Genomic DNA, 144,179 nt, shown 5'->3' with positions numbered 1-144,179 from the left:
TAACAATTGAACAGTCCTAGCTTGGCTTATTTTACAGTCAACTGACCAGTCAAAATAATATTGGAAGCTCTGATTTTTTTTAAGCTCTCAAATCATGTCAGGTTTCAAATAATTGTAGTCAAAAAATTATGGCTGTCAATACGAGAGCCCAAATATTTTATGTGGGGGGGAGTGGGGGGGGGGGGGGGGGGGGGAGATGGAAGAATGGGATGAATTATCTTTCCCTATCCAATGTATTTATCAATTTCACAGATTATGACGAGTTCAATAAAGTTAATCATGCTCATCTTAATCTGATTCAGTAAATTTAAATTAACAGTGAAGCTTACGATTAATTCCACTCCAGTATTTCTTGTACAGCTACACTGACGATTGCTTGTTACTTTATTTATAGCTACCTATATTTAGTTTTCCAAACATCTATCATCTGAAAGAATACATGAAGCACAATGCAAAAACACAAATTAAATTATTCAGAGCACAGGATTAAGGACAGACAGTATGCACTTTTCCTCCCTCCTCCCCTGAAAATGGTGACTAATGCTAGGATATGGCTCCACAGGTACTCTGAGCCCTGTAATACTTTACATAAATGGCCTTTGTGTGTTAGCTTAGACACTGAGTGTCAGCAGGCTATTTGGAGTATGGAGCACAGCACAGTTCCTGTCCTTACCTGACTCCTTGAGTTTTCCAGCAGGGGTTACTGGGTAGCAATTGGAAATGCCGTTCAAACCCTCCCCACCGCCCCCCCCCAAACTGAAACGGAATGTTCTCAGTTTTAGATTCTCCATCATCACCCTGATAGAGATCAGTTAATTTGGCACAGACAACTGTGACTCAGTACCATAACATGCCTCCTGTAACTACAAGACATTATAAAAAGGTGAAAAACTCAAGACTTGCAAATCAATTCTAAAATGAAATAGCCTCTGTTTAGACATGTTTTAGCCTTAAGATTACTATTTACACCAATTTAGTTTAAGCAGCTCACCTAAACATTGCATATTCAATAATCTTTCTCTATAGCAGAAAATAAGTACAAATGCTAAATTCTTCTGTTACAGTGTGTGACTTGTTTAATTTTACTCATGTCAAGTTTCAAAAAAAATCATTGCAGTTGCTCAAAAGACAGATCTTGGGTATTTCTTGGAATGTCTGATATTTTCAATGGAAAATTCACATATTTACTGGTAGCAGGCCAACAATGAAACAGGATTCAAACATCTTAATTGATTTACTTTTATAGGGAGCTAATTGAGGGCCAAATTAATATAGCAATTTGTCTCATTACTAGTTTTATCTCAGGAATTAATGTCAGTATTTTAGCTTTTTGGTTTTACTATATTCTTCCACTCATTTATTTTAGCCTTTCCCCACTAACGCAAATTTTCAAAGCTTTTTTTGCCCCCTTCCTCCACCTCCCACCTTGGCTGACAGATTTGTTAACAGCCCTCTACAAAACACACTCTGGAACCAGACAATAGGTGTAATTCGGCTACTGGCATTCTCACTGTCCCTGCCTTGTGGTGAGGAACCATTCTATGCCTCTCAGAGGCATGGTGGAGATAAAGAAATTGTGAAAACTCTTGGGTCTTTATTATACAGATCATCAACCCAACATGGAGGGAGGAAGGGGAGAGGGAAAAGTTTAATTTTGTGAAGGACCTGGAGGGAGAAGTGTGGCCCCTTCTCATCAGAGCTGAGCAACACCTTATTACTTTTCCATTGTTACACTATTTATCTTTTTATTCCTGTTTGGTGTGAGGGAGGTGGGGTTTACAATTCTTAACAATACTGCATGTATGACCTTTAGGCAGGAGAAGGTATTTCTTTTATACTTTTATTTCTAGCACTGTACAAGAGAAAAAAAACCATTTAAAATTGCTTAAAGAGTCGTCATCTGCCAAATTGTAGATATGTACCAACACCCTAACATCCAGGATATAGCACACTGAAGAGACAACATACTGTCTCACTTTATTGCCTAATGTTCATTTAACTTGAATTACATAATACCCTAACAACCCAGTTTTGTTTTAAATACACTGAAATACCCTTCAATCAAGTCTTATGATTCTGCACAGGAATTTTAAGTCTTGAAGAAAGTCACTGTTCAATGTGCTATGTCCAAGACATCTGCAGATGTCATGGGTTCAGATGATACAACAAATGACTTAACTTTTACACTTGGTGGTACCATCTGAACCAATTATTACCATGTACTCGTTCATTACTAGGTTATTATCGTTAACAGGAGACCAGAGGGTAGATGTTCCAACAGGAGAACTGAAGCCATTTGTTCTACAAACAGATGTGTGATGGTATTGTTTCTTTAATTCAAATCTAAGACACAAAAATTAGGCAAATGTCTAAACATTTACCTACTTCACGTTCACACCGTAAAATTATATAATTTATAGGGATTAGAAAATTAAAATCAATGCCACAGACAAATGTACTAGCTTTATTAGATTGCTCTGTCAGAAAAGAAGGAAAAAACACTGATTTTCAATAGCTTTCTTAGAGGTACTAAAAAGGAGTAGGCCTCAATATATTTTACAGTAAAGAAACCGCCCTGTGGCAAGTACTTGTGCATCACACAAAGAATGAGGTTCTTCAAATCCTAGCTCCGGTAACCTTGTTGCAAACATTTACCACAGGCACCCTTTTTAAGTGGTGGGTATTTTCTTCTTTACATTCATCATGAGGCAACACTTTTGAAGAAACATTAATCTGTTTTAAGTCCTCTTAAGGAACACCAATGACTTTTACTTATACTGTAGTTAGATTTTATAAACTAGATGTCTCAAATAACTTTTTAAAATAGTTTTAGAAGAACATAAGAAAAACAGGAAAAGGTTGTTAGGTCAATCTCAACTACACCCTACTTCACACATTTATAATCTTCAATACTCTTTCCCTGGATAATAAAGTTCTGTCCAACTTCCCAACTTAATCTTCAATTCCAAACTTCTGTTTCTTGGTATTCAAGCCTTTTGTTACAGTAAACAATTACATTTTTCATGAATTTCAAGAGGCTATTATAAGCTTTAAGTGCCCTTAATAACCTTGCTGAACCGTAAGTTGCCCCTCTCTCTGTATAGACTTGCCCAACATTTTGACAATCAATTAAGTGGAAATCGATATTATACTCATGTGGTGGGAGGCATCCTAGATTGCTGAGGAATGTAAGGGTTGAAATTGCAGAGGCACGGGCCATAATCTTCCAAACATCCTTAGATACGGGGGTAGTGCCAGAGGACTGGAGATGCAAATGATATACCCCTGTTCAAAAAAAGGGTTTAAGGATAAACCCAGCAACTACAGGCCAGTCAGTTTAACCTCAGTGGTGGGGAACTTTTAGAAACGATAATCCGGGACAGAATTAGCAGACATTTGGACAAGTGTGGATTGATTAGGGACAGCCAGCACGAATTTGTTAAAGGCAAATTGCATTTAACTAATCTGATAAGAGTTTTTTTGATGAGGTAGCAGAGAGGGTAGATGAGGGCAATGTAGTTGACGTGGTGTACATAGACTTTCAAAAGGCGTTTGATAAAGTGCCGCATGGTAGGCTTGTCATCAAGATGAAATAAAGGGGGCAGTAACAACATGGATACAGAATTGGCTAAGTGACAGGAAAGATTGTAGAGGTGAACGGTTGTTTTTCAGACTGGAGGGAGGTGCACAGTGGTGTTTCCCAGAAGACGGTACTAGGACCACTGCTTTTCTTGATATATAAATTAATGACTTGGACGTACAGGGCACAATTTCAAAATTTGCAGATGATACAAAACTTGGAAGTGTAGTGAACAGTGAAGAGGATAGTGATAGACTTCAAGAGGGTATAGACAGGCTGGTGGCATGGGCAGACACAAGGCAGATCAAATTCAATACAGAAAAATGCGAGGTGATACATCTCGGTAGGGCAAATGAGGAGAGGCAATATAAACTCAAGGGCACAATTCTTAAAGGGGTACAGGAACAGAGAGATCTGGGGGTATATCTGCAAAAATCGTTGAAGGTGGCAGGGCACGTTGAGAAAAACATATGGGATCCTGGGCTTTATAAATAGAGGCACAGAGTACAAAAGTAAGGGGGTCATGATGAACCTTTATAAAACATTGGTTCGGCCACAACTGGAGTATTGTGTTCAGTTGTGAGCACCGCACTTTAGGAAAGATGTGAGGGCCTTAGAGAGGGTGCAGAAGAGGTTTACTAGAATGATTCCAGGGATGAGGGACTTTAGTTATGTGGCGACTGGAGAAGCTGGGGTTGCTCTCCTTAGAACAGAGAAAGTTGCAAGGAGATTTGATAGAGGTATTCAAAAATCAAGAAGGGTCTAGACAGAGTGGATAGAGAGAAATTGTTCCCATTGGCAGAGGGGTCAAGAACCAAAAGGCATAGATTTAAGGTAATCGGCACTTTTTTTTTAACACACCGAGTGGTTAGGATTTGGAATGCACTGCCCGAGGGGGTGGTGGAGGCAGATTCAATCATGGCCTTCAAAAGGGAACTGGATAAGTACTTGAAAGGAAAAATTTTGCAGGGCTACAGGGATAGGGCGGGGAAGAACGACTAGCTGGATTGCTCTTGCATAGAGTCAGCGCAGACTCGATGAACCAAATGGCCTCCTTCCATGCTGTAACCTTTCTATGATTCTATGACCAACTGTGCCTCAAAGATACATGACAATATATGAAAGCGTGACCATGTTACTTGGATAATCCAGCTCAACACACGAGCAAACCTAATGCCTAGTTTGTACTAACAAATTCAGTATGAAACAGCAACAAATTCTGTAAAGTCAAAGCTAGCACTTGCAAAGCCAACAGGATTTTAGCATCAGAAATGCATAGGTTTACTTCTGTAAACTACCAGGACAGAATTTAATAAAGATCTTCAGGATAGGCTAATAACAACCCCAAAATGAGCTATTTAGAAAGAATCCAATGTAATGTACCAATTTTCAAGTTACAACCTAAACCAAAAACTAAACAAAATCAATATTCAAAACATCATCAATAAAATCCCTGGGTAAATATGAAGCTGTCCCTAAATACAAAGTGACTCCAAATAAAACTAACAACTCACAAAAATATTGGTTCAGCATCAAATTGTATAATTTTGCTCAAAGTTGAGGTGGCGGGGCAATTAAAATGCATCCACTAAAATTAAATTACTGTATATTCATGTACAGGGTGACCAATATATGTTTAAATGCTTGGCACCCACCAGTAAAATTAAGCTCTGAAATCAGGTGTTTGGATACAATACTCTCTTGGGTTTGTCAACAAATTAAGATAAACGTCAATTTTTCACTTATTTACAAGTCTAGCATTGTATTTGAAGGCAATTTTATGCAGTGGATTTGTACTTTGGAAGCTTGAGTGGAACAATCTAAATTCATTTCATTTAAAGAGGGAATTCCCATCAATTCTCTTTTAAAAAGCTGATTTGCTTAAGACTGACTAATTTTTTTGAATACTTGTTTAAATAATACGGCTTGAGACAGGGGGGGGGAAATTGACATGTTGAGCTAGATTGCATAACTGAGTTGAAATAATCAGTGGACATTCACTGTGTGTCAGTGATTTTCTTCCCTGCCAGCTTCCGCCCTCCAACCGCTCCCTCCTTTTCTGAAAGCATCAACTCTTTCCTGGGAAAGGGTCCCTTGGATGCCTGACAGTCCCTCATCGAAGCAGCCACTCTTCGAGTGAGCCGAGCTGGTGAGTTTTGGCAGGCAGGAAGGGGCGTTACAGTCAAATCTGATTCTGTCCTCACCGGACTTACTTCCAGCAAGTGCTGCTGGATAATAGTCAAGAGCAAGATCCCTGACTGATCATCTCCCTAATCCTGGGGTTTTGAGGCCAACTGTAGCACCTCTACTGCCTTCCTGGCTGAGAGCTAACTCAGCACAAGCTGAATGATGAAGCTTGGACCTCCCTGTCGTTCAGCTATTCACTCTTAACAAGTTAAGTAGCAGGCAAGGCAGTGATCATTATTTCAACTCCATGCTAATTAAGCTCATCTAATATAGTTGGGTGCAGTAAATCTAGGGGTATTCCCCATTGATGAAATCAGCTTTTAATAGTTAAAAAATGCATTTGCATAGGAAAAAAAGTTGATCACAATATTACTTTCTTTTTAAACAAAAGGGTATAGAGATGGCGAGACACCCATAAGGCTATTAACAGCCATCCAGTACCTAAGTAAATCATAAATTCTGCAATTCTAAAGTGTAGGAAAAATAGTTTGTCACTACGTTCAAACTAATTAACTTTATAAAGAGTAACATGCTTTAAAATAGTTTTGAAAACTATAAAGCAGACTTATTCCAAACTTCACAACTAATGGAAAGACATCATCTGCTACAAACTCTACACTTTCACTCCCTCTTTCCTTTGTGAAAAACAAGGCTATACAGAAAGTCAAACTATTAATTTGATCACTCACATAAGCAGTTTTTTGGGGGAAAGCTATTGGTTTGAAGGTAATCACATTTCTAATCAATCAAATTTTCAGGACACAATTGAATTTGAATCATGAATTTTTGGATAATATAGTTTTAAGTTTTATTGAAATTTGACATGAACAATAAATTGTAAATACAATCACATCAATGAACAAAACGCCACGGGTTGTACGATTAAGCCAAACCAAATTTTGTAGGGCAGATTCTTAAAGGTGTGAAGCTAACATTTTTTTTAAAAACACAATTTACCTACTCTACAAATGCAAAACACACAGTTAAATGTTACTTTCAGTACAAGAAAACTTAAAAATGGTTTTAAACTGCAAGCTCATCTTAAAACTACTAAGACAAAACACTAGCATTTACTGTATATACAGCATACTCCAATGGCAGTCTAATCCCAAAGCCACAAACCAGTGAAACTGTCCAATACCAGTCAATTCTGCAAAACCATGATTGAAAATTGTGCCCAACATCTGAAAGCAAAGTCCAAAGTTTCCTTTCAAACTGCTAAAAAGTAGCTTAAAAACAAAATAAAAAGCATCTTTCCCCCAAAGAATTGTAAAGGGAAAATGTAAGCCAGAAATGTCCAAGTGCATTTATGAAAAAAAAATCTGGTATATACAATAGTGATTCTTGATGTCAGCAAAATGCATGTGGCAGCCAATCTGTACTGAAGGATGTAGAGTTAAGCCAATCAGATTTGAAGGTTGCAGAGTTTAGCCAATCGGGTCTCAACAATCTCACTGAAACCCCCATTTGTTTACTTCCATTGCTGCCCATAAGTATCCTGATAAAACTCCTGGTTGTCATTATTGTAACCATAGTTACCAGAATAATCACCACCTTGCTGGAGAGGTTGCTGAGCGATGGGTTGGGAGCCCCAATTCTGTTGGTTGTTAGTCTGGCGTCGCTTGGAATCTGGCTGGTTGTACCCATCGGCTTTTCGCTTTCCTCCTACGTTGCCACCACGGTTGCCTCTGCCACCACGGGCTCCACGTCCTCTTTGCGGTGGCTGTGGGCCTCCTCTGCCACCCCTAGCACCTCTTGGAGGTCCCATCGGTGCTCCACGTTGAGGATATCCTGCCCTTCCTCGGGGTGGCGGTACACCACGACCTCTGGGAGGGGGAATTGCACCTCTACCACCCCTTCCACCTCTTCCTCTCTGGACTGGGTATCCATCATCGTAACCATAGTATGGATCTTCATATCCACCACGATAATCATGATAATCATAACCATAATAATCATCATAGTAATCTTCATAGCCATAATAATCTGGGGGATAGCCATAACCACTACCTCTACTTCCACGGACTCGGCCTCTCATTGGAGGTGGCATACGGGGTGGGGGGTAGTAATAATAGTCTTCATACCTATAAAAGAAAGACGTTTCATTAGATGCATAGAAGAACCATACATCAGTTGCACCGTTTCTAGATATGAATCAACTTACACTTGGGTTCTTGTTGCCTGCCTTTGAGCCTGACGTTCCTTCTTTTTCTTGTCTGGTGGTTTTGCAAGAACTATTTCAATGTCTTCTCCTTCAATTTCTCTTCCATTCATTTGATCCATCGCCTATGCAAAAAAAATCACATGAGTACAAGATACACAAGAGGAATGCCATTCGGCCCATCTCAGCTCATCCACTCAGACCCTACACATCTCCCCTCCTCAGTCACCAATCTTTTGATTCTAAATGGGTCTAAGGCATCAACTGAAAACAGTTTGTATTTTAAACCCATCGGGATTTTAAAAACCCAAAAGATTTGTAAAAATGTAATTACAAATGTTGATAGAAAAGGATAGGAAGGCCCAATGTTAATAATTTTATATACCAAATGCATCTTTTTCCTTGAATAGACTTTACTGGTGAAATTTTGGAATATTGGAATATGGACTAGAGGCCAAAACACAGACTGGGCATCAGTTATTTCAATTTTTATTAATTACTATTGATGTCACTATCTCCAACAACTTACCAGAGGGCAACATATCCATGCAATGACCAAGTCATCAACCTAAGTTAATGTTTAAATCTTTTACATTAGAAACTGCGGAACATATCTTGTAGAGGTTGTTCTGGTAAAACAGGAATTTTAAAAAATGACCTCCAGTTCACATTTATGAGTATGCTAAAAACACAATTGATCTGGATGGTCTCAAATGGTCCAAGCACCATTGAAAAATAATGTAAAGGAAGCAATAGTATTTTCAACTTATAAATCAATTGCAAGATTGATGGGAAGCACAAATGTTATGCAAAAGAATTCATATCAAAACAACATGGTCCTTCTCATGCGACTAAATTAGGCTAGGCATGTATACTCAAGTAGAATCAACTAGTTTTTATAACATACTTCAAAATACCTAATTTTGTTTTCCTGATTTCTCCATTATATAGATCGCATCAATAATATTACTAGGTACAGTCACCGAAGTATGTGATTTTACTTATTCCTAAGTCCTCCCATCTCCAGGCCTTTACCTCAATTCCTTCCATCCACCCAGGCCTAAAATCCTTTGCCAAGCAAAAGGAAGTCATAGAATAGAATCATAGAAGTTTACAACATGGAAACAGGCCCTTCGGCCCAACATGTCCATGTCGCCCAGTTTATACCACTAAGCTAGTCCCAATTGCCTGCACTTGGCCCATATCCCTCTATACCCATCTTACCCATGTAACTGTCCAAATGCTTTTTAAAAGACAAAATTGTACCCGCCTCTACTACTGCCTCTGGCAGCTCGTTCCAGACACTCACCACCCTTTGAGTGAAAAAATTGCCCCTCTGGACCCTTTTGTATCTCTCCCCTCTCACCTTAAATCTATGCCCCCTCGTTATAGACTCCCCTACCTTTGGGAAAAGATTTTGACTATCTACCTTATCTATGCCCCTCATTATTTTATAGACTTCTATAAGATCACCCCTAAACCTCCTACTCTCCAGGGAAAAAAATCTCAGTCTATCCAACCTCTCCCTATAAGTCAAACCATCAAGTCCCGGTAGCATCCGAGTAAATCTTTTCTGCACTCTTTCTAGTTTAATAATATCCTTTCTATAATAGGGTGACCAGAACTGTACACAGTATTCCAAGTGTGGCCTTACTAATGTCTTGTACAACTTCAACAAGACATCCCAACTCCTGTATTCAATGTTCTGACCAATGAAACCAAGCATGCTGAATGCCTTCTTCACCACCCTATCCACCTGTGACTCCACTTTCAAGGAGCTATGAACCTGTACTCCTAGATCTCTTTGTTCTATAACTCTCCCCAACGCCCTACCATTAACGGAGTAGGTCCTGGCCCGATTCGATCTACCAAAATGCATCACCTCACATTTATCTAAATTAAACTCCATCTGCCATTCATCGGCCCACTGGCCCAATTTATCAAGATCCCGTTGCAATCCTGGATAACCTTCTTCACTATCCACAATGCCACCAATCTTGGTGTCATCTGCAAACTTACTAACTCTGTCACTGATTACTTGGTTTCAATATAAATGTAAAGTATCTTGTACTTAATTTGTTAATGGCCTGGAATTATGATTTTCTCTCTCAGCCCAGAGGGAAAGCCCCTCCAACCTTAACTGGATTTTATCCTGATAGCAGGACTGATAACGTGAGCTTGCTGTTTAGGAAACGGGCAGTAATGATTCCACGTCATGTTACACCATGATATAATGTGTTATGCACTAAAGCACCACTTTTATGATATATATTCCAAATACATTCAGAATTAAAAGAAAACAAAAATTTAATTCGCCATATTCACTAATCAATTTTACTCACATGCCTATGAAAGTTTCTAATGTATCAAATTAATGTTCAAGTACAGAAAGTTCAGTAAGACAAAGCATTGTTGATTCCCATTATGCGTATTTTCTAAAGAAGTATAACTGAAGTTAATTCATAAATAAATTTTTACGTTGGTGAGGTGACTTTTTTTTTACAAATACAAAAATGAAGCACATGTAGTTCAAAGCATGCACTACTCTCAGAAGGCACGTTTTGTGAAGGATGACATACATTGGCCCAGATTTTGCTGTCAAAATAACGGTGAGGCTAATGGCACTTGCTGCTATTTATGTGCAAATGGTACAGCAACTTCAGGTGAGGGTCACATGCACGGTTAAATTCAAATATCCAAAAGTTGCTGTCCAAGCTGCGCTGCTCCACCGTTAGCTTTATGAAAACCGCCTCACCACTGAAATGTATTTGCTGTACTTGCGCGGTAGATACAAACTAACCTCGTTACAGAAAGTTACGTCTTGTCCATTCCAGTTTAAGTATACTTTTAATGACGTGATAAGTGTTAATTACTGCCAATCAACCTCTAGCACTGAAAATTAACTATTACAAGTGTGGAATCTCATTCCTTCAGGTTTTAATTGTTGTTGGAGATTTCAAAAAAGTAAAATTTAAAAGTTTTACTTTACTTTTCTCTCTTTTTCTTAATCCAATCTTTCTTTCCCCATCTATATTTCTATCTTTCTGTACCTGATTTGACATTGAATGTTGAAGATTTTAAAAATGTAAATTTAATTAATTTTTTTAAACTTTTCCTTTCTACCTCGTTTCTCTCAATTTCTCTTTCTGTACCTGATTCGACATTGAATTCACCCACTCGAATTTACACTTCCTTCTCAGTCCTTGCACTGTTCATTTCACAATCCTTCAAGCTGATTGGTTAAGGAGTTGCTCAGTTGCTTGCCCTGTTCATTCAGGTCCCAGATGCCCTGTTTCCCTCACTGTGATGTCATCAGCTTGCACTTTCATCAACTTGCCATGCAAAAAATTTAAAAACTAAGACGTGCACAGACAAGTTTAACCAATGGCAGACGCCATTGGATGCCCTGCTACAGCAAAATTTGGTTCATAAAGTTTGGTTATCCTCTAGAGAAATCCATCTAGGTTGCAGGTGAAGTATCATTTTGCTTCTTGCTAAAGCACAAACAAGACATGCAAACAGTTCCAAATGTTCCCAGTTTTGAAAGGTCAGTGACTGAAAAGTGGAGGGAACTTAAGTAAAAATGTCAGATGTTAGATTTTTAATTTATTTGGAATCTTGCATGCCAATTATATTGCAATCTGTTCAAATAATATGAATGTTTTAAATGGAATACATTATTCCACTGGAATTGTGTTTTGGGGAAGGGGAAATCAAATGAAGAATATGGTGTTACTAAAAAGCAACATTCAGGCAGGTTACAAGCACATGCCCTGGGGTTGTACACAAAATGGTCCAATTATTAATTCTGAACTTTATACGAATCTGTTAGTTTACCTTAAACATGAAGTGTAAGATATGCGATTTGAGAACCTCTCATTCACTCACTCACCTGACGAAGGAGATAATCTCCGAAAGCTTGTGATTTTCAAATAAAATTGTTGGACTATAACCTGGTGTTGTAAGATTCCTTACATTTACCTTAAACATGCAATAGGGTGACAACCTTTTTCAATGAATTTATATTGCAAAAACCTCATTCATCACTAAATTTGCAAACATCATGGTAATCTCTATGAATGTGGTACTTTGTGCCACTAACCGAAGTATGTAGCTATGCTGTCAACTGAAATAGATTATACAGCTGAACTTGCACAAACCTTTACTGCTGCATCCCGGTCCTCAAAATGAACAAAAGCATAATCTTTCAACTTTTTCACCCGTTCCAGTTTTCCAAACTGACTGAAAGTCTTTTCTAGTATTTCTTCTGTTACAGAGCTGGCCAGGTTTCTTACAAACAGCACTTTGACCTGTATGGGGTGGGGGGGGGAAACAGAAAACAAATTTGGCCAATGCCAACTATGACTTCAAACCCAAATGCTGAAACACAATACTGCACTAGTACCAAATGCATCCAGTAATAAATTGGCAAATCCCTTGTACTCGATGGCAAATCACCAAATACAGTTAATTAAATCAACGTGACATTGAATATGAACAAGACATCAGAAAAAAAGTTGATTAAAGCAATAGAGCTAGAACTTGGATCCAATCTAGACCTCTGAACAGCTTCAGTGCAGCCTGGAAGATAAAAAACTAAGTATGACATTTGCAATTTACTTTGTGCATTAGAAGGAAATCTGAATTGTTTTGAAAAATTTTCATTGCTAAACTGTGCACTCAAGTAGCTTGTTAATAGATGCCAGTACAACTGTTACAATGCTGTAGTACATAAAATGACAAGATATGTTGGCTCCAGGTTTTGTCCACAACAAAACCAAACCATAGGCCACTTGGCATCTTGTGGAACATTTTTGTCCATTTAAATATGAGCATTATTCTCTTGCTAAAAAATAATTTTCCGTTTGCTTTTGGACACATTACCTTTGCCATCACCTCCGGATCTGGTTCCTCTACCGGGTCTGCCCATTCCACAGTGACTACGTTTCCCCACACTTTAACCTTGCCACTCATTAATCTTCGCCTGGCCTGAGCAGCAGATTTGTGATCCTCAAATTCTAGAAAACAGAAGCCCCTGTTTTTCTTCTTATCATCAGGCTGATGATAAAGGATAACATCAGTGAGACCCTCTGCAGAAGAGGAAAAGAAAAATTAATTTGACAGAACAAATCTGTGCTAACCAACAGAAGGACAAGTTAGAATCCATCATCCAAAAGTTAATTCCACCTCATCTGCAATACATCCCAATGTATCATGAAGTTCAAGTGGGCATAACACCATAAAACAATCACATAACCAAAAGTTACAAGGCAATTAACACCATTGTGATTAAAATATCAGAAATGAGATCACAACTTGAATCACAAAGATAAATAACAATCCTCCAACTCTTACTCTGAGGGTATATGGGCACAAATCATTGAAGGTGGCAGATGGCAACCTTTCTATGGTTATCTTGGATATTTCTTCCAAATCTATAAATTTCTTTATACTTTGTTGGCTGCCCAGCAATACCAATTCTTCGACAGTCATTGAACAGATACCGAACATTGTTCCGAAGCCAAAAAATCAGAATTGTGGTATCTCATGCTTAATTTAGTCTGCATTTTGATCTTTAACTTCTTATCCAGTCACTGTTAGCTCCAAAAGATGCAATAACCTCCAACACTCCATACATAGCTTGGTACTAATTTGCATCATAAAATATTCAATGTTGGAGTCATGCACTATTCAACATCACCACAATGTTGGAGTTGGTGGAAATTTCATTTGCAGAAAAAAAATCTAAGTGGCATTTATTATATTTTAATACATAGCAAAAAACTTGCTCTGCATTGACAAAACATTCTGGCTTGTGTTTGGGCAGCAGCGATTTACATAGGACACTAGCATTTTGTTCTAGAAATTATTCCAGTTAGAGCCACCATTTGCTATACTTGACCAGCTAGCTGTACTTCATAGAATCATAGAATTCATGTTGGCACTAGATGCCCAAAATGCTACATCTTCCATTCCCCACCACAAACATCGCTTAATTTGAAAATGCGCACGAAGAAATTCACACCAAAAAAAAATTTAAATGTTACTCCGTTCAAAATCAGACTGTCCAAATATTTAGAGCATGCATCGCACTCTCAATGCCTCGTGAACAGGGAAATTTACAACAGTAGTGATTGTAAGATAATATTGAAGTAGAAGCACAATGATTAAGTATATTAAGAACTGTATATATTAAGAACTGAAATCTGTAAAAGAAAACAAAATTGCATTTATATGGCACCTTTCACAACCCCAGGCCGTCCCAAAGCACTTTACAGCCGGTGAAGTGTGGTCATTGTCGTAATGTAAGCAAATGCGCAAGCAAATTTGCATACAGCAAGTTCCCACAAACAGCAATGAGATAATGACCAGACAATCTGTTTTAGTGATGTTGGTTGAGGGATAAATATTGGCCAGAACACCGGGGTCCTCCCCTGCTACTCTTCGAAATAGTGCCATGGATCTTTTACATCCACCTGAAAGGGCAGACAGGGCCTTGGTTTAACATTCATCTGAAAGACGGCATAGCACCTCTTATAGCGCAGCACTGAAGTGAATAATGCAAGTGTGTGTTTGCCACATATACATGCTGCAAAATACAGGGAGCTCCAGAAAGTAATAAGTAATAATTTGCAAACAAAAAAAGTGTCACTGTTTTGTGAAGAAAGTGTGCACAGCAGTTATTTTGAGTTCTAAACAAGGAACAGAAGTGGTGGATCACAATTAAAGGAACAGAAGTTCCATCCAGCCCTGAGATGCACATCCACAGATTTTTAAAAACTCATAATAGTTTAAAAAAGGTATACATTGTTTTTTGCCATCTGGGTGTCCTCTGTCCTAACCTGTGACTTTGCTGAATTCTTCCATTATGTTTTCCTTGGTCTTGTTCTTTGGAATGGAACCGACAAACAGCCTGTTGTTGGCCACAGAAATGCAAACTCCAATGTGTTTACCAGGACGGATTTCATAGTTATCGCACTACAAAAGAAAAGATGTAGAGATTCAACTTGTGTTAACATTTGTGCAGTGGTCCTTCCCAATCCAGATATATCAGGCACTGTGATTTTCAATGGAAACTCTCACCTTTATTGCAGCACTTTGGGTAGAAAAGATTTTTTGAAAAACTGACACGTCCAAAAAAAACTGCAGTATAGTCTAAATTTTATATCTGTTTTTATGCATGGATTTTGGAATTCTAGTATTAAAATAGAAATGATTCTTACCAGTTTGACAGCCTCTTGTGCTGCATCCTTGTTGCAGAAAGTCACAAAAGCATAGCCACGGTTCTGACCAGACAGAGGGTCCATCATTAGTCGCAGATCCCAGATAGAACCAGCTTTTTCAAACAATGGAACTAATTCATCTTCATACAAATCCCGGGGTATCTTCCCAACGAATACCTATGGTACCAAAGCAATCAAATTGTAAATGCAACTTGAGAATATTTGCCCATGCCATAACCTATCTAATATAATCTTTCACTCCTCTTCAGAATGTTAACAGTGTAGAACTCTCAAATAAGATTAGAAATAATAGCACAGGTGCATTTAAGGGGAAGCTAGGTAAGTACATGAGGGAGAAAGGAACAGTTTATGCATATAGGGTTAGATGAAGTAGGGTGGAAGAAGGCTTGTGTGGAGCATAAACACTGGCATAGATCAGTTGGGCTGAATGGCCTGTTTCTGTGCTGTAATTCTATGTAAATTAAGTTTGTGAATCTCAGTATGTTACTCAACCAACAAGGTAAAAGTATGTTTTGGTGCTAAAACAAAACAAGGTCAGTTAGTCGCCTTCAGCTATGGATTAATCCTGTATGGAAGACAGCTAACAAGGAAACACATGCTTTGCAGTCGACGCACTCCGATTCCACATTCAAGAGACTTGGAACCTTAGTGAGAAGCAGCAAGGAACAATTACTAACAGTTACACTTAGTAATCCCCAGGGTATGAAGTAAGCAGTCCAAATTAATATGTGCATGTACAAAAAGTCAACTCTCCCTCCTTCCTTTTCTCTCTTACCTTAACATCCTCCATCTGCTGTCAGAAATTTGGGGTTTGATCTATGCAGCGGCCACTTAGATGACAAAATCAATTTATATACGTCAATGTGGATTGGGATGCAGGCAGCAGACGGTGTTTACGTACATACTCAGATAATTTGGGCTATGGGAAATTGTCTTTATTGTACATGTAATGTCACATTTGCAGAAAAAGGTGAAGATTTCCAATTCAATTTCTGCCCTTCTCCTCTAAAGGTTGACTTATGCTGATGAGCAGTACCATGGGTGAAAGCAGCCCTCATATGTCTTCCAAGTAGCCATTCTTCATGGGCACACTGAGGTAGCAAGCATCATCAGGCTATTTGACCATGTGCACATTACAGCTAAACCTAATCCTGTCCTCACCGACAGCCACACAACGACAAAACAGCGTCAATTTGGATCAGTTGGTAGCACTCTCGTCCAAGTTACAAGTTTGTGGATTCAAGCCTCACTCCAAGATTTCAGCATATACTCTAGGCTGACAGTGAAGGAGTGCTACAGTGAGAGGTGCCATCAGCAAAAAGCTCGTGGGTCCTTACTGTGCGCAAATGGGCTGCTGTTGGTCTACAAGACAGTGACTGCACTTCAAAAATAATTCACTAACTGAAGTTCTTTGAAATATCCTGAAGACATCATAAGGCACTACATAAATGCAAGTTTTTTTTCGTCTTTCCATCAGGGAACCCTGCCTGACTTTGCCCCTCTCTAGCCTGTATAGCTCGGTTGTTGCATCGTGCAAGTGCATTTATTACTACCCAAAACTTATTTTTTATTTGGTGTTAGGATGTGGGTGATGCTGGCAAGGCTGCTCATCCTTTAAGCAACTGTCTGTACAACAGAATGACTTCAGAGGACATTAAGAATCAACCACGATGTTACATCGAGTCTACAGCACAGAAACAGGGCATTCGGACCAATTGATCTATGCCGGCATTTATAATCCACAAGAGCCTCCTCCCCCCTATCAGCATACCCTTCTATTCCTTTCTCCCTCATGTGCTTATCAAGCTTCCCCTTAAATGCATCGATGCTATTGCCTCAACTACCTCCTTGTGGTAGCACGTTCCACATTCTTACCACTCTTTAGGTAAAGGCATTTCTCCTGTATTCCCTATTGGATTTGTAAGTGTCTATCTTATTGATCACCTCTAGTTTTGGACTCACCCACAAGTGGAAACATTTCCTCTACATCTACCCTTTCATTATCTTAAAAGACCTCTATCAGAGCCCTAGTCTGTTTACTAATGTAATGTGTAAGCTTGACTAGGTAGGGGTTGCAGGTTCCTTTCCTTGAAAGACAGTAATGATTCAACAAAAAAAAGTTACAAGTGCATGTATTTTGAGTGAGTTGTATCCTGCTGGTACAGTTTACTGCTGTTAATTCAATTTTGGGTTTATCCTCAAAAATTCTAATGATCCAGTAGTTCGAATTAAGCTATTTTAATAAAACAGCAAAGGTGTCGTTTTCTTTTATGATCTGAATTATTAACATAATTCAAATTAAATAATTTTGGAATAAGAAAATAAACTAACGGCTTACATAAAAGATGCGCCATAGTAAAGTACACAGGATGAATTTGGCGACAGTGAAGTTGTTGTCAGATGCACTGATTCTAACCTTCCAAAACATTACATATTGATTTCACATTCATGAATTCTTTGTACACCTATTCTCTTTTTAAACTTAACAACTGAAGCTCAGAACAAATGCCCTCATGTGAGCATGTTCTAAGTTGAACCAGTTCAACAATTTATAGTATTGATACCTTATCATAGTAAATTACTAACCTCTGTTCCGATTCCAGGCTGTGGACCTGAATGCACACCGTCAGGAGGAGGACCACCATACTTTCTTTGCCCTGTAGTTACATCCAAAGTGTAGCCTGTCCGTTCTAGCAATGCCTAAATAATGTATTAACAACTCATGTGAATTCTATACCAATATTTGAAGAATGTTATTAGTATTTTATTGTTTTTTTTGCCTAGGAGAAATACAAAATAGGTAAAATTGCAAACACACGTAATTAAGAGTCAACATATAATTACAACCAGTTGAGCAATCTAACTGCCTTTGTCTCTCCTAAAAGAGACACAAAGATGATAGTGATGTGAGAATTTCCACACTGCTACATCTCAGATGTCTCCCTGAATCCAGACAGGTTTACGATACTCCAAAGAGTACTTTAAATATCTCATCAACTTTTCATGGACACTGTAGCAACTTTAGGGATGTCCTACACGATGGGCATTGACCTTTCATCATTATTTCTCAATTGCACAAAGCAAATATATTTAAGGTCTCAAAGCCGTCAGTCATCTACACCCAAATTCTCTTCAACCTCCCCTACGTTGCTTTTTCTCTCCAGACCATCAAAAGTCTCATTATAACCTCATCCTTAGACTCCCTCCCCAAATCTTACTGTGATTTGACCCCTTCCCCCAACTGTGAATCACCCTAGCACATTTTTGCTACACGAAAGCCGTTCTATAAATGCAAGTTGTTTTTGAACATACAGAAGTTGATAACATTTTATAATGCAATCACATGACAGGGTAACTAGTGTCCATTGTGAAAAGCTAAGCACACCTTCAGAACAAGACCTTGCTAGTGGCACTTCATTCATTACACTCAAGATTTCCAGAGAGCATGTGTACACACAATTCTTGGGTCGTTTACTGAACATATGAAGAAGAACTGCAGACATGTAATGTGCAAAATGTAGTGTTTTTAATCTAACAAGGCTTTCAGGACTGCAGGCAAAATACTTTATGGAGAGGTGAAAATCACTTCACACAAAGACACAGGAGCTATTAAAGTGTCCTCCATGTTCTTAATAGGTGGCAAAACAGCAAAAAGGGGAACTCTAACAAGCCCCCGTTGCTAATACTAGTCAACTGGCTGGTTGAAAGAGGATAGCCAACCCTTTTGCAAAGAACAGAGCATCATTTCTGTGTTAAATATATGGAATCCAAAACTACAGCAATACTATGATGCTTTATGCAATTAATTAATCCAAATATAGAGACTTTTGTAGACTTTATTTGGAATTTATTTCCACACTGTTTATCCGCCTTTCCCCTGCCATACCCATCAGAAGCAAACACAAACCCATCTGGCATATTTCCACTGTAACCCATTTATTTTCAAAAACACCTTTACCTTAATTTTTGACTCATCGGGACCCTTGGTAGCATCCTGTACTTTGCTACCTTGCTTCTCCCGCTGCCTGTAGGTTTTCATTACTCCACACAGAAAGGCACTTTTATTCTAAAAGGAAAGATTGGTACCAATAATGTGAAATTGCAACACTGGTTGAAAGCATTATTTGAAATTAAGAGTCAAATACAGAAGATTTTGTTTTATGACATCAAATGTTATAAACTGCGCCCCCTCATTTTTTTGTCTACATTTCCTGCCATTCTTCTCTTTAGTTACAGTTTTTCTTTCAAAATTTTTTGATTTGAGTTTTCCTTTTGACATTTTACATCTTCCTTCCAACTGTATGAAACTGAAGGAAAACCAAAATCAATGCTCCTTTTAATTTCTCAATTGCCAAAAAAGTGCAAATTGTTCCCTAACCACTACAACATATCAGCAGAGCAAATTTGCATTTTATATTACCTGCACGTGTGATAGGTCACTTTCCTTAAACTGTTGCAATACGGACAGTGCTCCTTCTTCATTGAACTCTCTGAGGGCGTCAATGGCTCTCTCATCAAGATCAGCATAAGATACTATCCCTGAAAACAAAATTAAAAGCATAATTACAATCGTTTGCTAATAATAGTCAAATTAAATATTGCACTTTTGAGTGTCTATAAATTCGTACAAGTGTACCAATTTCATGACCTATATCGAAAATTTATACAACTGCTTTCAAGTTAAGGTTAGGAACAGAGGAAAAAATACAAAAAAAAATGCAATGACATTAACTGGGTTTCTGCTTTATCCATGTCTTCAGAGCTGTGTGGAAATTCTTAGGCACGTTTTAACTTACCGCCCACATCATTTGCAGCTTCTGACTAAGTTTCCATAAACTGATTAATCTTTGAACCACTGTGTTCTGAGTGATAACACGAGCTTCTGATGCCCACATTAGGTATTTGCATATTTTAACATACTATGAAAAATACAGGAATAACCTGCAACACACATACAAAGAAACCAGATACAAATTCAATTTATTGGATATAATACATGCAGCATCCATGCACACAAACTCTTTTTCATATACCATATGTACCTTTTGTGAACTGATTAGTTTAATTTAACTATATCTCATCAGGAGGGAAATCCATCTTACACTCAACTCAGCCCCTAAGACCACCTTAGCTAATGTTCTAAAAACAACATTTATTTGAATATTTAGGATTTAGCCGTACTTCAAATTTCTATCACTGCAACAAACTTCAATTGTAAGCATTCAGCATTAAAACGGTGGCAAGCTGGAAACCTAAACTGCATAACAAGTTAATATATACAGCTCCTGCAGCAGTAACTAACCAGGGCAACTTTAATTTTCAGCAGTAGGATTTTCAAAATGGGAAACAGAATGTTGTAGAGGTGAAAGCCACTTACATAAAGCTATTAAAGCACCCCCCCATGCTTTAAAATTATATATTTACATTTCTGAATTGTTCCATTCTCCTCACTTGCAAGCAATATTCCACAGCGAACACCTTCTGAAGATATTTTAATGTTTTTTACACATGCGTTATTGTGGACTTAATATCAAATTAACTTAATTTGAAATGCGATTCAACTGACTTAGCTCAATCTCTGAGGAAAATATGATGCAATTAGAGTATGACATAGAGCAGTCACTCAACCCCTCTGGATATTTGATGTGATGCCACAAACTAAGTTAAACAAGTACTGTAATACCAGAAGCACATCAAAACTATTACTTGCCTTCAGCAGGCGCTAAAAACATATTGCATATCTCCACTTTATGGTTGTATGCAATAATAGACATTAGCAGTTTAGGTAGGGCTCAAAATTAGCAAATGTACTAAACTAAGATCAATGCATTTAACAATGCAGCTATAAGCACATGTACATATAAACAAAATTTTTCACAATAACTGCCTACCAAACGTATCATATATGTTTTGTGTATGCTTTTTGTGCACACAACTTTCAAACACCTGTGAAAATACACCAAGCTTGTTTTAAGCATTTAACTCAGCGGACAGTGACTACCGTCAGCTATTGCTCCTGCCCTCCAGTGGTTCCGTTGCTTTAATTTTGAGCCCTACACAAATTAATGACACACAAAATAATGCACTACCAATACCACTACAAATGCTGGCAGAAATAATAAACAGCAATATCTTTTGAATTCAACAAATACATCAAGTATCAAATCCATCTCTCTCAAATTTGACACAGCAAATCAGGACTTTGCCAGTTACATATCATTTTCAGGTTAAAGCAATAGTTTGGACTACTAAAACCACAGGTCAGGGCATATTATACCTGTTTGAAAGATATCATCTAGCCTTTCTGCTACTTTCTGTGGCAAGCCAGCATCTATTAGCACCTGGTAGTGTTCTGAATGGGTGACAGCAGATGAGGTATCCATGGGTTCTTCCTCCTCCTTCACCTGCGCTGCATTTCCATTCACCTCAGTAGCCATTTCTAATTACAGCTGGAATGAAAAAAATAATACTATTTAAGACCATTTTTTTATCCTCTGCATATCAAATTGTCACAAGGCTTTATTTCAAAATGCTACGTAAACACGGGGACTTGGGGCGGTACAGTGGGCAAGAACACTGTTCCTTCACCTCTGGGACCAGAGTTTAAATCTAGCCCAGACAAACGAGATGAAAGTTTCTTCTGTCCTAAAGCATTTAAAGGTCCTAAGTGAAATGAGTTTGGGCATTTCCCAGTGGGCTTAAGTCCACAACGCAAAAACTGCCCACTATTCACCACTCAGAAACAGAGATGGCTAGTGTAGGAAATGGAAATGTCACGCTGGTTCAGTAGGGGTGCTCTCCTGAGCTTGGAATTCAGGCACCTTATTAAATCTGCGGAGAGTGGGCTCTATGCTACATATCTAACTGGAACTATGCCTGACCTGATGGTGCTTGATGCTGGTACTTGGTACAGAGGAAAATCTTCCAGTACCGAGTTATCTCGGCAAAGATTTATCCAGAGCAGTTATTTTACACTTTAGTAATAATTTAAACAAACTTGATCAGCCCCTACTGTGATCACTCATATTGATAAGCACAATCTATTGAGCAAAAATTCACAAAAGCTAACACACTGGCAGTGTAAATAATGTCAGTTTCCTGGACAGCAGAACCTTACTCCTTTCACCTCAGAAAATCTAATTCCAAATCAAAGCACAAGCATATTTTTGAATGAATGCTTCTCTATTTCAAAAAACTTGTCTTGAATGAATAAAAAAAAACAAATATCCAAACCTTAAAACAAGTATTTCTGAACAACCACATTACTTGCAGCTAACCAAAAATTCACACAAACCGCAGTTGTGCATCTGTTATTTTTGAACGGTGCATACACCAGAGAATAATATAATTAAGACAGAAACCAGTCTACAAGGATAGTCAAAGGAAGGGTGGGGCCGATTAGGGACCAAAAAGGAAATCATCTTGCATAAGCAGCGGGCATGGCTGAGGTAACGAATGAGTACCAATGTCACAGTAAAGGAGGATAAAAATAGATAAACAGGTACTTAAATGTTGGCAGCGCTCAAAGTAAAAACGTCACCCGGTCCAGATGGGACGCATCAGACGTTGCTGAGAAAAGTACAGGTGGAAATAGCAGAGGTTCTGGCTACAATCTATCAATCCTCCTTGGAAATGAGTGTGGTGCCAGAGTACTGGAGGGTTGCAAATGTTACATCCATGTTCAAAAAGGGGGAAGAGGGACAAACCCAGTAACTACAGGCCAGTCAGCCGAACGTCAGTCATGGAAAAACTTCTAGAGACCATAATCCGGGACAAAATTAAATTTCACATGGCAAAGCCTGGGTTAATTAACGCCAGCCAACACAGGTCACGAAAGGCAAGTCGTGTCTGACAAACTAGATTGAGTTCTTTGATGAAATAATGGAGATGGTTGATGACGGTTGTGCAGTTGATGATGTGTATATGGACTTTCAAACGGCATTAGATTTAATACTACATAATAGACTTGTTAACAAAATTGAAGCCCATGGGATGAAAGAAGCAGTGGCAGCATGGATATGAATTTGGCTAAGAGACAGAAAGCAGAAAGTAGTGGCAAACAGTTATTTTTCAGACTGGAGGGAAGTATGCAGTCATGTCCCTCAGGGGTCAGTATTAGGACCACTGCTCCTTTGGATATATATTAATCAGCTGGACTTGGGTATGGGGGCACAATTTCAAAGTTTGCAGATGACACAAAACTGGTAAATGTGGTAAACAGTGAGAAGGATAGTAGTCGACTTCAGGAGGACATAGACTGGTGAAATAGGCAGACGAAATTTAATGCAGGTGTGAAGTGATGCATTTTGGGAGTAAGAATGAGAAATAATATAAATTAAGTGGTATAATATTAAGGGGGATCCAGGAACAGAGAAACCTGGGGGTTCACATACACAAATCCGTGATGGTGGCAGGACAAGTTGATAATACTGTTAACGAGGCATATTGGAGCCTTGGCTTTATAAACAGAGGCATAGATTACAAAAGCAAGGAAGTTATGCTAAACCTTTATAAATCACTGGCTAGGTCCCAGCTGAAGTATTGTGTCCAATTCTGGGCACCACACTTTAGGATGGATGTCAAGGCCTTGGATAGGATACAGCAGAGATTTACCAGAATGATACCAGTGATGAGGGACTTCAGTTATGTGGAGAGACTACAGAGTTGGGATTGTCTCCTTAGAGACAAGAAGGTTAAAGGGAGATTTAGTACAGGTGTTCAAAATTATGAGTGGGTTTGATAAGAGTAATTAAGGAGAAAATGTTTCCTCTAGCGGGTGGGTCGGTAACCAGAGGACACAGATATAAGATAACTAGAAAAAGAACCAGAGGGGAGCGAAGGAGAATTTTTTTTACGCAGCAAATTATGATCTGGAATGCACTAGCTGAAAGGGTAGTGGAAGCAGATTCAATAGTATCACACACACACACACACACACACACACACGAAGGAAAAACTTGCAGGGCTGCGAGGAAAAGAAAATCTGGGATGAGGACACAATGGGCCGAATGGCTGCCTTCTGTGCTGTAAGATTATATGATCAAATACCATAATACAACAATGAATCGAGGAAAATATAACTTGACACACCAACAAAATAAAATGTGATTGTATAGTAGGCAAATGACAATGTTGATCACCTGGGAGGGGAAAATGTGTTTTTTGTTGCATAAACCAAATATAACTACTAGTGCGTATTAAGGAATGAAACCTGGTTTGAGAAGTCTTTTCATGAACGAAATCACCTCCCTCTACCTGATTATGTAAATACAACAGGGGGTAAATTTGGATTCATATCATCTAGTGACCATTTTTAACAAGCAGTTGGAAATTACCAATATTGTAGGAAAAAAAAGCTTGCGTTTATATAGCACCTTTTACAATCTCGATGTCTGAAAGGGCATCATAGCCAATTAGTTACTTTTGACACATAGACACTAGTAATGTAGGGAAAACAATATGGAGCGATTTCCAATTCTTTTTCACACACACACACACACACACACACACACACACACACACACTGATCACTACTGTCTGGGAAGGCAGGGATGCCATGAGAGCCACATGTTTTTTTTTAAAAACATTTCAAATTATGCCAATTTGAATGTTCAACTGTGTATACTTCTATTTCAAGCTGTGGTATCAAGTGCACAATTTTCTGAAACTTAATAAATAGCAAAATGTACCATCACAAATGAAACACATAACATGGAATTTACACAATCCAGTTCAAAAACATGCATTAAATTAAATCTTTAAGTAATTATCAATCACACATTGCGTGGTATTTAAGATTAAACTTTCAGGGCAGAAAGCAAATTCTTTCAAATGATAAGCCAGCCTTGAGCACTAAAATATCAGTAATGCAGCTCAAATTACAAAAGTTTCACCTCCAATTATGTAGTAATTTAACAAGAATAATTGCTGCCAGTTTCAAGTGGCACCACTTCAAGAAAACATTTCGATTAGACAATATGACCCGCATTAAAGCTTCAAACTTAAACACCATACATATAGGTAACGTCACATACATATCAATTTAAATGCTTGGGAAAGATGTATCCAGTGCCTAAGCTAACTGAAATACAAAAAGTATATGGCCCATCAATAAATTTTAAAGCACTAATGAAAAATATAAACTGCTATGCAAAAGCTCAAGATCCATTATGTAAGTTATACCATATCACCACTTGCAAAACTCCTTTACTGGTCAAGTATATATCCCAGGTAGATAGAAACTACATTTAGACTAACAATACATTTTCCCAAATAAAGGTGTTTCTGAACATTAAAGCTCAGTAGTAAATTTATAAACTTCATGGTAAAAATTACACCCCTTAAGCTTCATGAAACTCCAAAGCATGTGGATATAAAGTTCCCATGTAAGCTACAAATCATTCTCTCAGCGCTTTTATGACCAAAAAGCCACTCACACTCTTATCACCAAACAAAACTATGCTATTTAATCCACGTGTACTAAAATATCCAGTTTGCCCATGCGTCAACTCTGCACAACAATGAGGACAAGCCACATGTTGCATCAACAGTCGATCATGCAGAAACTATATTCTAATAAGCGACAAATTTAGCTAAACATATAAAATGTAGTTAAATATTCAATCCTCAGAGTATCCTTGATTTAAAAAGTACGTTTAAGACTCAAAGAATCCGGTTTTTCAAATATTCTCCGCCAAAGGGAGAAAAATGCGTTTTCCCGTGCATTTTAAAGAAAATGTCAATGGAAAACATCAACCAGGCAAATTGATACTACGGCACTCCTGGATTTGCTACTACGAGACAAGACTAAAAATAACATTGACAATGTATCACAACTCAGAACCCATGTGCCAAAAAAACGCGCCGTTTTTCGTACCCATGTTACAATTGGAGAGAGAAAAAAAATCAGAAAATTGAAGGTAAATAACTCCATTCGATCGAGGTTGCATAAATTTAAAATAACTAAAGAACAAAGGTAGAGTCATAAAAACAATACATCTAGATTTTTAAGATTGTTTTTGCAAGCAAAATAAAAATCAAGTGTTACAAATTAGATCAAAAGCTCTCAAAGCTCGTTTCGAGTAAGAGTGCAATTCGAACCAGCTCACTGCTACTCAGAAGCTGCTGATAGTCGCAGACAGGAGGCCTCTCTGCACAGAGGCAACATTAAATTTGAACTATCTCGAACGCAACGTATAAACTCCGGCAGCGCAAACACACGCGTATTTGCCGCAATCATATTTGCATCAAAAAAAACATTGCAAATCGGATTTATTTCCATTAGAGCCACAAAATTTTAGCCCAAAAATCGTGCGCTCTGCAAGCCAAAGGGGGGGGGGGGGGGGAGACAAAGTGATGCACTGAGGCCTACTGCCCAGCCCAGCCGCCTCACGCCCATGCCGCAACTGCGCTGCTCGACAAGTTCAATTTGCCCACAGCAGGGGTTAAAGTGTATGCTCCCAGGCCCACCTCAGTGCGGGCTATAGGCGCACCTCGAGTTCTTACCGTGTCTCCGGGCTAACGGCGCAGCGGCTCTGCCCCGGTCTGATTAATTTAATGTGAAGCTGTCAATAAAATGGCTGCGGCCGCCTCATGGATCCCGCTCCCGGCGCGGCACGGGGTTTCCCACCATCACCTGCACGGAGCGGCCCCGGCTGCACAGCAACGACACCGCCAGCCAATGGGAGGCCGGGATAGGAGAGGGCCAGCAACGCGCGCTGCCAAGAGGGAGAAGCGGCAACAGGGGTGGAGGGACCCAGAGGAAAGGGAAAGAAGGGACAGGAGGAGTGGGGAAGAGGAGAGAAAGAAGGGACAGGAGGAGTGGGGAAGAGGAGAGAAAGAAGGGACAGGAGGAGTGGGGAAGAGGAGAGAAAGAAGGGACAGGAGGAGTGGGGAAGAGGAGAGAAAGAAGGGACAGGAGGAGTGGGGAAGAGGAGAGAAAGAAGGGACAGGAGGAGTGGGGAAGAGGAGAGAAAGAAGGGACAGGAGGAGTGGGGAAGAGGAGAGAAAGAAGGGACAGGAGGAGTGGGGAAGAGGAGAGAAAGAAGGGACAGGAGGAGTGGGGAAGAGGAGAGAAAGAAGGGACAGGAGGAGTGGGGAAGAGGAGAGAAAGAAGGGACAGGAGGAGTGGGGAAGAGGAGAGAAAGAAGGGACAGGAGGAGTGGGGAAGAGGAGAGAAAGAAGGGACAGGAGGGGGGGACAGAAAGAAGGTTTGGGGGGGGGACAGAAAGGAGGTTTGGAGGAGGAGGGGGGAGAGAAAGAAGGGATAGAGGAGATTGGGAGGTGGGCACAGAGAAGGTATGGATAAGGGACAGATAGAGTGACCTTATTTACTCTTAGCAGAACCGCTCAGAATTTTGAACACCTCTATTAAATTTCCCCTTAACCTCTACTTTAAGGAGAACGATCCCAGCTTCTCCAGTTTCTCCATGTAACTGAAGTCCCTCATCTCTGGTAATTCTCCTCTGCACTCTCTCCAAGGACTTTAAATCTGTCCTAAACACACAATATTCCAGCTCAGGCCGAACCAATGATTTATAAAGGTTTAGCATACTATTCTTGCTTTTGTACCCTATGTCTCTATAAAGCCAAGGATCCCATATGCTTTTTAAACAATTTTATCAACTTGTCCTGCCACCTTCAAAGATTTATGTATGTGAACCCCCCCAGATTTCTCTGTTCCTGCACCCCCTTTAAAGTTGTACCATTTAGTTTATATTGTGTCTCCTCATTCATCCTCCCAAAATGCATCACTTCACACTTCTCTCCATTAAATTTCATCTGCCCATGTGTCTGTCCATTTCAACAGTCTACTATTATCCTCACTGTTGCCCTCTATACCCAAATCCAGGTCATTAATATATATCCAAAGGAGCAGTGGTCCTAATACTGACCCTTGGGGGACACCACGGTGTACTTCAGTCTGAAAAACAACCGTTCACCACCAATGTCTGCATTCTGTCTCTTAGCGAATTTCGTATCCATGCTGCTATTGCCCCTTTAATCCCATGGGCTTCAATTTTGCTAACGTCTATTATGTGGCACCTTCTCCAATGCCTTTTGAAAGTCCATATACACAACATCAACTGCACTACCCTCATCAGCCCTCTCTGTTATTTTTATTGAAAAACTCAACCTAGTTTGTCAGACACGACTTGCCTTTAACAAATTCATGTTGGTTGTCATTAATTAACTCATGTTTTTCCAAGCGAAAATTAATTTTGTCCTGGATTATGATCTCTAGAAGTTTCCCCAACACCAAAGTTAGGCTGTAGTTACTGGGTTTATCCCTCTCCCCTTTTTGAAAAAGGGTGTAATATTTGCAACCCTCCAAAAAGGACTGAAAGATTGTGGCCAGAGCCTCTGCTATTTCCTCCCTTACTTCCCTCAGCAACCTAGGATGAATCCCATCCAGACCGAGTGATTTTTCTACTTTGAGCGCTGCCATCTTTTTAAAGTGGAATCAAAGAGTACAGAAGGAGGCCATTTGGCCCATTGTGCCTCTGCTGGCTCTTTGAAAGAGCTATCCAATTAGTCCCACTCCACCGCTCTTTCCCCACAGCCCATGGAAGATTTTCCTTTTCAAGTATAAAACCAATTCCCTTTTCAAAGTTACTATTGAATCTGCTTACCCCACCCTTTCAGGCAGCGCATTCCAGATCCTAACAACTCACTGTGTAAAACAAATATCTCATCTCCCCTCTGGTTCTTTTGCCAATTATCTCAAATCTGTTTCCTCTGGATACCTACCCACCCGCTAGTGAAATCAGTTTATCCTTATTTACTCTATCAAAACTGCTAGATAATTCCTTGTAATAGATTTGAAAAGCTAGAGACAGTAATATGTCTGACAATTGACTTCATTTATTATTGTTTCAAAACATTCATCTTAAAACTTCATACAGAATAGTATACATTAGCCTAATGTGTAGAGAACTTCGCGGGAATCGCATTGCTTATCCAAGCCTGTTCACGCTACTTGGTCTTGAAGGTAGTCAAAGTTCCCACTAAGTGAAACATTGGACTTCTTTTTATACCATTTTCTTTCATTGTCTAGTCTTGTTGGATTCCACTCTACTGGGTGTTTTATGACCCGTAGAACAGATTGTTAGATAATGATGGGGGGCCTTATATCCTGTCACATTGTACCGTTGCTATCTTTGCTCTTCCCGAACCATAGCCTTTGATATCTTACCCCTTGCAATCTCTAGTGAAAGGAACCTATTCCCATATACTTCTGTAATTTCCTTCTTTTACACTCCTCACTGCTGTGATCAAAATCCTGTTTTTCAAAAGCCTAACCTTTCTTAAGCTAACAACCATTTTAGCTTCATATTATATCATTAATGCTAATTAACTTATTTATTTTATAATCTACATGCGCCTATCCTTACAGTACAAGGTCTTCGGCCCTGAAATTCATCCTCTCCAATGTTATCAGCATCACTGTGATCAAGATAGAAATTGTGATTGCACAGTTTAAACCAATTCTGTCTACATTAGCTTTTCCATATTAGAATAATGTAAAAACATATCTATTCTTACAAAAAAACCCTCATAATTTTGAACACCACTATTAAATCTCGTAGCCTTCACTGCTCTAAAAAGACATCCCAGTTTCCTTAATCTCTCCCGAAGTACTGCATCTTTATCTATTTTTATCCTATCCATTTCTCTACACCCTCCTCCTTTACTGTGACATATGCACTCTTTGCCCCTCTTATTTCCTTTTTCAGTTCTGCTTTGCACTTTTTGTATTCTGCTTGATTCACTACTGTATTATGAACTGAACATTTCTCATAAGCCTCCTTTTCCTGTTTCATTTTAATCTTAATTTCTTTAGTCACCCAGAGAGCTCTAGCTTTGCATACCCTTCCTTACCCCACATGCGAATGTGTTTAGTCTGTACCTGAACTATTTCCTCTTTGAAGGCCTCCCATTGCTCATTTACTGCTTTACCTACCAATCTTTTATTTCCATTCCACCTGGGCCAGATCGCTTTACAACTCACTGAAATTAGCCCCCATCCAGTTGAGTATCTCCATCGTTGATTGTTCCTTGTGCCTTTCCATAACTACTCTAAACCTAATATTGTTATCACTGTTTCCCAGATGCTGTCCTACTGAAACGTGCTGCACTTGCCCCACTTCATTCTCCAGAACTAGGTCCAGCATGGCTTCCTTCGTTGTTGGCTGGAAACATACTCCAAAAGAAATTGCCCCTGTACACATTTTAGGAATTCTTCTCCTTGCCCTTTACCCCCTCCCCCAGCCTATATTAGGATAATTGAAGTCCCCCATTATAACTACTCTGTTGTTTTTACATCTTTCTGAAATTTGCTCATAGATTTGCTCCTCCATCTCCTTCCCACTATTTGGTGGTCTATAGTATACACCCAGCAGTGTAATAGCTCCTCCATTGTTCATTAATTCTAACCAAATAGATTCTATTTTGAATCCTCTAGCACATCATCCCTTTCAAGGGCTGTAACAGTATCTTTGATCAATACTGTCACCCCTCCCCCTTTTTTCCCCTTCCCTGTCGTGAGAGCACCACAGTTGGCCTCATTTTTCCTGAGCTAGGGAAGGGAATAGTCTAGCAGAGTTCTTGCTCCTGATGAAAAGTGTGGTTGTATGCATGACAACCATAAAATCAAACCTGAACTGTGACAAGTCCTCTGCAGTCATAACTTGTACTCTTACTACAATCATTTTCCTGGGCCAAATGCAAATCACTGAACGGTGATTATCGTTTGCAAGGAATGCGCCTCAGGGAAATTGAAATTCATCAATTCTGACATTTGGATGGGATCAATTGTAACTTCATAAAATCTTAAGGGAATGGATGACTGAAAAGATGACAATTCAAAGAAACTTAATGACTAATGCATATGCCCCCAATTGTTTTTCTTCTTCAAACAATTGTCCTGTGATTTGTTCTAATCTAGTAACAGCTCTAATACTGTATGGACTTTGGGTAAGAACAAGATGGGGCTCAGCTGCAATATCCTTCATGGTTGAATATGACACTTTATATGTTCATGTGACGAATGGGCAAAGGACCAGAGAGCTGCTGCAAATGCGCAGAAGAAACATTTGGATTTTAAAAAAAGATGGAAAGCATAAAGCCTGAAACAGCCTTCACTTCCTGACCTTGATTTTAAATTATTATTGCTAATGAGTTAAAAAGATAGAAATTTGAACTGTAACAGTTGGTAGCTCCACAAGTGGTAGAAATATATGTATTTTTCCTCCTTTTGATAAGTTATGCTAATCAAGGTGAAGGAAAGAGCATTTTTCAATGTAACCACCATCAAACATTCCCAGATCAGGTGTAAGTTTGCAGGACAACGGTCACTCTACTCCAGTAATGCTCAATGCACCAGAGTGACAATCTGTTTCCGATACCAGGTATTCCTCTGGCCTTTCTGATCCAGGCTGTCAATTTCCAAATGTCGAGACGTGCACAATAAGAACGGGTGGGATACTGCCAAATTAATTATACTTGAGGGTTTTACAGCTGTTCTAGAGCAGTGCAATCACATCCATTTGAGCTACAACTGAACCCAGATCCTAATAATGAAAAACCAGCATTTCAACTCCCAGCATTAAACCCTTCAAAAATAAAAATAAAATTAGCGGTGTACCAAATAAAACATTTCCACTTTTAGCTCTGTCAGAGAACAGGTAATTAAAGATCTGCTGGAGGCTGTCAATAAGTGTCCCATTGGAATGGTTCTTCGTTGTTTGCTTCAGAAAAATTAAACTTAAATCAGAAGTCTGATTTTTAAAAAATGCTCAGTATCTTTGTGACTAATTTACATCTGTGAATTCACTTGTAACAGGCACCACTGAGTTATCCAGTGAGATTCATTTGCAGAATTAACAGTTTATTTCACAGAGGCATTAAATTACCAACCTATTCATTTATATATTTTTGAGTTGAACATTAAAGATATTCTTAAGCAAGACACAAAAACAGCTGAGCTCACATTAAGAAATTCCCTCGAGCTTCCAATCCCATCACTGAAAATGCAGAGATGAAGAACTCAAATAGGGAATGTGACACTTGCTTTATTATACATAACACACAATATATTATCAGGTCCATTGATTTTGTGATTGAATAAAGTTAAGTTTCATTTTTATTACAGTATAGTAGGTGTGTTCATGGTTTTTTTTAGGTTGAATTCCATGATTTCATATATGGAAAGTGTGAATCAGTGGCTTTAATATCTTCAGTTGAGTAGGTAGTTCAAAGTTGAAGCCCATGGAATTAAGGGGGCAGTGGCAACATAGATACGAAATTGGCCAAATAATAGAAAGCAGAGTAGTGAACGGAGGGAGGTATACAGTGGTGTTCCCCAGGAGTGGGTACTAGAACCATTGCTTTTTTTGATATATATTAGTGACTTGGACTTGGGTGTACAGTGCACAATTTCAAAATTTGCATACGACAAAACTTGGAAGGGTCATGGATAGCGAGGAGTGTGATAAGACTTCAAGAGGACATAGACAGGCTAGTGGAATGGGCGGACACATGGCAGATGAAATTCAATGCAGAAAAGTGTGAAGTGATACATTTTGTTAGGAAGAATGAGGAGAGGCGATATAAACTTAAGGGTACAATTCTAGAAGGGGTGCAGGAACAGAGAGATCTGGGGGTATACATGCACAAATCGTTGAAGGCGGCAGGGCAGGTTAAGAAAGCAGTTAAGAAAGCATGCAGGATCCTGGGCTTTATAAATAGAGTATAAAAGCAAGGTTATGAAGAACCTTCATGAAACACTGGTTCGGCCACAACTGGAATATTGTGTCCAGTTCTGGGCACCGCACCTTAGGAAAAATATGAAGGTCTTAGAGAGGGTGCAGAAGAGATTTACTAGAATGATTCCAGGGCTGAGGGACTTCTTGTATGCATAGACTGGAGAAGCTGGGGTTGTCCTCCTTAGAGCAGAGAAGGTTAAGATGAGTTTTGATAGAGGTATTCAAAATCATTAAGGGTCTGGACAGAGTAGAGAGAAACTATTCCCAACTGGCAAAGGGGTCAAGAACCAAAGGATATAGATTTAAGGTGATTGGCAAAAGAACCAAAGGCAACATGAGAAAAAACTTCTTTTTTTTTTTAAACACACAGCGAGTGGTTGTGATCTGGAATGCACTGCCTGAGGGTGGTGGAGGCAGATTCAATCATGGCTTTCAAAAGGGGATTGGATAAGTACTTGAAGGGAAAAAAAATTTGCAGGGCTACAGGGATAGGTCAGGTGAGTGGGACTAGCTGGATTGCTCTTGCAGAAAGCCAGCACGGACGGGGAACAGGCCAAACGGCCTCCTTCCGTACTGTAACCATTCTATAATTCTAGTTCTTTTTAATCTTTTTCTTAAGCTACATAACTGCACAGTGTGTACAGTTACTAGGGAAGATCTGTGATTATGGAGCATTGAGAGGGTGGTCCTGGGGTGTGGGGCAATGATAGGAACATGGCAGGTAAGGGAGTACCAAGAAACAGCTCCTGGGGAATTGGCAGTGACAAGTGTACAGAAAGACATGGGTACTTGATGTGACAAAACAGGAGCAAGGGAGAAAATGCATTTTTTTTCCCTATAGCACACATCTTTGGTTACCTGGCGAACTGGTAAGGACCTCCTAATAACCCCTCTATACAAGTCCAGGTTGCTTAAGCTCACCAGAAGCAGAATATGCACCTGCCCACTTATGTTCCCAGGGCATATACACCCAGGTCAACATTGACTGAATGTGGTTTCCACCAGTTCACTCAAAAGCCTTTCATGACCAGCAGGCAGTGAAAGAGATTTATTACATTGTAGATCTTAGCTGACAAATAAGGGTGTAACCAGGAAATGTTTTGTTTGGGTCAGTCAATTGTATTTTAATAGTGGCATCCTTTTAAAAAGCATACTTGAAGAATGAATGGTGATATTCAGCATAATCCCCAATCTAAAGTAGGGCTTCTCCATTAAAAAAAGCAGGAAAGGCCGCTAGCATTAAAACAGCATATCTGTCACTGTTGAAATAAATAGGAGGCCCCCCACTAGCTAAGGGAATCCCTTACATTTGTTCAGGTGGAGGGGCTGGATGTAACATTGCCAGACATAACTGGAAACCAACTTAAAGCTTAAAGCTGGCTCCTGGTTACCACTAGGAATATGACATTCCTCACGTGGAAACAAAATTTCCAATGCGAGCCAGAGAATCCCTCATCATTTCTTGCAAGGGAGTGGCTAGGCCACCAAGGACGGACTGGTGGGAGCTGGGGGAGGCTAAGTAGTCTATAATTTCTAAACTTTGGTTGTCAAAGTGAAGTCCAGGTAGTGTAGTTCCAAACTCCCAAGATGCATCTTACACAAGATGGTACTCCATAACCCAGTTGAAGAATCTCTTTCTATCAGTCATATACCTTGGAGATACAACTCAAGAGGCAAGTATAGATAGGTACAGTTTAAGCATGACAAAAAATGCTTGACTGGAATGCAAGGACAACACTTGCAGAAGGTGCAAGTACCAGGAAGACATCACACCTCATGCATCCATTGGGCAAAACAATGTGATTGGCTCAAATATCGACAAAAAATTGCTACATTCACTAGCCGAGAAAAGCTATAAATTATATACTGCACAAAATCAACTAAATTGTTTGTTTCCCAAAGCTACTATTCATAAATTGCATAATTCTGAATGAAGTTAGCCAATGTATGTTAGAAATACTTTCAAGCAGCTTCCTCTGAACAGTTCTTCCCCTCTATTTGGGGACTGGACTGGAAGTTAGAGATCCTGTTGCCAAATTTTGTGAGCTGCACTGTAGGAGTTGCAGATTTCAGTGTTTTTGTGGAACTACAGCATGAACACAACAGCAGCATAGATGTTTAGTTTTCACCCCATGAAAGCACCATGGGATTATACATACACACATCCTCAAAGTGCATCATAACTCATCATGACCAAAGTTTGGAAACTATCAAGATCTACGAACAGTGGGAAAAATAAAGATGTTTATTGAGTTTCTTTGATGCCGAGCTCAAACACTGCTTTTCAGTCCTCTTTGCAAAAGATGGGTGAATTGCACATTATCCCTGTGACTGATGACACTGAACCAGAGATATCCAGTGCAAAATCCAAAATTTGGAACAAAGATATTTTAAAATGGAAGTTGTAAGATATTCATGAAGGACTTGCATGTTTCAATCTCATTACCTACAAAATGCAGTGTCTAATCACAGAGGTCACCTTGTTTTGCCAGCCAAGTGTCTTGAATTGTACAACTATGTGTAAAAGTCAGCATAGTTTGAGAAGTCCAAATAATTTGTTAGTCTTTTAAATAAAAATTAAATTTGTTCTCCAGATGTGGGCAATGCTAGCAAGATCACATTGATCATGTATCTCCAGCTGGCACAAGATGGATGGCTTTTGTTGAACCACTGCAGTTCCTGTGGTGACCAGTAGGGAATTCCATTAAGCACACACTGTAGGTAAGCATCCCACTTATCCAAGTCTAGAAATCCTACCTACAGGTTGTTCCAGGGAACATTACATACACCCTGGTCATTTTTCTTGAAAGTGTTAGGATATTAACTTAAGATTAATAAGTACAGGTAGTTTAGTAAATGGAGAATTCCTTATTGCTTAATAGCAACAGAAAACAAGCTTTAACTGAGAAGATCCTCAAAAGAATCAAAGGCATGTAACTCAAATTTTTCTACAGCTTTTATTGTCAATGCCTCAGAGGGAATATATTAAACAAGAACACCATATTGTTTTAGCACTGCAGTGTACTTAGCAATTTTGCTTTCAACATTCTTCTCAGCAACTTTCTTCAGTTTCTGTGAACAGAATGTATAAGAAATCATTGATGAAACAGGAATATGTATAAAATAAGCACTATTTTAACTTCCTCTTTATTCGAAATACAGGTACACAATTAGCAATACAAAGAAAACGGCAATGATGACAATTTAAAATCCACTTTTTGGCAGGACAAAAGTTTAAAACAGTTTCCCCCTTTCCGTGGATCTCCATGTGAACACAGTATGAACAGTATAGGCCCAAACCGGTACCTACCACCCTAGAGCAAGTTAGGGACCCATAGACTACATTGTGCACTAGACAACTTACCAAAAACCAGCACAGAATTCCCAATCTCAGCTCAGGCAGGGAGGAGAGATCATGCGACCTGGTTGGATGGGAGAGGAGTTGTGGGAAGTTGGCATTGCTCACATATGTTATGGCCACGACAACAGCAGATGGTGGGAGCAGTCTTTCGGAGAACCGTGCTGGCACCAGACTCCTCTTTATATTGGATAAAATTGCAGTAATCTGAAGGAAGCAACAATGTAATCATTACTTACCAAAACTTTCTTCTTTTTCTCATAGTGAAGCTTGGCTTTTTCTTTACGCTTCTCTTCAAGAGTGGCTGTAACTGCCTGGTATTTCCAGCCAACTTCATGAGCAAGGCGACCAAGAAGAGCAAACTGCAAGGAAATAATTAGTTTAGAGTCAAGATTCAGCTTTTGGACAGCACATCAATATATTTTCCAGTTCTCAACTGCTTTCCCGACGGCTCAGCAAATAAACGAACATTACAGGCCTAGAAGGCTCTAAGTTTGATACCTAACCTCCTTCAGACCAGTGATGAGACCAATTGTAGTGCCCTATCACAATTAGGACGGAAAAACAGGTGGTTGCTATACATCAGCCTACAGTAGGGCCAGGCCGGATTGTAATGCCATACAATTGAATAACTTAATACCCACTCAAGGCTCACAAGTGAATGGCTAGCCCTTGTACCAGAGACCACACTGTGCCTGTGGATGCATACTCCAATATATAAGTAATGCAAATTATATTATCTTTCAAAAAGCATTTTATTCCATTAATAGGAATAACAAACTTAAACTGTTTGGAACTCATTACATAAACTAGCTTCACTGTCGTAAGTAACTCATGATGAAAACCAGATTTAGTATCATTAGTCCAACAAATCTCTCCAACACTCCCATGTTGCAATTTCAGCTCACAGTAAATGATTTCAAACCAGTACAAAATATGCTTTTTCAACAAATAAGATCATAAATGTGGACGATATATTGTGCAAGATGGAGATGGCCCACCACCAACTACACAAGATAATTAGGGATGAGCAATGCCAGCCTTGCCAGTGATGCCCACATCAAGAATGAATAGAATAAAAAATCCACTGAGGGTAAAACATGAAAAGCCCATTGCAGCCACAGTAGATAAAGCCTAATGTCAGGCCCCTCATAAAAAGCAGATTCCTAGTTTAACTACAGAGTACATTCTAGTGTTACAGAAAATCAGAGGTTCTATTAAATAGCTGTCTTTACAGCAGTGAACAAGTACACAGTAGAACCTGTTTCCTATGTGCTATCTGCTTATGTGGTTCAACATGGATGGTCAAACATGCAATGGCTTGTGCTTAGCAGCAAATAATATTGCCAAATACCTGAACACCCAGCAAAACTACTCACTTCCCCTTTAAAAGGGGGAAATGTGGCATCTGTGTCCTCTACCTCAGTTTTTCTGCCCCCCTAGAAGCAATGATTTCTTGGGCTCAATCCCCGACAGAGGTTGCCCTCTAGCATCCAAGTGGCTATTATTCATCAGCAACTTGACAAGCGTGTTGGCAGCTTACTAAACCACCAGAGATGTCACACACATTTCCAGCAAGGGTCACTGGTTAGCATCGACTCTAGCTGACTTTTCCATTCCCTAACCCAGAGCCACTGAGACTAACTGTAGCATCTCTACTGCTGAGCACTAAGGTCAACTAACTCAGGACAGATTAGGGATCAAACTTAGAACCATGATGGTCTGTCCGACTCAGCCTCACACTGAAAAAACCCTTAGAACCTGTGGATGCAAATTTTTTTTTAAAAAGAAAAACTGGTCCTCCACACCAATTGCAATGCTCAGTATTACCTTACGAGTTGGTTTCAAACGCACAATCTTCAGGGCTGCTGGTACAACCATACGTTTCCTCTGCAAATGCAAATTGCATGGATTAAGACAGAGCAAGAGAACAAAAATGATTTGAAAAGAACTGTTTCTATCTCAGTGATAAGTTTGTTCTCATTTAAAAGATCAAACAATGTAGGTATAACAATTCATCAGTGACAGAACATGGACATGAATGATTCAGAAACTGTATATTGGGCACCTTATCATATGGAGGAGGGATCCCATCAAAGACCTTTAGTCTGTCCAAGGCAGCTTGACCTCGCTTTGTCTTGTGCGGCAACATACCTTAAAGCAACCACCATACAATAAAATGTTATTTTATTTTCCACATACAACATCTTGATACAATAGCAATCTGTTCTACCAGGATCCATGTGAAAAACCATATCTCTAGAAATGTTATCTATGCTCCAATGTAGGCAAAATTTGATCTATAATTGGGTTTGAACACTGTTCAGAGTACAGTCTATACACAATACTGATGTGTAAAATGAAAACTGTGTCTATAATTAAAATTAGTCCTGTTAGAACAGCAAGTCTTCAATAGTGCCATTTTCTGAAAAATCCAGACTAGGATACATCAATTACTCTATGTAGAGTACCATTCCACAATATTGCATGCAAGTGGCTCATGCCCTCGGAGGTTTACGGCCATGCTAGAAAGCACCAACTTAGTCCTCCAGAAGATGGGAGACAACCAACAGGAGCTCATGGGATCATATCACCTGTCTCCGTCTCTGCCCATCTGCTGTTGAACACCTCATCCATGCCTTTGTTACCTCTAGATACAACTTTTCCAAAGCTCTCCTGAGCTCATCCAAAACTTTGCTGCCTGTATCTGAACTTGCACCAAGTTCTGTTCACCCATTACCCATGTGCTCGCTGACTTACATTGGCTTCTGATTCAGCAATGCCTCGATTTTAAAATTCTCATACTTGTTTTCAAATCACTCCATGGCCTCGCCCCTCCCCATCTCTAATCTCCTCCAACTCTGGCCTCTTGCACAGCCCCAATTTTTGTCACTCTACCATCTGGGAAGCCTCTCCTCCTTGAAGACTCTTAATACCTACCTTTGACCAAGATTTATCACCTGTCCTATTATCTGCTTACATGACTCGGTGTCAAATTCTGTTCGATAACACTGCAGTAAAGCGCCTTGGAACGTATTACTACATTAAGAGGTGCTATATAAATCAGAGTTATTGTTGATATATTATTTAGTGTCCTCGTAAACAGTGTAACAACTGCCTCAATCCTAGCCTCACTTAGAATACAACTCATTTTCCACATAGGAATATATTGATATCTATGTAGCTATCAAATTAAAAGAAAAATAATACCTCTTACAGTCCTCCAGAAGATCCGGCTTGGTGCTCTGAAGTGATATGGGCCACGAGAAGGGTTAGTATTCATCCTCTTGCGTAAAAAAGCAAGATATTTAACTATATAAAAAGAAAGGTAACTGAATATCCACACAGAATAAATCCAACACCATGTGACCATGTTACACAAAAATCTAATGCGCGATAGTTTTAATGTAATTTCCTGGGATAAACAATTACATTTTATAAATGTATAAGTATAAAAGTGCTGGTGTATCTAATTTAGTACATCTCCATGAACATTCATAGTCTTGTAACCTTTTGATTCAAGTGGATGTCTACATCAAATAGACAAGCATAGCAATTTTAATGAAAACAAGTTTAACTTGATCACGTGTCTCAGATGGTAGTGCATGTGAGGTAGTCTCATTGTTGAGAAACTCGATCACAGTAATTCATCACAGACAGAGTCTTAAAAAAAATTCAGTTAAAACTACAAGCAATGCAAACTACTATTCTGACAAGTAAGCTTTTGTCAAATTAGATTCACAGTAAGTAGCTTTTATATATAAAACAGTCCTTGTGAAAAAGACACTTACGTTTGTTTCGGTAAAAGTTGCCAGAGATATTGATCCCTTCACACCTCACCACTACCACTTTATGGCCTTTAATAAAAAGAGAGCCTGGTAAGTAATTTACATTATTATTAAACATTAAGACGGGCGATGTTATGATCAAACTGGATCATGATATGATTGTGTCTCAGATGGTAGTGCATGAAAGTATTCTCATTAAAATCTTCAAAATTAAATCATTCATCATCGACATCATAAATGAAATTCCTTACAAAACGATTACGGTATTAAAAGTAGAGTAAAGAGTACCTAGTAAGATCTGTTTAGCTACAATGGCTGCCAGACGGCCAAGGAGATGGCCTCGGCCATCAAGGAGCAGGACCTGCAAGGAGTACAAGGAGAACATTAGATATATGTGCCTAGGAAGCTGCTGTAATAAAAACCGTCTCCAAAGCAATACCCATCGTGTACTACAAGCTGCTCCACACATCATCTATTCAACCATTATTAAAGCAAAAGAGGGCCGCCAGCTACCGTCCACCAGCTACCGTCCACCACATGCAAGTTATAGTTAATGTATGTGTCATTCAAAGTAAGGCAGCCCGCTGCCAGCACCTCCAGACACACGAGGCCCAAGCCTCAGTCTCAGTGCGACCACATCTGAACACGGGCCGCCGGCAGAGGAAGGGGGATTGCTCGAGGGAAGTGACCCGACACTAAAACCTGAACGTCCACTCGAATGAAGTTTCAGCTGGTTAGGGTTAAACCCTCGCTGGGGTCTCCTTCTATTTCGCACTCAGGCTTCAATCAGCAGCCACTGACCAGGCCCCGGCATGGCGGGTACCGGCAACCCACACCCAATAAAGCCTAGTTTAAAATCAGCCGCCGCCGCCGCCGCCGCCGCCTCCACCACCACCACTCATTAAAGGGATCTGAGGACCGGGAAGATGGAAGCGCCGGCCAGCTGTGGGTTGTCCCGACCCTGGCCTGTTAACGCGGAGCAGACCAGCACCTTATTGAAGCCGTCCGCCATGGCGACGAAAAGGAAGAGGAACGGGGTTTCCCTGCCTAAAAACGAGGGATCCGAGACTCCGCGAAGCGCTGGGGCCACGTCACGCTCCTCTCCTCCCCACGCGAGGTCACCGAATAGAAGATTGACAGCTCGTCCCTGGGCGGCTGCATTACACAATTCCGCACCGCAGCTGATTCATAGGAAAGATTCGGAACGTCTTCGGCAAGGACCTCGTGGCGCAACGGTAGCGCGTCTGACTCCAGATCAGAAGGCTGCGTGTTCAAATCACGTCGGGGTCACATTTTTTTGACGGATCAAATTTTTTTAATCAATATTTAGTGTTAACATCCCTATTTAATTTTCCAGTTTGCATTTTGCAATCTACAGGACATAAGAATCTACCTGCTTTTTTAATGGTACCAATCAGCATATTCACCTGGGGTGGGGGGTTGTTTAATAAGTCTCTACCTTGTAACAAGGATCTTAATGTGGAATCATAGACTTGTTACAGCACAGAAACAGGATTTTCGTTTTTTTGTGTCTGTTAAGTCTCTTTGCTAAAGAAATCCCAAATTAATCCCATTGCTCCTCTCTCCCTCTAGCCTCAAATATTCGTCCACATTTCCATTGAAAAATGCAATGGTCTCTGCCTGAACCACTCCCCGTGGAAAAGCACACCCTGCTCAAACAGCCCCCTGCATAAAGCAGTTTCTCCTTGCCTCTCTCCTTAACTCTATGTTGGTGTTTTACTCTGCACGCTCCTGCTCATTCCCTATACTCTTTAATATTACTCTTTTTCAAACAACTATCTAATTTTTTTCACCCTATTGTAGTTACCACGTGTGTTGCAACAGAGATTCTTCCTGCTTGCTGTAAATTCAAATTGATGCAGCCTGAAACAGAACTTCCTGACTGTAACTGTAATTTTGACCAGATTTATAAAAAATTCAGTTTGCACAATATAATCAGACATTGGGCCTCCTCTGTTCCCCCCCCCCCCACCCCAAGAAAAAAAGTTAAAAGGGGTTTTTTCTGTTTCATGGGCTAATGGGGTGTGAACATTTATTTTACACTTTTCACATCATTAACTATTCTTTACAGTTGACAAATTGATATATAATGAACATATCATGGCAACATCCAAAGCCGACTCAAGAGGTTTGGGAATCTGGTAGAACAGTGTTATCCAAAATAAATTGCTGACTAGCCATAGGTGTGGCTCCAACTGCACCGTTTTAGCCACGTGCACTAATTTTAGTGGGAAACACCTTACAAACCTTCACACAATACAGGTAAATGTACTTCACGTGTATATTTACTTAACAAGCATTTACCACCATTCAGTAAGGACGTAAGCCACTCACAATGATCAAAAAATACTCATACACTCTGCTTTTGTCGCCATTTTACCAAGAAATGTACAAAAAGGTTAAAGTACATATTCATATGCATATGCTGTACAAATATGAGTATTGAGATCATATGCCCTTCAACTGTGTCTATTCATTTTTTTTATTTACTAATCAGAAATACGATTAGCTACGTCTGGATTCCCAATTAGCCACAGATGTCTAGTTGCTAACGTATTGGACAGCACTGTGCTAGAAAAGCTGCTCAATGTGCCCGTTCCTCCTCCACTCAGTACAGTCGTCAAGGAACAAAAGAATGGCCTGTATTCAAGGGGTCTGGAGCATGCATCCATCTGGAAATAAATGTAATGGGGCTGGAGCACTCACGTACACCATTCAGGTTCACTTCTAGAGGGATAGAATTGAAAAGCAGAGAAGTTATGTTAAACTTGTATAGAACCTTGGTTAGACTACATTTGGAGAACTGTGAACAGTTCTGGTCTCCATATTACAAAAAGGATATAGAGGCACGAGAGAAGGTGCAAAAAAGATTTACTAGGATGATACTAGAACTGAGAGGTTGTACCTATCAGAAAAGATTGAACAGGCTGGGGCTCTTTTCCCTAGAAAAAAGACTGAGGGGTGACCTGATGGAGGTCTTTAAGATTATGAAAGGGTTTGATAGGGTAGATGTAGAGAAGACGTTTCCACTTATGGGGGAGACCAGAACTATGGGCCATAAATATACGATAGTCACTAATCAATCCAATAGGGAATTCAGGAGAAACTTCTTTACCAGAGAGTTGTTAGAATATGGAAGCTGCTACCCCAAGGAGTAGTTGATGTGACCAACATAAATGCATTTAAGGGGAAGCTAGATAAACACATGAGGGAGAAAGGAATAGAAGGATATGTTGATGGAGTTAGATGAAGAAGGGTGGGAGGAGGCTCATGTGGAGCATAAACACAGATATGGGCCCGTTGGACTGAATGGCCTGTTGCTATGCTGTACATTTTATGTAATTCTATGTATTTCCAATACTTTTTTCTCAATATGAACTGTTTCCCATGTCCTTTCACTTAGCTTTGTTAATACCGTTAATGTTAATTACATGTAAATTGTTAAATATGATAGCTCCCTGTAGGTCTGTATCTGCTGTGCTGGGCCATAAACAATATTCATGGTTGTGTGGTTGCAGTGCATTGCAACACTGATACATCTCACAGCGTATGCATGTAGCATGTGCTATTCAAACAAGATAGATAAATTGGTGGCAGAGGGGAAAAAAGCAACAGCTTTTGTCTAATTTTGGAGTTAAGAGAAAAAGCAGCTGATAATGGTGATGAAGCTGTACGTAATGACAATTGGCCAGATGTATGGACTGCTGACATGTGGAAATTGAAGAGAGATACCCATCTTTGGTTAAATGGGTGTAATCCCAATTACATAATATGCATTGCATAAATGCTTGTGGTTGCCCATCCTTATTAACCTTGGTGTTGTTCCTTGACCAAAACAAATGAAAGTTACATAACACACTGTCATTAAATTAAATCACAGATGAGGCAGATAATTTGCATAAAGTCAGGAAAATGTCAGTGCTTTGTCAGCAGGTAGTCTAATAGAAATAAATCTTTAAAGTCTTCAGGTGGTTTGTCCAATTTCACTAATAGCTGACATTTCGTACATTATACCATTGCCATGTGGTTTCACATACTCAAATTCTGAGGCTATCTAGGGATGGTTCACAAATGTCCCCCTCCTTGGCTGCCAATCAAAGATACATGGCTCTGTTACTCCTTGTTCACCCTGTGCTTCGGGTGTGTGGTGGTTGGGCCTTCCATGACTCACTTCAGAACGTTTTTATTATTTAGATTACAAGAAGAATTACTTCTTCATGAATCTATTGATAAGCACAAATATTTCATCTGGTTAGCACAATGATCATACGGTACTTTCATTTGGCTGTTGGATTTTATTGTTCCCTCCCTGTTTAGTTCCCTCTCTTCGGGTACTGAATCCCTCGCTTTCAAAACCATTATCAAAACCCCCATCCTCAAAAAAACAACCCTCAACCCCTCTGTCCTTGTAAAGGACTGTCCCATCTCTTTCTTCTCCAAAGTCCTTGAAAGTGTTACCAGCTCCTAAATCTGTGCCCATCTTTCATGCAACGCCATGTTTGAATCTGTCCAATCAGGATTCCCCCCACCCCCGCCACAGCACTGAAACAGCCCTAATCGAAGTCACAAATGACATCCTGTGACTGTGACCATGGCACATTTTCCCTCCTTCTCCTCCTCAACCTCCCTGCAGCCTTAAACAAAGTTGACCATACCATCCTCCTTCAACGCCTCTACTCCACTGTCCAGCTCAGTGGGACTGCTCTCGTTTGGTGTCACTCTTCCTTATGTGCTCAAAACCTGGAGTCAACCCACAACCTTATGAATAATTAGCCACCTCAGTGATAAGCAGAAATGATTCAATATTGCAACTGGAGTAAATTCATTCAGGTTGACATATACTTGTTGCAGAAGCCACAACTAAATATGGGAGAGCAAAAACAATTAAACTAAAAAGTTAGTTTTGAAAAGAAATAATAATTCAAAATGGCAAAAGTTGGTCTAAAATATCAAAAATGCACCGATGGTAAAAGCTTATCTCACAATTTGAGTCAGTTACGATTGTACTTCACACTATTGCTCCAAAACAGATTCATAAAGCACACAAATACATAAAGATATTAACTGAGTGAGTTCAATATTCACTTAGCTTTGTTAATACCGTTAATGTTAATTACATGTAAATTGTTAAATATGATAGCTCCCTGTAGGTCTGTATCTGCTGTGCTGGGCCATAAACAATATTCATGGTTGTGTGGTTGCAGTGCATTGCAACACTGACACATCTCACAGCGTATGCATGTAGCATGTACTATTCAAACAAGATAGATAAATTGGTGGCAGAGGGGAAAAAAGCAACAGCTTTTGTCTAATTTTGGAGTTAAGAGAAAAAGCAGCTGATAATGGCGATGAAGCTGTACGTAATGACAATTGGCCAGATGTATGGACTGCTGACATTTATGGTAGATCTATAACAAATTAGTGAAAGAGTATGTTTTCTATTTTGAAGAATTGGGATCATGATTTATAACATATTTAACCTGCTTACAAAGAGGAAAGTCCAAATGCATTTTGTATTTTCAAAAAAAGCTATTTTTGAATTACATTACAATAACCACAACAGGCGGAGGGAAAAAAATCCAAGCAAAAAATACAACAGAATAGTAGTATTGCAAAAATAATAAACTTAAATACATGTTTAAAATAGTCAAACATGTGAATCAATCAATAGTACTGTTGAGAAGTAAAATAAACTAAAATAAGAAGTATTGAGCTGAGTTTTTTGATCTAGGACTAAGATGAGGGAAACTGTAGGAAGCATATCCAAGCACAATATTGACAAGGATGGCTGGGAGGGCATGGCAAGTCATGGAATTTACAATAGGAAAGATCTCAGCCATAACTTTCAGAGCTCCAAAGGAATAATCTAACAAGATATACAAGTATTTCGTGAAACTGAGGGGGAATGGGTGATAAAAATCAGAGGAAGTTAGGCAATCTATATAGGGAGGTAAAGGGACAAGTGCGGCCATTGTAGTGCTTAGGACGGTGTGGTGCTCCCCTACACTGCAGTAAAATGAGGGGAAAAAGTAGAGCCCCCACCCCAGAACCAGCCAGTACCATATATTTTAGATTTTGTTATAAAAAACATTTTTGATAAAGATAATCGTTACTAATTATAACAGGAAACTAGTCAAACATTCAACAAGAAAACAGGTATTTTTTGAAAATTCTTTAAAAGGATAGATCATACAACACTCATTTACATATTGATGTAGTTGTATATTTCCTTAACTGTATTTATAGGAGGGCACACTGATACAGTTGTGCACCTTATTACAATAACTCTACACAATTCAACAGCCATAATCACACATGGACCATCTAGCCTTTTTTGCATTACGTGGTAGGTTTCCATTTTCGATCTGGCATAAGCTTTGCCACCCTTCTGTGGAGATGTTCAACACTGGTTTTGGAGGGGGAGGGGGGTGGTGGGGGGTTGAAAGGACAGGTTGTGTGGGCCTTTGGCACTTTCCTAGCTCCAGGCAAACATCATAGATTGATCATAGATTGTAGCCCAGTGGTGCATAATCCACACTTGTGATGGGTTGGGTGGAAAACACAGCTTTATCAATAGCAGGGGGATGCATCTTATTGCTAGCAGTAGAAGTCTGGTCAGCGATCCACTCAGCAGTGCTGCACACTTAGCCGTTATGTCTTTTAGCAGCAACTCAGCACGAAGTCATAACCGATTTGACAGATCTGAACTCATTCATTTAGAGACAGTACATACCATTTGATAAACAAATTCCCAGCTTTGTGACAGTTCCTAATAATGAAGCAGATAGCTGGTCAATCATCCCTCAAGTACTGCAGATATACTTGGCTTAAGTATCAAATTAGAGTCTACCACAAAGGATTGACTGGGTCTCATTTCGCAGTTACTTTCCCCCTCATCTGCAAAAAGACACTCATTGCTTAAGCATAAGTTTGAATCCTTGCTCAGACAGCAAATAACAAACTTTTCACAAGTGACATTGCCACCGCCCTCCCAATACTGCAGATACACACCATATCCCATTGAACGAGACTTGACTGTTCCAATGCTCTCCTGGCTGGCCTCCCATCTTTTACCTGCCATAAACTTGAGTTCATCCAAAACTCTGCTACCCATATCCTAACTCGCACCAAGTCCCGTTCACCCTTCACCCCTATGCTCACTGACCGACATCAATTCCGTCCTGGAATGCCTTGATTTTAAAATTCTCACCCTTGTTTTCAGATCCCTCCGTAGCTTCATCCCTCCCTATCTCTAACTTCCTCCAGCCCTACAACCCTCTAATTCTTGCCTCTTGCACATCCCTGATTTTAATTGTTCCATTGGGGGCTATGCCTTCAGCAGCCTCAGCCTCAAGCGCTGGAATTCCCTCCCTAAACCCCCTCTCCTCCTCTAAAACGTTCCTTAAAACCTACCTCTTTGACCAAGCTTTTGCTCACTTATCCTACTATCTCATGTGGCTTGGTGTCAAATTTTGTTTGATAACACTCCGGTGAAGCACCTTAGGATGTTTTATTAAGTTAAAGGTGCCATATAAATGCAAATTGGCATTGAACCATGATTCCACAAATTGGATGTATAGGGCTTCAGAAACAGCTGCTTGCCTCTCCAACTCAATTGTGGTCGGCACAAAATCTGGGCTACAGGAACATATTCTTATACTTAGCCTCCAGCAACTGTTGTCCAAAGATTGAGTTTCTTCCCAACCTATATGACAAACATCTGCCTTCAGGATAATGGAAGGTGCTCTCAACATCCAAGTCTGATATCAGACTATTTAACTGTGAAGGCTTTCAATATGCTCCTCATACTTCCCAGCAAGGCGAGATCATAAGCAAGAATTGTGTCTAATTTCAACCCCCCCAGCCCCTGTAAAATCAATAGCCTCGGGCCCAAGGCCAATTACAGCATCCCTACTGATGCCACATACTGGGGGTTGAACCTGGAGCTTTCCTGGTTTGTATAGCTCAGTAGTATGTTAGGTGGGTTTATAACCATGATCACCAGGGAAGCACTGCTGGATCACTTAATACATCAAGATCTTCTTGAAAACCAATCAGATGGCATATTCTACTAGAATGGGTCTCAAAGCTAAAATACCTGCTTGGACTAATTAGTTTGTTTCTAACTGCAGTTTAGTTGATGACCATAACATAAGTATCTCCTTTGGCTTACATATAAGGCAGTTAACCCAGCCAGACATACTGCCTTTTAGATCTGGCATAGTAACAATAGTTTTGTACAAAGACAAGTAATATTGTAAAGCATACAGACTAAAGCTCTAAATCATTCTGCATTAGTTAAGAAACTAGTCATACTTCAAAAACAAGAGCCATACCTGAGCAACAGTAGTTGCTCCGAATCTTAACATGAATGTTGAGAAAAATAATTGAATGTAGTTTTAAGTAAAATCCTGCCAAGTCACAGGTCATTAAAAAAATTAGCATTCTAATGATCATAATCTCAATTTTGTGTGTACATAACCTGAATAGATAATACTTAGCTTGTAGAGATTAAGGCTCTATCAGTCCGAGCCCACATGCAGCAAGACCTGGACAACATCCAGGCTTGGGCTCCTAAGTGGCAAGTAACATTCACGCCAGACAAATGCCAGGCAATGACCATCTCCAACAAGAGTCTAACCATCTCCCCTTGACATTCAATGGCATTACCATCGCCGAATCCCCCACCATCAACATCCTGGGGGTCACCATTGATCAGCCATATAAATACTGTAGCTACAAGAGCAGGTCAGAGGCTGGGTATTCTGCGGCGAGTGACTCACCTCCTGACTCCCCAAAGCCTTCTACAAGGCACAAGTCAGGAGTGTGAAATACTCTCCACTTGCCTGGATGAGTGCAGCTCCAACAACACTCAAGAAGCTCGACACCATCCAGGACAAAGCAGCCCGCTTGATTGGCACCCCATCCACCACCCTAAACATTCACTCCCTTCACCACCGGCGCACAGTGGCTGCAGTGTGTACCTTCCACAGGATACACTGCAGCAACTCACCAAGGCTTCTTCGACAGCACATCCCAAACCCGCGACCTCTACCACATAGAAGGACAAGGGCAGCAGACACATGGGAACGCCACCACCTGCACATTCCCCTCCAAGTCACACACCATCCCGACTTGGAAATATACCGCTGTTCCTTCATCGCCACTGAATCAAAATCCTGGAACTCCCTTATCAGCACTGAGCGAGAACCTTCACCACATGGACTGCAGCGGTTCAAGGTGGTGGCTCACCACCACCTTCTCAAGGGCTATAAATGCCAGCCTCGCCAGCGACGCCCACATCCCATGAATGAATAAAAAAAGTTGGTTATACACAAAGTTAAGATAAACCCCAATATAGGCATGCACCTGTAGTATCTTGCATGATTTGTCTACAAACCAGTAAATAAGTCAAAATATTAAGATAGTGTATTTTTAATTGATAATGCAATGTACATCCAAGCACATGATTACATATAGATTTATTAACTCCATGATTTATATATGTAGAGCCACATAGCAACATTAGAAACCCTAGTCATCATCGTTTTGCTTCAGCTTCTTGATCTGGTGTTTGTGGCGTTTAACCTCATCCTGTAAACGCTGTATTTCATCTTCATGGTGTTGAATCTCCTCTTTATGATACTTCTTCAGATTTTCAATCTGTTTCCTTTCCTTTTCCCTGCAACAAAATAGAATTGTATTGAATTGAATTGCCTGGTAGGCGTTATGTAAACTCTGGGATTTAAGATTAATGTCTCCTCTATCTGCTGGTTTTAAGACTCCTCCATGGAAAGTTTGGGCACTCAATCCAGCTCCAAATGGGCATGGGGACACAGAATAGTGCCCCTAATCTGGCACTGTATTGGCAATCTCACTGTTGGGAATAGATTACAGAGAACTTTGTGTTCCATGCTATAATTGACCTTCGGTGTACACGCTGACAATGTGTTTTGTTACAAAGCATGCAGCTTGCTTTTGCGGAGTTTGCTACAAACAGTTTAAACATCTCAGCGCGGAACAGTAACTGTCTAGTTTCCATAAAGTACGTCACGTTATCAGGACACTAACAAGGTCTTCTTTATTGGAATGAGTGCGAGCTTTAATTATTATTTCTAAAATCTTTCATTAAGAATGGTTGAAAATACAAAACATACATACCCTTCTGCTTTCAATGATATATCATGATCTAGTTTAAGTTTTTAGGCTCTGTGGAACTTTTAAATATTAGTAAGAATACTGTTATTTCTACCAAGAGCCAGCAGGAATGCACGCTGCACTTCGGGTACTTGCATGCCAAATGCAGAAACGAAAAGGACTGGTAAGGCTGAGGCATTCACCGATAACTGTTTAGCCACCCACCCCCTTGAGTTATAAACACAAGTGGACAATCTAGTATATTCTAGAACTATGAATGTGTAGCTTCAGGGACTTTGGAAGGGATATTGCTCAGGACTCACATTCAAATAATTTATGCAAAACAAGTCTTGCATGTGGGGATGTGCCTTCGGTATTACATCACACGTTGCCCATTCACCTTAGGTATAATAAATGCAGTTGAGTCCATTACTAATTTGCTCATTAGACTACAAGAGTACACATTTCAGGGTGGTGTGGCTGTTGACTTGAAACTGCGTGATCTTGTAGTTTACATCAGAACTTCAGGTGAATTACTTAGCAATCTGTCAGCGATTGTAGGTTAACCTACACAGTACATCACAACCTTGTTGCACATCATTCATATTGCATTACTCAAGTGTAATTAAGAAAAAAGCACTTGATTAGGAAAAAGTTAGAGCAAGATAAAGTGACCTTGCCCAGATTAAATGGAAAGGAAAATTGGCAAATAGGTCAATAGAAATATTTCAACATGAGGTGAAAGGATACAAATCAGATATATTCCAGTAATAGAAGAGGTTACATGGATGAATAGGGAGACTAAATAAAATTTGAAAATTAAGTTTAAAATATAATAGGAGCAGAAGTAGGCCATGCAGCCCCTTGTGCCTGCTCCGTCATTCAATAAGATCATGGCTGATCTTTGGCCTCAACTCCACTTTCCTGCCCGATCCCCATATCCCCCAAGAGTCGCTCTCTCGCACTCAATGACTCAGCATCCACAGCCCTCTGGGGTAGAGCAGTCCAAAGATTCACAACCCTTAGTGAAGAAATTCCTCATATCAGTCGTAAATGGTCGACCCCTTATCCTGCGACTATGCCCTCTAGTTCTAGACTCACCAGCCAGCGGAAACCACCTCTATCGACCCCGTCAAGCCCCCTCAGAATCTTATATGTTTCAATGAGATCACCTCTCATTCTTCTAAACTCCAGTGTATAGGCCCATTCAACTTAATCTCCTCATAGGAGAACTCTCATCCCAGGAAATAATCTACTGAACCTGCGTTGCACCGCCTCAAAGGCAAGTATATCCTTCCTTAGATAAGGAGACCAAAACTGTAAACTGTACTCCAGGTGTGGTCTCACCAAAGCCCTGTACAATAGTAAGACTTTCTTACTCTTGTAATCCAACCCCCTTGCAATAAAGGCCAACATGCCATTTGCCTTCCTAATTGCTTGCTGTACCTGCATGCTAACTTTGTGTTTCTTGTACGAGGACACCCAGATCTCTCTCAACACCAACATTTAATCGTTTCTCACCATATAAAAAAAATTCAACTTTTCTATTCTTCCTACCAAATGAATAACCTCACATTTCCCCACATTATACTCCATCTACCACCTTCTTGCCCACTCATTTAACCTTGGTCTATATCCCTTTGCAGACTGTGTCCTCTTCACAGCTTACCTTTGTATTGTAGGCAAACTTGGATACATTACACTTGGTCCCTTCATCTAAGTCATTAATATAGATTGTAAGTAGCTGAGGCCCCAGCACTGATCCTTGCAGCACCTCACCAGCTACAGCCTGCCAAACTGAAAATGACCCATTTATCCCTACACTCTGTTTTCTGTTCGTTAACAAATCCTCTATCCATGTTAATTACCCCCAACCCCATGAGCCCATGTCTTGTGTAACAACCTTTTATGTGGCACTTTATCGAATGCCTTATGGAAATCCAAATATACTACATCCACTGGTTCCCTTTTATCTACCCTGCTAGTTACATCCTCAAAGAACTCTAATAAATTTGTTAAACAGGATTTCCCTTTCATAAAACCATGTTGACTCTGCCTAATCATATAATGGTTTTCTAAGTGCCATGTTACCAGCATTTTCCTGACAGCTGATGTCAGGCTAACGGGCCTGTAGTTCCCCGTTTTCTCTCTTCCCTCCTTCCTTGAATGGTGTTACATCTGCTACCTTCCAATCCACTGGGACCACTGCAGAATCTAGGGAATTTTGGAAGATAGCAACCAATGCATCCACTATCTCTGCAGCCACCCCTTTTTAGAACTTACTACATTCAGCACTTACAGGGCAGATAACAAAAATGAGATCCAGGACAAAAATATGGGAAAGTTAAAACAAATTAAAATGCTGAAGAGGAAGTTGAGAAAATGAGCAAAAAAAAGATTAATAAGGCAGCTTATAAATTACATTAGTCATAAAAAGAAAACCAAGGCAGGGGTAGATTCATAAGATGCAGACAAGCTGGTCAGAGAGAGCAAGGGAATGGCAAATACGAAATAAGTCCTTGGTTTCCACTTTCAGAGGGAGTGGGGAGGAGTATTGGGACTGGGACGTGGATGCTTAACAACTAATGGACATAAGTGGTTAGTTAGTTAAACCTTAAATGGACAAATCACTCGGATCAGTTTTTTTTTAAATCTGAGGAAAACCAGGGAAGGACTAACAAAGGTTCAGACTAGAAACTGCCAAAATTCCATGGAAAGTAAAACTGTGCTAGAGGATAGCAAATACAACACCCCTTTTCAAAAAGGGAGGCAAGAATAAACCAGAGAATTATAGGTTAGACAGCCCTACTTCAATTACTAAAGTCTACAATATGGAACTAATTATTAAGCAGTTGGGGAAACAAGTCTATCAGAGGCTGTCAGCGTAGATTTCTAAAAGGGAGGTCATGCTTGACGATCCATGTAAATGTTTTAGAAGAAACAAGATAGAAAAAGAAACAGTGAACGTGGATTACATGGATTTTCAACAAACATTTGATGAGGTGCCACACAGAAGACTTGCAGCAAAGATGTGGCATATGGAATAAAAGGGTATATAACTTTCTTGCTCCAAGTGGCCAGAGGGCAAAAAGCAATGGTTAAAGGTTAGGGAAATTTCTCAGACTGGAAAGATGTAGCAAGTGGTGTTCCACAAGGGTCTGTCCTGGATGTGGACATATTCTATAAAATCTAGTTGTGAATTGAGGGATCTTCAATTTGCTGATGTCACAAATTGGGGGCTGCAGCAAATTATAATTAGGATTGTGAATAACTACAGGAGGCTGTAGATAAGCAGCAGATGGAGTGCAAAGCATGACATTTTGAAAGAAAATACATTGTGAATGATAAGATTTTAAAATTTTTGCAGAGGCCTTGGCAAGAAGATACACAGGTCATGAAAAATAGCAGTGTCAGTAATTATGACAATAAAGAGGCAAATGAAAAGCAACGGCATAGTGTTGAAGTTATACAAGATCTTCGTTAGGTTGCAGTTGTTGGCACCCCATTGTAGGAAGGATATAAAAGCAATGGAAAAGTTGCAACGTAGATCCAGTGAAATGATACCCAGGATGAGGGGTTATAGTTATGGAGGCACTTCAGAAGTTGGGCCTTTACTAGTTGACACAGTTAAGGGGTGGCCTACTAGGGGCTTTGCAGGGTTACGATAAAGTAAATGTGATATCCATTGGTGCCCAAGACAACAATAATTGCAAACATTTAAAAAGGTTAGAATTTTTATTTTGAGGGTTGTTGAAATGTGGAATTCTATGCCACAAACTGTTGACAGAGTCCATAAATTCTTTAAGGGGAATTAGATAGTTGCTTGAAAAATAATGTTAGATATAAGGAGAGAGCAAGGAAAGTGGCTCAAATGGAGAAAAACAGCACCATAGATTTGATGAGCCAAAATATCCTGTTTCTGTGCTGTAACTTTCCATGATATGTGGCTTTAATTCCTGTCTGCATAAAATATTTGGAAGGTACACTACACAAACAGATGGCAATAGCTGCAGCAAGGAAATTATTTGCTGTATGAAAGCACACCATTCATCTGCTTTTATCTTATCTTCATGTCATTGAAGGTCTGCATTAGTCTTGTGCCAAAGCATCAGTATAATAAATGCAAGTACAAAAAGAATGCAATTACAATGCAAACATTCACTTTGATCCATCAATTTGGAATTTTAATACATACCCAAACAGTTAATCACTCTTGCTGATGAACACCAGAAAAATTTTAGACCATTTATAGAGACCTGAATTAACTGTTGCAAAGGTTCTCAATTCCAAAGAATCTGCTCCTCTCAATTCAGAGTTCCTCAATTCAAAGGACGATTAGATTTTTAATCAGTAAATTCCCACTTAGCCTGAATTAATGTAAATAACCAAGCAATCAAAATCATCAGGCGGGCATACTGTAGTCCACAACCTAAAAATCCACTTACTTGAAGTACTTCTCCTCCAGTGCTGCTTCTCTTACACCAAGTGAACCTCCAGCTTCTCTAATGGATCCTCCACCACCACCTCCTTTTCCAGCTCCCTTGCCCAGTTCTCCCAGCTGAAACAAAAACAGTATTGTAGTCTTTAGTGCTAGAAGTGCATGCACAGCATTATCCAAGTTACTTTGGAAAAACTTACATTTCCTTTTGAACAACATTATGTGCAAATTGAACAGTACTACATCTCACCAACATTGTGACTGCATCCAAAGCAAACCCTTGGACAGTCAAATTGCTCAGGAGTTTGAACAAACACCATCTTATGAGGAAGTTAGAGTTGCTCCAAGACAGCCCCGGTAAGCCTCTACACCATTAGCTCAAATGAGCCAGGTCACTCCCTGCACCATTGCCTGCATCAACTGGGAACCAAACAGGACCAATTTGAAATAAGGAATTGCAGCCCCTCATTTCATTTTCCACTACAGATCAGCAAACCTAAAAACCACAAGCCACGTAACAAAAAAAACTGTCCACACAGGCTCGTTTTCAAACTACCTTTCTTGCCAAATCGATAAAGGTATAATCAATTTGAAGAAATATTTTTCCTTTATTAGCTGAGGCATTGAATATAAGAGCAGGGAGGTTATGCTAGAACTGTAAAAAACACTAGTTAGACCACAGCTTGAGTGCTGCGTACAGTTCTGGTTACATTACAGGAAGGATGTAATTGCACTAGAGAGGGTACAGAGGAGATTTATGAGAATGTTGCCAGGACTGGAGAATTTTAGCTATGGGGAAAGATTGGGATAGGCTGGGGTTGTTTTCTTTGGTACAAAGGAAGCTGAGGGGAAGTTCAATGGAGGTGTACAAAATTATGAGCGGCCTGGATAGAGTGGATAGGAAAGACCTACTTCCCCTTAGCAGAGGGGTCAATAACCAAGGGCATAGGTTTAAAGACATTGGTGGAAGGACTAGAGGGGAGCTGAGGATTTTTTTTTCACCCAGAGGGTGGTGGGGATCTGGAACTCACTGCCTGAAAGGGTGGTGGAGGCAGAAACCCTCAACTCATTTAAAAAGTACCTGGATACGCACCTGAAGTGCCATAACCTACAAGGCTACAGACCAAGTGCTGGAAAGTGGGATTAGGCTGGGTGGCTCATTTTTGGCCAGCACAGACAATATGGGCCAAATGGCCTCTTTCTGTGCCGTAAATTTTCAATGGTTCTATGAACAGACAGACTGAATTTGCTCCCCTTCCCCAATCACTTTTCACTCAACGACCCAAGTGATCAAGTCCACCTCACCCTAAACAAAGTTCAAATATATTTGTAAAAACCAGTTATTGGAAAACGAAATAAATACAACGCAATATCACAACTGATACCTATACTTACGGCTGAGACAAAAGGGTGTAAAGAAGGAATTCCCGAGAGCAAAACTTTCAGCCCCCCCCCCCAAGCCCCCTACCCAGTTATGGAATTCCCTTCATTTCCGCCCACCTTTGCGACCTCACTTCGTTGACCAAGCGCTTGGTGTGTCGAGCCCCATTGCACATCTAACCTGCAGCCACCATCTCCATGAAACCAGCCTTACTCCACAGCCGACCACAAAGCGCTGACCTTGGGCTCAAGGCTCGGCAGGGCGCAGGCCCAACCGAGGCACCACACAACGCAGCCCAGGGCCCGCACAACCTAGCGTTGCCCAGGGCCGGCAAGAGATAACCCAACCCAGGGCCCGCACAGATCTACCAGCACAGCCCATCCTAGCAACAGCTTCTGGGGAAAATGCACCGAGTTAAGTGTAGCTGAAGCCCGGGTCCTTGAGCCCAGGGCGGAATGCCGACAGCCCCCGGCCCGGGTCTCCCGGCCCCCTCACTCACTCACTCACTCACCAGGCCCGACATCGTCCGCAGGCTTCTGGCTGCGTCACTCGGAAAACAACCAGGTATCACTCCGCCCGGGTTACCGGGCACAGCCACAGCCGCGGCCCACTACCCCCTCCCCGAGGCTTCAGGCCATTACCTGGCTGCTGTCGCCATAAGCCCGCAGGTGCTGGGCGACAATTAAGTTACTTCTAAGCAGCAGGCGCGCCATCGCGTCTGTCCTTCCTGTGTCCGAATGGCGGGTCGACCAGCCCCTCCCCGGAATTACGGCAGCTCACGCCTGTCAATCAAGGCAAAGTCCCGCCTTCAATCGGCCCTTTTTCCATTCCCCCTTTGGGAGGCACTGGCTTGCCCCAGTGTCACCAACCCAACATGAAGGGAATTACAAAAGACAAAAGACCTCGCCGCACGGATGTCCTCGTGGCGTGCCGGGGACGCGGCCATCGCCATCCGGGCGTTGAAATCAGCGCTCGGCCCTGACTCCACTCGGGGTGTGGAGGCGGCTCACGCGTGCGGAGCCATCCCGTCCGACCTGACCCCCGTTCGGACGGAGTTCCTCCTCGGCGCCAAACCTCGGAACCTCCCTCGGGGGGCCGCGCCTCACAACCTGAGCCGTCTCTCGGAAATTCCCTCCGTGCCGTTTCACACCGCGCGGAGGGATTTCCTGTACGGGCTGCTCCTGCACACCATCCACTTCCTCGCCCTCGTCTCTCGGCCGGACTCGCCCTGGCGTGCCATCCTGCCGTCCGGCGGAGACGGGGGTCCCCAGTGGGAGGCTCTCTATACAGGGGTCCTCCCGTGTTACTTTGGGGATCTGGGGTGGAGGGTGGCGCACGGAGCAGTCGCGTGCAACCGGCGGTTACGCCATTTCACGGACACCCAGGCCGCTTGTGATTTCTGCGGCCTGGAGGAGTCCGTGTTCCATCTGTACACTGGGTGTGCGAGACTGCAGCCCCTGTTCCATTATTTGAAGGGGCTGCTCCTCAAGTTCTGGCTGCGTTTCAGTCCCACGCTCCTGATCTTTGGCCGCCCGGTGAGGGGGGGGGCGGGCAGGTCGGTGGACGTTCTCGTGGGCCTGCTCCTGGGCCTGTCCAAGGTGGCCATCCACAGGTCTAGGATGATCGTGGTCCGTGGGGGCGTTCGCTCGGCCTGTCTGCCTCTCTTCCGCGGAATGCTCCGTGCCCGGGTGGCCCTGGAGATGGAGCACGCGGTGTCTGCCGGTACGCTCGAGGCTTTCCGCGACCGGTGGGCACCGCAGGGGCTGGAGTGCATCCTGGACGAGGAGAATAAAATTTTAATTTGAACACTTGGTTTTGGTTTGTTTGGTTTTAGTATTTAAGCACACCCCACACCCCCCCCTTCTTATAAAAGGGGGGCCTAATACACAAAAAAAAAGACAAAAGACATCCACAGGTCTTGGATGCTCGTGGTCCATGGGGGCGGTCGCTCGGCCTGTCTGCCTCTCTTCCGCGGAATGCTCCGCGCCCGGGTGGCCCTGGAGATGGAGCACGCGGTGTCTGCCGGTACGCTTGAGGCTTTCCGCGACCGGTGGGCACCGCAGGGGCTGGAGTGCATCCTGAACGAGGATAATAAAATTTTAATTTGAACACTTGGTTTTGGTTTGTTTGGTTTTAGTATTTAAGCACACCCCACAAAGAAAAAAAAAGACAAAAGAAACTTATCAAATCCCCTCAGTGCTGCACTGAAGTGTCGGGCCTGGATTTTTATTTATTCGTTCATGGGATGTGGTGAAGGATGTGGCGAGGCCGGCATTTATTGCCCATCCCTAATTGCCCTTGAGAAGGTGGTGGTGAGCCGCCTTCCTGAACCCCTCCAGTCCGTGTGGTGAAGGTTCTCCCACAGTGCTGTTCGGTAGGGAGTTTCAGGATTTTGACCCAGCGACGATGAAGGAACGGCGATATATTTCCAAGTCGGGTGATGTGTGACTTGGTGGGGAACGTGCAGGTGGTGTTGTTCCCATGTGCCTGCCGCTCTTGTCCTTCTAGGTGGTAGAGGTCAAGGGGTTTGGGAGGTGCTGTCGAAGAAGCCTTGGCGAGTTGCTGCAGTGCATCCTGTGGATGGTACACACTGCAGCCACGGTGCGTCGGTGGTGAAGGGAGTGAATGTTTAGGGTGGTGGATGGGGAACCAATCAAGCGGGCTGCTTTGTCCTGGATGGTGTTGAGCTTCTTGAGTGTTGATAGATTCTGTGCTCAAATCCTGTATCTTCACAAAAAAACATACCTGTACACTGAAAAAAGCAGCTTCAGAGAGGCAGGACAGGCTGAGGTGGTATCCTGGTATCTGAATAATTGTATTCTCGATTTTTGGTTATTTTAAGTGGGTCATTGACTGTTTAAAATAGCGCTCAGTATAATTTTAAACCCGGAGATGATACTTATGCACCTACTCCTATATATATACCACATAGAGAAGTTGAGGCGAACAGTATAGATGCATTTAAGGGGAAGCTAGATAAGTACATGAGGGAGAAAGGAATTGAAGGTTATGTTGATAGGTGAGATGAAGTAGGGTGGGAGGAGGCTGGTGCGGAGCATAAACACCTGTATAGACCAGTTGGGCCAAATGGCCTGTTTCTGTGCTGTAATTTCTATGTAAATCATAATATTGTTGGCAGTGTCTACTATGCACTGCCGTCCCTGCGGTGCCCACCGGTCGCGGAAGGCCTCAAGCGTACTGGTGGACATCGCGTGCCCCTTCTCCCAAGCCACCCGGGTGCGGAGAAAACCGCAGGAGAGAGGCAGGCAGCCGGAGCGACTGCCCCCACGGGCCATGTCTAACCCAGACCTATGGATGGCCACATTGGCTAGGCCCAGGAGCAGATCCACAAGGAGGTCCTCCAACTTGCCCGCCCCCTTCCACACCGGGCGACCAAAGATCAGGAGCGAGGGACTGAAATGCAGCCAGAAGTTGAGGAGCAGCCCCTTCAAATAGTGGGAGAGGGGCTGCAACCTCTCACATTCCATGTATACATGATACACGGATTCATCCAGGCTGCAAAAATTACAGGCAGCCTGGAAGTCCGCAAAGTGGTTTAAAAACCTATTTGTTGCCACTGCTCCGTGCAACATTCTCCACCCCAGATCTCCAATGGTGCAGGGGAGGTCTCCTGCTTAGAAAGCCTTCCATTGAGGACTCCTGCTTTCCATTGCAGAAGCAAAATACTGCGAATGCTGGAAATCTAAAATAAAGTGCTGGTTTTGCTGTTGCCATTTACATATCCTCTGGACCCATCTTTTGTTTCTTTATTCTCCCATTACCACCCTCCTTTTGCATTGCACCATCATCCCTTTTGTCATTTCATCATCCCTGCCCTCCACCCTATCGCAGACCTTCCCTTTTTTTCTTTCCTTGAAAGGAAATTATAGGGTAGATCGAGAGAAACATTTTCCGCTGGTGGGGGAGTCTGGGACAAGGGGACATAATCTTAAAATCAGAGCCAGGCCATTCAGGAGAGAAATAAGAAAACACTTCTTCATACAAAAGGTGATAGAAGTATGGAACTCTCTCCCACAAAAAGCAGCTCAATTAATAATTTTAAATCTGAGATTGATAGATTTTTGCTAGCCAAGGGTATTAAGGGATATGGATCCAAGGCGGGTAAATGAAGTTAGGATACAGATCAGCCATGATCTCATTGAATGTTGGAACAGGCTCAAGGGGCTGAATTGCCTACGCCTGTTCCTATATTCCTATCTTTACTGGGGGCCCTGTATTTTTGGGCCCCTGGGCACGGGCCCTGTAGGTCAGTGTGTTAATCTGTCCCTGCCTATTAGTTTTTTTATTCGTTCATGGGATGTGGGCGTCGCTGGCGAGGCCAGCATTTATTGCCCATCCCTAATTGCCCTTGAGAAGGTTGTGGTGAGCCGCCTTCTTGAACCGCTGCAGTCCATGTGGTGAAGGTTCTCCCACAGTGCTGTTAGGAAGGGAGTTCCAGGATTTTGACCCAGCGACGATGAAGGAATGGCGATATATTTCCAAGTCGGGATGGTGTGTGACTTGGAGGGGAACGTGCAGGTGGTGTTGTTCCCATGTACCTGCTGCTCTTGTCCTTCTAGGTGGTAGAGGTCGTGGGTTTGGGAGGTGCTGTCGAAGAAGCCTTGGCGAGTTGCTGCAGTGCATCCTGTGGATGGTACACACTGCAGCCACAGTGCGCCGGTGGTGAAGGGAGTGAATGTTTTGGGTGGTGGATGGGGTGCCAATCAAGCGGGCTGCTTTATCTTGGATGGTGTCGAACTTCTTTAGTGTTGTTGGAGCTGCACTCATCCAGGCAAGTGGAGAGTATTCCATCACACTTCTGACTTGTGCCTTGTAGATGATGGAAAGGCTTTGGGGAGTCAGGAGGTGAGTCACTCGCCGCAGAATACCCAGCCTCTGACCTGCTTTTGTAGCCACAGTATTTATAAGGGTGGTCCAGTTAAGTTTCTGGTCAATGGTGACCCCCAGGATGTTGATGGTTGGGGATTCGGCGATGGTAATGCTGTTGAATGTCAAGGGGAGGTGGTTAGACTCTATCTTGTTGGAGATGGACATTGCCTGGCACTTATCTGGCGTGAATGTTACTTACCACTTATCAGCCCAAGCCTGGATGTTGTCCAGGTCTTGCTGCATGCAGGCTCGGACTGCTTCATTATTTGAGGGGTTGCGAATGGAACTGAACACTGTGCAATCATCAGGGAACATCCCCATTTCTGACCTTATGATGGAGGGAAGGTCATTGATGAAGCAGCTGAAGATGGTTGGGCCTAGGACACTGCCCTGAGGAACTCCTGCAGCAATGTCCTGGGGCTGAGATGATTGGCCTCCAACAACCACTACCATCTTCCTTTGTGCTAGGTATGACTCCAGCCACTGGAGAGTTTTCCCCCTGATTCCCATTGACTTCAATTTTACTAGGGCTCCTTGGTGCCACACTCGGTCAAATGCTGCCTTGATATCATGGGCAGTCACTCTCACCTCACCTCTGGAATTCTGTACAAAATAGGATGCATTCCTGAATAGCTGAAGGGGTTGCTTCTCAATTATTGGCTACACTTTTCACCAATTGGGCTCATCTTTAGTTGGAGGACCTCCTGGTGGGTCTGGTCCCAGGCTTAGAGAAATCCACAAGTCCAGGATGTGTAGGATTGCCTTGGGAACAGGAGTAGGCCATTCTGCCCCTTGAGCCTATTTTGCCATTCAATTCGATCATGGCTGATCTGTACCTCAACTCTATTTACCCGCCAGGCAGGATATCCTCAACCAATAAGATCTTACATGCCGGGGTATAACTGGTTTGTTAGAAACCTCCTGCGGATGGTGGAGACCACAAGGGACTGAATATTTAATGGACAGAAATTCAATAATTGTTATTTGGACTAATTGCCATTATTTTAGTTTGTACAAAGCATGTGTTTGTTTTATTAGTGGCTTCGGGGAGGAAGGGGAAGGCACTTGTAACCTTTTCCATCCAAACCAATAAGGAAACACTGGGTTGCCCCAGTGTCATCAAACAAAAAAACAAAGAAATGTGCCCCCCTTTTAGAGGGGCACAACTAATAAAGAACTAAACCATAAAAAAATGGAAACTTAAATAATAATATTATTACCAATGTCTGCTATGCACTCCAGTCCCTTCGGTGTCCACCGGTCACGGAAGGCCTCAAGCGTACCAGCGGACACTGCATACTCCTTCTCCAGGGCCACCCAGGGTGCGGACAAGACCGCAGGAGAGGCAGGCAGTTGGAGCAACAACCCCGATGGGCTGTGTCCAACCTAGACCTGTAGAGGACCACCTTGGCCAGGACCAGGAGCAGAAAGGCACTTGTAGATGTTCTGGTGGGAATGAATTTTGTCCAAATCCATAAATTGCTATATCTGTACAAAACAGGACACACTCCTGGAGGCTTCCTGTCATAACTTCTGAAAGATCATTTTAGCTCGCGAAAGGAAATCAGTGTGATCATTTGCAGAAAACATTTTTTTTACAAGTGTGCGGCAATAGAATTAACATTAGAATGTCAACAAATACAGAAATCTGATGACAGACGGATAGAAATCTGTTAACTTCATAGATTCCCTGGAATCCCCTTGCCAACCTGTTAGGATCCAATTTGAAAACCAATGCTTTAAAGGGAGAACGATATAAACATTTTAGGGAAAGAGGGATGGTCTAGCTGAATTAAAATTTACAGATTACCTATGACCAACAATATCTTCTGATGAAGGATCCTACCAAAATGTTAATCTCACATTGTTTCTTAAATGCTGACTGACCTATTTCCTACATTTTCTGTTTTTTTTCCCCTGGATTTCCAGAATTAGTTTATTTTTAACTATAACAATTATTGACCTTAGGATCTTGATCGAGGGATGAAATAAAATCAACCAGAGTTCTCACACCTGATCGGACTCGACATGAGTCAGCCTCGTCAGGATAGGAGAAAGGAAATTTCCAAAAAGAGATAATTTGCAATTTCATTTATCTGGTACTTTAACTACTGTAATACATAAGTAATTGTACAGAATGTGTCATCATAATGACATTATTTCATTGTGGATTATATGCACTCCAAGTGAATTTTTAAGTGATATCTAAAATTAATAATTGAAAAATGCATTGTAAAACTTAGCAAACTGCAAATCTGTGCAGGCTACACTCGAGTACCAAATGTGCTTCTTTTCAAACTGTGAGACACATTTTATTACCTAAAACGAGTAAGTCTAAAACTGTTGGTTTACGATCAGTTTGATAGATGACATGTTGGCATGAAGACTGATTTTTTGTGTTTCTTCTACTGTGTAGAGCTCCATCAAGTGGTCAAGCCAAGAAATGATTGAATACCAAATATGGCTGGAACACAGAATGCTATTACCAAGGCAGCCAATCCACTGGCTATTAGGTATTGAATTTATTAGTGTTCCAAATGGATCTCCCATGGCATTGCTCATAGTTAGTCTGACGTCTCAAGTCTGGTTGTGATGTATAACGGCTAATCTTTAAGACCACTGCTCAAGTACTGCTTGTAGGAATCTAGGTAGTGTAGTCACTGTTTTTATGTAGAACACATGGCAGTAAATTTGCACACACAAAATCCTACAAACAGTAGATGAAATAAATGACCAGTTAAACTTGTTTTTGATGGTGTTGGTTGGGGGAGCATTTGTCACACCTTTTCCATTATGCTATTTCTGGCACATCTGCCTGTGTAACAACTGTCTGACAAACTTAAACACGATGTGGAGATGCCGGTGATGGACTGGGGTTGACAATTGTAAACAATTTTACAACACCAAGTTATAGTCCAACAAATTTATTTTAAATTCCACAAGCTTTCGGAGGCTTCCTCCTTCGTCAGGTGAACGCCCCAACAATGTGCTTCAGCACTAGTCTCAGAAGAGCACCCCGAAATGAACAGTGTGACACTTTTCCATTTTCCACACCAACCATTCTGTGATTTCCTTGTGATATTACAGTTTTCCGTTTGGATCCATGTCCAGTAAGACTTGGATTGAGACTGGCAAACTCATTTCACGTGGGACGCACACAACTGCAGACAGAGGAGACTTTCAGTGGATTTGAATCAGGATCCCTGAGGTGAAAATCCAATATTTAACCCAGTGCCTCCCCCACCTCGGGTAAAATATATAAAACATATTTATTTATACAACTTGGAATTTTGCACCCAGGTTAAGGGGAAATTGAAGCATTGGACTTTCCAGTTTATTTGTTTCCTTTTCACTGCTGAAGGTGTTGAATCTTGTTGGGGTACGGTTCCACAAGCATTCCAGTACCTTGTCCAAGTGGCCATTACTCATCTGTGTGCTTAGCAGGCTATTCAACCATGAAGGATATCAAACCAAAGACAGAGCCTATGCGGCTGACTCTTGGTGACATCATCTGAAGACATGGGGTCAGGTTCCACATGTACACTGATGCCTCGACCCCGCCACAGCTTGTGAGTGCTGGATGAGCCACAATTTCCTCCAATTCATCCATCATCTTCAAATCCCACCATAAACTCCATACCCTTGCTACTGTTGTTAACCCTCTCCCTGGCCACTGTCTCAGGTTAAACTACTGTTCGCACACTCGGCATTCTATTTGACCCCAAGCCAAGCTTCCAACCTCATGTCCTCTCCATCACAAAGACTGCCTACTTCTATCTCGGTAACATCGCCCATCTCCGCCACTGCTTTAGCCTATCTGCTGCTGAAACCCTCATCCATGCCTTTGTCATCTCCAGACTTGACAATTCTAACGCTCTCCTGGCTGGCCTCCCATCCTTCACTCTCAATAAACTTCAGCTCATCCAAAACTCTGCTGCCTGTATCCTATCCTGCACCAAATCCCCCTCACCCATCACCACTGTGCTCACTGACCCACATTGGCTCCCGGTCCTCTAATACCTCACATTTAAAATTTTCATCCTTGTGTTTAAATCTCTTCCTGGTCTCGCCCCTCCTATCTCTGTAACCTTCTCCAGCCCTATAATCTTTCAAGAACTCTGTGCTTCTCCAACCGGCCTCTTGTACATTCCCCTCTCGCTTAGCCCCACCATTGGCAGCAATGCACTCAGCCATCCAGCCCTAAACTCTGGAACTCCCTTCCATTACCTCTCCGTCTCTCCACTTCTTCCTCTTCATTATTTTGGACCCATGGTTGGAGTATAACCTGGACCAACATGTTTTCTCTTCCCACCCCTGCACCGTCATTTCTGGAGTCCCCCAAAGATCCTTCCTCAGTCCCCCTCCCCTTCCTCATCTACATGCTGCCTCTTGAAACATCATCTGCAGATATGGGGTCAGCTTACACATATATACTGATGACACTCAGCTCTACCTTTTCACCATTCCTCCTGACTCCACCACTGCATCTGTGCTATCTGGCTGCTTATCTCACAGCCAGTCTTGGATGAGCCGTAGCATCCTGAAGCCATCATCTTTGGTCTCTGCAACAAACTCTGTACTCTCACCACCAACTTCCCCATCCCTGGCCACTGTCTCAGGCTGAACCAGACTGTTTACAACCTTGGGAGCCTGTTTGATGCGGAGCTGAGTTTCCTACCTCATATTCTCTCAATCACAAAGATCGCCTACTTCCAACTCCTTACAATTATTAACTCCAACGTTACCTGCCTCTGCCCCTACTGCATTACTTCCACTGTTGAAACCCTGATTCATGCCTTTGTCATCTCTAGACTTGAATACTCCAATGCTCCCCTGACTGGCTTCCCATCCTCCACGAACTTCAGCTCATCCTAAATTCTGCTGCCTGAATCCTAAACAAATCCTGCTCATCCATCATGCGTGTTCTCGTTGGCCTTCTTTGGCTCCTCAAATTTAAAATCCCCATCCTTGTGTTTAAATCCCATTGTGGCCTCACCCCTCCATAAATCTTCCTCCAGCCCTACATCCCCTCCCATACAATCTATTGCCTCTCTTTTTGCCCCGGTATTGGCAGCTGTTCCTTCTGCCGCCTAGGCCCCACGTGCTGTAATATCCTCTCTAAACCCCTCTGCCTCGCCCGCCTCCCCCTCCCTCTTGTTGATCTGAAAACCTACTTCTTTGGCCAAGCTTTCAGTCAGTTCTCCTAATCTCTCCCTCTTTGGCTTGGTGTGCTTGAGACATTAAAGGCAAGGAAAGGCAACCATTTAGAGCCTTCCCGCCATTGTATACCGAGGGGCTGCAATCAGGGAAAACCACCCCCCGGACAGAATGTAAAATTCAAATTGATGTAATGTACCTGTATTGAATCTGTAATCAATAATCTGTATTGAGTGTAATGCAATGAGACACCCCAGAGTGTCATGAACTGTAATTATCTACAATGTGTTATTGAACTGCACTTGATGTAACCTGCAAATTGTGTAATCTGTATTGTGTACGTTTGGAATGTGATATGAGAACTGTATTGTACGTATTGCTGCAAATTTTATGAATAAAGTATATTTTATGAAAAAAAATTAAAGGCAAGGCGCTACATAAATGCAAGTTGCTGTTCAAATAGTTTGATGTTTGAGCTTACTTGGCGGGGTGAAGTGTTTAATGATATAATTTATTTGGCCCTTTTTTTTTGGAAAGTAAGGTGAAGCTACGACCAGCAAAGGAGCTGCAGCTGAGAGCAGTCACTGTGGCGCCTCTGCTCCTGTCAATCAACTGAGGCTGCGCCGCCCGCGAGCGCCACTCAAAGGTTGGCGGTGGAGCGGGTCACGTGCTTTACTGGGGGAAATGGCGACTCACAGTGGAGCGGCGTTAGGCAGCCCGGCCCCCGGGGTGGATTCCGGCGGAGAGGAGGCTTTTAAAGTGTTTCTTACCGAGGTAAAAGGCTGCCGCTTTTAAACGGCGCTGTCTGAACAGCGGAGGGGTGCGGCTGAGTCTTCGTGGCGCCGGCCCGGCCGACGTGACAAACGTTTTCCTTGGAAAACGCGATTGTAGCCTGAGGCCTAGGCCCTGGACTGGACTTGAGTTGTTCATGTTTGTGATGGAATAGAAGCACCTCTCTCTTTCTGTGTGATTTCCTTGCCGAGTAATTACTTTATTTTGCCCAGTGTGCTTTTAAATGCAAACTGATAGCTCATTTTGAGTAACATTTTGTATAATTTATATAACACCCAGACACTCGAGTCAAGAGACATTCAGGTTAGATCTTTATCAAATGTGGCTTTTTTTATACAGTGCATCTCGAAAGCGTTTGACAACTTAGTGGGTAAACCAGAGGTGCAGAGCAATTTTGGGATCGATCCTTGGTTTCCACTGATCCCAGTTGGGGCACTAAAATTCACTTCCATGTCCCAGGCTGAGGAGGGGAGAATTCAACAAGGATTGGCACTCCTGATCACTGTCCAGTGATATCTCCTGGATTGCGTATGGGTGTTGGGTGAGGATAGTATTGAATATTTCTAGATTTTGTTCTTTCAGATTTGCATTGTGCTTGGAGATCTTTTCATCCATATTGCATTAGGCTGGAGTATTGGTGGTTACAGGCCTGACCTTATGGGTGGCAGTGCGAAGACCCATCACAGGTCATAAACTAATAGCATCATGTGGGAGGTATAATGTCTGACTGGATGAAGGTATTGAACAAAGCTCTGTTTGGGGAGTGGGTTTGAGGTGTCAGTGCTTGGTCATCTGTTGCTTCTAACGGCATGGTTATCAAAAGCAAATACAGGCTTGTCAAATTTGACAAACAAAAAGTAGGGGAGACTGACTCAGCAAAGGATTTACAGAAGGGTTTAGATTGGCTATGAAGTTAGGAAGATGAATGTCAAGTTCCATTTAACACTAGTTAAATTATTACACTGTCTAATATTGTGTTTCTCATATGTATGCAATGAATTGGATTGAATTAGCAGGGGAGATTTAGAAAGGGACCTTTGACAGTGTGATCCTGCCTCAATATTGTGATGGTTTGGTTGCTAGACTATGTGCTTAAGTCCCAGAGAGGGACTTAAGCACATAACCCACAACCTTCTGACTCATAATTTTCAATGTGCAAAGCAATTTTTAAGAGCAAATGCAGTATTGTGATATCTTACCAGTAGAAGTCTCCAGAGGTTATTTGAGAGCTCTTCTTGTCAATTTTATAAATGGCAGCTCTGATTTCATCAGGCAAGATTCCTACCAGCGCAGTTGATGATGGTTGTAATGGCTGATCCATCATTTAATTTACCGTCTCACAGATCCCCATGCACCCACCCACAATAATAAGAACGTGCATTTACGTAGCACCGTATCACATTTTCATCATGCCCTAAAGTCTTCACAATCACTGACTTACTTTTGAACTGCTGTCGCTCTTGCAGAGGCAAACGCAGCAGCGAGTTTGCAAATAGCAAATGAGATGAATGACTAATTACTCTGTTCTTGGTAGTGGTTGAGGTGTGGATAGTGGCCAGGTTAGTGGCAAAACTCTGCCTCTTTGAATAGTTCATTGGGACCATTTGCCCCTGAACAGGTAAATGGAGCCTGAGTTTAATATCTAATCTGAATGATGGCACCTCTGACAACGCAGTACTCCTTCAACACTGGACTGAAATGCCCACTAGGTTATGTGCTCAATTTCTGGAGTAGGGCTTGAATCCAGAAAATTCTGACTCCGAGGTGGGCGTGCCATTGTGAGTCAAGCTATCTAGGTTCTAGTAATCTAATTGTTTCATTAATTGATTTCATAGACTATTTGTGGCGGAGCTGGCAGATCAGTTGATGGAGCAACATCAGGACAGTTGTAATTTTTAAAAAAGCATTCAGTTGCACATCTGTGAAATTGACCAGTTCTTTTATTATATGCTGAATTATGCCTACAGAGGGCCGGTTGGTCCTTTGTTGGCTTATGTAGGGCTGTTGAGGAAGAAAATCCAACTTTCAGGTCAAACAGGATTTAGTAAGTGGACTACAGATTATTTATTTACAGAAAAGATGGGAGGCCTGCCTCCCAAGTGAATTTAGAGTTTTATTTGTGAGGCATTTGATTGGATGGAGTTTCACTGTCTGAGCATTGGAAAGGGCATTATTAATTTTTAGCTTAAATTTGTAAACCCTGTCCCCTGCACCCCCGTCCCCTGCACCCACACCGGCCCTGGCCGTGATAGTAGGTTTTCAACCACCCAGGAATTTTGTGCTGTTGGAATGTTGGGCAAGGCATTATGGTGCTTTGACTGGATGTTCTAGAGGCTTGGCAAATGTCAACCGTGATGTATCTTCCTGTTGTTTAGAAGTAGCATAGTGTTTTTGTTGCACAATAAAAACAGAAAATGCTGGAAAAGCTCAGCAAATGAGGCAGCATCTGTGGAGAAAGAAACAGAGTTAACGTTTCAGGTCGAAGACCTTTCGTCAGAACTGCCACCTAGTGTTTTTGTTGCCTTCGTTTAGATTTTGACTGGCTTTTGTCTGCAGCTGTTCACTACAGAATCTGAAACACGTGCATGATGCAAAACCTTTTGGCATAGTTGGTATCAGTCAAGTAATCTTGGTGTCTTAGGACTAAAAAACGATCATTTTATTATTACTTGAGCCATCAATAGTTGAGATGTTTTTGTGTCTCTTTAAAAATGCTAACTTGTGTATTTCCAACATTTTGGTTTTTGTTTTAATAGACACTGCTTAATGCAATTTTAGTCAAACAGGTACTTTAGGATATGGTGTCCAGCACTGGCTCTCCTTGCTTTTCACCTAACTAGGAATGAACGACTGATGTTTACTGCACTATATAGAATATAGTTCTTACAGTAGGACCTTAAACAGATCCAAAAAGATCTATATTGCAGAGCTTTCCTTTCTTTCCCACCGAAGATCAGGTTGAGGTTGCATGCATATCACAACTGTGACGTAAGAACGGCACGCACAGCACGTAACATACACACTGATATCATGGATGTTATGTACACTTAAGCAATGGGAAATTTCAGGGTTTTTTTCCTTCAAATTCACCACCCAAGGTACATTTGGCAATTTCTTGATGGAAGTCAGCAAAACTGATATAAATCCATAGATATGGTATACAGTGATCTTCTCTTCAGATATTTATTTGGAAAATGTATCTAATCTATGTGTATCTATAAATATGATATAAAATTAGAAAAAACCTCAGCACAGTGATTGGCTTCCTGATTGATGAGGAAAGAAACATTATTGCTTTTTTTAGCCTTTGCTCTTGGTACCTCCTGAATCTCAGCAGTCTGGCCGAACATTGTAATTATGTCATCTATTTTGAACTTGTTATTCTTGACCCATTCAGTCTGTTACAATGTTATGTTGCTTCAGTATTAGGATGCTGCGCTGGTTAATTGCACTTCATTTTTTATTCCTTATGGATATGTGTTCCAACCAGAAGAGCCTTTCGATCTTCCCTTCTCATCTGCCCTTCTGTTTTCCTAGTACGTTAAGTATAATGCTTTGACACAACAGTGCAGTATTTCAAACTGATTATTTCTTGTTAATATCACTGCAATCTATTTTGTACGTAGTCATACATTTTCAAAGATGGCTGGGCATACTAGTGTCCTCCTTAGTTGTCGATTTGTTTTATCTCTTATCTATAAAAGATATATTTGTAAGTGTTAATAATTTAAAGGAACATCCTCGGTAAATGCGATCTTTATGTTCTTACAGGTTAAGCAGATTGAAAAGAGGGACTCTGTTCTAACCCCAAAACAGCAAATTGAAAGACTGACGAGACCTGGATCTACTTACATCAATTTAAATCCATTTGAAGTAAGTCCATTTCCAACTTTTGCAGTTTTTTTTTATTTGAAGCATGTCTGAAATCCTGATAATCCTATGTGACACTGACCGTGGTGCACTATCCCTCCTCATCCTTCTCAACCTGTCTGCAGCCTTTGACACAGTTGATCAAACCACCCTCCTACAACGCCTCCCCTCCTTTGTCCAGCTGGATGGGACTGCCCTCGCCTTGTTCCATTTTTATCTATCCACTCATAGCCGGAGAATCTCCTGTAATGGATTCTCTTTCTGCTCCTGCACTGTTACTTCTGGGGTCCCCCAATGGTTTATCCTTGGCCCCCTCCTATTTCTCATCTGCATACTGCCTCTCGGTGACATCAACAGAAAACAGGTCAGGTTCCACATATATATATAAACGACACCCAGCTCCGCCTCGCCACCTTCACCGCTTACATGGTGTCAGGCTGCTTGTCCGACATCCAGTACTGGATGAACATAAATTTCTTCAAATTAAACATTAGGAAGACTGAAGCCCCCGGCAAAAACTTTTCCCTAGCTGCCGATTCCATCCCCCTTCTTGGCCGCTGTCTCAGGCTGAACCAGACTGTTTGCAACCATGGCATCCCATTTGACCCTGAGCTGAGCTTCCGACCCCATATCCTCTTCATCACCAAGACCACCAACATACATCTCTATAATATTGCCTGTCTGCGCCCCTGCCTCAACCCATCTGGTGCTGAAACCCTCATCCATGCTTTAGTTACCCCCAGATTCGACTATTCCATGGCCGGCCTCTCACCTTCCACCCTCCATAAACCCTCGCTGACCTACATTAGCTCTCAATTCACCAATGCCTCAAATTTTAAATTCTTATCCTTGTGTTCAAATCCCAACAAGGCCTCGCCCTATCCTATCTCTGTAACCTCCTCCAGCCCTACATCCCTCCGAGAGCTCTGTGATCCTTCATTTCTGGCCTCTTCACGCCCCCACTGGCGGCTGTGCCTTCAGCTGTCTGGGCCCTAAGCTCTGGAATTCCCTCCCTGCCTCTCCACCTCTCTTAAGATGCTCCTTAAAACCTATCTCTTTGACCAAGCTTTTGGTCACATGCCCTAATGTCTCCTTTAGTTCTGTCAATTTTTTTTGTCTGATTACACACCTGTGAAGTGTCTTGGGACATTTTACTACGTTAAAGGTGCTATATAAACATAAGTTGTTGTTGATCTGGTGTATTTGGAAGTAAGCTACCAATTGCCTTTGTTTTCACATTCAGCAACCTTGGGTTCTAATTAATGAAATTAACATTCTATAAGTTACATATAAATATTAATGATGGAGTCTTCGTAACATGCTTACTTTTGCACTACCTCGCTATAATAGCTACTATCCAACTTGGATCAGTTCACTCTAATATAGCAATTTACTAATTAGAAACAAAAGCTTAATGCATTATAGTACCGTAGTTACTAACGTATATGTTTTGTTACACAGGTATTGCAGATAGACCCTGAAGCAACAGATGAAGAGCTGAAAAAGAGGTTCAGACAGGTAGAAACATCTCTGTTTGCCATGCTACAGGCTAAGATAGCAGCAGATCTTAGGTACAGTCGACTCCATTTAAGTGAGTGAATGAATAAAAATTGAAAATTCCAAAACATTTTTTTATCTACATCGATTAAGTTTTGTTAACTGAATTTTGTTTTGCTTGAAAATTCTTGTTAAGTGAATATTTTTCTTTTCAAATGATATATATGTTACCTTGGTTAGAGCCCAAATTATGCACAGTCATCGTCTGAATAATTTGTTGCATGGACATCTGTTGTTTCAACAATATACCATACCAAGTTACAGCAAGTTAACGGAAATTACAAATGCCGCCCCCTCTTCCACCCCCCCCCCCAAAAACCACGATGGCTCAGTTGGTGAAGGCAGAGTGCAACTGAGCCACATGGACCAGAAGAATCCAGGTTCCATTCCCAGCCTGGGCAGCAGTTGGGGTATCAGCACTCTTGCAGGAAAGTGCGCGTGTGGGGACGTCAGGTGAGATCAAGGTTGCCTGACTGTGATGGCCCCCATGTAGAGTAGCCTGCTAATGTCTAGACTTGCATATGAAGACTAGCCTCGGGAGTGGTACTGGAGGGCTGCCGGTGCTCGTGAAACCATACTCTAGCATGAGTCAACACCTTCAGGAGAAAATTAGTCTGAGAAGAATTTAGGAAACAGAAAAAGTGTGCAGTAATTGTGTCAAAGATAATCCTTACTAATATTTGACTGCACTCTTGAGGGAGATTTTGTGGGGAAACAGGTTATTCACTTAACAGGAATTGACATTACTAATGCTGATTGTTGCTTTTAGTTGTAAGAAACATTACTTTGAAGTTATCTATGATTTATTGAAATAAAAGTAATTTAATCATGTTAAAGAAATTTGGCAATGCATTTTATTTTAATTCACTGGGGCCATATCATGCACTAGACATAGCATATCCTTTACTAGCCTATGAAAATCTACACTTTTTTTCAAATTTTCTCCCCTCCTCAAGGTGCTGACTCATGTTGGGGTATGGTTCTCTGGGTGCAAGCAGCCCTCCGGTACCTCGCCCAAGTGGCCATTCTTCAGCTGTGAGCCTAGACAGTGAGTATCGTCAGGCTACCCTCACCCAGCGTCCACACGTGTGTACTTTCAGGCAGTGGTCACTGGATAGTGATCAGCAGCGAGAACTCTGGCTTTTTTTTTTAAAACCTTCCTAATCTGAGCACACTTGAGGCCAATTGTAGTGCAAAACTACAATTCCAGCTCAAAGCAGCTAATTCAGCACAAACCAGGCATCAGATTTGGGACCTTCCTGGTCTGTATAGCTCAGTACCTTACCAGGCAGTATATTTGCTGATTGAGCTATCAGTATCAGCAGTAGGATTAATATTTTACATGGTGTCACTACTTGATCCTTGCTGTGGGTTGGCATTTAAGTGCAATACTTTATGCTCTGTCAACACAATGTTATTGTACACAATGTAGATATCTTTGCAATTATGATGTATTTAAAGTTGCCTGGCATATTTTTGTATGTTTTTGCACTCAAACTAGTAGAAGTTGTGATTTTTGAGTAGCCTTTGCTCTCTCTCGGCATAGTGGGTCCTTGTTTTCTGCAATAAGTTCCATTCGTGCTTCCATTTTAGTCTGTGTTGCAAGCAGACCTGAGCTAAGGTTTATTTGGCAGCCTTAATTCAGTATCTGCAGGGAGTGCTTTTGGATCCTTTCAGTTTAACAAAGATTGAAATGGGGGAGGGAAGGAGGGGGGAAATGCAGCTCAAAAACTGAAAGTATAGCTTTGCTTTTCTCCTTGGGGCAGGTGGAGAAGATGCAAGCAGCAGGAAGGGTTTTAACATTTTAAACTTTGGCTGCTGAAAGCTATGAAGCAAACGGGGAGTGAATTAGGAAATGGGAAGACTTGAATGAAGGCAAACGGTGAAGAGTAGAATGGGAAAAAAATTAAGAATACTCTTAAAGTTGTCAAGAAGGATTAAAGCATTTCATGCATTCAAATGTGTATTTCCTGCCCCCATGTGAAAATTGCTACACTAGTGATTTCTATAAAACTCTAATAGCTTGAATTATGCATGTGTTATAAATAATTTTCTTCATAATTCCAGCTGTCAATCTTGGTCCATCCAGACAAAAATCAAGATGATCCTGAAAGAGCGCAGAAGGCTTTTGAAGGTAAGCAAACACAACCTTGGTAAGAATAAGACTCGCAGTAATGGTATTTTTGTGGATCTTTATAGCGTATATTTGGAAAACTAGACAAAAGTTCAGATGACAAATTCATTATTAAAATGAGCCCTGTGATAGGATTCTTTATAGTTTAAAATTCAATTGGATACAAATATTTATTTAGTTGATCTCAATTAGGGCTCAGTGCTTAGCGTCCATCGGTCAGGCTGTCCAGCAACCCCTCCTGAAAGTGCGCACGCATGGATGTTGGGTGAAGACAGCATTGGACTTGGATATGATGCCCTGCAGTTAAATAGCCTGCAACACTGTCAGTGCTCATGCATAAATAATGGACATTTAAAGAATGTCCAGCATTTATTGAACTGTACATGAGCAAGGAATCAGTGCCCCCGGGAGAGGAGAAAACTCACATAGAAAGAGAAAGCAATCTTCTATGACTGCCTAGTGGGTAAAGGCATCACCTAGTACACTAGTAAGCTGCACAGACATGGAAGGTCCCAGATTTGATTCCCCATTTCTGCTGAGGTTGCTGATCTTGTCCAAGAGCAGCCCTGCAGTTGGCTGTATTGCCTCTGGGCTAAGCGGGGGAAAAATAAGCCAGGATGCCTGCTGATTGCTATCCAGTGATTCTTGCTGGAAAGTGTGTGTGGACGTTAAGTGACAGCTGTGATGCACTCCAGATAGAATAGCTTGGCACACACTGCCTAGGTTTGCAAGTGAAGAATAGTTAATCATAGGAGTGTTTTGAGATCTACTCAGTGCATCTGGAGAGAAAGAAAACAGCAGTGTCAAAGCACCCCTACCACTGTTCCAACTGAGATCAGCTAACTTGGCACTGATTATGTATTGTATCTGCAGCCCTCTCATCTGCATGGCCCAGTACCATATTGGCGTCGACTTTACCCACTAGGCTATCCGGGAAGCTGGGAATGTACTTTTTGTTTAGGAAATGAGTTGCAGGACATAACTTAATTCATATCTTATAACCAAAATGAAATCCTAAATTTTCTTTGCTTCTCAATAGCTGTTGACAAAGCTTATAAGATGTTATTGGAACCAGAACAGAAGAAACGTGCTATCGATGTGATACAGGCGGCAAGGGAAACAATAGAACACAATGTAAGCAATAATTTTAATCACTTGGGCTTAATCCTGAATGGCACAGTGGTTGGTATATTTCTCGATGGCAACAAAATTCGTACAGACTCCTGTGCTTGAGGATAGAAGAATTTGATCACTGTGTGATTTCTTCCCCCCCCTTCTCTCTTTCTCCCCCCCCCCCCCCCCCCCCCCCCCCCCCAACACCTTCTGTCCGTTTTGTTTCTATGGCACTATCTTGCTGACCTGAACAAATATTTACAAGGCATTATGTATTCAGAAAATTTTCAATAGTTTTGCAGTCTTTTTGGTGATGAAGCCAACATTGTTAATGAATTAAAAGTTTAACAGCTTGGTCATAAGTAAGTATGAGCCTATGTGCCTTCTCGATTAAGCAGCACATTTTGCATACTCGGACTAATTCAAAAACTAGTGTTTTGGAGTTTGATTTTTAGGTAAGGCTTCAATTTGTTCGCTGCCTGGTGTAGTAATTTGTTCTTACCATTAGATAGTGCCACAACAAACTTCTACACTATTATAATCTAATCTAATTCCTCCAATTCCATACAATAGTGCTTGGCATTAGTATTCAGCTCGTTCTCCTCACAACAAGAGATGCATTTCAAAAAGTGTAAGCTAATTACAGGGTCACCCCGGCAAAAGTCAAATAATAGTGCAAAATAATTTTTTGATGGTGCAGATTCAGAAAAAGAGAATTTCTAAAAAGCAGAGTAGAAAAACGGAGTGAAAGGAGTAGAAAATTAAAATCCTTGCACTACACCAACAGGTTTCACTGTTGCAGAGGGATCATAAGTGGCTTTTGATTCCCAAAGAGATGGGAAAGTTCCTATAATAAATGCATGTTAAATATGGAACACAGATGGTGCTTTACTTATCCAATATTTTGAGGATACAGAGACAAAATTCAATATGAATGTTTATAGCTTCAAGTACTTATTTAATAATTTTAAAAACAACCCATGTATTAATTATTGAAGTGCAATTTACTTAACCATTATACCATTGCACTTCAGTTTTTCTTTTCTTTCCCTTCCTGTCTCAAATGTAGTGACTAATGCTGGACAAAGATCCATGTGTTGTTCTATTTTTGTGTCTGACCAAAGTGACTTTTTTTTGTATGAGAGTCTGGATAGTGAGTGAGTGCAGACTATTCAAATAGGTCAATCCCAACTGAGCCCAAGGCAGTCTCCCCTGACTTCTGAAACTGCCTGCTGGATAGTGATCGGCTGTGGGATCCTTGGCCAGTTTCCGTTTGTTCCTTTCCCTACCCCAGGGATGCTAATAGTTGCATCTCTATTATGAGATTGGCTAATCTAGTAAACATCAGAATTCAAACCTGGGGTCTTCCTGATCTCTCCAGTTCAGTGCCACACCACATGGTGCAATCACCCATTGGTGAGCGAGTATTCCATTAGAATAGGTCGGTCTCTGTGAACTCCACTTAGTCATTTAGCATCGTTAGAGTTGTGGTGTAATAGTTTTTTTATTAAACCAAAAGAAATTCTGTAATTTACAGACTGCTTTATTAAAGAAAACTTTGCATCTGGTAACAAATTTTAAATCAATTAACAGTGGAATATTTCAAGTCAAAAACCACACAACCATTTTTTTCCTTCACGATGTAACAGCAGCTCCATCCTTGGGTTGTCTTTTTTTCCTTCTACATCATTACTGTTCAAGATAAGGTTCAATTCCGATAGTACAGTTTTGCAAGATCCAGTTTCCAACATTAGTAGCACAAAAGAGGTCGAACTCTAAACATAAAGAAACATGAACCCTTCTCTGCCTCATGCACCTGTGATGCCTTGCTTTAAATCACAACTTTACCGCAAACAAATTTTGGTAGAGCTCTCCGCAGAGGGTGAAGAGGAAACGGCTGCTTTGTGGTAACTCATTATGGATGCAAAATTGTTAGATGCCATATCTAGTGGTGGTACTTCAAGCTGCAGCATGATTCTATCTTTTACTTTTAAGAGTAACCAAATGTACAACAAGTCCTTCGATAAGTCTGCTTTGATGTCCCTAAACACCCTTCCACTTTCCAATCTATTTTTGCAATTCTAGGATTTGTTTGGGGTTATGTCAGTTCACTCCTTGTGTGCGTGCCTGTCTGCCTCCCTCTCTTTCCTTCACTCCAATATCTCCCTGCTACATCGGAGGACATTCCATTCGAGCTTGTTCGGAAGTGGAGCTGGAGACACGACTGTATGCTTTGTGTGCAGTGGGGGTGGATGGGTGGATCGGAGAGTCTTGTGGCTGGTGGGCTTCCGCAGATTCCTGAGGCAGGTCCTCACTGGAGGGTGAGCAGCAGCAGATTTGGGAGCAGGAGTCAAGTGGCAGCCTGCTAAGCTCTACTGGATTTTTGGAGCAATTCTTTTTCCCCATTAGAAGCTCCTTGCCAGGCCATTTGAAATTGGGTCGTGGGCCAGGGATTGAACACCCTTTCTCCAAAACATGAATTGCTCCTCCCCAAATCGGAGTTCTAGTGGAATCAGGTGCAGTGTTTTTACCAACTGTCAGTGCCTCAGGGTTGGCCCGTTGGTGATGTCCAGCAGCGGTCCCTTCAGCACTTCAGAATCGTGGGGGTGAATTTTCGGTCAGAAAACGGCTTCACTGGAAACCAATATCAGGCGGGGTGTAAAACAGGAGGCCGATCCACTGCTCCAGCGGTAAAAGTGAAGGTTCATCCATAGAATGTTACATCACAGAAATAGTCCATTCAGCTCATCAAGTCTTTGTCTGTGTTTTTCCCCACGAGCTGCCTCTCCTCCCGGCTGTGCTGGGTGTCTCTCTGCACCTCAGGTGAGTTTCCACCTGAACATTATGTTTAAATTAAATTAACGATTAGTGGTGGTATTTTGCTCAAACTGCACCTTGCTGAAATTCTGCAGCCTTCAATTAATAAGCCTTTTTTAAAATCCTTATGACAGTTGTTCTTGCAACCGCCTCTCGTGGTTTTCCCTACACCAGGCAGGGGATATGGGCGCTGCCTCAGCAGAGCCTGCATAGTGGTGGCGGTCTGGGACTGTACAATGGTAGCAATTCTGATGGAAATCCTACCCTCATTTGATGATGCGAATGCTCAACTTGCAAATGTGTGGCCCGGAGCCCTTGGACAGCAGCCCAAACCCATCTGGCATTGACTTAAGATGCATATTACGGCTGGCAATTCAGTTCTTTCAGGCTCAGCTGCAGCACTATTCAATGCTCATATGGGTAAATAGGACACCTATTAAATACATAAACAGACAACAGGAAGTCACTACTTGCCAGGTAGTTGCTGGTAATGCCAGGTGGCTGATCCCAGCAGGAGTATGATTTTGCCTAGAGTAGACCTTGAATAAGAAAATAATTCTGGAACCAAGGGCACATACTGATCTGATTTGCCTTGAACAAGAACCATCAAATCAGAATGTTCTGTTCAGAATGTGGGAGTCCATTTTGATGACTACCTGTTTCTTAGCAAAGAGCGTGATGAATTAGTTTCACTCTTGTACTCTTTACCAAAGTGATTATAGCAATCAAATGGGACAAGACTTGGGTGTTTCTGATCGTCCTATATTATATTCCAGATGTTTTTTTCTTTGCCTTCTCCCATCCATTTTAAGTGTACATTCACATATTATATGAGACCATCATATATTTGGGTGTCTATTCACACAAAAATTCTATGAAACCCGTGTACATTTTGATTGTGTGGTTCTTGCAGGAGGCATGCATTGACACATCCAGGGAAATATTTTTTCATCTTTTATTCCTTCTCTCAGAAATGTCAGAAATATTACCATCCAGCTCCAGCCAATCTGTCCTAATAGTCTGCTAATAGATGGGAAATCATATAGTTAGTAATTTTGAGTAAGTGAGAATATAGTCAACACTGCATTTGAGTAACACCTACATTTAACACGTTTGGTGTGGCATGATGTTGTTCATAATGTGCAGGGTTGATTGTATGTCCACTTGAACTGTGAGTAAAGCCCAATAGTAGTTATGGAATTTATCCTTTTAAAAATGTCTAGAGCTGTATAATGTTAAATAAAGTACTGGTAGTCACATGTCTAGTGGTAATGGTGGGAGCACTTTGAGGTGATGAATTGAGACGGTTGTGTTGAAGCACATCATGCAGCATTAGAGCATGTAGGCTGAAATGCAGTTTTTTTCCATGTACCAATACATTATGCCTAGTGTCAACACTGGGATGGACTATCCTCCATAGCCACTTATAAGTTAAGTTTCTTCATATATAGGTTGATAAGTTTATAATAATGGGGCACTGTTTTGGTATAGGTACAGAAGACAGTGAATGATAAAAGATGGATCAATACCATTTCAATATTGTAATATCTTGTTCTTTGTGATTTATATTCATTATATTCCTACCTTCCCTTCTTCTGGACCTTGAGTCTCCAGTTCAGTATTTAACTAGTTTGACTGGAAGTCCAGTGACCAAAAATGCTGGTAACGTTGGAATCCAGAGTGTCCAAATAAACTCTACTCCTGTTAATTTGAAGTTGTATTTTGCTTGGGAAAAAAAATTCAAACTATCCAACAGTTAGTATTGAACAATTTTAATAGAACAGCACAGGAGGTGTTTTTTGCACAATTTCAATTCAAGTTAACAGATAATTCAAATTAAACAACTTCAAATTAAAAGTAAACTACGGATCAGAAAGTTGAAACTGTGCTGCCCAATATTAGCCATTAACATTAACTTATTACTAACATATAGCACAATTTCAACCCAGAATTCTGCTATAAATGTAATTTATTCCTCCTTTTTTAGTTATTTGAATGTCAGATTTATGAAGGGTATTTATTCTTCCACTGTTTAATCTCATTAAAACTTTATAACTAGAGCTGACTTTTATGATGCAACAGCTCAATAGTTTTTATTTCACAAATATAATGTATTACTTTCTTCCCATTTTAATAGATTTTGTGACTCAATCCTTTTATAAACTGTGAAGTAGCAACTCTTCGTCAAGTGTCAAAGCCACACACTGTTTTCCAAGCACCAGGAGGTTAAAACAACAAATACAAGAGAAATAGTGTACAGTTTCAGGAGGAGGAAAACCCTGTCTGTTAAATATGTTAAAAAGTGCCCACGTGTGGACATCAGGAAAGGATGGGATTAGGCTTAGATGTGATGGTCCCCCATGGTAAAATAGCCTGCCAGTACCTACTGTCTAGATTACCCAATGAAGACTGGCCACTTCGCTGTAGAGCAACTGATGCCCGTGAAACTGCGCACAGCAGAGGTCACCACCTACAAGAGACGAGGGGGAGAAGAAGGGGAAAATAGTTGTGTATCTGTGGCGAGGACTTTTTACTGTTTCTGTACCTTTTCCCTTTTTAAATTTATGGTCAGCAGTTCTCTGTTCTGCCGCTAGATAGCTCTACTGCACTGTGTACATAACTTGGTGACACAAAATCAAAGTGGCAACATTAGCTGGTGATAGTTCAGTTACATTGCTTTTCTTTGAGCTGTCGCAATCCTCAGATTATTTAATGGATTCTAAATGATTGATCTTGAACCAATTAAATTTTTTAACTTGAGAATTTGCAGACATTTAGCAGAAAAAACAATTGTGTTAAATTTGTTTTCAAAGTTTTAAAAGTTGAGTGGAATATTCCTTTACCCCAGCAGTCAACTGTTTTCTCACTTACCTTTCACCAGCACCCTGAACCACGAGTAGACTTTTCCACAGTTCTCGTTACTGCTCTGTGGTTAAGCTGTTAAAAGTTGTACTTCCTACTGTAGCACAGGATGTTAGGTTCTATTTTTACTTCCCATGATGGAGATGCCCCATCTAACGACCCAGCTGGGAACTGAAATTCATATCCCACATTTAAATGTCAGACCCTGCTAGAACTTGGAGCCAGTTCCCTTCTGTTCAGAGGTCCAAGTACCAGCAAAAGCTTGCATTTCAACCTGTCAGGAAAGTGTGCATTGAGACTCAGTAGCTTTAACTGTTCATCAAGTTAACATTTGACTTAACTCTGAGTAATACTTGTATAAATATCTGCATATAACTTTGCCTTATCTATAGTAAAAGTTTTGCATCTGGCACGTACTAGATGTGTCTTGCCATACGACTCTGTTTCACAATCATTATAAAGTAACCAAGCAAAAACACTTGAGCAAATAAATGCACAGGCATTACCTCTCAACTTCCTCAGTATCAAAAAAAATCAAATTCCATTCAGTGGCTCCATTGGTGACATATCCACCCCGCTATACACCACTAAGAACATTTATAATATAAATTCAGAAGTTTTAACCAAAATCCGATTACATGCTTAGCCCGTCTTCCATTACTTTCAGCATCTTTCTTTTGAAAAGGCTTGTCCTCTCTCGTTTGCGGTTGCAGGTTTGCTTCGTTCCCTGGGCGTCATCTCTGCCCCTAATTTTTGCCATTCCATGCACCTGTGCCCTGGTCAATGTAACTCATCTATGCACAACCTCCAGCCCAGCCTCAGAGAAAGGAAATAAGCTGCAATCAGAAAAGAGAAAAAGGTGAAAGTGAGACTGCAAAAGAACATGGTGGGAAAGAGATGTGAGACAGGGAAATTCACAAATGAATCAGAGATGGAAAAAGAGACAACTAGAGCAGTTTGGGAAAGGCATATAGAGAGGTAATGAAAGAAGGACATTGAAAGCAAAGACATGAAAGGATTTATAAGATCAAGGTCCCCAGATTTTAAAAATATTCCATTAGTAACTCAATTAGTGATGATCTAATTTAATTGTGTTCCTTAGCTTACTGTTGTTTAGATGGCGTTCCCTAACATTTACAGAAATATATCTGGTACGGAGAGGGTTAATTACATTTCATAACATTCAACTTTTCCCTTGGAATATCACTGGTCTTAGTGTTTTTTTGCTTCTCTACAGGATTCCATTGTTTATAATGGCAGATATGGATGTCAGTGTTTCTGCAAATATTTTGTAATTTCTTCCCCCTTCCCATCTCTCCCCTTATCTGTCCTCTTCTGAAAGTTGCCTTGTGATGGGGGATGGTTTCATGGGTGCTTTGTTCAGGTGGCCATTTTTCATTTTTCAAACTCCAAAACTCCACTACCTGCATCCTATTCCACACCAGTCTGCTCACTTATTACTGATATCCTTGCTGATAACTGTTGGCTTCCTCTATCCACCTCTGTGGTGACTTCAGAATTCTTCTCATTTGTAAATCCCTCCATGGCTTCACCCACTGTCTTTGCAACCTCCTCCAGCCCATTTCCTCTACTCTGACTGTGGCTTACTGTGCATCCTATTCCCCCCCCCCCCCCCCCCACCATAGTACTTCAGATGTTATAGCCCTGCACTTTTAACATTTTCTTCCTGAGCCCCACTGTCTTGGTACCACTCTTCCTACCTTTAAAAACCTCAAAACCTACTTACCAAGCCGGCCTTCAGTCAGCTTTCCTCATGCTGCTATTGTATATCCATTTGCTCTCTTCTTTCCCCCCCCCCATTCTGTTTTTTGTTAAACACCTTGGGATATTTTGCCGTGTTGAAGGCGCTATATAAGCACATAAACCTGGGCCGTTTGTGTCAGTGGGCTATTTAGCTGGGAGGCTATCGCAGCCAAACATAATACTCTACTTGTCTGGGCTCCCTACATGAATATTTCGAGCCGGTTTGGCTGATAATCAGGAAGCTTGGCCTTACTGTCTGCCTGTTATTGTCCCCCAATGTCTACAGTGGACACTTTCCAGCAGATGTCACTGAGTAGTAATTGGTAAAGGGAATCCAGGCGGCCTTTTTTTCCCCTTCCCCTAGCCTGGCGATACTGAAGTCACAGATTGCACCCCTGTTGCTACCTTGGTCTAGTTCTGCAAACTTACTGCAAACCAAGCATTGAACCTGGGTCATTCCTGATCTTTTGGCTTAGTGTTGTACCATTCACGTGCTTTGCATTTACCACTGAACCCTTTGGGGAATGTAAAATATATATTTTACAAATCTTCTATCACCTGCAGTGTATTCCAAACCAATTATTCAGAAGTGACTCCTTCAAAATGTGTGATTTTTTTTTTTAGATGAAAGAAAAAAGGAAGGCGTTAAAGAAAGATGGAAAGCAAGGTGTTGTGGAAGAGGATGATCCCGAAATGGTAAGAGATATAAGTTATGGTGACTGATAACATTTTCAGAGATGAGTTTCACAGAGTACGTGTCTTGCATTTTAACTGGGGAAAATACTTCAAGCCTTGGTAGTGTTTAAAGAATTAAATTAGGTACTAAAAAAGATTGAACACTTGGCAGCTCATATTGCAGTAGCTGCACTCTAATGGGCTTCTTGAGAGCTAGCCAAAGTGAGCAGCACACTGTAGCAAGCGTTTATTTCTAACAACTTATCATCAGGGAAGCCAGTTATTGGTGATCCAAAATTTTTCTGCAGTTCTTTTTGTATTGTTCCCATATGTGAAAAGGCCAAACAGGTATTTTAGTGAAATGGATTGTTTGTGAGGTGCTTTCTTTTTTGAAATGAATATTAGAACTTTATTATACTAGATGAAATATGGCTCCACCAGAAAGTCTTATGAAACTTTGTAAAATATATAATGTGACAGTCATAAACAAAATTTGGGAAAGACTTTCTACATCATAAATAAAATATGTTCAAGCATTTCATACCCAAATTGTTCTATACAAAGTTCATTTTTTTAAATAAGGGACTTCAATTCAAAAAGAGAAAAGCAAATTGCTTTCCTCTTTATCCAAAAAGGCATATAGGTGACTAGCTGTAAAACCTCAACTTGTACTGCCCTAAACAGGCATTGGAGGATGCACAAGAGCAGGTCAAGGTGACTTGTTCACCAATTCTTTTTCTTCCTATAGAAGGCACCTCAAGTCGACCCAGTAGAGATCAGGAAGCCATTGTGTGGGGAATTGTGGGTCTCCATGTGTTGTATCACCTGACCATTTCCCAATGTAGTTGTGGTGCTGCAAGTCTTTTATAAGAAACATTTTATCCCCTCTCAGAAATGACAGTCCACGTGCTGATATATGTCTTCAGGTCAGCATAAGCACCAAAAATTGTTTTTTGTGCTCCAGAGCTAGCCGCGCCTCTAGCCAAGCTGTTCCAGTACAGCTACAACACTGGCATCTACCAGACAATGTGGAAAATTGCCCAGGTATGTCCTGTCCACAAAAAGCAGGACAAATCCAATCCGGCCAAATACCGCCCCATCAGTCTACTCTCAATCATCAGCAAAGTGATGGAAGGTGTCGTCGGCAGTGCTATCAAGCGGCACTTAATCACCAATAACCTGCTCACCGATGCTCAGTTTGGGTTCCGCCAGGACCACTGGGCTCCAGTCCTCATTACAGCCATGGTCCAAACATGGACAAAGAGCTGAATTCCAGAGGTGAGGTGAGAGTGACTGCCCTTGACATCAAGGCAGCATTTGACCAAGTGTGGCATCAAGGAGCCCGAGTAAAATTGAAGTCAATGGGAATCAGGGGGAAAACTCTCCAGTGGCTGGAGTCACACCTAGCACAAAGGAAGATGGTAGTGGTTGTTGGAGGCCAATCATCTCAGCCCCAGGACATTGCTGCAGGAGTTCCTCAGGGCAGTGTCCTTGGCCCAACCATCTTCAGCTGCTTCATCAATGACCTTCCTTCCATCATAAGGTCAGAAATGGGGATGTTCGCTGATGATTGCACAGTGTTCAGTTCCATTCGCATCCCCTCAGATAATGAAGCAGTCCGTGCCCGCAGGCAGCAAAACCTGGACAACATCCAGGCTTGGGCTGATAAGTGGCAAGTAACATTTGTGCCAGACAAGTGTCAGACAATGACCATCTCCAACAAGATAGAGTCTAACCACCTCCCCTTGACATTCAACGGCATTACCATCGCCGAATCCCCCACCATCAATATCCTGGGGGTCACCATTGACCAGAAACTTAACTGGATCAGCCATATAAATACCGTGGCTACAAGAGCAGGTCAGAGGCTGGGTATACTGCGGCGAGTGACTCACCTCCTGACTCCCCAAAGCCTTTCCACCATCTACAAGGCACAAGTCAGGAGTGTGATGGAATACTCTCCACTTGCCTGGATGAGTGCAGCTCCAACAACACTCAAGAAGCTCGACACCATCCAGGACAAAGCAGCCCGCTTGATTGGCACCCCATCCACCACCCTAAACATTTACTCCCTTCACCACCGGTGCACTGTGGCTGCAGTGTATACCATCCACAGGATGCAATGCAGCAACTCGCCAAGGCTTCTTCGACAGCACCTCCCAAACCTGCGACCTGTACCACCTAGAAGGACAAGAGCAGCAGGCATGTGGGAACAACACCACCTGCACGTTCCCCTCCAAGTCACACACCATCCCGACTTGGAAATATATCGCCGTTCCTTCATCGTCGCTGGGTCAAAATCCTGGAACTCCCGACCTAATAGAACCTTCACCACACGGACTGCAGCGGTTCAAGAAGGCGGCTCACCACCACCTTCTCAAGGGCAATTAGGGATGGGCAATAAATGCTGTCTCGCCAGCGACGCCCACATCCCATGAACGAATACAAAAAAAGCTGCCTTAACGTGTGATATCGTATAAGCCTGGTTGATAAGGCTGTAAAAAAAACTAATGGAATTCTAGGTTTTACCTTAACAGGTGTATAATATAAAAGCCAAGAGGTAATGATGAACCCATATAAAACATAAGACCTCAGTTGGAGTAGTGTCTACAGTATTGGGCTCCACACGGTACGAAAGATATTGAGGCTTTAGAGAAGGTACAACTAGGGTGCTACCTGGTATGAGGAAACACAGATTACGAAGGAAAACTTGAAAAATTGGGCCTTTTTCATTAGAACAACGTGGATTATGGGGTGATAAGTGTTTGAAATTATGAAAGGATGGGATAGGGTAGAGTCAAGCAGACTGTTTCCAGTAGTTGAGGGGTCTAGAATGGAGAGCCATAGATGCAAGATGTAGGTGATTTAGAACAGAAAGCAAAAGAAACCTTTCACAGAAAGTTGTGAGGATGTGGAATTCACTTCCAGGGTTTGTGGTTGAGACAGAAACTATGCCAACATTCAAGATAAGATTGTAACGGTGGATGAAGGAAAAGGGGATGAAGGATATAGGAACAGGTGGGTAAATGTGATTGGGACCATTTGCTTGTATGGGGAATAAACACCGACACAGACTAATTGGGCCGAGTGGCCTGTTTCTGAGCTGTGACTTCTCTATGTATTTCCATGTATTGGTGACGAGCAGTGGGATATGGAAAGGTAATTTAACTTGTGATATTTGGAAAACATGCATTGCACGCTCCTCATATTCTGCTGATTTATTCGATGTGAATATCTTTTTTAGAAAGGTCAAATCCTAAGACTCTGTAATTCTTTCTTTTTAACATGAGAAGTTAAAAAAATATGTAGTATCTGCTCTGATGGGAAATGTCTAGTTTCTTGCTGTTTTTAATGTACTCCAAATCATGCTTACAAATGGAATAGCAGGCTTTGGAAAGGTCAATGAGGCACCCACTTAAAAATTCAACAACTGAATTAGTTTTGTTTCTTACTGTGTATTTATTTTCTGCTTTCAAGTGACTGTGCTACCTTTTGATTTTGTCTTTCTCACAACTGGCCTTGTGAAAATTAGTCTTGTGGCGAAGTTGTGTATTCTTTATATTCTGTTGATACACCTGTTAAGTAATTTGGTGCCCTGTATAAATAAAGTGCTAAATACGAATCCAGGGATTACAGAAGTAATAAATTTTGTTGTAATTGCCAAAGTAAAATAAAAGGCTTTTAGTACTCTCTTTCTGCTGTAATCTTCAAGAACCATGGTGCTTAGACTGTGTTGCTTTTTGGACCGGGAGGCCATCGATTGGCATTCAGTCACCTTGTTGATGGCATTTAGTCATGCTGGAGCACGTGAAGGTTGCCATCTTCCTCTCTGGTGCGTAGATCAAAGCCAGTTAGTATTTGTTTTGTTAAATCTTTTGGTTAAAGTTCCTTGAAACAACTTCGATCAGTTGAGTGAGCATTTTGAAGAGCAAAAGTGTTTTCTTCTGAATTACTCAGTGTTGCTGAGGAACATATTGCCCCGTGTGTTCAATAGTGGGTGTATGCGGGGGTAGGAGTAGTGTTTTAAATCATTTTTTTTGCCCTGTACTTTCAGCTTTATTTTTATTCCCTGTTCTTCCAACAGGGTGATTGGGGAAGTGAGAATTGCAAACTTCTGCTGTTTCTGTTAACCAGTTTCCCTGAAATGTAGAAAATTGGCACTTGTCGACTTCCCTTCACCCTTGCTTCAGGAAACTTCCCCCATAAACAGCCCAACTGTACTGTAGGAAGCAGATTTGTGTGTGGTCTGTGGTATAGCAGGTTAATAAGAACAAAAGAAATAGGAGCAGGAGTAGGCCATACGGCCCTTCGAGCCTGCTCTGCCTTTCAATAAGATCATGGCTGATCTTCGACCTCAACTCCACTTTCCCGCCCGATCCCCATATCCCTTGATTCCCCCAGTGTCCAAAAATCTATCTATCTCGGCCTTGAATATACTCAGCGACTCAACATCCACAGCCCTCTGGGGTAGAGAATTCCAACGATAATGCAGTGTGCCATCAAGGTGCTTTGGTATCAAAATATGAAACTGTATAGAAGTTAAGTTATTAATCTGTATAAGAACTTTTTATACAGTTCACTGATCCTCATCTACTTCCCAATGGTCGAGCCAGAACTTTCAGTAAATAAATAGTCAATCGTAAAATATTTATGCAGCATTAAAGCCTGTTGGCTAATCACACTGGAGTGTTTAGTTTCCCAGTTCTCCCACAACTGGCGGTACTTTTTGATTTCCGCATTTGATCTTGCACAGCATTTGTTGGTGCCTGCATTCATTTTTAACAACATTTCACCCTTTTTCCCCCTCTTGTTTTTACTGGGGCACATTTCTGTGAGCACCATAGTCTGTGATATTTTGAACAAGTGCTCATTCTTCAAACATTAACCTAGACAGTGATTGTTGACAGTTTATTCCACCATGGGGGATATCATACCTGTGAATATTCTTGCTTTCACCTGACTTCTATATTGAGCACTTTCCATCCATTGGATGGTGATGAAGAGCAGGAGTCCTGATTGATTTCCCCCACCCCTCACCGTATTCTTGGGAATTAAGACTAGCTGTAGCTGCCTGCCTGTGATCAGCGAATCAGCATAAACCTGGAAGGAAACCCACGATCTTTTAGTCTAGGGCTTCGTGCTGCACAAAGTGATGCCTTTACTTATTAGGCTATCTAGGGAACTCCTCATTATTTATGCTTGCTGATAGCCCATTGCACTACTGCCATCTTTCCAGCGACAGTAGGAAGATTTTATCTCTGGGATTTTGAAGAGAGAGGGGGCAGTAAAACTGTGATTATCTATTAGAAGGATATGCTGATAGGGTTAGATGAAGAAGGGTGGGAGAAGGCTCGTGTGGAGCATAAACGCTGGCATAGACCAGTTGGACCGGATGGCCTGCCATGCGTCTTTGTAAATTATTTGTGTACACTTTTTATATTATGGACCTGTCAGTCTGCAATATGTACACAAGCTTGCTTCCAGCTGCTCATTCACAGAATGAATGTGATTTCAGTGAACTCTGTTTACTGGCAGTGATTGTACCTATTGATTTGTGAAAATGAGAAATGTGATCCTTATCATGTTGAAAATTTAGTTAGCTGGAAGAAATTATTTTTATGGAAAGGGTGTGGTGACACCTGTTTTTTTTTTTAACATTGTGGTTATGTTACTGGACTAGTAATCCAGAGGCCTGGACTAATAATCCGGAGTCATGAGTTCAAATCCCGCCACGGCCGCTGGGGAATTTTTAAATTCAGTTAATTAAATAAAAATCTGAAATTTTAAAAAAAAACTAGTATCACGAATAGTGGCCATGAAACTACCGGATTGTCGTAAAAACCCATCTGGTTCACTAATGTCCTTTAGGGATGGAAACCTGCCGTTCTTACTGGGTCTGGCCTACATGTGACTCCAGACACACAGCAATGTGGTTGATTCTTAATTGCCCTCTGAAATGGCCGAGCAAGCCACTCAGTTGTACAAACTCGCTAAAAAAGTCATAAGAATACAACCGGACAGACCACCTGGCATCGAACCACTAGGCACCGGACACGACAAAGGCAAAGCAAGCCCAGTCGACCCTGCAAAGTCCTCTTCACGAACATCTGGGGACTTGTGCCAAAATTAGGAGAGCTGTCCCACAGACTAGTGAAGCAACAGCCTGACATACTCACAGAATCATACCTTTCAGCCAATGTCCCAGACTCTTCCATCACCATCCCTGGGTATGTCCTGACCCACCGGCAGGACAGACTGACCAGAGGTGGCGGTACAGTGATCTACAGTCAAGAGGGAGTGGCCCTGGGAGTCCTCAACATTGACTTCGGACCCCATGAAATCTCATGGCATCAGGTCAAACATGGTCAAGGAAACCTCCTGCTGATTACCACCTACCGCCTTCCCTCAGCTGATGAATCAGTCCTCCTCCTCCATGCTGAGCACCACTTGGAGGAAGCACTGAGAGCAGCAAGGGCACAAAATGTACTCTGGGTGGCGGACTTCAATGTCCATCACCAAGAGTGGCTTGGTAGCACCACGACTGACCGAGCTGGCTGAGTCCTGAAGGACATAGCTGCCAGACTGGGCCTGCGGCAGGTGGTGAGCGAACCAACACGAGGGGAAAAACTTACTTGACCTCGTCCTCACCAATCTACCTGTCGCAAATGCATCTGTCCATGACAGTATTGGTAGGAGTGACCGCTGCATAGTCCTCGTGGAGATGAAGTCCCGTCTTTGCACTGAGGGCACCATTCAACGTGTTGTGTGGCACTATCACCGTGCTAAATGGGATAGTGTCAGAACAGATCTAGCAACTCAAAACTGGGCATCCATGAGGCGCTGTGGGCCATCAGCAACAGCAGAATTGTATTCCAACAGAATCTGTAACCTCATGGCCCGGCATATTCCTCACTCTGCTATTACCAACAAGCCAAGGGATCAACCCTGGTTCAATGAGGAGTGTAGAAGAGCATGCCAGGAGCAGCACCAGGCGTACCTAAAAATGAGGTGCCAACCTGGTGAAGCTACAACTCAGGACTATATGCATGCTGAACAGCGGAAGCAACATGCTATAGGCAGAGCTAAGTGATTCCACAACCAACGGATCAGATCAAAGATCTGCAGTCCTGCCACATCCAGTCGTGAATGGTGGACAATTAAACAACTAACAGGAGGAGGAGGCTCTGTAAACATCCCCATCCTCAATGATGGCGGAGTCCAGCACAGAGTTCAAAAGACAAGGCTGAAGTATTTGCAATCATCTTCAGCCAGAAGTGCCGAGTGGATGATCCATCTCGGCCTCCTCCCGATATCCCCACCACCACGGAAGCCAGTCTTCAGCCAATTCGATTCACTCCACGTAATATCAAGAAGTGGCTGAGTGCACTGGATACAGCAACGGCTATGGGCCCCGACAACATCCCGGCTGTAGTGCTGAAGACTTGTGCTCCAGAACGAGCCGCACCTCTAGCCAAGTTGTTCCAGTACAGCTACAACACTGGCATCCACCCGACAATGTGGAAAATTGCCCAGGTATGTCCTGTCCACAAAAAGCAGGACAAACCCAATCCGGCCAATTACCGCCCCATCAGTCTACTCTCAATCATCAGCAAAGTGATGGAAGGTGTCGTCGACAGTGCTATCAAGCGGCACTTACTCACCAATAACCTGCTCACCGATGCTCAGTTTGGGTTCCGCCAGGACCACTCGGCTCCAGACTTCATACAGCCTTGGTCCAAACATGAACAAAAGAGCTGAATTCCAGAGGTGAGGTGAGAGTGACTGCCCTTGACATCAAGGCAGCATTTGACCGAGTGTGGCACCAAGGAGCCCTCGTAAAATTGAAGTCAATGGGAAAACTCTCCAGTGGCTGGAGTCATACCTAGCACAAAGGAAGATGGTAGTGGTTGTTGGAGGCCAATCATCTCAGCCCCAGGACATTGCTGCAGGAGTTCCTCAGGGCAGTGTCCTTGGCCCAACCATCTTCAGCTGCTTCATTAATGACCTTCCCTCCATCATAAGGTCAGAAATGGGGATGTTCGCTGATGATTGCACAGTGTTCAGTTGCATTCGCAACCCCTCAGACAATGAAGCAGTCCGTGCCTGCATGCAGCAAGACCTGGACAACATCCAGGCTTGGGCCGATAAATGGCAAGTAACATTCGCGCCAGACAAGTGCCAGGCAATGACCATTGCCAACAAGAGAGAGTCTAACCACCTCCCCTTGACATTCAACGGCATTACCATCGCCGAATCCCCCACCATCGACACCCTGGGGCTCACTATTGACCAGAAACTTAACTGGACCAGCCATATAAATACTGTGGCTACAAGAACAGGTCAGAGGCTGGGTATTCTGCGGCGAGTGACTCACCTCCTGACTCCCCAAAGCCTTTCCACCATCTACAAGGCACAAGTCAGGAGTTTGATGGAATACTCTCCCCTTGCTTGGATGAGTGCAGCCCCAACAGCACTCAAGAAGCTTGATATCATCCAGGACAAAGCAGCCCGCTTGATTGGCACCCCATCCACCACCCTAAACATTCACTCCCTTCACCACCGATTCACTGTGGCTGCAGTGTGTACCATCCACAGGATGCGCTGCAGCAACTCGCCAAGGCTTCTTCAACAGCACCCCGCAAACCCGCGACCTCTACCACCTAGAAGGACAAGAGCAGCAGGCACGTGGGAACAATACCACCTGCACGTTCCCCTCCAAGCCACACAGCATCCCGACTTGGAAATATATCGCCGTTCCTTCATCATCGCTGGGTCAAAATCCTGGAACTCCCTACCTAACAGAACCGCCACCACACGGACTGCAGCAGTTCAAGAAGGCGGCTCACCACCACCTTCTCGAGGGCAATTAGGGATGGGCAATAAATGCTGGCCTCACCGGCGTCGCCCACATCCCATGAACAAATAAAAAAATATATATAATAAATCCAAAAATAACCTTTTATTTTACCATTACTGGGTTTCTTTTTATTCTGTTTTGTCTTTAACTTGTTTCCCTATCCTGCTTCTTCCTTATTAGTGTTCTGAGTTTTTGTGTTCTTGGGTGGTTTGTCTACGTCCATGAATGCTAACTGGTCTCCAACCTGCTTTTCCACCTTCTTCCTCCTTCAATCAGGCAAGTCCCTTTCGAAAATGGGCAGCTTTACAACTATCTTGGTGTGTCTTTTGTGCATCAATAAGACATAAGTTTCCAAACTGGGGTTTGCAGATCAAGAGATATCTGTATATGTGTAAAACATATGCGGTGAGCACAGTGCCTTGAGAATTCTGCATTCTAGACTTTTTTCCTATACTTGTTGATTTACTTGCATGTTATTTTTTTTGTATCCAAATAACTTTAGATACTTGGAAGTTCAAATGGGGGTTGGGGGTTGGTTCACTGAGAATCAGTATTTGCCAGGGTTCCTGAGGACCATCCCCAATATTTTCAGAGGAGGGGGTCTCACACAAAAGTTTGAAAAACACAGTTATAAGAAACTGTTTCCATCCATAACATCCTTCAGTAAATTCAAACTTTGTTGAGTATGGTGACATCTGTATATCTTATTTGCATATCTATAAGAAGTGGTAAAAGCTCCTACTTGATTTTTTTTTAATAGGTGTTAAAATATTCACATAGAATTAACCATGCCCAATCAGCATCATGTCATGCTTATGCCATTTCAGCTAATAGGAAGGTAGGCCATGCTCCTGGCAATTTGAATATGGGAGAAGGAGCTATGCATTAGGAATAGATTTTGTGGCTCATGGACCATGTGTTGGCTGCTCCCACTGGGTGGTTCAAACACTGAATTGCTTTTGACGTACAGTCACTTGTTATATAGGAAATTGTAGCAGCTATGCTGTGGCAGCGACATCCCAGAAGCACCCATGAGATAAATGACCATTTAATCTTTTTTTTGGGTTGAGGGTGTGATACTGCCCAGTACAGAGGGAGAGCTACCTGTCCATATCCTTGTGAACCACTGGAACAGGTAGGCGGCATCTTTAGTGTCTGATCTGAAGGACCGCATCTGCGACAATGCAGCACTCCCTCAGTACTGCGTTGGAATTTTGGTCTAATATTTCAGTTCAAACTCCCAGCTTTTTTTAACCTAGAGACAGAAGAAACCAACTGAGTCAAACTGATTTTTTTACTGCAGACTTTTACCCACTATGCTGTGTGATGCTTCGTAAGCTGGGTGGTTTAACATTTTTAGGGCTGCATCAGAACAAGATGATGTTGTAAATAGTGGTTGTGGATTAGGAATACTATATTGACCGTACAGTATTATTTGGAAAGAGGTTTCCAAACTTTCTTCAAATAGGAAAAAAAATGAGCAACATCAGAAGCGATGGTTAATAAACCATTATAAACACATGAGAGAGAAAGGAATAAAAGATTATACTGATCGGGTTAGGTGAAGTAGGGAGGGAGGAGGCTCTTGTAGAGCATAAGCACCGGCATAGGCCTGTTGGCTTGAATAGCCTGTTTCTGTGCTGTACATTCTATGTAATTCTATGTGAACCTTTGTGTATAAGTATTGAGGTCCTTGGAATCTCCTGGAGTAATATTTTCTTCTCCTAACTTCTTAAAAAAAAACTGTAGCAACTGCAGAAGACATCTACTAGGATTCAGCAAGAGAAATAACATTAGAAAGTCAGATAAATAGAAAGAAAGTAGAAGTTCCCTGTCAAGCTGGTAGAATTCTGATGACCCCATGGATCCTTCCCTGGGTCCTTTCACAGGCTCCATAAATGTCAAAAAAATGTTATTTTGAAAACCATGGTGTGAAAAGAAATCCATGAGAATGTAGGAGGTTTACATCTTCAAGCATTGGTGCTGTAAGGTTAAGCGCTATTTTGATGTATCTTTGAACAGAATACTTTGCATTACTCTTTGTCTCTGTTGAACTTCTCCTTTGTGAGCAGATGGAATTCTTAACTGAGACTCAAGTCAGTTGGAAAGAGTTGCTATTTGTGCTTATTTTTGCAAAATATGTTGTACACTAGCCTGGTTGAGTTAGTGTTGTCTGTCGTGTCTTGAGTTGTGTTGAAACCAATCTCTTTTTTTAAATATTACTAGTTCAAGCAGTCGGTGCACAAACAAACTATGAAGTTGTTTGCTGAGCTAGAAATTAAAAGGAAGGAGCGTGAAGCCAAGGACATGCATGAGAGGTATGGAATTATCTTATCAAGTATTGTCCTAAACATTTTGCTCTTCCCCTAAAAAGGTCATTATAAGTAGGAAATAGATCATTAATATGGAAAAGAAGCTGTAAAATATATAGTCTGCTCTTAATTCAAAGTCGCTTAATTTAAATTATCTGATATTTCAAAATTTTGCACTAAATTCCCACTTTGCTATTCTAAATATTTCTTAATTCAAATTTATTTAGTACAAAAATTATTTCAAATTGTCAGTCTTCTCTTGTAGCTTTATTTTCTTGGGACGGAAGGGAAGTCTTTCCAAAAGCCACTTACCTATTGTAATTTCTTCTCCCCTCCTCCTCATTTCCGAAGGTCACTGATTCATACTGGGGTGAGGTTCCATGGGTTTTGGCTACCTGTTATCACCTCACCTGAATGCCACTCTTCATGTGTGAGCTGTGAGGGTGTGTGTCGGCAGGCTTTGTGACCATGGTGGGGGTGAGAAGATCACAACCAAGTCTAGCCCTGTTGTCACCCATGTTTATTTACCAGCAGGTAGTAATGGTTTAGTAAAGGGGGAGCTGGTTATAGGAACATATGAACAGGAGTAGGCCATTCAGCCCCTTGTGCCTGCTCTGCCATTTGATAAGATCATTGCTGATCTGTGATCTAACTCCATATACCCGCCTTTGGCCCATATATTTTTTTGTTATTCGTTCAAGGGATGTGGGCGTCGCTGGCAAGGCCAGCATTTATTGCCCATCCCTAATTGCCCTCGAGCAGGTGGTGGTGAGCCGCCGCCTTGAACCGTTGCAGTCCGTGTGGTGACGGTTCTCCCACAGTGCTGTTAGGAAGGGAGTTCCAGGATTTTGACCCAGCGACAATGAAGGAATGGCGATATATTTCCAAGTCGGGATGGTGTGTGACTTGGAGGGGAACGTGCAGGTGGTGTTGTTCCCATGTGCCTTAATACCTTTGGTTGCCAAAAAGCTATCTATCTCAGATTTAAATTTAGCAATTGAGCTAGTATCAATTGCCGTTTGTGGAAGAGAGTTCCAAACTTCTACCACCCTCTGTGTGTAGAAATGTTTTCTAATCTCGCTCCTGAAAGGTCTGGCTCTAATTTTTAGACTGTGCCCCCTACTCCTAAAATCCCCAACCAGCGGAAATAGTTTCTCTCTATCCACCCAACCTGTCCCCCTTAATATCTTATAAACTTCGATCAGATCTCACCTTAACCCAGAGAATACAACCCCAATTTGTGTAATCTCTCCTCGTAACTTAACCCTTGAAGTCCGGGTATCATTCTAGTAAACCTACGCTGCACTCCCTCCAAGGCCAACATGTCCTTCCAAAGTTGCGGTGCCCAGAACTGCTCACAGTACTCCAGGTGCGGTCTAACCAGGGTTTTGTATAGCTGCAGCTTAACTTTTGCCCCTTTGTACTCCAGTCCTCTAGATATAAAGGCCAGCATTCCATTAGCCTTATTGATTATTTTCTGCACCTGTTCATGACACTTCAATGATCTATGTACCTGAACCCCAAGTCCCTTTGGACATCCACTGTTTTTAACTTTTTACCATTTAGAAAGTACCTTGTTATATTCTCTTTTGATCCCAAGTGGATGACCTCACATTTGTCTACATTGAATTCCATTTGCCACAGTTTTGCCCATTCACCTAATCTATCAATGGCATTGTAAGCAGTGTAGATGTTTTCATCTACACTGCTTACAATGCCACCAATCTTTGTGTCATCGGCAAATTAGATATGAGACTTTCTATGCCTTCATCTAAGTCGTTAATAAATATTGTGAATAATTGAGGCCCCAAGACAGATCCCTGTGGGACTCCACTAGTCACATCATGCCAATGTGAGTACCTACCCATTATCCCTACTCTCTGTCGCCTTTCGCTCAGCCAACTTCCTAACCAAGTCCGTACTTTTCCCTCTATTCCATGGGCTTCTATCTCAGCTAACAGTCTCTTATGTGGGACCTTATCAAATGCCTTCTGGAAGTCCATATAAATAACATCCATTGACATTTCCCTGTCCACTACTTTAGCCACCTCTTCAAAAAATTCAATTAGGTTTGTCAGGCGCGACCTACCTTTCACAAATCCATGCTGGCTCTCTGATTAACTGAAAATTCTCGAGGTGTTCAGTCACCCTATCCTTAATTATAGACTCCAGCATTTTCCCCACAACAGATGTTAGGCTAACTGGTCTATAATTCCCTGGTTTCCCTCTCTCTTTTCTTAAAAAGCAGAGTGATGTGCAATGTTCCAATCTAGTGGGACAGTTCCTGAATCTAGAGAACTTTGAAAGATTATAGTTAGGGCATCTGCAATGTGCTCACCGACTTCCTTTAAAACCCTGGGATGGAAACCATCTGGTCCCGGGGATTTGTCACTCTTTAATACTATTATTTTCTTCATTACTGTTGCTTTACTTATATTAATTTTATCGAGTCCCTGTCCCCGATTCAATATTAGTTTTCTTGGGATTTCCGGCATGCTATCCTCTTTTTCTACTGTAAATACTGACGCAAAGTAATCGTTCAACATGTCCGCCATTTCCCCATTGTCAATGACAATATCCCCACTTTCAGTTTTTAAGCTGTTCCTGACCACCCTCTTTTTCCTAATGTAACTATAAAAGTTCTTCGTATTGGTTTTGATATCCCTTGCAAGTTTCTTTTCATACTCTCTTTTTGTAGCTCTTACTATCTGTTTTGTGACCCTTTGTTGATCTTTGTATCTTTCCCATTCGCCAGGATCTGTGCCATTTTTTGCGTTTTCCTTACGTCTTATACTGTATGCCCTTTCCTTACATCTTATACTGTCCCTTACCTCTTCAGTTGTCCATGGCTTTTTTTTGGCAAGTAGAGTTCTTGCCCCTCGGGTATAAATCGGTTCTGTATCTCGTTAAATGTTTCTTTAAACATTTCCCACAGATCATCAGTCGTTTTACCCATTAACAGATTTGCCCAGTTTACTGTGGACAGTCTGTCTCATCCCATTGAAGTCGGCCTTACCCAAGTCTAGAATCTTAGCAGCTGACTCACTTTTTTCCCTTTCAAACACGACATTGAACTCGATCATGTTATGATCGCTATTGGATAGATGTTCTTTTTTTTTATTCGTTCATGGGATGTGGGCGTCGCTGGCGAGGCCGGCATTTACTGCCCATCCCTATATCGCGTACAGTTAAGCCGTTAACTAAATCTGGTTCATTACTCATTACTAAATCGAGTATGGCTTGCCCCCTTGTTGCCGCTAGGACATACTGCTGTAGAAAACTATCCCGGACGCACTCAAGAAATTCACTACCTTTCTGACAGTTGCTAGTCTGCTTTTCCCAATCTATGTGAAGGTTAAAGTCCCCCATTAAGACCACTATGCCTTTCTTACACGCTTGTCTAATCTCTGCATTTTTACAGTCAAGCACTTCAGAGCTGCTGCCTGGGGTCCAAAACACAATTCCCACTATAGTCTTAGATCCTTTCCTATTTCTCAATTCAACCCATAAGGTCTCTGTTGGCTGCTTACCTCTCGTTACATCCTCCTTTGTCATTGAAGTGATTTCATCTCTAATCATTAAGGCTACTCCTCCCCCTCTTCCATTTTACCTATTTCTCCTGTAGACCTTATAACCCGGTATATTTAGTTCCCCATCCTGCAGCCATGTCTCAGTAATTGCTATCATGTCATACCCTCTAATTTGAATTTGAACCTGTAGTTCATTTAATTTATTCCTTATACTCCGTGCATTTGTATATAGAACTCTTAGTTGGGCCACACACCCTAGCCTTCTAGTTTTCACTTTATCTGTAGTGTCTAAAGTACACTTTCTTTCTGCTGCTCTACGCTTTTCCATTTCACTTGTTCTTGAACAACTGTTTGTACTATTTGTTTGTAAATTTCCCCTGGGTCTTCTCTCTCGCTGCTCTCAACTTTACTCCCTTCTGACTCCCCGCTCAGGTTCCTGTCCCCCTGCCACTCTAGTTTAAACCTTCCCCAACAGCCTAGCAAACACCCCCGTGAGGACATTGGTCCCAGTCCTGCTCGGGTGTAACCCGTCACGCTTGTACAGGTCCTACCTTCCCCAGAACCGGTCCCAATGTCCCAGGAATCTAAATCCCTCCTTCCTACACCATCCCTGCAGCCACACATTCATCCGGTCTATTCTCCTGTTCCTATACTCACTAGCACGTTCTATGGGTTAATATTCTCTCTGGATGTCCAGACAAGAGACCAGCTCCCCGGTCCCAGGGAAAGAAGCAAGGGGGCATCACTATCATGAAGCAGGATGTGCAAGTATAAAAGCACCTTAATTTGCTGGGATTTGAAAATACCCACTCTCCCAAAGCTGCAAAGAAGTAAAATATTAGGAAAACTCTATGAGCAAATTTTCTAATACTGTACATCCTTCTGAATCCAGGAAGCGACAAAGAGAAGAAGAGATTGAGCAGGAAGAGAAAGCAAAACGTGATAAAGAGTGGCAGAAAAATTTTGAGGTTTGTAGAACCAATTCTTGTCCTGTTTGAAAAGGCTTCTGTAACAACGAGTAGTAGTTATGGTTCTGCGATCTGCTTTTCCTTCTGAAAAGCCCTTTTCTTTTATTAACTACTTTGACATTGAGATGTCCTTTGAGTGATGTAGAATAGTTAATTTGATAGTATGTCTTGAAATGGTCATAGAAATGATCTGTATCAGATAGAATATTGGATACTAAATTACAAAGAACTGTGGATTATAATTAAAAAGCACTATGGAGCTTCAAATCTGTGTGCAATATTTCCTCATGAGTTTTTTTTTAAAAAGACAGTTGTTATACACTGAGCAAACTTAAACACAGAAATTTATTTTGTTTTTTTAGTATTAAATTGCATCTTGTACACAATAATATACAAAACATAAATCACTGTGACCTGAAAACCTGATTGAATTTTTCACAACAACTATATAATTGAGTTGTTCAAAAAATTATGTGCTTTCTAAGATTATGCTGCAATACAGAAAAAGAACATGCATGGCTTCTTGCAGATTACTCAGTACTTGCCGATACATATATTGTAGATCTTGTATAACTATATAATCCTTTACTTATTGATGGGGCTACTTGTTGACTGGGCTAAATGGCACAGAGGAGTGAGAGTAAGAGGAAAAGAGGGAGGGCCCTCAAGCAATGTGTTGAGGCAGTGCTTGGTACCTGCGTACTGGTGACATGGACCCTTTTGTGGTCAGCTTGGAATCTCCTGAGGTGTATGAGCTTTGATTGGGTGGGAAGTGAGCCTGTGCCTCCTGGTGTTTTCCAAGTTCCAGACTCTTCCTGTGTGTCACTGGTTCTGATTGTCAGATGCCCCTTTGTTATAAAAGTCAGTTATAGCAGTTACACGACTGAGCTCCCTCGATTCTACTTTAGTAATGTGCTCGATGTCTTGCTCAGAAGACCATTTCCTACTGCATCAGTGTGAATTTTTGATGTCTGGCAATAGTCACCTTTGTAACCTCTGAGTAAGTTTGTAGTTCAGTGACATTTCATGGAAATTTTTATGCTGTGGGATGTCCGCAGTAGCGACTGATTGAAAGTACAGAACCAGTTCATGTAGGATATTTACAGTGGACAGTGAAAAGAGACTTTCATCCCATCAGTTTGATTTATATTCAAACCCAGGTCCCAGAGGTGAAAGCACAGTGAACTAACCTACTGTGCTACCTAGACCCTAACACAGCTGAATTTTATTGCATTGCTTAGAGCACAAAGGAATATCCTGATCTGCATGCAAATGTATACTAATCACTTGCCCTGATGGTTCACCTGGTCAGTACTCGATTGGTTCCACTCTTACCTAACCAACCATAGCCAGAGCATCTCCAGCAAGGGTGTCACTTCCCATCCCTGCACCATTTCCTCTGGAGTCCCCAAGGATTTTTCCTTCACTCATTCCTCTTCCTCATCTACATGGAAGAGGAAGAGGAAGAGGAAGGAGTGCCCCACGGCAACATCACCCAAAGACATGGGATTGGGTTTCATGCGCTGACGACACCCAGCTCTACCTCTACAGCACGTCTCTTGATCCTGCTGTGTTATCAGACTGCTAGTCCAATATCCAGTTCTGGACGGGCCATAATTTTCTCCAGTTAAACAATGGGAAAACCGAAGCTATCATCTTTGGCCCCTGCCACAAACTCTGTAAACGTAATTTGCAGTTGTCATCGTATGATTGTTACCTATTTCAGCCCCTGCCACTGTGTCAGGTTGAACCAGATTATTTGCAACCTCGCTATTCTATTTGACCCCGAGCTGAGCTTTCGTCCCCGTATCCTCTCCATCACAAAGGCTGCTTACTTCCACCTCCATAACATCGCCTGACCTCCATCTGCTGCTGAAACCCTCATCCATGCCAATGTCACCTCCCATATGACTCTCCTGGTTGGTCACCCTGCATAAACTTCAGCTGATCCAGAACCCTGCTGCCCTTATCCTGTCCTGCACCAAGTCCTAGTCACCCCATCATCCCTGTGCTTGCCGACCTACGTTGGCTCCTGGGCTCTCAAAAGTTTAAAATTCTCAACCTTGCATTTAAATCCCTTTATGGCCTTGCCCCTCCCTATTTCTGTAACCTTCTTCAACCCCCGAACTTTTGTGTTCCTGCGATTCTGACATCTTGTGCAACCCCACTCCCTTCGCCCTGACGTTGACAGCCGTGCCTTTAGCTGACTAAGTTCAACAATCTGGAACTCCCTCCCTAAGCCTCAACCTCCTCTTTCTTTAAGACTGTCCTTAAAACTCGCTTCTTTGACCAAGCTTTGTCATCCGCCTGAATATCTCCTCCTTTGACTCCATGTCTATTTTTGTTTGATTAGTCGGACAAGAGAGTTTGAGCAGCCAGGACAACAGTAGTTATGCAGTAGTATTACCAGAAATTCTGTAAAGCATAATATTGGGTGCTTGATGTTTTTATATGGTGTCTACTTGAACTATGAAAAACACCCAAGTATGATCAATATGTTTTGTATCAATGAGTTGTATCTCTGGAGAGAGTGCTTGGGGCTATATAACAAGAGGATGGCGTGCTGGTGGTTATTGGTTTGTCACTTGGGTTGGTAGAACAGTTTGAAGTGATGAATTAAGAGTCTCACACAAGAAGTATATTGGCTTAAGTGTGATAGTTTTTTCCCTATAGCATTTGGTCCCAATACACTAAATAAGCCTGGTGACAACATTGGATTTGCTTTGCTACTCATTGGTTAAATAAACTGCTCAACAACATATACTGGTGAATGTGATGGCTTTAAGATATAAGGTTTGTGACAGTGTACAGGTTGCAGATTTAAGACCTCTATTTATTGGGAGTTCTGTCATTTTCCCCAGCCAGAGGTGGAAGAGCTTTAGAGACAATGGCCCAGATTTTCCTGTTAAAGTAACGGTTAGTGGCTAATGGCGCTTGCCGTTATTTATGCTTAAATGGTACAACATCATCAGGCGAGGAGCAGATACGCGATCATACTCGAATATCCAAAAGTTGCTGTCCAAGTTGCGCCATTCCACTGTTAGCTTCACGAATTGAATCATTGAAATGCATTGAATGGTGTGAAGCTGCTGTATTTGCGCGGTAGATATGAACTAAACTCACTACAGAGAGTTAAGTTACTGAAGATGGGTGTTCTAATGTGAGTGAAGAGAGAAAAAACAGAAGCTTTAAAAACATTATCAAGTGTGACCACAATGATTACAGATAAAGCAAAGAATGCTGTTGCTCTGTGATCGACCTTCAAGATTGGTGCTTGCAATGAGAGTTGGAAGCTATATTCAAACTCAGGTCCCAGAAGTAAATGGATAGTAATCTTGCTTCTCCCACAGTAAAACACTGGATGAATTTTGTCCTTGCCTAGTACTTGCATAGGTTGAATGCAGGGTAAAGCTCCCACCACACTATCCCAACTGCAAACACAGTCCTATACGATAGTGAATTTTTGTCATTTTCTTCCTCACCAACCATCATTGTGGCTGTTCTAAAACGTAACTGCTACAATTCTGTAGAGGCAAGCAGTAATTTTAGTAGATTTTAGAATAATTAGTTAATTTGCCAAATGGCATAGGGAGTGACATTTGAAAAAGACCAATATTGTACACTTTGTTTTTGCTTAAGTATTAACAATTGCACGTATCTGTTACCACAGGAAAGCCGAGATGGCCGTGTTGATAGCTGGAGAAACTTTCAAGCCAATAAAAAAGGCAAGAAAGAAAAGAAACAGAGGAGTTTTCTCAAGCCACCAAAAGTCAAAATGGAGCAGCGATAAGAGTCCTCTGAAATTATTTTACGTAAAATAGGAAATCACAAACACAAAGAACTATAGCAATGTTTACTCCAGAATATGTTCTTCGCTTAGGGGTAGTGTTTGCAGTTTAGTGGCAGAAATGTTTGTTTTCCTGTCCATTCTACTGACTCATAAGTGTTGTAGCTATTACTATTTTTTAGTTTCATCCCTGATAATCTACGTAGCAGGGCTTCACTGCTTCTTGATTCTAAAACAATATGATGTAAATGTACAGTATAAAAGAGGTTGATAATGGCCTTGTATCTTTTTGAAAACCTTTAATTTTTAAGCCCTGTAATTTAACGTTTTGTACCCTTTTTGTACTGTGATGAACAATTTGTCTATCTTTAGTCATCAAAGGTAATCATTAAAAGTGTTTGGAAATAACGAAGTACTTGTTTCATATTAAATTGTTGGATTCCATATTGTACAACTGGATTGATACATAGAATCATAGAAAGGTTGCAGCGCAGAAGCATGCCATTCGGCCCATCGAGTATGTGCTGGCTCGTCCCACTCCCTCGCCTATCCCTGTAGCCCTACAAATTTTTTCCTTTCAAGTACTTATCCAGTTCCCTTTTGAAAGCCACGATTGAATCTGCCTCCACCACCCCCTCTGGCAGTGCATTCCAGATCCTAACCACTCGCTGTATAAACAAGTTTTTCCTCATGTCATCTTTAGCTCTTTTGCCAATCACCTTAAATCTATGTCCTCTGGTTCTTGACCCTTCCACCAATGGGAACAATTTCTCTCCATCTACTCGGTCTAGACCTTTCATAATTTTGAATACCCCTGTCAAATGTCCTCTCAACCTTCTCTGTTCCAAGGAGAACAACCTCAGCTTCTCCAGTCTATCCACTAAAGTCCCTCATCCCTGGAATCATTCCAGTAAATCTTTTCTGCACCCTCTCTAAGGCCTTCATATCTTTCCTAAAGTGTGGTACCCAGAACCGGACACAATACTCCAGTTGTGGCCGAACCAGTGTCTTATAAATGTTCAACATGATTTCCTTGCTTTTGTACTCTATGCCTCTATTTATAAATGATGTGGAGACCCAGGATCCCGTATGCTTTTTTAACCACCTTCAACGATTTGTGTACATATACCCACAGATCTCTGTTTCTGTACCCCTTTCAGAATTGTGCCCTCTAGTTTATATCGCCTCTCCTCATTCTTCCTACGGAAATGTATCACTTCGCATTTTTCTGTGTTAAATTTCATCTGCCACGTGTCCGCCCATGCCACCAGCCTGTAAATGTCCTCTTGAAGTCTATCACTACCCTCCTCACTGTTCACTACACTTTCAAGTTTTGTGACATCTGCAAATGTGAAAATTGTGCTCTGTACACCCAAGTCCAAGTCATTTATATATCAAGAAAAGCGGCGGTCCTAGTACCGACCCCTGGGGAACACCACTGTGCACCTCCCTCCAGTCCGAAAAACAACTGTTCACCACTACTCTTTTTCCTGTTACTTAGCCAATTCTATGTCCATGCTGCATCATAGTTCAAAACATGTCCTGAAGTTTAGTTTTTATGTACATGCATTAAAGTTGCATATCTTTTAAATGCTTTAAATTTCAAGTTCCTAGCAAAAAAAAGTACAAGAATTAGTTTTGAAAATGTGGTGCGAACCCAGAGATAGATAAAATCAGTCCAAATGAACGTGCTAATGCTTTTCTTTTTGCTAGTCTTCTTTCCTGAAGGCGCTGGCTGGTGTTGGGGCGACAGTTGTACTTAAGTGGTGACTGTCCACATATGAGTCCAGACGGTGAATAATAGTTGGGGGTGGGCTGAGATCAATTCATAGAAATTTCACCACAGAAAGAGGCTAGCTTGACGTTGGAGCCACCTACTATAAATCCCATTTCTCTCCTGTTTGCTCATAAACAATTCTGATACCTCACTTATAATCTTAATAGAAAATATTTGTAAAAGGCTTCCCAGGCTTAAGAATGAAAACTGATCAGCTGTTGAGCCCATGTTGATTTGTGCTTTGTTGCTTGATATGTCCAGACCCTGTTAAGTTGGATTTCCTGTATTGAATTTTGGCTTGGTTTTTGCTTTCTTTGACGTCTCTTGTTTGTACTAGACTTGCAAGATTACTGCCCACTTCTCACTTCCCAGTACCATGAACAGTCTATGATGACATGGCAAGCTTTCCCTGTAACCTCTTATCTGTTTTCTTCAGTTCAGTTTCTGATCTCAAATTTAATCTTGAACAGAAAACAATTTTTGGTATTTACAATTTTATCACTGGAAATTTGCATAGTCATCAAGTAACTAATTGGCAACAATATTTGAACCTGAAAGATAAAAGACTGGGCCCAAAACACACTCCTCCAGTTTTTCACTTCATTTGTTCTGCTTTACAGTCTATGGATAGATTGCACTCACAGGGATGCCTACCTCTTTAAGAGCCCTATACAGAACCATATGACTTTCCTGCAACGTGTAAGAACTTCCCAGGCTGTCCGTTTTGTTAACCTGTTTTCACTCAATCCAGTCCAACTCTTTATTTGCATCACTTTCGAAGGGACGGATCGAGAAAACATTTTGAACATTTTAGTGGTTAGGATCTGGAATGCACTGCACGAGGGGGTGTTGGAGGCAGATTCAATCATGGCCTTCAAAAGGCAACTGGATAAGTATTTGAAAGGAAAAAATTTGCAGGGCTACGGGGGTAGTGCGGGGGAGTGGGACTAGCTGGATTGCTGTTGCATAGAGCCGACACGGACTCGATGGGCTGAATGGCTTCCTTCCGTGCTGTAACCTTTCTATGATTCTATGGAGAGCCTCTCGGAGCAAGAACTTGAATCTGTTGCCTCCAAAGTCAAGGAAATAGGGAATACCAGTGTCTGTTGGGGCTTGCAATTTATAAACCATGATTTGAGATACAATATGCTTGACAAATATCTTGACAAGTCCTGTTCAAACTGTATGTCACTGCTGACTAATTGGAATTGACAGCAGTCATGGAGAGATACGCTTGCAACTCTCCCTACTGGAGGAGGAGGAGGAGGATGTACAAGGTGAGTACATTATAAATAGATTAAATTGGGCAGAAAAAAACAGACCTGATGAGGTCTCTATGTTTTAAAAAAAATTTAAGCCATTTGTACTTTGTTCTGAGCTGACATTATTGCAATACATGCACAGTTATGTGTTGCTGTGTAGTTTTTATGGTGCTATTTAGAGTGTTTCTTATGCTGTGGTCTTTAGAGTTGTTGTTTCCTCAGTTTGAAAGAGGTTGCTAAAGGGGATGTAACCTACATTTTTGTTAATGTCTTAGAATCTGAATAAATTGAGGAAATGTAGTGACTGCAGGGCATATTGGAATGGAACCAGGAGGAGACAGCGCTGTGAATGTGGCCCATGGAGGAGGCTGGAGCGGTTGATAATGTCAAAAATGGCAGAGGGGTCAAGGAGCGATGATGACCCACAATGACAGCAGCATAGAATGGCACTGGTGATTTTCACCAGTGTAGTCTTGGTGCTGTTGGTCAGAAGCCACTAGAATAGGGAGAGGAGATATCGGCAATAATTCCTGTGCCTGGTTTCTATCCGGTGACCCCCTGCTGGGAAGTGCGTTGTGGATGGCGGGTGAGGACAGGATTGAGTTTGCATGGGTGAGGTTTTCAGTGGCAGTTAGAGTTGAGGCAGGCAATGTTGCAAAGGTGGAAGTCTTCATGATGGACTGAACCAGAGGTTTGAAACACAGCTCAGGGTGGAGCAGGACAGTAAAGTTACATACGGGTTCAACCCAAGCAACCCTTTCCTTTTCTTCATTTACATATAAATTTGGACAATATGCATTGAGTTTCGGGAATGAGGGCAACTTTAACAATAAAAGTGACGTAAGTGTTTCACTCAAAATCAAAGGCGATAGTAAGGCCAAGAAGATCGGCAGCTGAAGAAGGAATAGGTGAGCAGCCTTCAGAGGTAAGAAATTGTAATTGTTGGCCAGTCTAGCGACACATAAAGGAAGTGCATCTGAAAAACTGAAGACAGCAAACAAGCTTGTATCAAAAACAAGATTTTCATTGCCTATTCAAACAGCATGGAGGAGATCAAGATGTGGCGATTCACCCACTGCACTGTGAGAAGAAGTAGGCTGTTGAAGCCGTAAAACGTCATCTTAGTCTATAAGGGCTTGATTTTAATTTTCAACAGTGGCAGAAAACGGGTGGTAGTGAATTGGCCGCCTGTAATACAACCTGTCGAGTCAATGGGAAGGGAAATTGGGCAGGGTGTATCGGGCACTACCAATTATCCGCCTCCTTCGAAAATTAAAATCAGTCCTAATATGTGTTTAAGGAAGGAGAGTACCAGAAAAATACCAGTGTTACATAAAGCTATGTTCACCTTTGCAGTGCTAGCTTTGTTTAAAAGCTCTGTGCAGGTTCATAGATTTGAGGATTTTTCACAAATAAAGTGCACAGCAAACAAGTACAAGCAAATAAAAATGGTAATTTAAGAAAAATCTGTTAAATAATACACCAAAGAGCACTTCAGACATAAATTTAGAGCAACTGGATCATAGAATCATAAGAGCTTTTCAATTAATGCAATGAGCTGCTGTTGGAATTAGTGATACAGTTCAAGTATATTTTGAAATTGTTGATTTAGCAATGCATTCAATTGGATTACAAACACCAGTGATGACACATGTTGTCATTTCATTGTCATATTGGCAATGTCTGAGGCAATTTAATTTTCATTAAGTTAAGTTTCTTAGTCAGTATTGTGGTCAGCTCTGTGTCCATCCTCCTTCTGGTATCAGTAAATGTGATCATGAAGCTGTCATTTTGTTGTAAAAACCCAACTGGTTCACTGATGTCCTTTAGGGAAACCTGCTGTCCTTACCTGGTCTGGCCTACACGTGACTCCAGTCTTACACCAACGTGGTTTACTCTGAACTGCCCTCTGAAGTGGCCTAGCAAGCCACTGAGTTGTTTTGAACTGCTTCAGGGCAATTAGGGATGGGCAATAAATTCTGGCCTTGCTAGCGATCCTCTCATCCTGAGAATGAATGAATAAATAAAAAAGACTCATTCCTTTTATTACTTTTTATTTTTTGCAATGTTGAATAGATAAAGGTGCAAGGGAAACCCCAGCAAAAATACAAATTATGAAAAATTTTTAAAAACCAAAATGAATTCAATATCACAATCCAATGTCACAATCTAGATCGTTCGTTCTTTTAATTGTCTGCAAGAATTTTTATGGGAGACCAGCGGGTGTCAGGATTTAGTTTTGCGTAAAGCACCCAAAATACAATTGGACATCTTCAATTGATTTTTCACAGACGCTGGGTTCTTGATCCAGCAGGTCAAGCAGTTACTTGGATGGCCAGTATCTCGTTGAATTTACTATCTGTGCAGCTGCAGGTCAAGAATCTCTCAAGCTCAAAACAGAAAGATGTGGAGCCTTACGTGATCATCGAACAGCAATTCGGAGCTATGGGGGCTCGATTTTAGCACCCGCGATCGGATGCGTTCCTGGCGGGGGGGCTACGAAAATCGGGGATTCCCGGGGCGGGTTGGGGGCCGCCGTAGCTGCAGTCATGACCTCCTCGGAGGGCGAACAGCATCACCAGCCTCGCCGGCCACCTCTGACATGTGGAGCTCCACAACACAGTGCTGTGACACATCCACCTGCACAGCAGGAGGGAGGGCAACCACAGAGAGAGATGCGTCGCAGAAGGCACTAGCCTCGCCACAGGGTCCACAGACCGAGGCTCAGCTTCCTGGACCTCTCTGAGCAGCAGTGCACACAGAGGCTCAGAGTCACTCGACATGTAGTCGTGGACATCTGCAGCCACCTTCATGCCGAGCTGCTCCCAGCTGGCCCGAGCACCATCTTCTTACCTGTCATTGTCAAAGTCACCACTTCCCTCAACAACTTCTCCTCTGCATCCTTCCAGGGTGCCACCAGGGACATCGCCGACGTCTCTCAGTCGTCTGCACAAAAGAGTCCTGCAAAATACACCTACACCCACTCTGCAGTGACACAATGGGTGGCATCAGTTGTGGGTCTTCATTGTGATCATCAGGAAAGGGCATTATTGTACAAACCAGACAAGATTCGCAAAGACGTGGCAATAGTGGTGCCAATATAATATGTAATGTGAGTTGATCAGAAATCAAATATAAGTAAAAACCATGACAAACCCTCAAACACCCTTTGGGAATCCCCTTCATGCTCACGACACGTTTGCCTTACGCTTCCTACTGCACATATGTGATGCATGCCCTGTGGCTGTAGCACAGGTAGTGGTAGGTTGAGTGAGGCTGACTGTGAAAGAGATGCATGAGAGGGTGAGTATGAGATAGAGCCATGAGATTGTATGAGGATTGGGTTGAGTGGTAATGGCGGGATGAGTACTGGTGAGGTGAGTAAGTGCAGGTAAGATGAGGATGAGGTTTGAGTGGGTGTGAGGAGTGATGTGACAGGGTAGTTTTGGCTGTGCAGAAGGAGATATGGGGTGGGGGTGGTGATGTGGCAGACGGAGTGTAGGGGAATGAGTAAGTGTACTCACTTTGGCTGATCTACTTAGGTCATTGCAGCACCTCCTGCACTGTATGCAGGTGCGCAATATGTTGGTGGTGCAGGTGACCTCCTCTGCCACCTCGAGCCAGGCCTTCCTGGTGGCAGAGGCAGGCCGCTTCCTCCCGCTCGCCGGGGGGAGGATCTCTGTCCTCCCCCTCCTCCTCACCCCATCCAATAAGAGCTGGAGTGAGGCATCATTAAACCTGGGAGCAGCCTTCCCCCTGGGCTGCTCCATGCTGTAATTTTTCCTATTTCTAGCAGCATCAGTCAGTGGAGGACTGCCCCTTTAAATAGAGCTCCTCCAGCTGACAGACCTTACTGCGCATGCGCAGTCCGCCCGCCGCGCAGCTTCGCAGCGGGGAACCCAGAACAACAGGTAAGTGGCTCCAATCAGCCTGCGATTGCGCGTGAAGCAGACTGATTTCACCGGGCGCGTTACCCACTCGCCCAATCGACCCCCCGCCGCGAACCCGCCACCATGGTCATATCGGGCCCAAGGGTTTCAGGACGAAGTTGAGGGAAAGTCTCTGCTTAAACAGGAGTACAGACTATAAAGTCTACAGCCGCTTTTATACTGGCGCTCATTCAGTTTGGATTCCAGGAGACTGGCATCTGCGAACCAAGTCCCCTCTGTTAGATCTGGATCCCTTATTCTGGTAGCAGATTCGTAGTCCTAAAAACTGGATCTACAAGTCTGCCACTGGGAGAATGGAGCTAGATTTAGCAATGTAAACTTCGGGAATTGGCAGGCTGAACTAAAACAGCAGTAGTATAAAAGCAATTATAAAAAACAAGGACAATTCATTGACGATCTGCAGTCGCATTGAAATTGAGGTCTCTTATTATGGAGGGAAACAGACAGGAATAAGCCTACAGTACCCAAAGAACGTTGTAAAACGAGATAAGCCAGGAAAGTGGGGCGGGGAGTGGGGAGCACATTATAAGGGATTTCAGACAACCTAAATAAACAAAATATTTAAAATTAAGTTCTTATCAACTGTGACCCTTGGTATTCTGAGCAAAGTCAGTTATGGTTTATGTTGTCCGTAGCAGAGATTCTCTCCCATCTCCAGTTCAAAAAAGGGGAGAGGGATAAACTCGGCAACTACAGGCTAGTCAGCCTAACGTCGGTGGTGGGGGAAACTTTTAGAGACATTAATCCGGGACAAAATTAGTTAGCACTTGGAAAAATATGGGTTGATCAATGAAAGCCAGCACGGATTTGTTAAAGGCAAATTGTGTTTGACTAACTTGATTGAGTTCTTTGATGAAGTAACAGAGAGGGTTGATGAGGGTAGTACGGTTGATGTGTATATGGACTTTCAAAAGACATTTGATAAATTACCACACAGTAGACTTGTTAGCAAAATTGAAACCCATGGGCTTAAAAGGGCAGTGGCTGCATGGATACGAAATTGGCTAAAGGATAGAAAGCAGAAAGTAATGATGAACAGTTGCTTTTGTTGTTGGAGGGAAGTGCTCAGTGGTGTTCCCCAGGGGTCGGTGTTGGGACCACTGCTCTTTTTGATATATATTAATGACCTGAGGCATAATTTCAAACTTTGCAGATGACACAAAACTCGGAAATGTAGTAAACAGTGAAGAGGATAGTAACAGACTTCAGAAGGACATAGACAGACTGGTGAAATGGGCAGACACATGGCAGATGAAATTTAACACAGAGAAGTGTGAAGTGATTCATTTTGGTAGGAAGAATGAGGAGGGGCATTATAAACTAAATGGCACAATTTTAAAGGGGGTGCAGGAACAGAGAGACATACACAAATCTTTGAAGGTGGCAGGACAAGTTGAGAAGGCTGTTAAACAGGCATATGGGATCCTTGGCTTTATACCTAGAGGCATTGAGTACAAAAGCAAGGAAGTTATGCTAAACCTTTATAAAGCTTTAGTTAGGCCCCAGCTGGAGTATTGTGTTCAACTCTGTGCACCACACTTTAGGAAGGAAGTCGCAGCAGTTGATGTGGTGACGCCTGTTGCACAGTCATCTCAGTACAAGGAAGTACAGGGCCAGATCCGTTCTAAAGGCTCCCACTGACATTCAGCAGCCAGCCATTTCATTTACTCCTGCCACTGAGGGAGCAAATAAAAGCAGCACAAGATTAGGATGTAGAACACACAAAACATATCACCATGAGAAAGCACGCTGGGGCAAAAACCACTGGTCATCTACAGTAATCACTTTTTTAGGGAATTAAATTTGATTGCGCTTTATTTCAACTGTGTCCAGAACTTTTTATCTGAGGCTGTACCATAAGATATTAGACATCGAAGGATTGGTATCTATAATAGTTGAGTTAGTGCAGAGGCCAGTGTTGTTGAAGGCGTTTTGGGTCATTCCCTTATAGAGAGAACTGCATTGGGTAGATGTGGCACTTCGCTGAAACTCTCCTCCATGAGAGCCAGTCATACAGCTCAAGGTGTGTGCAATGGTTGTACAACAGGGATCTTCTGGCTACTTTGACCTTGGCTGTGTTTGCGCCTCCTTTTCCAACTTCTCCATCGTCAGGCCGCTTGGTATAGTATTCAGCAGACTATGATAATCTTGAAGACCCTGGTGGGGCTGTATAGTAAGATTCCCCCTGATCTGTCCAGGCATCTGAAGTGCTACGTCAAGAAATCTATAGTATGTTTGATAATGGTCCTGGGTGGTTGCATGGGCCTCGTTGTACCTTCTTTCTGCCATTTTTTGTGGGGGTCTGAATGGTGTCACGAGCTAGTGCCAGAGAGTGAAGCCTTGGTTTCCCAGAAGCCATCTTTTTAGTCTGCCTTTCCCTTCAAATAGCCCAGGAACAGAGAATTGTCTTATATGATTCATACATCTGTGCATTGCAGATTGACTGATGTTGCTGGTGGCTCCTGTGTCAGCTTGGAATGAGCCTGAGGCAAAGAGGTTCAGAACTGTGGTGACCTTGATTGCCACCTTGCAGTGCAGACCCTGGTGGAGACAACAAGTCAGATTCGAGCAGACGGTACAACTCTGTCACTGCCCCCCTGCTGAAGCGGAATCTGCAAAGACTGTTTTCCTCAGACTTTCCCCAGGATAAGAAAAGTGTGGACATTTTGTCTCTGGTGCAATCAAACCTATGATACATTCTTCCTTTCATCCTCTTCTTTCTCCAAATAATACAAAAACAAGAGGAATCCTATTGGATATCAAGAATTTTGATTACAGCAATGATAAATCTTGGTGGCAAAATTCTGCAGGAAAACCTAAAAAAAAAGTCAAAAAACGTAAGCACTGAAAATTTAAGCTGTTACAAACCCAACATTCAAGTCCAGATAAGCTGCCGCTCCTTTAATCAGTGACTTTATTGGCCCAGATCATGCCTGACGCTGAATACCCATTTTATATGGATGTTCTGAACACACAGCACGTTACCCATTAGAAAATCATGGAATCAGAAACACACTTTTTTTTTTAATGCTAAAATGAGGCATTCGCCTGTTTGGCTGAGGGGACTTTAGGCTTGCCAGGAAATGGCTTGTGGCACGCACTGAGTGGAGAGCGAGTGAGAGCCATCTCCTCCTGATCTCCCACACTGATTGCCTGTTCCCCTCTGGCACCACCGGTCATGACAACTGGAAGTCAGCCCTTGGACTTATGGTGGTCGAATGCATAGTTACTGAGGTGGAGTTTCCCAGAAAGGAACAGCAACCAGCAGTTGTGCCTAAGTGCAGCATGAAATGTTGTTGTTTTTTGGATCTTAGCAGGTGTTGTGAAGGGACTGGGGGGAAACGGGAGACCACAACGCTGTGCATAATTCCTTCAACCTACCGCTAATTTCTCTTCACACTCTTTCTCTTTGTTTCGTCCATTACTTCTGGGACTCCTTACTTCAACAGTTTGTTGTTGTCACATGTTTTGGGTTGATGCCCCATGTTGTGGAACATGGCTTGTAACCTGAACACTTAACTGTAAAGCTGGGCTGTGTGAGAAAAGGTGGCCAGAAGAAAAATTGCCCTTGAGTTTGTACAAAGGGGGTTTTCTATTTTAATACCTACGCCAACATTTTCCTAACATTATAAAACAAAGGAAACTATACCCCTTTATTGTCACTGATGTTGCTTATCTAATGCTTAATATAGGGTGGAACAATCTCAATGATGTTTGATTTTTTTTCTGTCACATTTCATAGTTGGATAAATCATGGAGATTCCAGTTATATGGTCACAAGGTTCCTGTTCAGTCTGACCATTCTCTTCTCTCTATTGGTCTCACTTTTGTTTGAAGATGACACATCTCAGGACTCTGAAAGGATTTCCTTCATTGGTGGCAGAGGTTGCTGGGAACTTGCATTGTGGTATATGATCCAAGAGTGATAGAAGTAGATTTAACTCTGACTTCATTTATTAAAAGAATAAAGATCAGAATTTCTCACCTGTTGAGTTAATAATCTTGAAGACTTCATCAGTAGGAGGCACAGGGTGGAGATCCAAACTCTTCCCTGCAGTGAAGGAAACCTGGTGAATGAGTTCATGAGTTACGTAGAATAGTATGTGACATAAACCTGGTGACTGAATTACCTCAGGCTGCCCTCAAGTAGGAATAGTATGTGATGTGGAAAATATTAAAGGAGGAAAATAGAATCAGATTGTTCTGGTGCAAGGTTGTTCTGGTTGTTATTGCTGCCATTTACAGAGTTACAGAGTAAGCTTTTGGAACTGCCACTCCCAAAAGCTTCCTGGAAGTCTGCCATGCTCATTGTGCAAAGTGACAAATCGACAAATGCTGGGAATCTGAAACAAGCAGAGAAAATGCCGGAGCTGCAACAGGTTTGTCAGCATCCGTAACGAGAGCGTAACCTGTTGTCAGGGAGAAAAAGAAAGAAACAACTGGTACTCTCATCAGAGACAGGGAAGTTAATGGGCTGAATGACCCACGAACTGTCCAATAGAAAAGCAAAAAATTGTCAGCTGAGGTAAAAGATCTGCTCAGTAGGGCAATGGATAAACATTTAAAGAACAAAAGAATGTATAAAGAGCTAAGATGGTGAAAAGGGCGGGGAAAGGCCCACACAAGAAAAAGGGTAAAAAAGGGGGAAATTTTTTTAAAAACCTGCAGTTACAGAAGGTCTGAATTGAAAGCAGACAGTGGTAGAAACACAGTGGGGTAGACTTTCCCCATGTGCACAAACAACACCCCTCTCCCCACACCAGAACTGTGTTCTGATGAAGGGTGACACCAGAAACTACCACCTCCCCTGCCACTGGAAGCCAACTGACCCATCCTACATACAGATTAAAATATTCTGGAATATTCAGCCTAAAAAAAATTTTGCATTTTTCCGATGCTAGCCCAGGAAAAATATATCAAAATCTAATCATTTTTGCTATGGTAATAATACTCAACCTAAGTGACTTAGGAGGCAAAGATCCATAATTACAGTCACATTTAGGATTAATCAAAGAGTGGTAGAGATATAGTATGATAAAATATAGTAAAGCTGTGTTATTGTATAATAGACATGAGGAGCCTGAAATTCTGCGGGCCATCAATCCAGGCATCAATGCTGGTTCTGCCTGACAGTGACTTCCGGCACTGACCCCATCAACATATGCAAGGTCGGGGGAAGTCACGTCATTTCAGTATGCCAGACAGGTGCCTGCGCGAGTGCATTCTGGGGACAGGCCACAAAATGTGGTAGAGGATGCCGGCTTTGAGGGGTGCCAGGGCCCCCAATCCACTGGAACAATCTTGGAAGTGTGCCCATTGATCCCCTTTATAAGGGAACCGAAAAGAAGTTAGAAATTTTTAAAAATCCTCAGGGGTCCCGGTCAAATCTCAGATCTGGACCCCCAGGCATGCCCCACATCCACTGGTTTTCACGGTGTACCAGCCTGGGAGCTCACTCACTGAGCCAGGACCCCTCCGATGCCAGCATTCTTGTTTGGGGTGGACAGAAGCTCTGCCTTCAAATAAAGCACCGCAGAAGCTGGCGGGAAAGGCCGGTACCTAATGTATCTGGGTTCTGGCCTAATTCCCGGCCCCCTCCTCTGCACGCCCACTGCTGGGAGTGCACTGGAAGGATGGAGGAGTTTTGGCTCCAAGGTGTGAAGTGAACTCTTGTTTGTACTCTGTACTATAAATGATGCAAGTTGCTTTACATTGTATGGAAGATGACATTTCTCTGGAGAGTTTTTCATGTATAGTATTGGCAAGATATATGCCTCAAGTACATTGTTAGAAAATGCTGTAGAGAACTTGAATGTTTTGCCAGATTGCGATATTCTTCACTGTTGATGACGTGTTTACCACATACTAGCAGCAATCTACTGTTGCTGAAGCAGACTCCATAAACTCTTTTAAAAGTGAATTAAATAGTTACTTGAAAAAGAGGAATACTAAAGGGAATGTGGAGTGTAGGAGAGCGGGATTAGACTAGGTGATTTACGGAGAAAAAATACCAGTATTGAGCTATTCAGCTGAATGGCATGATTCTGTGCTGTAACATTCTATGATTCTATGATAGAGTTTAAAAAGCTACCAAAAACATGAAGGAAGATTTTTTTTTTCTCTCTCGATTCAATTTGCTTAACTAGTTATTAAATCTCCTCAGTGTTTAAAATCAATTCCCTAATGCCCCTTGCTGACTATTTCCAACATTTTATGGTAAGATCTGAGATGATAAATGTTGCTATATTATAACTGCAACACAAGATAATAGGCCTCCCTTTAGAATACAAGTTAGATGCAGAATTTCCATGTAATCAATTCATCAACTTGTGGGCATGGCGTCAGAGACAAGATGCATATCATTCTGAGAACATTGTTCACTAAGTTCAACGATTGCTTTATCTCAACCTGCCACAGTCAAAAATAGTAGTTTCTTCCTGTGTACAATTACAGAGAAGGGGCATTTTCAAAGATACAATCCAACCTCAGAACACATCAGATTCTTAAATCACTTGAGGTTAGCTCCCCTGATGACTCATTTTGATAAGTGGATGAACCCAGTGTAGTTCCACACTGGGTTCATCCACTTATCAAAATGAGCCACAGGGACCAGGGATGTCCAAGGTTTGATCTTTGGTCTGTGCTGAATTTGACGATCTCAGCCAGGATAGTGGTAGGAGTACAATAAAATTGGCCTCAGCTAGGGATGGGGGAAAAATATTCCGAAGGTTGCTCACTGTCCTGATCACTGCCTGCTGGAAAATGCATGTCTGATTGTATGAGAAAGACAAGATTGGGCTCAGCTGTGATGTCGTCCCACTGCTGTCAAACACTTTGATAACACTCACTGCATAGACTCACACATGAAGAACGGCCACTTGGGCAACTGGCGCCTGTGGAACCTTAGCCCAGCAACAGTGAAGACCTTGGATGGAAGATAAGATTGAATGAGAGGGGAATCATTTGAAGTTCACCTATATACTGTAGTTTAACAAAAGAAATTAAGGACAGTATTAGATCCAAGAGGAGTCATATAAAGTTGCCAGAAAAAGTAACAAGCCTGAGCATTGGAAGCAGTTTAGAATTCAGCAAAAAAGGACCAAGAGGTTGATTAAGAGGGGAAAAATAGAGTATGAGAGTAAACTTGCAAGGAACATAAAAGTGGACTGTAGAAGCTTCTACAAGTATGTAAAAAGAAAAAGATTAGTGAAGACAAATGTAGGCCCCTTACAGTCAGAAACGGGGGAATTTATAATGGGGAACAAGGAAATGGCAGAGCAATTAAACAAATACTTTGGTTCTGTCTTCACAGAAGAGGACACAAGTAACTTCCCAGAAATGCTAGGGAACCAAGGGCCTAGTGAGAAGGAGGAATTAAAGGAATTTAGTATTAGTAAAAAAAAAATAGTGCTGGAGAAATTAATGGTACTGAAAGCCAATAAGTCCCAGGGCCTGATAATCTGCATCCCAGAGTACAAAAAGAGGTAGCCATTGAAATAGTGGATGCATTTGTTGTCATCTTCCAAAATTCTATAGATTGTGGAACAGTTCCTGCAGATTGGACGGTGGCAAATGTAATGCCACTATTTAAAAAAGGAGGGAGAGAGATAACAGGGAACTATAGACCGGTTAGCCTAACATCAGTAGGAGGGAAAATGCTAGCGTCTATTATAAAGGATGTGATAACAGGACACTTAGAAAATATCAATGGGATTAGACAAAGTCAACATGGATTTATGAAAGGGAAATTGTGTTTGACAAACCTATTGAAGTTTTTTGAGGATGCAACTGGTAGAATAGATAAGGGAGAACCAGTGGATGTGGTGTATTTGGATTTTCAGAAGGCCTTTGATAAAGTCCCACATAAGAGGTTAGTGTGCAAAATTAAAGCACATGGGATTGGGGGTAATATACTGGCATGGATTGAAAATGGGTTAACAGACATGGAACAGAGAATAGGAATAAATGGGTCTTTTTCGGAGTGGCAGGCAGTGACTAGTGGGGTACCGCAGGGATCATTGCTTGGGCCCCAGCTATTCACAATATATATCAATGATGTGGATGAGGGAACCAAATGTAATATTTCCAAGTTTGCTGATGACACAAAACTAGGTGGGACTGTGAGTTGTGAGGAGGGTGCAAAGAGGCTTCAACACGATTTAGACAAGTTGAGTGAGTGGGCAAATACAGATGTAGTATAACGTGGATAAATGTGAAGTTATCCACTTCGGAAGGAAAACAGAAAGGCAGAGTATTATTTAAATGGTGATAGATTGGGGAATGTTGATGTACAAAGGGACCTGGGTGTCCTTGTATACACTGAAAGCAAACTTGCAGGTGCAGCAACCAGTCAGGAAGGCAAATGGTATGTTGGCTTTCATTGCAAGGGGATTTGAGTACAGGAGCAAGGATATCTTACTGCAGTTATACAGAGCCTTGGTGAGACCACACCTGGAGTATTGTGTGCAGTTTTGGTCTCCTTACCTAAGAAAGGATATACTTGCCACAGAGGGAGTGCAGCGAAGGTTCATCAGACTGATTCCTGGGATGGCAGAACTGTCGTAAGAAGACAGATTGGGTCAACTAGGCCTGTATTCACTCGAATTTAGAAGAATGAGAAGGGATCTCATTGAAATGTATAAAATTCTGACAGGGCTAGACAGACTGGATGCAGTGAGGATGTTTCCTCTGGCTGGGGGATCTAGAACGAGGGGTCACAGTCTCAGGATACAGGGTAGGACATTTAGGACTGAGATGAGGAGAAATTTCTTTACTCAGACGGTGGTGAACCTGTGGCATTCTCTACCGTAGAAGGCTGCGGAGGCCAATCACTGAATATATTTAAGAAGGAGATAGATAGATTTCTAGACACAGAAGGCATCAAGGGGTATGGGGAGAGAGCGGGAATATGGTATTGAGATAGAGGATCAGCTATGATCATATTGAATGGAGGAGCAGGCTCAAAGGGTTGAATAGCCTACTCCTGCTCCTATTTTCTATGGATCCTATGTTTGCCTTATTGGTATAGGCATGAAGAGATGCATCTAAGTTCCGTGCCTGAAACAGATATTAGGCCCATTGTATATGTAAATAAGTGGCCTAAACGCTTGTTTACCAAATTAGGTCGTCCTGAACACAGCCAGTGCCAGGCCGGCTGTGTTCAGGAAAACCAGGTCTACATGTCGCCTTACCAGAGGTCCTTAAATGGACTGCTGCAGGTCGCCACTAAAAGGTTCTCCTCTCACGCCAAGTGTGCTGCTCCTGGCTCCACATTAAAACCACGTGCTGCTTCCGGCCACTGCTTGATGTCCCCCACCCAGTCGCTGCCTCGAATACCCTCCCGATCGCTACCTCAACTTCTCTCCCCTTCGCCCCCCTCCTTCTTTCGGTCGACCTCCTCCTTCTCCCGATCGCTCCTCTCTTCTCCCGATCGCTCCCCACCCCCCCACTCTCCTGGTTAACTCACTTCCCTCTCCCGACCGCTCCCCTCTTCTCCCGATCGCTCCCCCCCAATGTCCTGGTTCACCCATTTCCCTCTCCTGATCGCTCCCCCACTCTTGCATGACTTTGGTCAAATGGTCTTCTTCGGCGAGCTGCATGGGGATGCCCAGCATGCGTCTGCAGCTCGCCAGTCTGATGTAAACGAGGCCCAATATCAGGTGGGCCTCGGGCCTATCTGTTCCAGCACAGGGATCAATCCCTGCATCCAGTTCGTGACAGCCTGCTGGTGCAAACCACTTTCTAGGCCAGAGTCTCCAAGAACCTTGTAATGCACTTTGGGTGCAGTATTACATAATGCTGCAGCCTGTCTGAGACCAAATTTGCAGGGCTCTGTTCAAAGCTAGTAAATTTAAAATATTTTCAGGACTGTCCACCTTCTCAAAGTATTAAAAAACCCTTCTGCGTAAATAAAGTGCCCAGGAAGTCCTATCTTGTACCTGAGCATCTTCTAATTCTGGCTTGACACCGTACTAGAGTTATCTCACTGTTCTACGGTGTCAGGGCCCATGTTGTGTCGTGGCCTCCCTGAGGAAGGCTTCACACGGCAGACGTCAATCACTGTAACATAATACCACTGCAGCCATGAATATAATTAGAAGTGAGGTATGGTGAAACTGTTGTCTGTAACCCATAACACAAGTGGTTCTACAATAAAAGACAAGGGCTAGAAACATAGTTTTGGCCATAAGGTCTTTTCCATTTCAGGGACTGTGGAAAGAGAGAAAAGAGAATAGATATGGAGCACAGCATGGTGAAAAATATGTTAGAGAAGACTTTAACAAATTCATGTTGTGCCGATGCTTTTTGTCTCATTAACTGGCAGCCTAGCATAGGGAAGTGGTCAGAACAGAAACCACGAGAAGTAGAAATTTGTACCTTTGTGATGTGGAGATACCCTTCTGCAGCTAAATTGCAAAATATCAAGCTTGACTTTTACCAGCACTAATAGGGTCCAGGCCTGCTGGTAATGCATGGTGAGTGGTATTACTAAGCTTCCTTTTATAGTCCTCACAGTGCTGCTGGTACCTCCGGGCTGAGAGGAGAACCCAAGCTGATAATGGATGCTGTAGCAACCTTGCAATGCAGCCACTAATATTTTCTTTCCTGGTGAAGGTGACAATGAGAGCAAGAAATATAACCGAGCACTCGACTTACTGCAGGGCAGAACAAGCCTGTTTCACTGTTAAGATTTACAGCAAACAATTAAAAACAAGACGCAAAAACTTAAATGTGGTGCATTGGTTGGTTAATATACTACCCTGCAAAATGGTAACATGCAGGTTAGCTAGCTTTTGCTATCCCTGCAGGACGATTTAAGGACTAAGATAAAATGCTGAAACCACTTTGAAAAACCTCACGCTGTGGATACGTAAACTTGCTCAGGTTACTAACATGGCTTCTCTGCTGCTGGAATTTCAGAGCAGGCTATTCCTGTAGCTTCCAGGGATAGTGACCATTTATGGCATAGTATTTACAGGAAAGGTTTTATGTAACAGTGGCATGAATCAAGATAGAATCAAGGTATAAATAGAAAGAGTGACTCATTGCTCACCTTTAAGAAGGTGTTCATTATCTGACATTTTTCTGCAGCTGCTGTAGTAATGGGAAATGTACTGAATCACTTGACGATGATTTGATTACATGTGGGATTATAAATAATAGTTAGAGTCCAGTTAGATGCTTATAAATACATAAAGCGGTGCTCTTGGCTTTGCATTTGGTAACACTGAGCAGATAAGTGCTTCAAAAAGTTAGTTGAAAACTCATTGGAGGTAATTTTAACTTTTGGCGATAGTGCAAAAGGGGCAATATTGGATTGGCCACCCATCGTACAACTCGCCTTCAATGGAAAGGATAATCAGGTGTGGTGTATAATGGGCACTTATATCGGCCACTTATATCACTCGATATCGCCCACTTTATACCATTGGCCAAAATTCAAATTACCCCCGTTAGATCTTGACTTTGTGCGATACTGTAAAATGGGTGCTAGCAAGTCGGCAGCCCATTTTACATCTCTCCCGATTTTTATTTCCATTGACTTGTAATGATATGTAAAGTGTGTTAATGAGGTTGAGGCTTTGTTGCTCTGCATTTCCCTATTGTTTGCTCCACCAGCTTGGCGTCATTGTTGTGGTTTTGCTTTTGTTCTTGGGATCTGGGAAACACTGGATTTATTGTCCAACCCTAGTTGCCCTGAGAGGGCGGTGGTAGGCCTTCTCCTTGAACTGCTGCAGTCCTTGTAGTCAAAGCGCTCCTATGATGGTATTAGATAGGGAATTCCAGGATATTGACTCAGCAACGAAGAAGGAACAACCTTACATGCCAAAGCCGAGATGGTATGTGACTTGGAGGGGAACTTGTTGATCATGGTGTTCCCTCGATCTTGTTGCTCTTGTTTTTGTTGGAGGCAGAAACCGCAGGGTTAGGAGGTACTGTTGAAGTAAGCTTGATGAGCTACTACAGTACATCCCAGTACATCCTGGAGATTGTACATACTGCTGGTGGTGGAGGGAATTCATCACATTATTTTCATGCTTCACTGCAGCAGCTTTATTATTGTAAACATCTAAATAGTTTGGTGCAGAAAAGATTGTAATCAGTGATGGGAAACCATTGGTTTGGCTTTTCCTGTACATTCTGTAGTCTGCACCCTGCGCTTCATGAGCTTGAATTATTGATAGCAAATTATTGTTTTGTAAAAATCATAAACAGCTGGGTAACTGTAGAAATAGGTGCATCCCAGCATTGTGTTATGACTGAAGTGTTCTTGTGTTTTCTCACTTTCAAAATCCTCTGAAGGATCTGACCACAACAAGTCACACATTGGCCCAAATGCAGGTGGCTCCTTAAACCTATTTAATCTTCTAATATCTTCTATTAAGTCCAGTGGCAAGGGCACCAACCAAGTAGACTGTTCTGTCCTAAATGGTTTTGAGCTTTTTGGGTGTTGTTGCAGCTGCACCTACCCAGGTGAGTGTTGAATATTCCATCACAAGCTTGACATGAGCACTGTAGATGGTGGAGAGGCTCTGAGGGAACCTCGAGCTGAACCACTGTTGCATAGCACCCAGCCATTGTCCTGCTGTTGTAGCAACATTGCTGATATGGCTGATCCAGTGACACTTCCATCAGTAATCACACAGGATGGTGGTGCCGTTGAAGGTCAGGTGGAGATGGTTGGATCTTTTCTTGGTGAAGATGGTCATTACCTGGCACTTATGTGGCACAAATGTTACCTGCTACTTGTCAGTGCAAACCTGGATGTTATCCAGTTCCTGTTGTAAGATGACATGGGTTGCTTCATTATCAAAAGAGTTGTGAATGGAGTTGAACACTGCAGAATCGCCAGCAAACAGCCACACCCCTGACCTTATGTTGGAAGGAACGCTGTAAATGATTAGGCTGAGGCTACTTCCCTGAAGAAAATCCTGCAGCAATGTCCAGGGACTGCAATGATTGGCCTCCAACAATTATGGCCATCAATCAAGTATGACTCCAGCTACTGGAGGGTTTCCCCCTTGACCACCCTCGACCTGGGCATCATAGTTGCACTGAAGTAACTTGGTTATGGGGGTGGATAGTTCTAGTGCACAGATCTTTAGCACTTTAGCAAGGATGTTTTCAGAGTCCATAGCCTTTGCTGTGTTCAGTACACACAGCCACTTTTTAATGTCATAGATGTGCTGTGTATTTCCAGAATCTCCTGTTACAACACATTAAGTCCTTCATAGTTCCTGCTTTTACTTTTAGAGTCGGGGAAAAGGGGAACTTAAACAAAATGCTCAGAGAAAATAGCTATCTAGAGTTCCGATTTGAAGTTTTAAGGCATAGTATTAATTTAAAAAGAATTTAGAGCAAACATTATTCCATTAGTGGAGTGAACTTGATAGTTTTAGATGGGAAATATTTATGATCTTTCTATTTCTTTTCATATTAAAAATAATAGCTGTGAAATAGCTGGCATTTTGGAAAACTATTACTGGTATCATTTAATCATCATACTTACAAAATGTAAGAAATTATGTAACAGAACTTGTAACTATTATTTCCTTACAAACTCTGCCTTAACAGAATATAGTTAGTGAATGAATAAAATGTGGCAAACGGAATATTTGTTTCACATTAGGTGTGAGCGTCGAATTGGACTCAACCTGAAGCGACCTGAATACCATAGATCTTCATGAATAATGTGCACTTCCCTCAAAAATGCTAAAAGTGGGGCTGAACGTTATACACAGGTATTGTATTTTTCTGAAGATATTTATGGGAGTGTGCATTATGCACGGGAGCATATTACACTCAAAAGATTTATGATATGCCATTTCAGGTTTACTTGCCATGTTAAAGTTGGTGGAACTCTTAGCGGGAGTTAAAACACGCACAGAAAATAAATATATCTCTTCACGTATGTGTGCCCAGTGCCTCCATGAATAATCAATTTTATTATTCATTCATCAGTTACGGCAACCAAAAAAAAACAGGTAAAGCTGACCACCAGTTTCAAAAAAGCTGACACAACCTTGATGATGAACCTGTGAGATTTGAAAACAAATAGTTACATGGGCTTTGTAAGTTACGCAGTGTAACAAATTGCAGAGAATGCTGGAAACACTCAGCAAGTCAGGCTGCATCTGTGGAGAAAAGGCGTTTTGGGTTCTCATCTTTTGTCAAAACTGGAAGATATTACCGATGAACAGCATTTAAAAGGGATAGAATAAGGGGAAGGAAGAGGGAAAATCAGACACACTCACACAGGAAAAGAAATAGAATGACCTGTTGAGTGCTTAAGCGGAAAACAGGAGATGGTTAAATGCACTGCCTGAAAGGATAGTGGAAGCAGATTCAAAAGTAGCTTTTAAAAGGGAATTGGATATATACTTGTAAAGGAAAAAATTGTAGTGATATGGGGAAAGAGCAGGCAATTGGGACTAATTGGATAGCTCTTTCAAAGAGCCAGCACAGGCATGATGGGCCAAATGGCCTCCTTCTATATTATTCTATGATTCTAAATGGCATAAATGATTTTACCCTGAGACAATAGAAGGCATGGTGAGAGAAATCAAAAAATACCTATACGAGACACATAGAAGGTACGAACAGCTTAAAGAGGTGGAGGATAGGCAGGTAGAAAGGGAAGCATGAAAAACTGAGAATATAAGAACATAAGAACACAAGAAATAGGAGCAGGAGTAGGCCACATGGCCCCTCGAGCCTGCTCCGCCATTCAATAAGATCATGGCTGATCTTTGACCTTATCTACACTTTCCAGCCCGATCCCCATATTCCTTGATTCCCCTAGAGTCCAGAAACCTATCAATCTCAGCCTTGAATATATTCAATGACTCAGCATCCATAGCCCTATGGGGTAGAGAATTCTAAAGATTCACAACCCTCTGAGTGAAGAAATTCCTCCTCATCTCAGTCTTAAATGGCCGATCCCTTATCCTGCGACTATGCCCCCTAGTTCTAGATTCTCCAGCCATGGGAAACAACCTCTTAGCATCTACCCCGTCAAGCCCCCTCATAATCTTATATGTTTCAATTAGATCATCTCTCATTCTTCTAAACTCCAGAGAGTATAAGCCAATTCTACTCAACCTCGCCTCATCGGACAACCCTCTCATCCCAGGAATTAATCAAGTGAACCTTCGCTGCACCGCCTCTAAGGCAAGTATATCCTTCCTTAGATAAGGAGACCAAAACTGTACACAGAATTCCAGGTGAGGTCTCACCAAAGCCCTGTACATTGTAGTAAGACTTCCTTACTCTTGTACTCCAACCCCCTTGCAATAAAGGCCAACATTCCATTTGCTTTCCAAATTGCTTGCTGTACCTGCATGCTAACTTTTTGTGTTTCTTGTACTAAGACACCCAAATCTCTCTGAACACCAACACTTAATAGTTTCTCACCATTAAAAAAATATTCTGTTTTTCTATTCTTCCCATCAAAGTGAATAACCTCACATTTCCCCAAATTATACTCCATCTGCCACCTTCTTGCCCACTCATATAACCGGTCTATATCCCTTTTCAAACTCTTTGTGTCGTCCTCACAGCTTACTTTCCCATCTAGCTTTGTATCATCAGCAAACTTGGATACATTACACTCAGTCCCTTCATCTAAGTCATTAATGATAATTGTAAATACCTGAGGCCCAAGCACCGATCCTTGTGGCACCCCACTAGTTACAGCCTGCCAGCCTGATAATGGCCCGTTTAGCCCTACTCTTTGTTTTCTGTCTGTTAGCCAATCCTCTATCCATGTTAATATGTTACCCGCAACCCCATGATCCCTTATCTTGTTAACAACCTTTTATGTGGCACCTTATCGAATGCCTTTTGAAAATCCAAATATACAATATCCACTGGTTCCCCTTTATCCAGTCTGCTACTTATATCCTCAAAAAACTCTAATAGGTCTGTCAAACACGATTTCTCTTTCATAAAACCATGTTGACTCTGCCTAATTATATTATGATTTTCTAAGTACCCTGTTACCACTTCCTTAATAATGGATTCCAGCATTTTCCCGACAACTGTGTCAGGCTAACAGGCCTGTAGTTCCCTGTTTTCTCTTTCCCTCCTTTCTTGAATAGCGGGGTCACATTTGCTACCTTCCAATCCGCTGGGACTGTTCTAGAATCTAGGGAATTTTGGAAGATCAAAACCAATGCATCTACTATCTCTGCAGCCACCTCTTTTAGAATTCTCAGATGTAGGTCATCAGGTCCAGGGGATTTATCAGTTTTTAGTCCCATTAGTTTCTCAAGTACTTTTTCTCTGCTGATATTAATTACTTTAAGTTCCTCACTCTCATTAGACCCTTGGTTCCCCACTATTTCTGGTACATTTTTTGTGTCTTCTACTGTGAAGACAGATACAAAATATTTGTTTAATGCATCTGCCATTTCCTAATTCCTCATTATAATTTCTCCTGACTCAGCCTATAAGGGACCAACGTTTACTTTTGCTACTCTCTTCCTTTTTACATACTTGTAGAAGCTCTTACAATCCGTTTTTACATTTCTTGCTAGTTTACTTTCATATTCTATTTTCTCTCTTTTTATCAATTTTTTGGTCGTCCTTTGCTGGTTTCTAAAACTCTCTCAATCCTCAGGCTTACTACTCTTCTTGGCAATATTATAGGCCTCTTCTTTTAATCTAATACTATCCTTAACTTCTTTAGTTAGCCACAGGTGGATCAAATGGAGCAGGCTCCAACGGCCCAGGAGCAAACGAGGAGCTAAAAGAAGATCTCCTCACCAGCAGTGTTCTGAGGGAGGTTCTCCACCCTAAACACCAACCCGCTCCATCCCCCCAACAGCATTTAACAAAAATTTTGGGGGAAAAATGTGCTGCCTCCTGTTTCATAAGACTGCTATACTGAATGGCAGTGTCTCGAACCGGAAACGAAATAACAATCAGCCACACTCATCTCATGGAATGGGTTTTTACCTGTTCCTCTACACGTAAGGGACATTGAAATTATTTAAAGGAAAAGTGTGAAAATTATATGTACATCTGCACACGTGCATAGAAGAGACACTGTAGAACAGGCATGTGGAGTTGAGAAACTCTGCACAGGGTGGTAAACCTACGACAGGTGATGGGTAGCCATTTATTTGGAGTGAGTGAATTTGTCAGTCAAATCCATCTACAAGCACTGCTGAACTCCACTTAACTCCGAATGGGCCCAGGTTGCAAACTAAAAGATCTATGATGATCTCAGACAGGTGTGGAGTTTGTAGAATTAGCCTGACTATGCTGCGATACAGATGCCAGATTTGCCTTGATTTTTGGAAGAACCTCACGACCATGTTGAGCCATAAATGAGATGTTAAACAGTTATGACCAGAAGGTTAACTTCAGGATCCATTTAGAACTGTATTTTCATCTATTCATTAATGTTAGCAAAAAAAATCCCATCAGTGTTAAGGAGCAAAACCCATGCTACCTCACAATGACTTTGTCACTAATATTAACGACGGGAAGAGAGTATACACCATAATGTCATCTATTCAGCAATCTTGCTGACTCCATACATTAATCATCTCCACCTTGAGTGAACAAAAGAAGCTGGGAGCTGATACAAAACATGTTGTGATGCTACAAGATAATTTATAATAAGCAGATGTGTCAGAAAGAGACCTTTCCATTTGAGGCCAATATTCAACAAAAGCTATCTGAATTTGGAAAGAAGTTAAAGCCATTTCTGAGGTTTTTTTTTAAGTCATCTGACCTCGCTGCAGTCCAGTTTACAGATGATCCCCCGTGACAACTTCAACCTGTTGTGAGGGGTTGTCACACACAGTACCATTATTTGTGGGTGTAGTGAATTGTAGGTGGCTGATTGTGGGGGTGGATGTTGAGGAGCTTTTGTAATTTTAATTAGTTTGAAGCCTAGGTGTTGCAAATTCCACAACTCATACCATATATTTTCTATTTTTCTCTTTTCAAATCTCTAATTTGTTCCCTTTATTGCTTGAAGGTACTGACTCACCATTGGGTATTGTTGCTTAGATATTGGCTTCCCAAGTAGCTGTTCTTCATGTGAGCCTTGATAATGAGTGTCAGTAGCTTGTTTGACCACAGGGGCATTCACTGACCTGGGAATTTAATTACTCCTATGTGCTATTTTTACTTCAATGGTTAATGCTTTTGTCTCCAGTTTCTCTCTGTGCTATTTTAATAGTGATTCATCCACTAATTTTAAACAATTTTGCAATTTTGTTAAAATGCAGCAGTAGAAATAGGGGACACAGGTTCGATCTAGTAAAATTAATTTTAGGACTGATCCCAGGAAATTATTCACACAAAGAGTAATCAACATGTGGGATACGCTTTCAGATAGAGCAGTGGAGGCAAAAACCATGGAATCATTTAAGAAACAACTGGATGTTACAATGGAGGTATATTAGGATCTCTCTGGATGGATGAATTAAGATGGGCCAAGTAGCCTTCCTCATTTGTAATAGTGTTAAAATAGCTGAGACAATAAATTGTCGCAAAATCATTAACCAGTGTGGTAAAAACCGTACGCAGAGGAAATTAAACTCCCTGACGATCAATTACACATTCCTTCCAGCAGGAGTCCCTGGATTACATGGATAATTGCAAGGAATCTTACAACACCAGGTTATAGTCCAACTGTTTTATTTGAAAATCACAAGCTTTCGGAGGCTTTCTCCTTCGTCAGGTGAGTGTGGGATTAGGAACAGGAATACTGGCTTTTCCATCTCCCTGGTCCAGATCCACTGGCATGCATTGTGCTGGTAGCCCTCCCTCACTTTTTTGATCCTAACATGGCTGCCACAGTTCACATTATACATTAGCACACTGTCCCCTATTATCTATATCAGGCACTATCCCATATTATTCATAATCATGCACAATTCCTTATCACCTACATCATACACTGTCCCATATAATCGATGACCACGCACAATCCCTTAACATTTATATTATGCTATTCCATATAATCTATAACACGCACAATTCCGTATCTGTATCACAATATTACCTATAATTGCGTAGTATCCTATGTCATCTATATCATGTACTATCCCATATTATCTACAATAGCGTATTATCTCATAACATTTATTACCATGTACAAACCTGTATTAATTAGTCACCATATACAAGTGCCTGATGGTCTGTGCAAAGTTTACTCATCAACAGGAATTGAAACAAATGATGGGGTTTTTTTATACTTGTGAAATAGGAATTGTTGTCCTTCTGGGAAGGAGATTATGAAAGAATTAAGAGCAGTGCAGCCGTCTTTCGAACACCTCAGTCAGATTCTCCAAAGAGAAAAGTTTATTGTGTTATTTTTGGGTCCTATAAAAATGAGGCTTTGCTGCTACACAGTGTGTTTTATAAAACTAGAGTTTTGATGTAGCAATATCATGGATGTGTCCTTTAATTAAAAAGCCTTTTAAACCACAATAACCCTCCCTGTGACTTCCTCTTCACAGATGTGCATCGTATCATGCAATGAACAAATTGCCCAACCAACTTGTGAACTGCAAGAGAGGAAATAGTGCCTCATACATTACGAATGAACATCAGTTACAATATGTCGCACAGAAATTTGTAATGCTCATTAGAGTCCTCCAAGTACTTTCCTTGGTCAAAATGTTTTAGGATCCCTGAAGACATTGAAGTTAGGAGTTGCTGATTTGTCATTAAAATTGCTGGGCAATTTTGAAGGGTGAGTATTTTCAGTTGTTTGCTGGATAAGAAGGAACATCACTCAGTAGTGGCAATGATAAGGTACACTTGTTTTAGTTAATATTATGTTGATTGAGTGATATTAAAAGTAAAGATCTTTGAAAAATGCAAAAGAATGCAGCCATTCGGGGAAAAATCAGATGCTGTTGTGAGTATTAAAGATAATGTAAATTTTAATCGAGAACTGGATGGTCCATTTTAATGGTCATTTAAATCAAGGTGGTTTTCTATCACTGCTATGTTCTGGCATACGTCGAGCTTTCAGAAGCCACAGTCATGAGAGAGTAAGTGAAACGTCTGTCCAGAGCCGGCGTGTCAAAACACAACAGCAACAGAAAACTCACCTATATTTAAATTACCAGTTCTGATGAACGGTCATCGACCTGAAACGTTAACTCTGTTTCTTTCTCCACAGATCCTGCCTGGCTTGCTGAGTATTTGCAGCATTTTCTGTTTTTATTTTAAATTACTAGTGCCTCATCCAGATGTGTTTTGTTTGAATATTTGAAATGTTACTAGGGAACATAGATGTAATGCAGCAGGAATTAGGGATCTTCAATTAGATGATGGGCGTGTAAAAGTCAAAAATTTAGTGAATGTTTAAAAGTAAATTGTGCTGGGTTAGCTGATCTCAACAGTAATGACACCGCAATAGCCTTAATGCTCCAGGGCTAAGGAAGGAAAAATATCAGTCAAGTTCCCACTCCTGTTCACTAGTCTGTGATTTGGAATGCACTGCCTGAAAGGGCGGTGGCAGCAGGTCAAATAATGATTTTCAAAAGGGAATTGGATATAGACTTGAAAAGGAAAAATTTGCAGGGCTATGGGGAAAGAATGGGGGAGTGGGCCTAATTGGATAGCTCTTTCAAAGAGCCAGCACAGGCGCAATGGGCCGAACGGCCTCCCTCTATGCTGTAAGATTCTATGATTCTATGAAGTGTACATGCTTGGGTATTGGGTGGGGCCAGAATCAGGAAAAGCCTGCTGACACTCACTGTCTTAGACTCATGTATGGTGAGCTGCTAAAGGGCAGCCTTCATCTGTGGAACTGTACCCTAGCATGAGTCAGTGTCAATGGGAGAAGAAGGGAGAAAAGGAAGGAGAACTGTGTGAGAAAAATAAACTTATATGCTTAAGATAATTAAAGTTTTTTATGTTACTAAATTTGCCATTTGTACATCTTGAATATTTAGTTTTAATATGAGTTTTGGTAGACTGCAAGAGCCATTTACACCACAATACTGTCATAGTTGTACTGGAGTAACTTGTCTGGGAGAGGGCTGGTTCTAGTCCACAGGTCTTCAGGACTACAGCTGGGATGCTTTCAGGGTCCCTAGCCCTGTGTCAGTGCGCTCAGCAGCTTCTTAACATCATGGGAATGAACCACATTCGATTGATGCTGCCTTAGGACAGGCTTAGTCAAAGAGGTAGGTTTAAAGGAGCATCTTAAAGGAGAGAGAAGTAGGGAGGTGGAAAAGTTTAGGGAGGGAATTCCAGAACTTAGGGCCTAGGCAGCTGAAGACACGACTGCCAATGGTGGGGCAAAGGAAATCGAGGATGCACAAGAGGCCAGAATTGGAAGAACGCAGAGTTTCTGGAGGGTTGTAGGGCTGGAGGAGGTTATAGTGACAGGGAGGGGCAAAGCCATGGAGGGATTTGAACACAAGGCTGAGAATTTTAAATTTGTGGCGTTGGTGGACTGGGAGCCAATGTGGGTCAGCGAGCACATGGCTAATGGATGAATAGAACTTGGTGCAATTTAGGATACGGGCAGCAGAGTTTTGGATGAGTTCAAGTATACGGAGGGTGGAAGATGGGAGGCCGGCCAGGAGAGCATTAGAATAATTGAGTCTGGAGGTAACAAAGGCATGGATGAGGGTTTCAGCAGCAGATGGGCTGAGGCAGGGGTGGAGATGGGCGATGTCACGGAGGTGGAAGTAGGAGGTCTTGGTGATGGAGTGGATATAAGGTTGAAAGCTCAGCTCAAGGTCAAATAGGATGCCAAGGTTGCAAACAGTCTGGTTCAGCCTCAGACAATGGCCAGGGAAGGGGATGGAATCGATGGCAAGGGAACGGAGATCTTAGGAGCTCTAAGGATGCTGCTGTTCACAATTTTTGGCTTGTGCCAAGTTAACTCTTCCCAAATAGCAAAATTAAGTAGTCAAAAGTGGGGTCACCTAGACGAACCCTCTGACCCATTTGCTTCTTCTAAGGAAGCTTCATTTTAAGCTTCATGTAGAAAAAATGTTTGCACTTATGGGGGAGTCCAAACCTAGAGGTCATAAATATATAATAGTCACTAATAAATCCAATAGGGAATTCAGGAGAAACTTATTTGCCCAAAGAGTGGTAAGAATGTGGAACACGGTACCACAAAGAGTAGTTAGGCAAATAGCATAGATGCATTTAAGGGGAAGCTAGATAAACACATGAGGGAGAAAGGACTAGAAGTGAATTGTGATAGGGTTAAATAAAGAAGGGAGGGAGGAGGCCGTGTAAAGCATAAACGTCAGCATAGACCAGTTGGGCCGAAAGGCCTAATTCTGTGCGGTAGTTTTGATGTAACTCGATGTAATTTAAAAGAAACCTAAGACTTTAATGATTTTACAGCAGTTCAAGCTTCTAATTTTTAGGTTTTATATTCTCTCCTGAATTCAGGTCAAATAATTGGGTTTAATCAGCTGTGAGCAAATAGGCACTTTTCAGGTCAAAAATAAATTGTTAGTTATCAGAAAATGCTGGACTTAATGTGGTTCATTAGTGAAATAGCATTGGGAATAATACTTATTAAATAATAAACACTTACGGCTGACTTCACAAGATTTAACACTAAAATGAATAGATGGCCACCATTAGCCGCATCCTCAGCACCTCCTCCCCCATTGGATGAGTTCAGTGGATTGTACGTGACTGAAGGGGCATTCTGCAATACTGATGACCGTCAGTATGGACAAAGGATGAACTGCTCCCTGTGCCAAACGGAGAACGGCTGCGTGTGTCACACTAGGACTGCAGTGAAAGAAAGAGCTTGCATTTATGTAGCACCTTTCACGACCTCAGGATGTCCCAAAGCCCTTTACAGCCAATGAAGTGCTTTTGAAGTGCAGTCACTGTTATAATGTAGGAATCGCAGCAGCCAATTTGTACACAGCAAGGTCCCACAAACAGCAATGTGATAATGACCAGATAATCTGTTTTTAATGGTGTCGGTTGAGGGATAAATATTGGCCAGGACACCGGGAGAACTCCCCTGCTCATCTTCAAAATAGTAAGGAATCTTACAACACCAGGTTATAGTCCAACAATTTTATTTTAAAATCACAAGCTTTCAGAGATTATCTCCTTCGTCAGGTGAACTACTCACCTGACGAAGGAGATAATCTCCGAAAGCTTGTGATTTTAAAATAAAATTGTTGGACTATAACCTGGTGTTGTAAGATTCCTTACATTTGTCCACCCCAGTCCATCACCGGCATCTCCACATCATGGCTTCAAAATCGTGACATGGGATCTTTTGCATCCACCTGAGAGGGCAGACTGGACTTCGGTTTAACATCTCATCCAAAAGACAGATAAAAAGTGTGCCGACATTGACATTCTGCATTTTAATGATCCTTTGGGAGGGATAGAGGGGGGAGGAGGGGTTAATATTGGATTTGACCCTAAAGTCAGAAGATGTAGTTGTAATGTAGCACAAGAGAAATCCTATTGCCAGTTCCACATGGTCAGTCAAGAAATGATGGTGAGGGAGAAAATACAATATAAATGTTAGGCTAGGGTATGCCTACTACTGCTACTGGATCATGTTTTCAGCTAGGAAATATTCCAGGGATAAAATCAGTATAATACTATCTTTTAGTGGAACTTAAATGAGTGCCCATGTAATGGATGGTGATCTGTGTCGCTGAGCAGTTTTTCAGCTTGATAAAAAGGGTCAAATTACAGAGCAAATATGAAAGGTATTCTTATGCTCCCTCGATGGCCTAGATAATAAAGCCACTGCATGTTGTGCTACTGAACCAGACAGACCTAAAAAGCCCTGAGTTCCATCCCTGCTCTCTGCTGAGATAGTAGCAGGGATGCTACAATTGGCCCCAGGCACCCTGGGGTAATGAGCAGTTAAATCAGCCAGGTTCTGCTCTTGATTTGTGTCATCTTCAAATGTTGATATTGTGTCCCCATACCTGGGGCCAGATCATGAGAACAATGATCCCTTATTCTGGCTCCACAAATTGTTAGCCTGCTTTATTCCACAGGCAACAATGAACTTACAGGACAACAGTTACCATCAGGCTCACTTAATTTAATCAGTACAGCTTGTCTTCATGTAAAAGCAGCAACAATTTGCACTTATATTGTGCCTTTAACATAGAAAAAACTTCTCAAGGTGCTTCACAGAGGCGTAAGGAAAAAATGAACGGCAAGCCAAAGAAGAAGATATTAGGAGGAGCGGTCAAAAGAATGGTCAAAGAGGTGGGTTTTAAGGAGGGTCTGAAAGGAGGAGAGGCTTAGGGAGAGAATTCCAGAGCGTGGGGCATAGGCACTTGAAGGCATGGTCGCCAATGGCAAGGTGAAGGGAGGGAAAGATGCACAAGAGGCCATAGTCAGAGGAACAGAAAGTTGGGGGTGGGGTGGGGGTTGTAGGACTGAAGGAGGTTACAGAGATTGGGAGGGGTCAGGCTGTGAAGAGATTTAAACACAAGGATGAGAATTTTAAATTTGATGCACCAGGAGCCATTTTAGGTCAGTAAAAACAGGAGCAATGGTTGATCGGAACTTGGGTGTGGGATAGGACACGGGTAGCAGAGTTCTGAATAATAATTCAAAATAAGGAGCATGTTGCATTTCCCTTCATTGCTTGAATGAAACAAAATAACTTTTAACTCTCTCCTTCATTCTAACTTTCTTGCAGTCTTTGCTGGACCCGACTGCCCTCGCAGCTTTCTGTTTTTTAAAAAATTCACTGACTGTGTCTCTGTTTTTGTGTTTTTATATCTGTGTTCACAACTCAAGCATATGCTAATCAACTTTTGCTGAGCACCTAGGACCAGGGACCTCTTAAGACAGTGGGTGTGAGGTGTTTATTGATTACTGAGACAGGCTAACAAATTCCTTATTGTTTAGCCTTTAGGGAAAATTAGCATTTTAACCACCTTTCATTAGTGCTTTTTAAAAAAAACTTATATGAATACACTTTGCTTTGAAACATAACCCTGAACAGTAATTCTTTTTACCTCAAATAATTTCTTTGGAAATATCATCAAAATAATCCCAAAATGTGGCATACATGCTCAGTCATTTTAATAAAAACTATGGAGTGAGTATTGACACCGTTCTGTCAGCCAATGAATTGGAGGTGGGGCGGGACTTATGGCAGGACTTACAGCAAACAGAGTCTATTTCACAGCAAACAGAGTCTATTAACTCAGCAAATAGCAAACAGAGTCTATTAAAAACTGAATCTCTTTCTGGTGCAGGTACTTTTGTTGCCCCATTCTGAAAACATCTTTGACACCTGATATATGCATCTTGTGTAATACTTGAAAATGGCCAACCCTTGAATTCTTCTTTTTCCAGATTTCGGCGGTATTCGTAAACCCTTAATGTTTTCTGCAAGATTTGGATTCTACACAGTTCAGTGATGATTTTTCCTGACGGTAACATCACCTTTTCCAATATCATTGGCCTTTCCTACAGCAACAACAGCACCTGCCAGGTTGATGCTGAATTCAGATACATACTGTTCCCAATTGTCTACAGTTTCATCTTCATACTAGGACTCCTGGGAAACTGCTACGTGCTGTGGGTTTTTAAGTATATGACTCCTGCAAGAAGTATCAATGAGATTAAAATCATCATGGTGAATCTGAGCGTGGCTGATCTGCTCTTTATTCTGACCCTCCCCCTTTGGATAGTGTACTACAGCATCAAAGGAGACTGGATATTTTCTGAAATTGCCTGTAGGTTGGTCGGATGTCTTTTTTTTATCAATACCTATTGTTCTATTGTGTTTCTTGCGGTGATTAGTTACAACAGGTACTGTGCTGTGGCGCACCCAATAGAAACAGTTCAGTATAGTTGCAGAAAGCGAGGCATCATTATATCGATAGTCATTTGGTCTGTAATCATCGTCAGTGCACTGCCCTTCCTATTCCAAACAGGAACAAACAAAGTTGGTAATGTTACTCGGTGCTTTGAAGGTTATGACAATGATTCATCCACACCCGTGGTTATCATCCACTTTATCTTGATTGCAGCTTTCTTTGTTGCCTTTCTTATAACTATCAGTTGCAACATATGCATCCTCCGTTTGTTATCTACTCAGCCAGCCCAGCCAAATAAAAGCGAAGTGGTGAAGAAACGGGCTTTCCGCATGGTGTGTGCAGTCATCACTGTTTTCTTCATCTGCTTTGTCCCTCATCATCTGGTACACGGCCCCTGGACCCTCACTGTCCTCGAACTGTGGCGGAAGGAGGACTGTGCGTTTAGACGCGCAGTGAACAACGCCCATCAGATCACGCTGTGTTTGATGGGTTTGAACTGTACACTGGATCCCATCATATACTGCTTCCTGACCAAAAAATTCAGAAAGTTTTTGACCCATCGTCTAAGTAAATGGAAAAGTACTCGGAAGAGCAGTCGGACCATCTCCATTGATGTAAACGGGGAAGGAGAAATGGCTTTACAAAGCATTATCCCCATCAAGTGAAGATGCAGATCGGATGAAATGAATGTTGACTTCTTGGCTTGTATCATTTATCAATTTTTTTTATTTTTATTTTTGGCATCACTGTTGATAAATGTGAACAGCACATTGTTTAATATTATGAGACCATGCCATCAGCGTGGATAAGGTTGAATGATTTTTTTAACGACTTTCAACAACAACAACTTTCATTTATATAGTGCCTTTAATGTTAAATTCCCGAGGCATCTTCCTGAGATGGAGAAAAGGAACAGATGTCAAGCCATGTAGGGACAGATTAGGAGTGATGACTGAAACTGTTTCAAAGATAGAAAGAGAAGTGGAGCGGTGTAGGGGGTTTAGGGAGGGAGTTCCGAACAATAGGACTAACGCGGCTTAAGGCTCTGAGATGAAGGGAGAGCCAGATGCACAAAAGGTCAGAATCAAAGGGCCAATGGGTGCAGGAGGGAATAGGCACTATAAAGCGGAAGAAGTTTACAAAGATAAAGTGGTGTGAGGTGATGGAGGAATTGGAAGTTGAGGATAAGATTTTAAATTCAATACATTGGGAGACAGGAAGCCAAAGTAGGTCAGCGAATGTGACTTAGTTTGGGACAGGATACGAACAGTTGAACAAGTTGGAGTTTGTGCAGGATGGGAGACAAATAAGGAGGACAATGGAGAAATTAAGTCTAGAGATGATATGTGTGGATAAAGGTTTATGTGGTGGTGGGATTGAGGTAGAAGCTGAGGTGGGGGGGGGGGTCCAGGGGGCAATGTTGCAGAGATGGAAGTAGACACTTTTGGTGGTGGATAGAATGTGGGGTTTGAACCTCAGCTCTGAGCTGAACAGAACTCCAAGGACCTCAATTTGTTGCTACAATTGGAATACCCTATCCCACTTCACTAATAATTCAATAGCTGTTTAACATTTGTCTCTCTAATGACTTAGGAGGTAATTGTACTCCCCACTGTAGAACTGAGGCACACAGACCAATAACATCCTAAGATTCCATCTCCAGTTTGTACTGAATAAATTGTTCTCAGCCAGGATAGAAGTAGGGGCACTAGAATAGGTCTCAATGCCCTTGGGTTCAGGAAGGAAAACTCTGTTAAGATTTCTACTTCTGAATGTCAGGTAAGATGAGGATTGGGCCCGGTTATGATGTTCCCCATCAATGGTAAAGTAACTTTTTGATACTCACTGTCTACCATGTATGAAAAATGGCCACTTGAAGAAGGTGCTGAAGGTCCAGAATCCATTGCACCATACCCCCACCAGGAGACAGTCCTTCAGGAGGGGAGGAGGGAGAATGAGAGAGAGAAAACTAAAAGAACTGCGAACTTTTAGAATAGACTGTCGTTTATCATAATGAACATGGACTTGGGTAAAGCATTCTGATAAAGAAATGGACAGATTGATGGTTAAAGAGGCATTGTCTTCATAGAAGAAGTTGTTACATTTTTGGTTCTTTTACCCTTGTAACTTGATATTTTTGGTTTCCGTGTTTCAGACTACTCCCTAGGTGAGCTTTTGCTCCCTTTGGCCTCAAGGTTGTTTTCACTTGCCCTGATAACTCGGTAAAATATTGTAGTGCACCCAAGGTAGTGAACAGAAAATCCTTTTTTATATTTACTGCAGCAACTGGTCCTATCCCATATCTCCATGAGATCCTCCTTGTCTTTGAGAGATATTGGAGTAACACTAACACTAGACCTTATTTTAAGTACCAAACCAATTTATTAGACCGTGAATAAACAAACTAATAATAGCAGAAACATTGCATGTTTACAGTAGTTGTCATTCTGCTAACTCCTCATATAGTAGAAAATATCACATAGCTAAAACTTATGACTGACATGCTTCATTTTTATTCTAGAAGGGTTGGACAAATTTTTGTGGGGGGATAGTGAGAGGAGCCAGAAAAAGTATTTGCTATTTTGTCATTGTGCTATCACACAGTAATATGCTCCATTCCAATGTAACATATGTCTTCATGTCATGTGTTTTTTAACAAATAGAATAGAAAGTTTTCCATGAAGACAGTGCCCCTTTAAAAGGGAATAGAGTAAAGTGAGATTGGCAGCAAGATGCAAGAGAGATGAAAATGATCTGGACAGGAATGAACAGTGACATAAATGATAAAGAGATGGGGTAATTGTTATCTTCTCATGTTCAATGAAGAGGCGGGGTCTCCGCCAAAGGTTAAAAGTTATACCAATACTTTTCCTCAACTATAATCCTAAGAAATAGAAACATATTTCCTTGGATACATAGAAGGGATCCCACCAAAGAAACTGACGATTTTAGAATCTTTGTCCTGATTGAAGGTAGCTTTGCTGCAGTCAACAGTCCTTCTTTGCAGAACAAATGTAAAGACTCGAGTATATTTGTAATAAATTCAAGCAAAAGAATCATAGAATCATAGAAATTTACAGCACAGAAGGAGGCCATTCGGCCCATTGTGTCTGTGCCGCCTGAAAAAGAGCTATCCAGCCTAATCCCACTTTCCAGCTCTTGGTTGCAATGTAGCGTGCCCATGTATTTCTCAGCAGATGAACATTTGCACTCTGTGAGCTGTGAGTTTGAATTTCAGCCTATACATATATAGCTGATCTCCCGTGGTTCTGAAGCCCAGTTGTGATATTCAGCTGGTAATCTTGCCTTCCCTTTAAGGCCAAGGCTGATGAACTCCTTCTGGCATTGGGATCTAAATAGGCACATTGTGAGATCAATTAGAGGCTAATTACTGTTGTTGTTGCTGGAAGTTTCTCAGCTGCTTAGTTCCTCTCTTTGGGGAAAGACTAGATTATTTTAAGGTGAGAAAATGATTGATTTTCTTTCTCATTTTGTACTTTAAAAAAAAATGTTCAGTTATGTTTTGTGATTTTATACAAGATTTTATACAAGAATACAAAATAGCTGCCATTATTTTTTGAGCTTTGCTGGTTCTCACTTAAGCAGCTGGGTGTAGTTTTAGAGTACAACAAAATGGTTTATCTTGGCAGGAGAGAGAAATGGCAGGACCAATTCTTGTCCATAGAAGTATGGTAATTATGAAGTGACTCTGATGACAGGTGGTGAAGCCTATGTCTTACTTCCTCTCCACAAAATAAGGAAGAATATTGGTAGGAGTGTGGAGTCTTTAACTGGAATGCACTGCCTGAAAGAGCGGTGGAAGCAAATTTAATCATAACTTTCAAAAGGCAATTGGATATATACTTGAAGAGGAAAAATCTGTAAGGCTATGGGGAAAGAGCAGGAGAGTGGGACTAATTGGATAGCATTTTCAAAGAACTGACACAGGCACGATGGGCTGAATGGCCTCCTATGAGATCTATTTCCTACTATTGATCATGTCCTGCAGTATTAGAGCTGGAGCTGTGAAGATATATTTTTATTTTCTCTTCTGGATAGAAATTCAGGTTATTAAAAAATAATCTGTGTGAGGGAAAGTTTATTGTAATTGCCATAGAATTCATATTGCTTGAGAATGATTTTTAAGCTTTCCTAGTCATTCGGTAGATATTTCTGCTTGACCCATTGGATGTACAGTAGAATTTTTTTTTGGTGATCATGGGGACTGAACACCTGAATTGGACTCCCAAACCCCAATTTCATTGCAGACAATTACTTCATATACCATTTGTACCAATCAGCTTTTGTTTGTCTTTCCCCTGTGTTTTGCACATGGAAACTTCTGAGGTGATTAACTTCCAACCCTGTCATTAAGCATAGCTGCAAACTGTGAACTAGCTTCAGAGTTGTAAACAATTTTACAACACCAAGTTATAGTCCAGCAATTTTATTTTAAAGTGGCATCGTTTAAGGTGCTATTATGCTGCTTCCCCACTGTGGTGTAGTATGACTCTCCTCACAACAAACGTATGGGTGGAATAAGACCACCTTTGTTTAACTGGTTTTATTTGTAATTTGTGATTTTGTTCATAAACATTTCTACAAAGTGATTTTTTTTTAGTTGCAGTTACTGTGAAGAGAAATTGAAAACAAACAGCAAGGCAGAGAATTAAATTCACTAAAATTTTTTTTGGGAGGTTTAAAAGACCCGCGTGCTTTATTGCTCAAAATAGATATGATATTCCTTATTAAAATGTTATTTTGAAGTTTTACTTTGAGCTGATGCTGCCTCACTGTCTTCTGTCGCTACGTCAGGTTTAGAGGCAGATATGGTACTGAACCATATCATGTCATGTCAGGTCAATTGAGCTGGCTGTGGTGTAAGTCTCATAAGTTTCTATTCTTATGGACTCCTGTAATTTAACTTTGAAAGTTGCAGGAGCCGGGAAGATGCTGGTTTCTGAGCTAGTGAACGAGCTCAAAAGACATTCAACATGAAATTGTTTCTTTTTAATTCGAACTGTGTAAACTTTCACTGTTTTAACTTCCATCAATGAAGCAAGGTGCTGAGTGAGAAGGGGTTCAGGGCTGATTCACTGTCTCTAGTTATCAGTGGTCTGATTAATCAGAGCCTCGGAGAGCATTTCTTTCATGATCAGAGATTTCTGACCTAATCGGAATTCAGACCGGAATTCCTCTGTGTGTAGGTAAACAAAATGACACGAATAGTCCAGTAAAACAATGTTTCTTTAATTTTACAGACAAAGGTGAGGAGTGCACCACTGTAAAATGTTACTGCATTGCTGTTTGTGGGAGCTTGCTGTGTACAATTTATCTGCTATGATTCCCTAAATTACAACAATGACGACTTCAAAAAAGGTCTCACAAACAGCAATGAGATAAATTACTGATTAATCTGTTTTAGTGGTGATAGCGAGGGAAAATGTTGGAGAACTGCATGATTTTACATCAACTTGAACAGTCAGATGGGGCCTCAGAAAATACAGCACTCCTGCAGTATGGCATTGAAGTGTAATCCTATATTATGTGCTCAAGTTTCTGGAGAATGACTTGAAGCCATGCTCTTCTGACTCAGAAAGGAGAGTGCTGCCATTGAGCCAAGCTGACGCTTCTACATCTCGACCTTGTGCATCATCCCAAATTAACTGATAATGGTGATACTGTAAATGAAAATAAGGAAATGGTGGCTATGTTAAATAATTACTTTGTGTCAATATTTACAGTAGAGGAAAAGAATAGTATTCCCGACACCCCAAGGAAACTAATTTTGAATCAGGGATAGCAACTCACCATAATTAATGTAAACAAATTAACTAATGAAAATAATGGCACTAAAGAGTAACAAATCCCCAGGACCAGATGGTTTCCATTCCAGGATTTTAAAGGAAATTGGTGAGAACATTGCAGAAGCCCTAACTATAATCTTCCAAAGTTCTCTCGATTCAGGAACCATTCCTTTAGATTGGAAAATTGCACGTCACTCCGCTATTGAAGAAAGGTGAGAGGGGAAAAAAGGGAATTATGGATCAGTTAGCCTAATATCTGTTGTCGGGAAATTACTAGAGTCTATAATTAAGGATAGAGTGACTGAACACCTTGAAAATGTTCAGCTAATCAGAGAGAGCCAGCATGGTTTTGATAAGGGTAGGTCGTGCCTGAAGAATCTAATTGAATTTTTTTTGAAGAGGTGACTAAAGTAGTGGATGGGGGAATGTCTATGGATGTTGTTTCTATGGACTTCCAGAAGAGACTGTTAACTAAAGTTAAAACTCATGGAATTGAGAGCAAATTACTGACCTGGTTAGGAAATTGCCTGAGCACCAGTAGACCGAGAGTAGGGATAATGGGCAGGTACTCAAATTGGCAGGATGTGACTAGTGGTGTCCCACGGGGATCTGCGTTGGGGCCTCAGCTATTTACTGTATTTATTGATGACTTAGATGACAGGATAGAGAGCCACATATCCAAGTTTGCCGATGACACAAAGATAGGCAGCATTGTAAGCAATGTAGATGGAAGCATAAAATTACAGAGATATTAATAGATTAAGTGAATGGGCAAAACTGTGGCAAATGGATTTCAGTGTAGGCAAGTGTGAGGTCGTCCACTTTGGATCTAAAAAGGATAGATCAGAGTACTTTCCAAATGGTGAAAAGCTCGAAATGGTAGAGGTCCAAAGAGCCTTAAGGATCCATGTACATAGATCATTAAAATGTCATGGACAGGTACAGAAAATAATCAAAAAGGATAATGGAATGTTGGCCTTTATATCTTGAGCACGAGAATACAAGGGGGTAGAAGTTATGCTACAACTATACAAAGCCCTGGCTAGACCACACCTAAAGTACTATGTTCAGTTCTGGGCACTGCACCCTAGGAAAGGTATATTGGCCTTGGAGGGAGTGCAGCATAGATTTACTAGAATGATACCTGGACTCCAAGGGTTAAATTATAAGAAGAGATTATACAAATTACGGTTGTATTCCATGGAATTTAGAAGATTAAGGGATGATTTGATCGAAGTTTTCAAGATATTAATGGGAACTGATAGAGTAGCTAGAGACAAACTATTTCTGCTGGTTGGTGAGTCTAGGACTAGGGGATATAGCCTAAAAATTAGAGCCAGGACTTTCAGGAGTGAAGTTAGGAAACACTTCTACACACAAAGGATGGTAGAAGTTTGGATCTCTCTTCCGCAAATGGAAGTTGATGCTGGCTCAATTGTTAATTTTAAATTTGAGATTGATAGATTTTTGTTAACCAAAGGTATTAAGGGATATGGGGCTAAGGCAGGTATTTGGAGTTAGGTCACAGATCAGCCATGACTTCGCTGAATGGCAGAACAGGCTTGAGGGGCTAAATGGCCTACTTACGTTCCAATGGGCTTATGTTCCTAACTCTTTGTCATTTGTGTCAAATGTTAGATATTGTGGCCATAAGGGGACACATCAAGTTACACATTTCTGCACCTTAACAGCAGAATAATACATCATGTGCTACATGGTTTAATGCTCTTGCCCATATAAAATAGGATTTCTTCCAACTTACTGTGAATGGTGTTACAATATGGGAGATATCGAGCTACTCACAAAGATTCAAATTAGAAAATAATCCATATGGAAAACCTCAGCTGTACCTACATAAAATTCTGAAATGTTTGATAAGGTTGAGGTAGGACACAGTACCAGCAAGAAGTACTGGAAGCTGCATTAGGTGGCAGACCCACTGAGCAAACATTAGTTATTTTTACTGCAGCTGTTTGTAAGCTAAGGCCTGTGGTAGTGATGAGATTTCCTGTTCAGTCTGATTCTCTGACATTTTCACTGCTCACGAGACAGGCCATCGGCATTACCATCGCCGAATCCCCCACCATCAACATCCTGGGGTTCACCATTGACCAGAAACTTAACTGGACCAGCCATATAAATACTGTGGCTACAAGAGCAGATCAGAGGCTGGGTATTCTGCGGTGAGTGACTCACCTCCTGCCTTTCTACCATCTACAAGGCACAAGTCAGGAGTGTGATGGAATACTCTCCACTTGCTTGGATGAGTGCAGCTCCAACAACACTCAAGAAGCTCGATACCATCCAGGACAAAGCAGCCTGCTTGATTGGCACCCCATTCACCACCCTAAATATTCACTCCCTTCACCACCGGCGCACTGTGGCTGCAGTGTGTACCATCCACAGGATGCACTGCAGCAACTTGCCAAGGCTTCTTCGACAGCACCTCCCAAACCC

At 41.7% G+C, this 144,179-nt stretch overlaps 5 protein-coding genes and 4 non-coding genes across 16 annotated transcripts in view; 3 read left to right on the top strand and 6 right to left on the bottom strand.

Annotated features, from left to right (window-relative positions):
- The window catches only part of LOC137342672 (heterogeneous nuclear ribonucleoprotein R), a 45,002-nt gene extending 18,199 nt beyond the window's left edge, over positions 1–26,803 (bottom strand). For 5 of the 7 annotated variants that reach the window (XR_010967320.1, XR_010967321.1, XR_010967322.1 and 2 more), the window contains exons 1-11: positions 26,678–26,803; positions 21,450–21,621; positions 19,593–19,711; positions 19,131–19,238; positions 17,759–17,872; positions 15,152–15,328; positions 14,771–14,906; positions 12,813–13,018; positions 12,089–12,238; positions 7,932–8,053; positions 7,322–7,851 (exon numbers count right to left, since the gene is read on the bottom strand). Coding sequence is in view for 2 of the 7 variants with exons in the window: in XM_068006744.1 (XP_067862845.1) it covers positions 7,239–7,851; positions 7,932–8,053; positions 12,089–12,238; positions 12,813–13,018; positions 14,771–14,906; positions 15,152–15,328; positions 17,759–17,872; positions 19,131–19,238; positions 19,593–19,711; positions 21,450–21,609 (1,905 nt within the window). In the remaining 5 variants the exon portion in view is untranslated. Of the gene's footprint in view, positions 1–6,550; positions 7,852–7,931; positions 8,054–12,088; positions 12,239–12,812; positions 13,019–14,770; positions 14,907–15,151; positions 15,329–17,758; positions 17,873–19,130; positions 19,239–19,592; positions 19,712–21,449; positions 21,622–26,677 lie in introns of those variants that run through there. The other 2 variants (XM_068006744.1, XM_068006746.1) reach the window with 2 other exon arrangements.
- Positions 26,804–35,880: 9,077 nt separating this feature from the next.
- On the bottom strand, positions 35,881–41,149 carry rpl13a (ribosomal protein L13a). The gene is made up of 8 exons (XM_068006743.1): positions 41,075–41,149; positions 40,372–40,444; positions 40,087–40,152; positions 39,506–39,607; positions 38,364–38,449; positions 38,126–38,185; positions 36,535–36,657; positions 35,881–36,009 (listed from the first exon to the last, which is right to left on the bottom strand). Exons 1-8 carry the CDS (start codon positions 41,093–41,095, stop codon positions 35,923–35,925), a joined length of 618 nt encoding a protein of 205 aa, XP_067862844.1. The 5' UTR covers positions 41,096–41,149; the 3' UTR covers positions 35,881–35,922.
- LOC137343879 (small nucleolar RNA SNORD34) lies at positions 38,251–38,325 on the bottom strand. The gene has a single exon (XR_010967915.1). It is a non-coding gene; the product is annotated as a small nucleolar RNA SNORD34 (small nucleolar RNA).
- LOC137343877 (small nucleolar RNA Z195/SNORD33/SNORD32 family) lies at positions 39,881–39,956 on the bottom strand. Its single transcript, XR_010967913.1, has one exon. It is a non-coding gene; the product is annotated as a small nucleolar RNA Z195/SNORD33/SNORD32 family (small nucleolar RNA).
- On the bottom strand, positions 40,244–40,316 carry LOC137343878 (small nucleolar RNA Z195/SNORD33/SNORD32 family). The gene has a single exon (XR_010967914.1). It is a non-coding gene; the product is annotated as a small nucleolar RNA Z195/SNORD33/SNORD32 family (small nucleolar RNA).
- Positions 41,150–41,301: 152 nt separating the features above from the next.
- On the top strand, positions 41,302–41,373 carry trnaw-cca (transfer RNA tryptophan (anticodon CCA)). The gene has a single exon. It is a non-coding gene; the product is annotated as a tRNA-Trp (tRNA).
- An 8,150-nt stretch (positions 41,374–49,523) lies between these two features.
- On the bottom strand, positions 49,524–56,826 carry LOC137342670 (ATPase inhibitor, mitochondrial-like). 2 transcript variants are annotated; one of them, XM_068006741.1, is made up of 3 exons: positions 56,702–56,826; positions 54,687–54,799; positions 49,524–49,786 (listed from the first exon to the last, which is right to left on the bottom strand). In XM_068006741.1, the coding sequence occupies exons 1-3, from the start codon at positions 56,771–56,773 to the stop codon at positions 49,639–49,641; spliced, it is 333 nt and encodes a 110-aa protein (XP_067862842.1). In that variant the 5' UTR covers positions 56,774–56,826; the 3' UTR covers positions 49,524–49,638. The 2 variants fall into 2 exon arrangements, with proteins under 2 accessions (XP_067862842.1, XP_067862843.1); XM_068006742.1 differs by lacking the exon at positions 56,702–56,826 and adding an exon at positions 56,572–56,638.
- A 9,938-nt stretch (positions 56,827–66,764) lies between these two features.
- On the top strand, positions 66,765–103,525 carry dnajc8 (DnaJ (Hsp40) homolog, subfamily C, member 8). Its single transcript, XM_068006740.1, has 9 exons — positions 66,765–66,881; positions 70,671–70,772; positions 72,231–72,287; positions 74,394–74,460; positions 75,500–75,594; positions 83,641–83,712; positions 94,775–94,866; positions 99,283–99,358; positions 103,029–103,525. The coding sequence occupies exons 1-9, from the start codon at positions 66,792–66,794 to the stop codon at positions 103,146–103,148; spliced, it is 771 nt and encodes a 256-aa protein (XP_067862841.1). The 5' UTR covers positions 66,765–66,791; the 3' UTR covers positions 103,149–103,525.
- Positions 103,526–129,629: 26,104 nt separating this feature from the next.
- On the top strand, positions 129,630–137,296 carry ptafr (platelet-activating factor receptor). Its single transcript, XM_068007040.1, has 2 exons — positions 129,630–129,851; positions 135,449–137,296. Exon 2 carries the CDS (start codon positions 135,513–135,515, stop codon positions 136,578–136,580), a length of 1,068 nt encoding a protein of 355 aa, XP_067863141.1. The 5' UTR covers positions 129,630–129,851; positions 135,449–135,512; the 3' UTR covers positions 136,581–137,296.
- The last annotated feature ends 6,883 nt before the right edge of the window (positions 137,297–144,179 follow it).

The sequence above is a fragment of the Heptranchias perlo genome, chromosome 26 (assembly GCF_035084215.1).
Source record: "Heptranchias perlo isolate sHepPer1 chromosome 26, sHepPer1.hap1, whole genome shotgun sequence".
Classification (NCBI taxonomy): domain Eukaryota; kingdom Metazoa; phylum Chordata; class Chondrichthyes; order Hexanchiformes; family Hexanchidae; genus Heptranchias; species Heptranchias perlo.
This window is presented reverse-complemented; position numbering and strand designations above follow the sequence as displayed.

What these genes read in the sequence shown, in the direction of transcription:
- rpl13a (XM_068006743.1), bottom strand. Translation starts at nt 41,095, where the DNA reads ATGGCGGACGGCTTCAATAAG. An exon ending in GTTTGAAACCAACTCGTAAG is followed by an intron (nt 36,658 to 38,125) that starts GTAATACTGAGC and finishes ATTTCCTTGCAG; the next exon opens with TTTGCTCTTCTTGGTCGCCT. An exon ending in AGAAAAAGAAGAAAGTTTTG is followed by an intron (nt 36,010 to 36,534) that starts GTAAGTAATGAT and finishes TTCTGTTCACAG; the next exon opens with AAACTGAAGAAAGTTGCTGA.
- LOC137342670 (XM_068006741.1), bottom strand. Translation starts at nt 56,773, where the DNA reads ATGGCGCGCCTGCTGCTTAGAAGTAACTTAATTGTCGCCCAGCACCTG. An exon ending in CTTATGGCGACAGCAGCCAG is followed by an intron (nt 54,800 to 56,701) that starts GTAATGGCCTGA and finishes TTTTTGTTTCAG; the next exon opens with CTGGGAGAACTGGGCAAGGG. An exon ending in CTGGAGGAGAAGTACTTCAA is followed by an intron (nt 49,787 to 54,686) that starts GTAAGTGGATTT and finishes ATTTTGTTGCAG; the next exon opens with GGAAAAGGAAAGGAAACAGA.
- dnajc8 (XM_068006740.1), top strand. Translation starts at nt 66,792, where the DNA reads ATGGCGACTCACAGTGGAGCGGCGTTAGGCAGCCCGGCCCCCGGGGTG. An exon ending in TTAAAGTGTTTCTTACCGAG is followed by an intron (nt 66,882 to 70,670) that starts GTAAAAGGCTGC and finishes ATGTTCTTACAG; the next exon opens with GTTAAGCAGATTGAAAAGAG. An exon ending in GCCAAGGACATGCATGAGAG is followed by an intron (nt 94,867 to 99,282) that starts GTATGGAATTAT and finishes TTCTGAATCCAG; the next exon opens with GAAGCGACAAAGAGAAGAAG.
- ptafr (XM_068007040.1), top strand. Translation starts at nt 135,513, where the DNA reads ATGATTTTTCCTGACGGTAACATCACCTTTTCCAATATCATTGGCCTT.